Source organism: Convolutriloba macropyga, chromosome 13 (assembly GCF_964194025.1).
Source record: "Convolutriloba macropyga chromosome 13, txConMacr16.3, whole genome shotgun sequence".
NCBI classification, from domain to species: domain Eukaryota; kingdom Metazoa; phylum Xenacoelomorpha; order Acoela; family Convolutidae; genus Convolutriloba; species Convolutriloba macropyga.
In genome coordinates, this window is record NC_134480.1 from 4709090 (window position 1) to 4826834 (window position 117745).

General features: G+C 37.7%; 2 protein-coding genes across 3 annotated transcripts; both read left to right on the plus strand.

Moving 5' to 3' along the window:
* Positions 1-11366: 11366 nt before the first annotated feature.
* Positions 11367-45944, plus strand: LOC142351969 (methionine--tRNA ligase, cytoplasmic-like). The gene is made up of 20 exons (XM_075404264.1): positions 11367-11456; positions 11532-11604; positions 12149-12230; positions 12301-12423; positions 14633-14711; positions 14792-14886; positions 15400-15468; positions 15713-15825; positions 19193-19309; positions 19919-20122; positions 20393-20594; positions 22831-22905; positions 23138-23407; positions 23738-23855; positions 24515-24666; positions 27192-27388; positions 27666-27770; positions 42907-43291; positions 44209-44445; positions 44841-45944. Exons 1-20 carry the CDS (start codon positions 11393-11395, stop codon positions 45768-45770), a joined length of 3690 nt encoding a protein of 1229 aa, XP_075260379.1. The 5' UTR covers positions 11367-11392; the 3' UTR covers positions 45771-45944.
* Positions 45945-61836: 15892 nt separating this feature from the next.
* On the plus strand, positions 61837-84605 carry LOC142351424 (phosphatidylinositide phosphatase SAC2-like). Of its 2 annotated transcripts, XM_075403430.1 has the most exons (8): positions 61837-62378; positions 64845-65193; positions 71448-71943; positions 72480-72654; positions 72860-73019; positions 77996-79488; positions 82807-82830; positions 83967-84051. In XM_075403430.1, the coding sequence occupies exons 1-7, from the start codon at positions 62099-62101 to the stop codon at positions 82812-82814; spliced, it is 2961 nt and encodes a 986-aa protein (XP_075259545.1). In that variant the 5' UTR covers positions 61837-62098; the 3' UTR covers positions 82815-82830; positions 83967-84051. The 2 variants fall into 2 exon arrangements, with proteins under 2 accessions (XP_075259545.1, XP_075259543.1); XM_075403428.1 differs by lacking the exon at positions 82807-82830 and having other exon boundaries at positions 83967-84605.
* Positions 84606-117745: the final 33140 nt, after the last annotated feature.

The following is a 117745-nucleotide window of genomic DNA, read 5'->3' on the forward strand; positions in this document are numbered from 1 at the left end:
GTTTTGTTTTTGCCGTTCAGTATAGCTGTGTGATTAGAAAAGAGAAATACTGAAAAGAGGTAAACCAACACTATTTAAAAAATAACAAAAAGCAAAACAAAAGAAACTTTTTGGCGAGGAGAACCTGCTACTTACGGAACTTACGGAACCGATCCGCGATTTTGTTCCTAACTTTGCCAGTAATAGCATTGGTTCCGCTACAGTGGATTTTCGTAAAAAATGGCAATAGGAGAGCTCAAAAGAAACTCTTGTGCTAGACTGGAAGTGTGCGAATTGTGTTTAAGTATTTAGAGCAGCCAGTGTTTGTTTGCAGCCAGTGTTTGTCAAGCTTTATCGTACGGACCAAAACATCCAGTAAAAGATAAAGTAATTGAAACACATTTTCTATCTGATATTGAAAAGCTTGCAAGATAATTACGACAGAAGAAGACGACAATGGAAAACTGTGTAAGTTAGAAGCAGCGCAAATTTGTAATTGAAGAACTCGAGAGAGACTCCAGTCGACCACGTCTTTATTAAACCGCAAAATATCTAAAAAAGAACAAGTTTTGTCGGATCCATATGATAAAGGAAGTGGTTTTGTGTAACGAATAAAACTACGTACGTGGAAGAACTAAACGAGTTCCTTAGCTGTGAACAGTTTTCAGAGATATATAATTGTATTGACAAAATCGTGCTTAAAATGAAAAAGAGTTAAAGAGTACTTTAATAGACATGAAAAAACAATGCCGAGTCACGGAAAATATGGATGAAAATTTAAGCAACTTGCGAGGCTAGTTGGACTGTCAAGCAAGCTTAAATGGAATATACACCTGCATTCGGTGCATTCGACTCCGGTGTGTTCCTATTACACTTCATATAAATTTTCATTGCGGCTGTTTGACAGACGCACCCGGGCCAATATTGAGACCTCATTGTTAGATGCTCGAAGGAAACTAGAGACCTCGAGATTGGAAATTGAAGACAACGTAGCAGTCCTGAATCCATTGACACTGCTCTTAGGCTACTTTATTCAATCGATGATGCTCATGTAATCAAACGACACATAAAGAAACTGTTGCTGATGACAGCAATCACAAATGTGCATATTAATTGTAGCAAAAACTGAAATTGACCAAAAGATGGACTGGCAATGGTTGCAACCTTTGCATTTGTCGTGGCCAATATTTGAAAGAAGTCCTTGGAGCAGAAACTTAAAGTGGAGCACTTTGGCATTGATCCAACCAGGGGCTGGACGGTCAACACTGACTGAGAATACCCCTGTTGGGCGGGATGTACGCGAGTGCTGCGGATTCTCGAAAACATTCCAATGCAGTCTAATTCAGCAGTGTAGCGATGAAGCAAAAATAATGACAATTGGAGCGCTTCATATCAAGCAACTGAAGCCTGCTCTCATCACGTTAGACTTCAAGGGGAGAGAACTCACAATAAAATTTTAGCTAGACTTGGGTCGATATTTCTCAGATTTTGCTTGCTAGCGAAATTGAGTTCGAAAACGAGACAAAAAGTGCGAAATCAAATGGTAGGTTAAATAAGTGAAGTTGAGAGAAAACTTCAAGATGTAAAAAAATTGAAGTGTAAAAGAACGTGTTTTTATGTGACTAATTATTCGAGTTGTCTGTATACGAAGGTTCTCAACCAAAATATTTCAAGTTAGCAAACGAATCAGTTCATTGTAATATTGTTATCAGTTGTATACAGGTGAATTAATGAAGATGATATCAATAAAATGAGACGAAAATTGCTGACTCAAACATTTTTATCCAACAAAAACTTGAGGGGTGCAACTTTATGTATAATGAGTTTAAGCCCTCACTCCGAAACAACATTTGTTGCTCAAATTAAAGACATAGTAATGTATGAAATCAGAGGGCCCTGATAGCGGAGCGGTTCATAATTTTTCAAGAGTTCTGGGGTTCGGGGGTTCAGATCCCTCCCTAATCGGATTCCTGTGAAAAGAAAATTTTGTATAGCCTGCAGTCCCTGAATTAAATTGCCCCGCATGTTGCAGGCAACATTCAGCTCTGCCTTGGGCAGACCGCAGAAATCGGAAATGCAATCCACGCTCTTATTAGAGAATTCGACAACAAGAACTGTGAATCTATTTTGCTAAAGGATGTCACTAATGCGTTCAGTCTACTAAGCAGAAAGTCCGCCCTTGAAAATATTAGCAGAATGTGCCCTTATCCCCATTTACCGTTTACAAACTACTACCAGACGCCAAGCCACCTTTTCGTTGACCAAAAAGACATCTTATCTCCCAAAGTTTGCACTCAACGAGACCTACTAGCCATGCTAAAGTAAAGAATTGCAACAAAACCTCTCATCCGATCCTGAAATTACAGAGGCCAAGAAGTCTAACAAAATGGTACGCTGACGATGGCAACGCAGTCCGGCCACCTCAGCAACTACACGAAATCTTCGAGAATCTTTCCAATCAGAGGCCTAGCTTTGGCTATTACGTAAACGCGCCGGAATGCCAGCTAAGTGTCAAACCATTTAAAAAAACAAAAAGGCCGAAAATCTTTTGTAAACAACAAAAGTCCAAACTCTCAACAGTGGGAGAGTTCTCGGATCAATTATTGGCAGTGACGAGGATATGCAGAAAATTTTGAAACACAAAACCGACAAATACACGAAATAAATTCAAAAACTTTCAAACTTTGGTGAGTCATCAACCCACGCAGCCTACTACTGCTACGTCAAATCATTAGCAACAAGCTGATCCCAGCCTCGACGAACAGAAATCGTCCAGACGAGATAATGAGACGAGTGCCCTCTCCCTCTCTCTCACCGTTAGAAGCGATCGGTTGGCAATCAACCAACCATTTGACTACAACAGAAACTGTTTAGGCGCCCAAATTTTCTCAGCACCACTCGACGTCCGACCACATAATTCTGGAACAAGACCGAATGAAGAAATAGAACCACAAAGACCGCTTGATGACAGCAATTTAGAAGCACAACCAAATTATTGACACGACGTATCCCGACCTCTAATAGGCCCCAAACTTGCACGAGAAAGGAGCCTCCTCCTGACTTAACGCTTTGCCAATTGAAAATCACGGACTCTGGTTTACAAAATCGGAACTCCGCGACACCCTCTGTGTTCGTCATGGATGGGATTTCAAAAACTTGCTATCATTATGTGCCTCTGGATCAATTGTCTTTCTGTCCCACGCCCTACATTGACCCCAAGGAACATGCCCGGTTATCAGAAACAATGAAATACGTAATTTTTTTTTAATTTGATGAAGAAAGTTGGCACAGACATCGAAGGCGAAACACATCTGCAGCCTCTCGACAATGAAATTTTTACAAACTATGCCTGCACCGAAGGTGAGGCAATGCTCGATATCTCCGCCAAATGAATCTGGGGCAGTCGTCGTGAGCGCTCTTTCTATGATGTAAAAATTTCCAACGCCTATGCTCCCACAAACAGAATTAAAGACACCAAAGATGCATATTTACTAAAAAAAGAAGTTAAAACGCCTGAAACATCAACACAGAATTGTGAACATTGAACATGGATTCTTTCCAACGTTGAATTCTGCCAACACAGGCGGAGCCAATCCCATCAGACAAAAACTCCTTGTACGCATTGCTTCCCTCATAGCCCAAAAATCAAGCAAGCGATACCCAAAAGTCAACAATTTTATCCTTCCAGTGTTGGCTTTAGTCTACTAAAGAGCACAATATCATGCATTACTTTAGGTACCGAAATACTAGCCAACAGTTGTCACGTTGATCAATTCAAAAATTACATTTGAGCGAATCAAAACATTGAAGTGCCCCAAAAGTCAAAAAAAACGGTGGAAAATCACAAAGAACTTCAAAAAATCTGAATTCAATGATCTTGAAAAAGAAATTTAAAACGAACTTGAAAACAAAGTTTCTGAAAATTTTGTGTTTACCAAAAAACGGTTATCCGATTTTGAAGTTTCGGTTTATTGTGTGAAATTAAATCGCTTAATTGTAAATAAAATAACTTTAAGTTAGATTTTACTGATAAGGCTAAATATTGCAAAAACATTTTATTGTAAAAACAACAACTTTACTATACATTTCAATAACTTAGCTTGTTAACATCTAGTCAATAGATTAGATAGAGCCCTAGAAAGGCCAAAACATTGATTTTCTTTAAAAATGTAACACCTTTAGAACATAGTGAGAATTTTTGCAGCCAGTACACTCTTTCATGCTATAAACCAGGTAACTTATGAAAATGAGCGGCATTTGCCACACCATGTTAACCATGTTATAACAATACCAGGATTAAATTTAAATCCATACACTTAATATCAGCTAGAAATATCAGAAATTTAGTGAGATCAAGCAACTTACTTGCCAAAAGAATAGATATGGCACTCCGGCATGATGCAATTAACAACACCCTAACAAAACACATATCGAACTCAAAACACTGCAGCACCAACGATCTGTGGGATTATATGACAACAAATAGTTTCCGGTTTCAATTGATTGTGTACTGTCAGTGGAATACAACACCAAATATTTTCACGAGCCTCCTCAGCACTGGCATATTGTTCCTCCAGGTGACAAAGCCTAAAATCTCCAAGAAACAGCAGGAATCTGCGTTTGTACTCAAGCAGTACCGTAAACTCTAGCAGGACGAGGACAGTGAACTGCATACACTAGAAGTGATTTGGCAACCAAAAGAGGACTCGAGGAATCTGCTTAACAAGGTGAAAACCAGAATTGGGTAATAACTAACGTAAAGCCAGACAGAAGTCTCTTGCGAGGGAAAGAAAATTGTAAGTTCCAAACGTAGTTGTACGTAGTTTGAGTGTAATTCCCAATCATGGCGCTGACGTCCAGCGTAGTTGTACCCAACAGTTGGCTACGTTACATGTTGAGCCGGATTAACGGTGATTGGAAGCTGATTTCAAAACATATCAAAAAATTAAAAAAACATAAGAACTGCAACTCAAAGTTTACTTCCTGGAAAAAAGTGTAGACCATGATTTTAATTGAGACTTTCTAAAATTATGTGTACAGAATAATGGCGTTTTCTTTGATCAGGCAATAAACCCCTTTCAACGTAGATTACTAAAAGACGAGCTGAGAAAAATTAAACATAGCGCGATTGACCTGCCTGAAAAAGCTGAAACTAGCAGAAATAAACAGCTCCATAAAAAAATTTAGCGGAAGTAATTTTTTATACGAAAAAAGATTTGCTCTTTGATCTAAAACAAATCAAGAATCAACAGAAAGTTTGAAAAACTCTCAAATCGTCAAGATAGACCGTTAAGAAAAAACGACAACGCAATCAAAACGGCAAAAGGAATAGAGCTACCAGTATTCCTCAAGGAATTTCTGTTTTACGGGCCAAAGCACCCAATTAAGAACCAAGATAAAGAATCTCATTTTTGGCAGACTTTAACAAGTTAGTGACTAGTATATGAGAAAATGGTGTTTGCGGTGGACAACTTTGTTAGGATGAATACTAAAAACAATATGAAAAAAATAAAAAAGAGACAAAAATCGATGGAGAATTTTCAAGGTTGGCCAATTATCAGAAAAAGAATGAACATATACGCGTACCTTTGAAAAAGGTAATGGATTTTTTTGTCCAAAATATCAATCAATTTTGAACAAATTTTTCGACTGTCCCCAATTTCTGAAGATAGAAACAACAAATGACGAGATAACCCTCAAAATAGAAAACGAAATTAAAGGAACTTTACTTTGAAATGAAAAAACGAGACCTCAATTCCCTAATTCTCACTCTTTTTTTACTCACCTTTTGAAAACGTGCCGGGATTCAACATCGAACCTTCGAGCCTTATAGCTAGACAAAAACTTGCAAATCTTGAGTTTGAGGCAAATGGGCAAATTGTATTAATATGTGTTAAAGTTTTATTTAAAAACGACCGGTCTCAGAAGCCATCAACGTTTCTCTACGATGTCTTTTCTCCAGTGGCAACTCCCCAGATATTGAAAGATTGACATTTCAGCTCCTTCTCAAACTAGCAAATTTTAAACGCAATGGTAACTGGTTTTGTCATAAAGACGGTTTGGCAAAGGGGCTTCCCTGGCAGCTATCAAGACCAACTATTTCGAAGAAAAGCTTAGTAATGAGGATGAGATGAGTTTGGGAGAATTAAAAAAACTCTAGACAAAAATGTCCAGTCTGTCTTGAGAGAGTAGTTTGGAACAGCAAGGCCGTCAAGTGTGAAAAGTATTTGAACTGGTATCTCAAAAAATGTGGAAATATATGTAAAGAGCAATACAGAAAATGGGGTATATTGTTTGGAAGTGCTTGAGATTGGAAGAGATGTGGAAACTCAACAAATGATAACCAAACTAGAAAACGAAATTTATTTGAAATATACGTTCCAGAAAAATTTTGAAATTAAAAATTTAAATTCTGTGTTTGAATTAAGTATTCAATGGCAATTCCCGCCCACATTTCGAGCTTATATAATTGCGGTTTCAATTTTTTGATATAGATCGTTTCTATTGCCATTAGTTTTTAAACCACATGCATCTTGAACCTGCCATTTAATATTGTGCGCTGTACCTCAACATTCAACGAGATGCTGTCCAACAGGGGAATCTTTCTTTCGATGCTCCGAAACTCTAATGGTAACATGTCGCCTGGATTGGCCAACATAGGTGGAATAATCCCATGAAAGACACTTTGTATACCACATGGGATTTCAGATTGTTATTGAGAGATGATTTTAGAGTGGGCAAGCAAGTTCTTATTTTTCTTGTAATGAAAATGATCTGAATATCACAATTTTTTCAATCTACTTGCAAAGATTGGATTGATTTTTCTTCTGTATTGAACAAAAAACATTGGTTTCAGCTCATTTTAATTGAGAATTGGTCGTTTTAAGAAGTTCATTTTTTTGGTTGAGGTTTCTGTCACTATTTTATCCAACGTCTTATTAACAATATTGGATGACCACTCAGTTGGATACTGACTTTCAGTCCAGATCTCTTGATTTTTTTTGGAAGATTTACATCAGAGGATTGCCAGTCACTGGTTGCATTGAAAATCCTAAGTACACTCCCCTGAATCACATTTTTCTTTGTAACGGTGCACAGCTACGGAAATTTTGGATTATGCAGGTATCTGTCGATTTTGATACCTATGACAGCTAACTTTTCTGTCATCGTTTACCTTTATGTTGAGATCTAGGAACGCCAGGTCTCCACTACCGTTGGGTGTCTCAAGAGTGAATTGTACGTTTTTTTAGGAGAATTTGCATACTCGAGCCAATCTAGAACGTTCCCCTTGACATTGCACACTATATCACCCACATACCTCTTGAATAATTTCATTTCCTGTGTACCCTGTTGTACTTTTTCCTGCGCAATACGAACAGATCATATAATTTCCTGCATGTTCTTATACGCCCTGTCAATGATACTTTTGGCATTTTGCATGAAACCCAAATAACTTGAATTCAATAAAGGTCAAGAATAACAGAACGGTGCTAACATCATTTGAGGTCAAACAAAAAGAGCAAAATCAAAGCAACTGATCGTAAAGACGAAAATTCAAAGTGCACTGTGTGCTGTTAGAATGAAAAATGAGCACCACGTCTGCTAATGAAATGAATAAATTACCAGTCAGTTTCTGGAGGTCAAAGTTTGGTATGAAGCAGTATATATTTAAGTTCACGTTAGGTTTCAAATTAGGTTTATATGTACAGATTTATGGGTTAACGTCGGCATTAAATGCACAGGGTGAAGACTCCTCCTTGTAAGAGCGTTGTCCTCTGTGGCCTCTTATACAAAGGATTGTGCTTCTAAGTAGGGCGAAGCTCAGGGATGTTTTGATGAAATTTATGACGTTAGGGTACGTGTCTTTCGTCTTTTCAGCAATTCTTGATGCAAGTCGTTTTATAACTATTGTGGAGCCGGGGCCGCTTTCTCTTGTGGTCGAGAAGATCAGAGGGATAAAAGAGCTATGCTCAACTTCAACAATTATGTCCAGGTATTTGGTTTTCTTCGTCGTTTCGTGGAACTTGTAGCTCTCTTTGATTCCAATACGTCTGTTTGTTGGAGCAAACGGGTTGAAAACTTTAACAACATAGTATGATTTCTCAAAGCGAGAACCCCATAGGCCTTTAGCTGAGATATCTAATCGTGCTTCCTCGTCCTTGCAGGTTGCGGGTTTTAGGCTCTCATTGCTGAGAGGCTGCAGGTGAGGTTCAACTTCGATATCGTAACAAGTTTTTCGCATAAGCTCGGCAAAGAGGTCTCTTACTTCATTATGCCTGATTATTGGATATCCTCCCTTAGGGCAGTGAAGGGCATGGGATACAAGAAACTTCGAGCCACACGCACACTTCTCGGGAATATTTTTGAATTGCCAGCCATATCGAATGCATAGGGCGTCTCTGAACTCGGTTTTGGTTAACCAGAGGTCATGTCGTTCTATTGGCAGTGCATTCAACCATGTAGACGCGCCTTTCTCACTGGCTAGTTGTACTGAATATTTGAGATCTTCGGTCATGTTTGCAAGAATTTCTTCCAACTTCTGTTTGTTTTGGGTTTGTTTTTGTCTTCGTATGTCTGTTTTGATTCTCTCTTGATGTAGTGTCGCTGTTGTTACGTCAAAATGATCTAGTGGGCTGCTGAGAAATTTTGATTGGTCATACGCGGGGACTAAATCGTCAGGAGCTTTGATTGCCATCCCGCCATTATTTACAGGTAGATTTAACAGGGATCTCATACCATCATCGGGGGAGTCCTGGTCGGTCATATTCGTTATTAGGCTTCTACGTATGATGTTCTCTGAGTCAGCTAGGATGGTATCAGCTTTTGGGGTTGTACGTAGCAAAAATGTCAATTTACTTTGAGCGCCTCGGGGAAAATAGTGATAGGCTGCTTGCGGTGACGATTTGGCAAACTCGCTTAGGTTCTTCAGAAGTTTTTGTTGTGTTTCTGATTGCTCTTGAACAAACTTCTGGCAGGCTGCTTCAGACCCTATTACAGAGCCGAGAACTCGTGCACCGTCAACGATTTGTACGTTTGTGTTATTGAAAATATGTTTCGCCTTTTCAATGGTGTGAGGCTTGACAATTAGCTGGCATTTGGGGGCGCTGACAAAGTATCCAAATCCTTCACCAATTTTGTTCAGCTGCTTGAAGAACAACAGGAGTTTTTCAATTGTTCCCGCTGCAGTGCCATCGTCAGCGTACCATTTTTGCAAAACTGATTCCATGTTCATTCTGTCTATCAGCGGCCTTGACGCAATGCCATACATTAGCATTGCCAAGGGATCCCCTCGTGTACATCCTTCCTGGGAAAAAAGGGTCTGCTTGTCGACGTACAGATTGCTGGGAGTTTGGTAGGAGTTGTTTATGGCGCAGTAGATAGAAGGGCAGATTCTCCTTATGTTTTCAAGCGCTTTTGCTCTGTTCAGGTTGTTGAAGGCATTCGTTGCATTCATAAGTAGCAGAGCTTCACAGGAGTCTTTCTAAAATTCGGTTCGCAGGGAGTGACTAGAGTACTCGATTCCCGCGGTCTGACCCATGCAAAGCTGGTCGTTTCCGCCTATTGAGCGTAGTTCTGCATCCACACTTTTGGCGATACATCTTCCGATTATCCTCCGAAGTACTTCACCAATTCCTATCGGTCTAACTCCAGGGTTTTTGTCCAGAGGAATAAGTCGGCAGCTGTTTTATGGCATAAGGGTTTCTGATTTGAGTTTTTGGGGCGCGATTCGTTTGGCAATAGCTGCGACTGTGTTCTTAAGGTTGTCAGAGTTCTCTTCGAAACAGGTCAAAATCCTTCTCCATTGCGCTGAGTCTAAGCCGGACGGACCATGTGCTCCGTTAGTGCAGGACAGCTTTTTCAACCAATGCTGCATCGATTCTTTCGAAGACTGCTGGGTGGTAAGCAAGGGGTTGTTGTCCTGTAAAAAGACACTGTTCGTTCAACGAGGATTCAGGTGGGTGCTTCGAAAGAAGAATACTCAAAACATCGCTGTCTCCAATTTTGTGTTTCAACGGAAGGACTCCTCCTTTTTCGCCGGCCAGCACTCGCATCGCGACTGAGACTTTTCCTTCTTTCATCATTTCATTGAAACGTTTGATTGGTTTGGACTCACTTACTCTTTGTTTGGCTGCTGGCTTTCGTTTTTGCAATGCTCCTGCTTGATGGAAAAGTTCCGTCAGTTTTCCACTAAACCAAAGGTCAAGACGTCGGCTTAGCGTTTTATTGGCAGAGTTGTCGTCGGCCTTCTTTGTCCGGCAGAGCAGTAGGTGGGGCATGATCATGGCCGCGAGCAATGAGAAGGGGGCATTTGCTGATTGGTCTGCAAGATGTTTAAGGGCGTCGTTTAGTGCGTTGGTAAAAGAGTTGCCTGCTTCGCATTTGTTGATTCTCATGAAGCTTGGCTTCCAGTGAACGATTTCTTGGTAGATAGGAAGCAGGTCTTCTGGTTTTTCTAGCGCTGCCCAAAAACTTTGTTCTGGTGTTTGTTGGCTTTGGGGGTTCACTGGGTTTTGAAAATTTGGGCGTACGTATCCCGCTATGGCTTGGCCCGGTTCCCGGCCCCTCTCACAGCCAGCTTGCTCCTGAAGGTCACCAGGACCAACAAGCGAAGCAGAGTCTGGGCTAACTCGAGGAACCGTGGGCCTAAAACAGTATAAACAGATCCACTCCACGTTTTTGGATGTTTTCGAGACGTCTGCACATTTGATGTGGGCATATTCCTTGCATTTTTGACAGGGGACACTGTAGGAGTTGTGGTGAATATTCTTTTTGCATATAATACAGTCCCATTTCATGATATGAAACTATTTATTAAGTTTATCACAACAATTAGGCTAAACATGAATTTAAACATTTTGCATGAAACCAGTTTTTGCATGATTCGCACTCGATTTACTCCCTCGGAAAGTAACCTACTCTTTTCACAGCTGGTGCTGCTGCGCGCACGTTAAAATTCTATCCATTTGCGTTCGATCTTCGCTTCAACCGTCTCGCATTCTTTGCCATTCAGTTTGCTCCTTTTGTTTCTTTCATGTTATTTTGAACGTAACTTTTTTAGCCATTACGACATTAATCAAGTCTTTTCGTCCCTGCCTGTTGTTCGACAGCTATTTGTGGGGCATTAGTCGATTTTTTTCTCGGTGATTAAGTTTTCTCGAAGTAAATCAGAACTTTGGGAAGGCGTTAAAAGGGAACTCAGCTTAAAGGAATTGAGGATTGCAAAAACGGTCTAAAATTGCATCAGATTCTTGGATTACATAATGCTATTAATAGCCAGAATTAAAGTTCTATTGTAAAAGCTTTGGCCACAATATTGCACCTCAGACTATTTATTCTCATTTACATTCTTTTGTGTGTGAGATCAGCAAACAATTTCTCCGTATTCTTTACTTTCTTTTATTTTCAGATAATAATGGCAGTTTATAACTGTCCTCTTCATAAGCTTAAACTTGGTCTTGTCATGGATCTACTGAGTGGTATGTTTTGTGTACTTTGTGTATTCGCTATCTTTTGCGGCTACATGCATATCTAATGATGTTCTGACGTTCTAGGTGACCAATCTGAGATTGAAGCTACTCAATTGGCAAAGCTGCCTGGCCTGACGTCGACGAATGCAACTTGCTTGTACGATTTTGAAAATAGTAGTTTACTAGTGTAGCAATGTTTGATTTTGATCTGTTCTGTTTTGCCCAACACTCCACCCCCGTTTTAGTGGTTAAAAATTTTAAAAATTTGCGATCTTTCTCGTTTGTCCCCCCCGCCTCCAATACGTTATGCTCCCCCAATCAGAAAGTACGTGTCATTACGATTTTGCGATAAGAACGTCTGCACTTGGCAAACCTTTTTCGACTGCCATCTATGCAGAAATAAATGGACTCTATTTTAACAACTGACGACTAGGCATAAATCAGCCCTGCAGCAAACCCGCTGCGAATCTCCATCAACAACAACAACAGTTGTGAAAATATTGCACGTGCTTCTGGGGGGTGCAAATAATATGTGCCCACTAAGCTGGGGGGGGCACAAACGGAAAAGATCCAAAATTTGGCCCTACCTCGCTTAGGTATTTTCAATCAGAAGGCGAAATATAACGATATATTTGAGGGTCACAAACCGCACTGAGGACGAAACAGTATAGGTCAGTAACCTCATGTTTTATTGATTTCAGATATTTGTTATCGGCAAATGGTGGCTATATTTTCCCGACTTCAGTTAGGAACTGGTTGCTTTGGGAAAACACAGAACTCTCCGTAAATAAACTCACAGTATTTTCCTTATTTTTAATTTTTAGTAGTATGAGGAGCTTTTGTTTGTTTTTAGTCTGCTGTTTGTCGATACGTTGCTTCATCTAAAGGAAGTTCTGCAGTGGAGGAATTGGAAGTTGTTGCTGAAAAGATTGAACAAGCCCTGCAAAGCTCCAATTGCTTAGAACAATCATTTCTGGTAAATTTTACATCGTTCACTGTGAAATTAGAAACAAGGTTGCTCGGTATTTTAGAAACGTCAATTAAGAAAAAGCCCCTCCCCTTAGAGGTTAGTCGGTCAACTCGGGGGCGGAAAGTGAACTCCTATATATACATATAAATTCTTACAGTAGTCAAAGTATCATAAAAATTTGCATTCTTGTGGCAAAGAATCAACAATTTGTGTTCTCTAGGTAATTTGTGGTTTCATGGAACTTTTTATTAAGCTGCGTTTTGAATGCTCTGAATAATATCAATTAGAGAGCTCGTGGTACTATTTTATCGGTCACTGAAACTTCGAGGCAGAGAGCTTCGTTTGAAGGATTAAACTTAATAATCGGCTGCTTCGCTATTGGCGACGTTTGGTTTTTATGTCCTATAGTGACAATTAGATTTTCAGACGTTTGGTTTTTGTCCTATTGTTACCCCAATTAGACTTAAACATTTCTGCCTCGAAGATTTAGTGACTGATGAAATCGAACCATGAGTTCTCTTATTCTTTAAGTCTAAGGACACTATAGGACAGCAAAATAGACTTGAGAGTCTAAGGGCTTAGTACATAGAATTAAAGAAGTGAAAATTTATTTTGTTGTCCTAAGCTTAGTGCCCTATAGGACACTAAAAATTAGACGTTCTCGTCTCTAAGTCTGTTTAATCCTTCAAACTGAGCTCCCTGCCTCGAAGTTTTAGAGAACCGTGGGTACAAACTTTATGGTAGCTAAAACTTGGAGGCACGTGCAATTTGCAATTAGCACGTGCAAAAGTGGAATGTTAAGTTTTGCGGCCCTAACTGAGCAGCCCGCTCGCAGTAAGGAAACATAATTTTTGGAGGTTAGGCCAACTAGTTCCTGACGCTAGTAACAGAAAGAAAGCTCAGCTTTCTGGTGGTAAAAAGTTCAATATCTCGAAGAAATGGAATTAGCGGTTGCCAAACAGTGTAAAAAGGTCTCATGATAGCAACGATTTCGATAGCGATGACGAATTGGAGCAGAAATTGATAGAAATAGCTGAAAAACAGGAAAAATATAGAAAAATTGATTTTTCGGACAACGATTTTTCGTCTTGTAGTCTTCGTCTGACAAAAAATTTCTTGAAATGGGAGAAGCTGTGGACATTAAGTCGCTGAGTAGTACTTTAAGAGGCTTACTAGTCTCTAAGTAACTTTTTCTTCGAAATGCTGAGTTGACATTGCGTGAACGGAAATTCTTTGGGAGGTTTTAGACCCCTCCCGTAACTTCACCCTCTTATCGTTCCACACTCCTCCCCCTAATGCACCCCTTTTCTACTTTGTTTTGCCAAGTCTCAGTTAACTGCAGCTTCTGACGATGTCAACCGCTCAGCAATCCTTTGAGAGCAATTGGCCGGGCTGAAGTTATGCTTTTATTTTGTGAACGCTTCAGATATTTGAATTTTTTTAAACGTCGAAAAAATTCTCTTGGAAAAGAAGGATGAAATTGTTTTATTAAACTCTTGTGTATTCTTTTTTCCCGTTTACTTGATTTTGCTTACTGGGATGAATTAAATTCAAATAAGGATATCTCACTCTAATTATAGATTATTTGAAGGCAGCTCTAGTGCCCAATTTCAAATGAATTAGAAAAATCACACCGATTAGTGGCAGTATTTTGAGTCTCAATCTTTTCATTGTTATTTTGAGACCGCCGGCCAACAATGTTATCCGAGCTATTTTTTCGTAATATGCGAGCTTTTTATATCCAAGTCTTACCTGCTTTTTTAATAAAAAGGATTCTGATTGCGTGGAAACGATTTTCATCTGTAATAGACAACAGATTCGATCACGTCTATGTTATTTTTAAACGCAATAAAGGCTTTTGACCCTATGATCAGATGTTTTAGTAGCTTCTAAAAACTCGCGTCAGAGGATCGAAAGCTTTTTTTTTGCGTTTTCGAATTATAGACAAAATACCTGCTTGAAGTGAAAATGTCATTAAATAAACTTGTGCGAGTATTCATAATCGTCACTAAAAAAATTAAGTCGAGAATCTCTTCGAAATAATTTGAGTACTCTTGGCGTGACAACAGAAAGTGAACTGAGGTTCCCTAAAGAAAAAGTTTGTGGTTTGTCGGTGAACAACGTCTCTAACCTGACTAGGATTTCTGTTTCCATTTAAACTTCTTTATTTACCCTTTGAATCTTGTTACTAATAAGATAAATTGTTTGATTTTAGCCTAATATTCCGTCTCTTCCCGATGTCATTATTTGGTGCTGCCTTCAGCCTGTTCTAAATTTGCTGTGCAAAAACGAACGTAAGTTGTGAAACTCATTTGTTTTCTTTTTCGACAACAAATTTTCCCAATTATTAATTAATTGTGATGTTTTCTTCCAGGCTTTGCGTCGGTGGCTAGATGGAGTGAACAACTCTGTCACCAGTATCCTGCGTTTCAGAAAGCCAAAGACAACTTCAAGTGCAAGAATTATGAGGTGATTTTTTGTGTTTATTTGTGGAAGATAGAAACAATACCCTCCCTGATCAGTGCATTTTTTATTTATGCCCTCCAAGCAAAAACGGAAAAGACCACAAATTCTGTAAATAAGTGCTCTCAAAGAAAGTTACCTCATAAAACTTTTCGCTTGAACAATTTATCGTGAGATTCTTCAACTTTTCGTCCTCAAAACTATCAACTGGTAAAGCCCAATGGAATGAGTTAAAATGCAGCTCACTGTAGACTTTATGTATTTCGGCGAATCTGCTGTTTTAAATTCCACCTCAGCCCCCTTCCCCAATTCACGCCAAAAAATTCACACTCCGCCAATTAAGACTGACCTCCCTTAGCTTCTGGGTACGGCTGCTGGGTACTGTCAAAGCTAGCCCATCGCCAGTTGCAGTAATAGGCCCAATGTTAGTTGGTTATTTTCACTCAGCTGCTTGAAAGACATAATAATTTGTTGTCAAAAGATAATGTCCTCAATTCATTGGATGTTTATTGTTTTCAGTCTGCTTTGATCAAAGAACACGAACGAAGGTCAAAGGTCACACTATCTGTCTCGGGTCACAAGAAAGAGGTCAGTCGTTCTAGAAGTCTAGTTTAAACGAGAAGAAATCAGTGGAAAACTTACTTATAAGCTCCTAGTTGTCGATAACTAAACTAACTGTAGATGTATTTTCGTTGTAGTCAATGATTGATCTCCGTCAAAGCAAATCAGAGAGCTGTTCTATTAGGGATTTATAGCGTATGCGTATAGTTGCCAACTACTATGTCCTTAATAAACTTGTGGCGCAGACCGCGAATGTCAGGTCAGTTTTCAGGTTCCATCAACTACAACAGCAGAAACAATTCAGTGCAAGAAGTCAATCAATGGTCCCAAATGGGTGCAGTCAACTTCTCAAAGCGTTATCAGGCCAACAAGAACAGCACCTGTGTAAGCATTAATTTTAGTATCGCTGAAATTGTCTTAGTTTTTATAGTTAACTCAAGAAATATAAAGGTTTCCACCAATTAGTTGTTAATTTCTCTTGAACGCAGTTCATAGCAATTATTGTAAACGTGTGTGTGTTTTTTATGCAAAATTTTCGCTTGACGGTTTTGACTTTTCGAGTGACTTTTACGCCCTTGACTTTTGCGGTTCGCGTGATCTAAAATTCTCAATCACAGTTTCAAGCAACTGAACTCAATTGGCGGCAATTTAATACTAAAAGTCAAATTGAAATTGCGCCGAAACTGGTGTTCAATAGGGGGCTTCAAATAACCACATTAGAGGTTAAGACATACCACTATTAAGATGGTATGTCTTAACCTCTAATATGGTTATTTGAAGCCCCTATTGAACTTCTTAGTCCCATTTAGGCTCCCTCCCCCCCGACTGAAGCAGGTTGCAATTGATTAGAGCTCCCACTAGTTGTTCGAGAGCAATTCTTCCGACGTTATTTCGGTTATATTTATTAATAGCCGCGCTCACCTCAGCCGGCTATTATTGCGGGGATAACTTTTTTATACAGTTCAATTAAATTGACGTACATTAGAGGGTGTCTTTTTACGACTCGAAGAGGAGTATTGGTGGAGCGTTTTCTTTCTGGATAGTTTTTTGGAGTGTATTTAAAACAGGATGTTTAGTCAATGCCGCCCGTGAAGACTAGGCTGAACAAATTGAAGACCAAAGAGAAGAGAGTGATTTTCTTTAATTCCACGTTTTTGAGAGTGCGCGAGAAAGTAGGTCCAAAAATTTTCTCTAAGCGAGCAAAATTTACCACGCTAAGCGAGCAATTTTTTCAAATGAAGTTTGTAGCAATTATAGTAGTCCTTTATATTAGTCCTGTCGTCTTTTTAAATTCGCTTGTTCGCTTGAACAATTTTTCGTCTTACCCATTTGACTTTTAGTCCTCCAAAATGAGATAAACAGGTAACGCTCTGAGGGAATTCGGTTCTGTAGATCTTTACGCCTTACCAGTTTCTGAGAATGCGATTCACCCAAATTGTTAGAGACAATTTTATGGTGTGAAGTGTTGTTCTTAATCTTGAAAACTTGATCCCTCACCCCACCCCTCTTCTACACCCCCAGTCTACCCTCGTCTAACTGGCGGTTTGGAACCCGCTCGTTCAGCTCTTCCAACCCTACCCCACAATCGCTTTACACCCTCCCCCTACTCCGCTCAACCCCCGGCCAATGCCAGCAGAGTCCTAGCTGGGTGTTAGTGAAGCCAGACGGTAGTTTAAGAGCAATTCACCGGACGTTTGTCGGTAATGTTTGTTTTTACTTCACTTTTTTTCTTAGTGGTTTTTCTAGACCATATTAACAAGCAACTATACTATAGCATTTTTGACTACCTCAATTGTATTTTGAAGGTTTTATATGCAACCTTGAGCTATTGCGATTTCGCAGTTTTAGACGCCTTTTCAGCGGTTTGTGTACTCTTTTGTGTGGGGTACATTTTTGGTTGAAATTATTTCTTTGTTTTTGTGGCCTTTTGATTTTAGCAATTTCATTTGAAGTTTCTTTTAACTGAATAAAATAGGCTATATTCAAACATCTTTAATTGCAGTTAAACGAATATAGTATCAATTATATTAGGCGCAATCTTTGTGATTTTTTGCTGGAACGATTTTTAACATTTATATTTCTGTCCTCAACAGAAAAAACGGGTAATGCCCGGCGGATACTGATTGGCTGAATAGCTCTCTTATAGGCTTACGCCTGGCTAATTTTTTAGTATGCGGTTCACCAAAACTGTTTTGAGGAGACAATTTCATGGTATGAAGGGCGTATCTTAATGTTAAAAGTTTGACCCTTTTGAGTCATCCGTCCCCAGTCACACCCTCCACCACCTGCACCCACACACTACCAAAGTCAACCGCTCGCCGATCATTTGAGAGCAATGAAGTTTTAATTATTTTTTTTCTGCCTTTTGCATTTTCATTTTTACTTTCAAGTGTTTACTCAGTGTTGTTGTTAATATTACTCAGTGGAACCAATTAAAGTTTGATAGAACATCACTAAAACCATTCTGCTTTTTTGTAGTTTTTGGTTCTTGCAATTTTGAATAACTTTTAAACTTAAATAATTACGATAACTTAATAGAAAATTGTGAGCATTACATATTTTGAAGGTTTTATATGCAACCTTGAGCTATTGCGATTTTGCAGTTTTAGACGCCTTTTCAGCGGTTTGTGTACTCTTTTGTGTGGGGTACATTTTTGGTTGAAATTATTTGTTTGTTTTTGTGGCCTTTTGATTTTAGCAATTTCATTTGAAGTTTCTTTTAACTTACCTATTTTGGAGTGTATTTTGTAGTGTATTTAAAACAGGATGTTTAGTCAATGCCGCCCGTGAAGACTAGGCTGAACAAATTGAAGACCAAAGAGAAGAGAGTGATTTTCTTTAATTCCACGTTTTTGAGAGTGCGCGAGAAAGTAGGTCCAAAAATTTTCTCTAAGCGAGCAAAATTTACCACGCTAAGCGAGCAATTTTTTCAAATGAAGTTTGTAGCAATTATAGTAGTCCTTTATTTTAGTCCTGTCGTCTTTTTAAATTCGCTTGTTCGCTTGAACAATTTTTCTTTTAACTGAATAAAATAGGCTATATTCAAACATCTTTAATTGCACTTAAACGAATATAGTATCAATTATATTAGGCGCGATCTTTGTGATTTTTTGCTGGAACGATTTTTAACATTTATATTTCTGTCCTCAACGGAAAAAACAGGTAATGCCCGGCGGATACTGATTGGCTGAATAGCTCTCTTATAGGCTTACGCCTGGCTAATTTTTTAGTATGCGGTTCACCAAAACTGTTTTGAGGAGACAATTTCATGGTATGAAGGGCGTATCTTAATGTTAAAAGTTTGACCCTTTTGAGTCATCCGTCCCCAGTCACACCCTCCACCACCTGCACCCACACACTACCAAAGTCAACCGCTCGCCGATCATTTGAGAGCAATGAAGTTTTAATTATTTTTTTTCTGCCTTTTGCATTTTCAATTTTACTTTCAAGTGTTTACTCAGTGTTGTTGTTAATATTACTCAGTGGAACCAATTAAAGTTTGATAGAACATCACTAAAACCATTCCGCTTTTTTGTAGTTTTTGGTTCTTGCAATTTTGAATAACTTTTAAACTTAAATAATTACGATAACTTAATAGAAAATTGTGAGCATTACAATATGTAATGTCATTTGATAGTTGAATTAATTTGACCAAGCACCAACTTAAACCGAAAAATGTCTACATTTTAGGTATTAACTCAATGCTAATCAAGGTAAACTATGGAGAACTAATTGAATGTGTCGTTTTCAGGTTGCCTCAAAGCGGCAAGAGGAACGTGTTGATCACAAGTGCGCTGCCATATGTGAACAACATTCCACATCTGGGCAATATCATCGGCTGTGTTCTAAGTGCTGACGTCTATTCAAGGTAAAACAGCTTCTGACATTAAAGAGCCAGAGCCTGCGTTTTAAAGACTGCAATTTCTAGAGAATTTTATTAAAAAGTCAAAGGATTTTTAGATTCTGTTCGTCAATTCGTTTCACTCAGCTCGACTTTTCTTTTTCGAGATGTACCGTTTGTTTTGTTTTGGTACTCCCTTCATATGGTAAACATTTGTGGAACATAACTAACTAGATCAGACAATGAGTTATAAACAAGGGTTTTGGAGTCACAACTTGTGGAAAGTTTTCAATAGAATGTTATCACAATTTGTTTTTCCTTCTGTTTAGTTTGAAATTGTATGGTATAATGAAGTACATAGTTTTTAATTGCTCTTGAACGAAGTTCATAGCAATTATTGTAAACGTGTGTGTCTTTTTTATGCAATTTTTTGCTGGACCTTTTGCGCTTTTCTTCTAGAACATTCTGTGACTTCTCCAATGACTTTTTCACGCTTTCGTAGATCATGTTTGAACTCTAAATCAAGTCAATCAAAGATACCTCCACAATAAAGTTTGTCAAAAAACCCTCACTCACCCGCCGCTCGAGAGCAATTCACCTGACGTTAGTCGGTAATGTTAATAATGTTGAATTCAGGTTCTGTCGAGCGAGAGGTGACAACTGTATCTACATTTGTGGCACAGATGAGTATGGAACTGCGACTGAAACTAAAGCACTGGAAGAGGGAGTGACTCCGAAAGAGATTTGTGACAAGTACTTTGCAATTCACAGAGATGTCTACGAATGGTTCAATATCTCCTTTGACTGTTTTGGACGGACTACTACACCTTACCAGACTAAGTGAGTTCGAACTCGGATCTGTTTTCGACGTCATCAAATAACGGTAACAAATACATTAGTTGAGGATTGTACTGTTATTGGTGTCTCATGACGGTTGTTTTTAAACAAAAAATGTAATTTAACAAACCAAAATTCTGTCTTACCGTTCATTGTTTAATCAATATTTTTTTCTTACAGCTTCTAGAATTGATTATTCAGAGTTTTTGCATTGTTGCTGCTGAATAGCATATGAAAAGTATTGATGACAAAGTTGGTTTTTATTATTGATAGAATCTCTCAAGACATCTTCTGGAAACTGGACCAGAATGGATTCCTAGTTGAGGAGTCGATGGAACAGTTGAAGTGTGACAAGTGCGACCGATTCCTGGCGGACAGGTTTGTAGAGGGAGAATGTCCTCATTGTGGCTATGCAGATGCCAGAGGTGACCAGTGCGATGCATGTGGCAAACTCATCGACGCCAATCTGCTCAAGGTTACAACTAAACAACAGTAAACTAGAAAGTTCAATTAAGGCACCCTGTCTCTTCTGTTTGGGTTTCAACTATCGCCTGTTTCAACTTTGGGTTCCCACTTTTCTTTTAACTGCTTGCAGCTAGACTTATAAGCACCGAAGTCGCAGGGAAAACATAAGATCATAGATCATGGTATGAGGTCCTTTTTGCCGGTTTGACTCTCAACGGCTAGTATTTAGGCGCTCTGCTTTTAAAATTCGCTTGACCTTTTGATCATGTTTTTCGATTTTATTCAAGTCACTATTTTCACGCTTGACTTCTGACTTAATTAAATCACTGTTTCAACTGAATGGATTTTATTTTTTTTCACGTATTGAAGTACCTAATGTAGTGAATATGGTCAAAGTCAAAAAAGCGACGTTAAAAGATCAAAAGGAACAGGATGAGCATATAAACCCGGTCATTTAGTCATAGAGCATTAGGTTATCAAAGTTCATTAACGCGATTGCTAGCTGACATTAGTATTATGCTTATTAGCTTTCAGTTTAGAAGCTGAATTAAGTGTAATTTTAGAATCTAACCGAATATGCAGAATTTGCACACCAAATACAAAAAATTTGACACTTTGAATTCAGTCAATTTCTATTTTCTTTTTCTACTTTCTGTTTCTTTATTCTTTTTAATAGCCGCCCTCATCTTCTCAGCCGGCTATTATAGCGCTCCTATTTTTTTTTACTTCGTGGAATTTTTTTCGCTTTAGCCATTTTGCCGCTTTTTCGAGATTTTGCGTGAAATCTTTTTGACTTCTCTAGGCTAGTTTCACTCTTCTGTCATTCTGCTCAAAGTCCTTTTAAACAGCAGCTGCTCAGCAAAGCACTTCAAAATGAAGAGAGTCAGTATAAAAAAATCAAAGTCAGAAATAGAAACGGGATGAAGCCCATTTTTTGATGCCCGGTACTTGAACTTTGTTCTCACAAGTTTTAGTTACTATCTATAATGCTCATTGGTATTGATACTAGACCCTGTAGCCTCTCACTGAGAGACAGCAGTATGTTCAATTACGAAATGACATCAAAATAAATCGCACTTAAAATGTTTTTATACAAAATTCAATTGTTTTTGATGTTTTCTTTTCTTTCAATCCCAATAGAGTTATGGGAATCAACAGCGGCTATTTTCCGGCAATCTGCCGGGTATGTTTCTGTTTCAATCCCAATATGCGTCAAGCGGGTCAACGGCCGCTATTTTTGGCAGTTTTTCGGCGATGGTTTTGTGTTTTTTACCTATGACTGAGTTATCATTCTTTTCGCAACAGTTTTCTAAAAATAATTGCTCGATCCGATCTGTATGTGGTTTATTTGCTTATAGGATTTTGGAAGATCCAAACTTTTCCGATGATCTTTGTGATTGAAATTAAGATATATTTGTTTTCGTGCGTGCCATTTGTCAGTGTAAATCCAGTAGTTTTGTCTATCCTGCTGTTATATTGTTGATTGAATCCTGTTTTCTGTTAATTAAAATTCTGAATAAAAGCCAATTAGGAACAGATGACGCCGGAAATTTTTTTTCGAATCGGCTCCAGTGCTCCTGCTGTTGAATTTCTCTCAAACAAAATTTCTTGCAATTATATTAGTCATGTGGTGTTTATTTGCGATTTTTCGCTCGGCAATTTGTCGTCTGAACCTTTTGATTTTTCGTCCTTAAAAACAAGATGTCAGGTTACTACCGGGGTTATTAAGTTCTGGACTAGTGACTTTGGTGTAGAGCTTTTTTAGACGCTTAGTATACGATTCACTGGAACTGGTTTGAAGACATAATTATTTAATCTCGAATGAGCAATTATTGTAAAAGTGTGTCTTTTTATGCAAATTTTTCACTTGATCATTTTTGTGCTTTTCTTCTACAATAATCTTTGACTTCTCAGGTTACTTTTTCTCACACTTCTTGATTTTTGGGTGATTTCAATTGCTCTCACTCCGGAATAAAGTTTGTCGTTCAAACGAAACGGATTGTAAGAGAGAGAAGATGACGGCCCTGACAGCCGAGTGGTTAATGCCGATCTAGTGGTTAATATAGAAAAAATTATCTAGGCTACAGCCCCACAATTAAATTGCCCCGCCTGTCATTCGAGAGCAAATTTTCCGACGTTAGTTCGTTTGTTTTGTATAGCGTCATTGCTTTATCTACAGAATGCTTATTGCTTTGTCTTGGCTGGCAGAGCTTGTAATACTTCATAGAAATTTGATTTGCTTTCAGAATCCACGCTGCAAGATTTGTTCAGCTACTCCCCGCCTGGAAACTTCAAACCATCTCTTCTTAAACCTGCCTCTGGTCAGTATATCAGTCTAACTCTAACATCAACATCCCCCACCCGGTGGCTAATTGAGTGAATTGTGAATTTCTATGCCCTACTTTGACTTTTAGAGAAGCACTTTTTTGGTCGTTTTCTTCAATCTGTCAAGCATGTTGTAACTTAAACATTGTAGGCATTCGTGGATTTTTCGGCGGTATACGTAATGAATAAAACCTGAACATTATTAAAAACTACAAGTTTTTGCTCTAGTTGGAGTCAGAACTCGGAGAAGTTCTCTCCTCTCGAATGTCGGAGGGTGTCTGGACCGACTCTGCAACTAACATAACCAACGCCTGGCTCAGAGATGGTCTGAAGACCAGATGTATCACTAGAGACCTCAAATGGGGAACCCCAGTGCCCAAAGAGCCCTTCACTGACAAGGTCTTCTATGTGTGGTTCGACGCGCCCATTGGGTATATTTCTATCACTGCTAACTACTGTGGGGGCAAATGGACAGAATGGTGGAAGAACCCAGAAAAGGTACGAAAGTCAATCTAAAATAGGTGTGTACACCCCTTGCCTGAATAATGTTGCTTGATTGAAGTATATAGATTGAAAAATCCGGTTTTCGGAAGAAGGCAACGTAGTTTTGTCATTTCGGGGGATGAACCAATATTGGATTGTTCTATGCATTTATTTTTTTTATCGATCGTTGACGAAGATATTGTCATTACCAAGTAATTTAATTGCATATTTGTACCTAATGGCAACAAAGAAATCTTATATAATAAATGAGTCAGTTTTTAAGGTTTCGGATAGGAAAATCAGGATTTGAGAGATTTGAGCGAGTGGAATTTTTAGTTTTCTTAGGTCGAAATGTTCAACTTCATGGCAAAAGACAACGTGCCATTCCACAGTGTCATATTCCCGAGTACACTCCTGGGAGCCAGAGATGGCTATGGAGTTGTCAACAGTCTTGTCTCAGTCGGTACGTCTTTTTTTACCTTTTCGGACAAATTGCACCCTCCCACCCCGGCAAGTCCATTTATAACCCCAGATAGAATGTATGGTTTGTTATAGCATCTATGAATGAAATTTCTCGTGTGCTTGGGGTGAGTATAATGTTTTTGTTCAGTACTCTGGGGGGGGGGGGTGTGAGATCCGCTCATTCCAATGAACAAATTTTTGTTTTCATCGCCTTGTGTGAAGAAAAAGCAGTCGTGTTTTCGCTGCAATTATAGTTTATATAGCCTTAAAAGAGATGGACTATTCATTGCAATAAAGCCGCAAGCAAAGTGATGTCAAAAATTATAGCCAACACTTCAAAAAAAAATAAGGAGCTAAACTTTGTAAAAAGCTGATGTGAACTTGCTTCATGAAAACTTAAATGTTAAATGAGGCAAATTCGAGATTTCTGTTTAATTGCTCTCGAAGGAAGTCTTGACTATTGTGAGCGATGACCGTCCATAGCCCGTGTATCGAAGAGGTTAATGTTCCGGACTCTGATCCGAAGGGTCGCGGGTTCGAACCCCTCCGTAGTCTTGCACTATAAAAGTTTTTCCATCCTATGACACCTTCGAAATTGATTGCCTCGCCAGTCGTTCGAGAGCAATTCGTCTGACTTCAGTCGGTTTATATTTGTTCTAGAATACCTCAACTACGAGGACGGCAAGTTCAGCAAGAGCAGGAACGTGGGAGTATTCGGGAACAACGCGAGGGACAGTGGGATCCCTGCCGACGTGTTCCGATTCTATCTCCTGTTTGTCAGACCTGAATCGCAGGACTCCACATTCTCATGGGTAGGTTTAAAAAAATGGTACATCATGCAGCATATTTTTTTGCGGAGTCGAATGGAAATTAATTTTGACTTAGGTAGCAGGCAACTAATCTCTTGAAGAAGCTATGTATTTCATTCTAATCAAGTCAAAAACAGATAATAAATCGAATGTTTTTATGAATCTCCATAAATTGGAACTCCAAATTAAACATTAACAACATATTTTGATATACTGTTCCGGTCCAATTAATGATTTAATACAGTAGTTATTGTAGTAGATAAATTGAAAGGAAAAGAAATTAACTACAAGAAATTTAAATTCTGTTTCTTTCACGAAATTCGGGAGTTACGACATCCCATTTTTTCTCTCGAAAACCTGTGATACCGTCTGCGTTTAAGCTCAGTGACCCTTTACACGACCCAATACATACTTAACAACAATAAACACTGAAAAACGAAAATTAAAAATCGGTAAAAAAATAAACAGTACTTCATTTATTTCAGTAAAAACCGGCCTATCAAACATTCAAATGTCTCCTTATAGTAGCAAAACACTTAGACCGTATTTAATTGAAAAGTGAAACCTCAAATGCACAAAATCCGAAAAGCTATCAAAAACTTTTAAAGTAGATAAAAATGGGCCAATTATTGTCTTAATTAATTGCTCTCAAATGGAGTTTGTAGCTATTATAGTAGTACTGTTGGAATTTCAGAAATGCGATTTCTTCTACCAATTTTTTGCCTGACTGACGAATTTTTGTTCTTTGCGAGTTTTGTCTTCAAGGCCCGAGGACACTAATTTCCTGTTGCGATTCTCTAACAACCTTCGTATTGTGCTCTGTAGGCGTAACTTCTTTGTGTAAAAGGCAATTTAAAGTGGTTTGGGCTACCTCTCAGCTTATTCCCCCGCCCGTCTTCTGCGCCTTCTCTTCTGCCCGCACCTCACCCAATCAGGCTAGCCTGCCTTTCAGGCATTTGAAACAACTAAAGCCATCTCTAATGCAATCGTTTGAGAGCAATTCGTCCGACTGAATTAGGTTATTTTTTATTCATTTTTAGTAATAGCCGCCGTGAGCCTCTCTACGGCTATTATTTAGGTGCTCTCCTTTTTGCATTTCAAAGAAATAAGTGGAGCGAAAAAAGGTGTATGAAGAAAAATTTGCTTTCTCGCTAGTGGATTTTTGTTCACATGCGGCCTTTTGGCTTTGAGTTTTACAGTTTCGACGATTTTTAACCTGATTTTTTTTCTAATGAATTTTCCCAATCTATTTATAGTCCATTCTAGGTCTAGTTTTTTGTTTAGTCAATGAAAATTCTTTGAATTGTTGCTCAGGAATTGTCCCTCTGTATTTTTTTTGTAATTCGCTTTACCTTTTGATCACTTTTTTGTTTTAGATAAGGCACGATTTTCAAGCTGAACTTCTGACTTAACTCAATCACTGTTACGACTGAATTAATTTCAAATTCTTCACGCATTGATTTACGTAATGTTGTGAATACAGTCAACGTCAAATTAGCAAAATCAAAAGAAACGGGATAAACCCATATAGCTCGGTCATTAAGTTATAGTACATTAGGTTATCAAAGTTCATTAGAGCGATTGGAAGCTGAAATCAGTATTAAGCTTAATCCTTTTTCAGTTTAGAAGCTGAATTAAGAATAGGTTTAGAATCCAACTAAAATTCCATACCATGTGAGCATTTTTTTGAAATTTTGGAAGAAATTCTGTCAATTGCTATCTGCTTTTTTATCTTTTTCTGTTTCCATCCCGATGCGCGTCAACGGCGGCTATTTTCCGGAAATGTGCCGGATGTGTTTCAACAAGAACACTTTGAAACTAATCGAAATCAAATCAGAAAACAAAACCTACCAGAAAGACTAGCTACCACCAAAAAAACTTCTATAGACAGTCAGAAAAGTTGGAAAACGTCTAAAATGGCTAAATCACTATAAACAGATAGAAATTTCATTAAAGTATAATAAAAACGCCAAGAGATGGTTCATGTTTTTGATACCCTATTTCACTAGAACTGTAAGTTTTAACTGACTTGACAAAATTTTTGCTTCAGAAGTAATAGAAAGCTGTTGGCAGCAATATTCAAATTTGAGGGAGATATTTCTTAGGTGTTACGAAACTGAACCCTTTTTTTGTTTAAAGGTGGATAAATTAAAGATGTTTGTATAGTTACTCCAAATTCATCAGTTGAATATTTTTCGGCCATATCATTTTTTAGCTCTAAAAATTCCTCCTCTTACAGCTCAAATAGAACCTTGTATGCTAGGTGGATTTTGCAAACACCGTTCCTATTGTAAAAACCACATCAAAACGTTGGTTATAAAATGCATTCCGGTCCATTCGATAAAAATTAATCAGCAGAAATTGACTGATATATTTAATGGTGATAAAATATTGATTTATATATGTTCTCAACAAGATTAACTAACGTACTGGGCTGTTTGAAATAAAAAACCCACGTGGTCTCGTTATCTGTCCCCGTTTTTTGATCATTTCTACCGCAATAACGAAATATTTCTCTTTTTTCTTAGGTGGATTTTGCAACGAAGAGTAACTCTGAGCTGCTGAACAATTTGGGCAACTTCATCAACAGAGCCTTAAGCTTCTGCTTCAACAGTTTCAAAGGCGAAGTACAGGAAGTGACGTCATTGGAACAGGCTGATGAGGACGTGATTGACAATGTGAACACGGAGCTGCAAAGTTACATTGATTGTATGCAAAAAGTCAGGTGTGTATATACCTGCACTTTAATCAATACCATGTAGATAGTAAAGATCAATTTCTTTTTTAGCTCATTAATGTGGTTTCGATTTATGATATTTCTGATAAATAAACGATGCCCCTTTTCTTGGCAATAAATGACTGTAACTCGCAGGATTATGGTTGCATTTAATTGTTGAATGATGGAAGTTATTTACGTTTTGTCTTGTCATTTTGTCGTTCAAGTTGCACCATCAGGTTAAAAATCATGCAAAACTACCTCAAATGTAATTTTGTTCCTTTAGAATCCGAGATGCCCTGGCTAAAATTCTGAATGTGTCTCGATTTGGAAATGGCTACATTCAGAGTACACAACCCTGGGTGTTGAACAAAGCAACCGAACCCGAAAAGTAAGTATCGTTTGGACAGTCAGGCAAATAGATGATTGTGTACGTCGTTTATCATCCCGCTGAGACCTATCAAAAAGTTCTGAATTTTCCTGGTTCCGTTAGGCTTCACCGCAACTGAAGTCCTAATTTTGCACCTGTTTAAAAAAATTAAGGTGGGAGAAGCATTGATTCAGGATATTCATTTTTATTAAGGAGCAAAAAAAATCGTCTAGGGTGGGGGAAGGGGTGGAAATGGTATGCACCCACTAAGCTGGGGTGGCTTGGCGGACAAACAGATAAGATCCAATAGTTTTTATCCATTCTGTAGAATTTGAAAAAAACTAGGGTGGGGGAAATTCCTTATTCACATCCCAACAATTGTAATTATCTAAATTTTCGTTAAAACAGAGAACTAGAGTAGTGGTAACTTCGAGTGCCTATTATCCTAAAATAACAGAAAGGGGTATACCAGGCCCTTCTATTACTCCTAAGATTCAGATTGGAGGCAGTCGTTTGTATTAAACAGTAATTATAAGGTTCGATTGAGAGTTGTCTAACCTCAGCTAAGACCTAAATATATGGAAAAGAAAACAATTATGAAATAGGTGGCACTATAATTGAGAAGTATACCAAGTTCCCAATACAACTATTTAATACTAAGAGATCAATCTAAGATCCTAAAACTACTAAGTGTGAAGATGAAGGAAGCTCGTCGTAGTTCACTCCACAACCCAACCAGACGAGTATTAATCAACTTGAATAGAACACTAAGACATTGCCCATCAGGTACTTCAGGCTACTGCAGACCGTGATAATGTCTACCTGGTTCGCCATTCCATACTACATGGGTTAACTTAGCTTGCCAAGTCGTCAACGATCAGGCAGCCCTGACCTCAGAGTGGCTTTCACTATTCAGTCTCCTAAAGGAGCGCGGCCGATTAATACTCTCAGAAGCACTCGTCTTGAGGGCGTCTGTAGTTCCCCTCTCCAAAGTCCAAGTCCCGGGAAATCTTAACTTAACCTAATAGTGATTGATCTCTGTAAAACCACCTATGTATACTAAGATAGATATGTTAAGTTCTGGTTTAATGCCAATTCATAACACTAAGAAATTACTTAACTTAGAAATTAAAGTTTGCAAAGTTACCACAGACCTTATTCCTAACTAAATCAAAGTTATATTCAACCAAGGTGTATTCTCAAAAAGTCTCCAAACTATTTTCTATTTCTCTATTCGATCTCTGAGTCTACACCGACTCTATCGAATAATCCTAAGAAGTTAGAAGAATCGAAACTAAGGAAAGACTATTACCGCTGAGAATAACGAGGATTGTATAATAAGCAGTGAAATTAGAATCAGGCAACTGGGTTAAGAAAACGGCTCAAAAATCAGCCCTATTTATACTCATTATCAATGCGAACAATCAAGATACAATACTAATCTTAGCACCATGATTTATAGTGGGGGTCGTACGGAATACCGAATATGGTTTACTTCTACAAAATTCCTAGAAATCAGTCGCGAGGAATACCATTTATAGAATGCATTTGCACTTCTCTAAGAATTCATTCACACTTCCAGAGATATCAAAATCAGTTAAAACATGCTGAGGAGAATAATCTGACTTTAATAATAACTATCTAGAATCCTCATTTTGAATCGAATATTGGTTAACAGTACCATTTCTCAAAGATTCGTTTATATCAAATTGACCTGAATCAATTTGCTCTTGTCTTGATAAAACTGGTAAGTTAAATTTTCTAAGTTTTAATACTATAGTTTGAATCAAGATTAATTTCGGATTCGGTTTATACGCGTCAAATATTAAAGGTTAGTTTAACTTTCTACGTTTCTAAGTTTATATATTCTACACTTCTCCCTCGGACTCAACTATTCTCCTGAATAGTTATAGATTACCTCAAGTGATTAGCGCCAATATGTGAGATACACGGTATTATGAGATTACAAGAAAGGTACAACACTCATTAAAATGTGGAAGACTCTAGTTTATTCTGTTCCCTGACCCTACAAAGTAACTCTGTGTTCTGTGTTGGGTGTATATTTTCCCCTGATTCTTCATTGTTATCTTCACGACAAGATTGTTCCTTTTGTTTAGAGCATAATTTCTTGTGTTTCCATAGTAGGAAAGCTGCTGTAGTACAGATAGTTGAAATCCATAAAAACAGTCCCAGAAAACTTATTACATTATTGAACGTTCCACCGGCTGCGTTTTTTATTGATTGCCTTTGACTGTGCTGGTGAAACTCCCGTACTAATTTTCTGATAGTCCCGGTGTCTATTTCTAGTGGTGGTTTTGCTTGTAGTTCAACTTTTACATGTTCCAATACTTTTTTCTGGTCAAATGTGGCACTTAGTGAGTTCAGATTGTGGGTTTCTGGGGTTGGCAAGGTAAATGCTTCCTCAAGTAAGGGGTTGAGGCTTACCCTCATGACAAGCCCAGATTCGTTCTGACAACTGTCTGTCGAGGGACGAAGAATCAACCTTCCGTTAGGTATTTCAATTCTCCCGTAACAAGAAGGTTGTACGATGCAACTCTGACATCCTCTCAATTTACTGCTCTCTAAGGTGTTTTCTGCGATGTCAGTTATCCAGTATTTTGTAAATGCCGACAAAATAAGGAATTTTGAGTGCGCCAGATAGGTTGCCGTAGGTATTATTGGTAGATGAATGACATCAAATTTGCAAGTTTGTAAAACAGCTGCCTCGTGGCCGGAAAACAGACTGATCAGACAACCAGCTTGTTGGTTTCCAGTCATTGGGAAGGGTTGTTCGCAAAGTTTCAGTCGTTTCGAACCTTGACAGGAGAGAATCTGTGTTTCATCAACTTCGGCAAAGTTTGTCGTAGCTTCCGAGACGACAAGCAGTTCATGCTCGAGTACAAGCACTGAAGCTATGGTTGAATTTGTAATAGGTTGCGGAAGGGGCACTCCTTTAAAGACCTTATGGATAGGGCTTTGACTTGACATAGGGATTTCGATTTTCAATAGGAGTCCATTGTTTGCAATAAAAACATTACGAAGTAGCTCAAGTTCATAGTAAAGACTAACATGCTGGAGTGGTATTGACATCGTCTTGCGATGGAATCGAAGGGGTTGTAAAATTTGTCGTAGTTTGTCTGGTTCAACAAGTCTTGATGGTATTCTTCCGTTCGACATGTCCTGAAAAGCCTCTCGAACTTTGCTATTGAATTGCTTCAGCTCATATTTGAAGGATTGCACTTCCGAATGAAGAGATACTAGCGCGAAGGAAACTTTATTGATCACACTTTGTGTTTTGAGAAAGAAGGTGAACACGTCGCTCCTCTTGTGGTCGCAGACTTGGGCCTGCTGTACTTGTTCCATATCTTGTTCAAGATTGTTAACAGCGTTCTCTACGGTTCCGAAGTTCCCAGCCGTATAGTTCAAGATAGTTTTCATTTGTTCCTGCTGTTTTAAATTTTCGTTGCCCAGGATGTGTATTGTGTTGTCTGTGTCGCTTGTTAAATGGTGTAGCTTGTACTCCATGCTGTCTAAGTGACTTGCAATTCGCCGCATCTTTTCTTCTGAGTCCTGACAAAGATGGAAGATGGAGAGCATTTTGCAAGCTGTTTTTTCTACTATGGGCTCCAGAACAAGTGCGGCAGCAGCTCCCGCTGCAAGCAAGGTTATTGACCTTCTCTTCTTGTTCGAGAGCTTGGTTGAGTTTGCAAAAATCTTCACATCTCGAATCAGCTGTGTCCTGTCTTCTTCGATCTCGGAAATATCTTTTTGTAGTGACGTGATAAGGGTATTCTGACTGTTTTCGACGATACCGTTTAACTTTTGGTTATTGCAAAATCCCCATTGCGCCTCTCTCCACACAAGAGTCTCCATTTCCTTCAGGGTTTTGAAAAGTGTTTAAATGCGCTCCAATTAATGTCCAAGGGTTTTGGAAAGGGCACTGCAATTTCGATCAATTCAATTGAATCAGCCAGAGCAATCGGAGTCTGTGGGACAAACGCAATGTTTGCTCGGGTTGTTACTTCTGCTAGAGTCAACCGGATAACAAGAAAAAGATAGCACCACTCCATCTAAATACTTGCAAAGTTAGAAAAACTGCACTTAAAGCGAAAAACTTTTTCTATACTGAGACCTAATTTTTTTTATTATTCTAGTTTGTTTCATATTGTTCTTTTTTTTTAAAGAATTATTTTTTTTAAACTAAAACTAGGCTATTAATGAATTGCCTTTTTTTCCGGTTTTTTTTCTAATACCAAATTTTCTTATGCTTATTTCTAATATTTTTGTTGTTGTTTGAAACTCTAATTAAACCTTTCAAATTAAATTCAAATGCAATCTGGAATCCGTTTCGACGACTGTTTTATGCCTAAACGTTTTCTGAAGTCTTAATCAAGACTTTTTTTAAGGAAAATTTTGATACTTTTATTTTTGGTTGGCTACAAAAAAAAGGAGAAAAATTTTATTAGTCCATAGTGATTATTATTAAAAAAACGTTCAAAGTACATAATCTAGAAAATTAGTTTGTTCCTGGCTTAAGTCTAAAGTCGAGTTTGTTATGATGATTCGTCATAGGTGCTCAGATCAGGGTTTCATTCGTCATCGATTCCGTATCTCTTGGGGAATCGTTTTGCTCGTTTTGGACGTCCTTCTGTTTCTGAGATCAGACTTGGGCTCGGTGTTTCAAGGTTGAGTGTTGTTGGTGCTCTCTTTACCCCTTTCAATTTATGAGGTCTCTGCATGTCCATGAACTCCGTGTTGATAGTCTTCTCTGGAGTAGTGTTCAGTTGATGCGTTGTCTCTGGCAGGTTTGCAAGTTCAGAGACTGAGGGTGGGGTCTCCAGTTTGGCCTCTGTCATGTCCTTTCTCCCATCAGGTGCGGTCAGTTCGGTTGCCTGCGTTTCTTCAACATCCTGGGTCTTGTTGTCTACCTCTTCTCTGACAGATGGAGTTCTCTCACGTTCCTCAAACAGGTTGTGAAAGAAGTCATCTTCTTCCTCCATCCATCTGTATCTTTCCAAGTTTCGAGGGAGAGCCCTTCGTGCAGATTTCCTCGAGAAGAATCCCGGATTTGCTGTCTCCTCCTGGTCATCCACTTCTCCAGCTGGTGGCCGTCTTCCTGGTGCTGGGCGAGTGAGGACTCTGTGTTGATCAGTTTCTTCTTTTACGGGTTTCAGTCTGTTATAATGTACAATCTGCCATTTGTTACAGGTACCCGTTTTCGATATTTTATAGTGCACATCAAGTTTTCTCTAACACAATGTAGGGGCCGTCCCACGGCAGAAAGAACTTTCTCGATTTGGCTTTGTGGGGAGCGAACAACCAGACGCGATCACCGTTGCTGTAGCTTTCTCCAAAAATTTCTTTACGATATCGGTCTTTTTGTCTCTCCTGGTTGCATCCCAAAGTTTCCCTGGCGTTCATGTGGGCTTCAAGAAATTGTTCCTCTAGCCATCGGGTGAATTCGTAACTTTGGATTTCGTGACCTGGTGCTTTGGGTAGAAGTAGGTCGATTGGGTATTTGCACTCTTGTCCGTATACCAGAGAAAAGGGGGTATGACCTGTTGTTCTGTGCACTGTTGTGTTGTAGACGAAGCTCAGATATGGAAGCATTTCGTCCCAAGTGATCGGATTTCCAGCGCAGTACTTCGATACAACATCAGCAATGACCCGATTATGTCGTTCAACCATTCCGTTGCCTTCAGGGTGGTAAGGTGAGGTCTTTGTTTTCTCCATTCCAAACAGCTTGCAGAGTTCCAAGATCAATTCACTGCAAAAATTTGAGCCCTGGTCAGTGTGAATTGAGTCCGGGGCCCCAAACAAGAATCCATTTCTCCACGATTGCTCTTGCCACGATTTCAGCAGTTGTGTTTTGTAAAGGTGTGCTAACTACATTTTTTGTGAAGTAGTCCGTGAGTACGAGAATATATTTGTACCCTCCTTTTGTTTTCGTTACTGGACCCAAAATGTCTGCGGCAATTTTGTTGAAACGAATTCCGACGTTGATCGTTTGCAAGGGTGCTCTCCGTTTCTTCCCAGCTGTGGATCGCGACTGACAAGTTAAGCAGTTCTCACACTTCCTCTCGATCTCTTTTCTCATGTTTGGCCACCAGAATCGTTGCCTGGCTCTGTCGAGTGTTTTCTGAAACGCAAAGTGTCCTCCACTGATCTTGGAGTCGTGTAGTTGTTCTAACACTTTTTCTCTTGGACTAATGGGCACTACAAACTGTCTGATATTTGTATTTGTTCCCTCCACAAGCCACTTCCGGTATAGAACTCCATCTGCAAGTTCCAGTTGTTCCCAAACACTCCAGAGTGCCACCGCATCTTCCCCGGCTGCAATAGCTGCTGCTTTCTTCACGTTGAGTTTGCCAAGTGATGTTTGAGTACCATTCTCGTTTGCGTTGGCCCATTGAAAATTGAGTTTTATTGCAGGGTCCTGCGCTTGGTGTTCTCTTGCTGCTTCTCTGCCCTCCTCCAGGATAATTTCCATTGATGCCTATTCGTTTTCGGGACTGTTCAACTCGAGTCCACCTGAACAGCCAGGGTTTGTAGTCATTCGAACTTTTCCACATTTGGTATTGCTTGGGGAGTCGTTCACCTTGACAGCTGCACAATTTTCGAGCTGGGTTTCGTTGGGGTAGTTGCTGTCTTTGGTCATCCCCGGATTCCCATAATACTCAGTTTGGCTGGTGTAATCACTCTCCTCGTCGGTTGACCAGCTGAGTCCAAATTTGCCTCTTGATGCCCGCTCTGCCAGTGCAGCTTCAAAAAGTTTTTGGAAACTCATTTTGTAGAGAATTTCGTATTCGTCGTCGTCGTCGCTTTCCTGCTGCTGAGTTTTATTTTGTTGGAGCAATTCGGAGTCCGCGTTCTCCAGTCCGCAATCTGAATCTGTGTCCGTTTCTATCCATTCTTTAGTCCCATCTTCGAACTCGTGCCTGGTGAACGTAAGAGTTTTTGCCATTTGAATTTTGGACAGTGGTTTAGTCTCTGAAGAACATGGATTAAGTTCCGGCGAAGTCACCATTTGGATATGGCCCAGAGCTTCGCTCAAACTTTCAGCTGGGGGGCAGTCGCCAAACATCTCTTTCTTCTTCTCCTCAGTCAGTTCGGGTGTCTGGCTACACTGTCGTGAAAGTCCGTCCGCATTTCCATGTTTTTCGCCAGGGCGATGAACCACCTGGAAGTCAAACTCTTGGAGTTTTTGTAGCATTCGAAAGATCATTCCATCGTTGTTTTGCCTGAACAGCCATTGAAGTGAAGCATGGTCCGTTCTCAACACGAATTTCGTACCCCATAGGTATGGCTTGTACCATTTCATTGCCTGAATTACAGCTAGGGCCTCTATTTTCGTTGTTGAATATTTACATTCTGCTGGCGATAGCACTCTGCTTGCAAAAGCAACGGGATACTCAACACCATCTATGACATTTGAAAGTACTGCGCCCAAACTGTTGTCACTTGCGTCTGTGTCCAGCACGAATGGTGAGTTGTAGTCCGGATGAGATAAAACCGTGCTTTCGATCATTGCAGTTTTTAGACTCTCGAAGGCGGCTTGACAGTCTGGTGTCCAGGTGAATCTCCTATTCTTCTTCGTGATCTCGTGTAAAGGTTTGGCTATTCCTGCGAAGTCCTTCACAAATCTTCGATAATAGCTGCAGAATCCAATGTATGATCTCACTTCTGTGACGTTTTCCGGCCTTTTCCACTCCTTTAGGGCTTTGATTTTTCCCTCGTCGGGTGATATTCCTTCGGCACTTAATTTGTATCCTAAGTACGTAACTGAGTTTTGGTACAATTTGCATTTCTTTGGCTTCAACTTCAAGTTTGCTTTCCTGAGGGCTTCAAACACACTTCGCAGATGTTCCTCGTGTTCTTCCTCCGACTTGCTGAAGACTAGAACATCGTCCAAAAAGATGAGAACAAAGCTGAAGAGGTACTCGTTAAAAATTGTTGTCATCAATCGTTGAAAAGTGCCTGGGGCATTGCAGAGTCCAAACGGTAGTCGCAGGAACTCGTAGTGACCACCATCTGGAGTAACGAATGCGGTTTTGGGTATCGCTGACTCTGCTAATGGGACCTGCCAGTATCGGGAGTCTAAATCCAGGCTCGAAAAAACCGTAGCTCCATGAAGATGATCGAGGATTTGATCGATTCTGGGTAACGGGAAGGCGTCTTTTCTCGTCACTTCGGTAAGTTTTCTAAAGTCTACACACATTCTGTTGCTGCCGTCTTTTTTCGTAACAAGTACAATGGGTGCGCTGTAGGGGCTTTTGGATGGCCGGATAATATTCCGTGAGAGCATATCTTCAACTTCTTGTTTCACAACTGCCATCTTCCCTGGCGCGAGTCGATAGGGAGCAAGTTTAATTGGTCCAGCGTCTCCCGTATCAATATCGTGTTCCACTAGCTGAGTTTGACCCAATTCCGCATCGTTGAGGGCAAAAACATCTCGAAAACAGGCAACTGTACTCAATGTCTTGAGTCCAGTTCCATGATCACTTGAATCGGATTTCACTAGATTGCAGATCACGTTGAGCTCATCTTCTGACGTTGGTTCGAGAGGGTAGTTTTTCTCTGTTTGTAAGGGTTCACGGCCTTGTAACTCACTCTCCGCGCCGCAAACCTTGACTTGTCCGGGTTTCTCTGTTTTCCAAAGGAATGTCAAATTCACTGTACTGCTCTCTGTGCCCATCATTAGTTGCCTGGACTGGAAGTCGATCGACATTTGATTCTCTTGTAGTATGGGTGTCCCTAATATCAAGGGTACATCTGTGTCCGGGGTGACGAGAAATTCCGTCTGAATAACCATACCCGGACCGAATGCAAGGACTCCGGTGAATTTTCCTAGAATGCGGAATGGGTCGTTCGTTGCTGATAAGACTGTGTCGTGGAAGTCCGATAGTAACATTGGGGGTGAATAAAGTTTGTACGTCTGTTCAGATATAATATTCACATTGCTACCCGTGTCTAGCAGCGCTCTGTGCAACTTCCCGTTCAGTTTAGCATCAACATAAACAGTAGGTCCAAAGATGCCGCTATTATTCTCGATACTCGCACTGTTAAAAGTTTCATGTCTCTGCGCCCTCTGCAAAATCATCTTAACAACTGGCTGCGTTTCGGCGCTTCCATCTTCTTGTCGTCTTGAAGCAGTGCTACGTTTAGGGCAGTGACTCGCAAAATGCCCCCAATCTTGACAGTGATAGCATTGTACGTTGCTATTCCAATCCACTCTTGCAGGGCTGCGCGATGTTCTCTGGGCTGGTGCAAATTCTGTTAGAAACCGACTCTGTGTATCTAATTTCCGTTTCATGATCTGCGTGTGACGTTCCTGTTGCTCCAGTAACTTGTTGAAACTCCTGATTTGGTTTTCCATCAAGTCACTGAGTCCCATGCCAACATTGGTTGATAGGTCTCTTATTTCAGTTTTTCTTCCACTTTCATCGTCGTCACCTTGGGTGCAACGCACATGTCCCGTCCGCCTTGGTCGATATCGGGCATTCTCAACTTTCGCAATTGCTTCGAGGGCTATAGCTCTTTGGGCGGATGCATTGAAAGTGTCCGGGTCTTCCTTGAGGAGGGTGTATCGTATTTCACTGTCCAGCAGTCCATCGATAAACGCGTCTTTATTAGCTTCCTGCCTTCCTGCTGCGTTCAAGTGAGCGTTTGCTGCTTCGCCCAATTTTCGAACTCTTCGAGAGAATTCTTGAATGCTCTCCCCTTCATTTTGCTGGAGGTTCTTGAACTCGGTTCGTGCACTTCTTGCATTAGGAAAATCTCCGATTCGATTGTTGAGTGCATTGAGAACGCGCTCGATCGTCGGTGCCGGCTGTCCTTGTACTTGAATAAGGTACTGATTTGGAAGGTTGTAGTACTCGTCCAGTGCGTAGTTGTTCAAGCAAGTGGGGAGAACTGCTCGCTGCCTGGCATCGTCCCAGTTGTTTGCCTGAGCCAGCGCTTCGAAATGGCGTATCCATCGCTCGAAGCAGTCGAAGTCTTTGCTCGGATAACGTAAAGGAGTTAACGGTGGAGCAGCCACTACTATTTGCTGCTGGGCGTTGTTGTTGTTTGCGTTTGCCATTTGTTTTTCAAATTGTGTTCTACGCTGATAATGTTAGTTTCTCTTTCTCGCAAAACTGTTTCAAACACTTTGCCTTCGTTTTGAGACCCCCTGTGTCAGTGATTTTGATTTTCTTTTCAAAACAGAAATCAAAAGCAAAAACTAGAAACTACGAGTTGTTGATTTGGATTCTCAGTAATTCAAAAGTTAGAATTTTTTCACTATTGTGTAAGTTAACAGTCAATTTTTGTTAATGCCGTGCTGATGTAACTTTTCTACTTGGATCAGTCTTTATTTCTTAATTTATCTTTTTTTTGTTATTACAAAAGTTTTTTTTTTGGTTTTCACTGACAGTTCGTGAGCCCGGCTCGCGATCTTTATTCTATACCCAATTACAATTTTTTTGCTAGTTTCTGATAAAATATCCCTCTGTGGTCGCCAATGTAGAATTTGAAAAAAACTAGGGCGGGGGAAATTCCTTATTCAAATCCCAAAAATTGTAATTATCTAAATTTTCGTTAAAACAGAGAACTAGAGTAGTGGTAACTTCGAGTGCCTATTATCCTAAAATAACAGAAAGGGGTATACCAGGCCCTTCTATTACTCCTAAGATTCAGATTGGAAGCAGTCGTTTGTATTAAACAGTAATTATAAGGTTCGATTGAGAGTTGTCTAACCTCAGCTAAGACCTAAATATATGGAAAAGAAAACAATTATGAAATAGGTGGCACTATAATTGAGAAGTATACCAAGTTCCCAATACAACTATTTAATACTAAGAGATCAATCTAAGATCCTAAAACTACTAAGTGTGAAGATGAAGGGAAGCTCGTCGTAGTTCACTCCACAACCCAACCAGACGAGTATTAATCAACTTGAATAGAACACTAAGACATTGCCCATCAGGTACTTCAGGCTACTGCAGACCGTGATAATGTCTACCTGGTTCGCCATTCCATACTACATGGGTTAACTTAGCTTGCCAAGTCGTCAACGATCAGGCAGCCCTGACCTCAGAGTGGCTTTCACTATTCAGTCTCCTAAAGGAGCGCGGCCGATTAATACTCTCAGAAGCACTCGTCTTGAAGGCGTGTGTAGTTCCCCTCTCCAAAGTCCAAGTCCCGGGAAATCTTAACTTAACCTAATAGTGATTGATCTCTGTAAAACCACCTATGTATACTAAGATAGATATGTTAAGTTCTGGTTTAATGCCAATTCATAACACTAAGAAATTACTTAACTTAGAAATTAAAGATTGCAAAGTTACCACAGACCTTATTCCTAACTAAATCAAAGTTATATTCAACCAAGGTGTATTCTCAAAAAGTCTCCAAACTATTTTCTATTTCTCTATTCGATCTCTGAAGTAAATTATTTTTTTTTTAATCTATTTGAGTTCAGGTTGTAGTTTTTACGCCAATTTTTTTGCCAGAAATTTTTTTGCCAGAAATAAGCCCCAATAACGTTATTTGAAGCCCAGTAGTGAGTTTATCGAGATGCTACTCTCGTTGAATTAAATTGAGCCTCCGTAGGTTGTTGTGTAATGGAGTTAGTCGGCTTATGTTAAGTAAATTAGAATATCTTAAACGTTAACATCGCAATTTAGGGAAATAAAGTTCGACAGCTAAAAGCGCAAAAGCCACCTGACAAGAAACTGATTGGCGAAGAGGTGGAAATCCTGAAGCAGTTGAAAAGTGCCCTGGAAAAAGCGTCCAAAGCCGAATCATCTGTCCCAGCTGCTCAATCGGCAGCCACAGCTGTTCAAAATGGTATCGATGAGTCTTTGACGGCTGCATTGACTGGTTTATCAGCTGAAACTTTGAAGAATATGGCCACAGAACAGGTTAGCACAGTACTTCAGAGCAATTTTGGAATTTTTGAAATAGCTCAGATCCGCAAAAAGCAATTTTTGCTCAATCAGTGTTCGAACTTTTTTGCACTAATGAAGTCTCCATAGTTTAATTAATGCTAGGCAGTTACCGGCAAAATGTCATAAGCTGTTAAATTACGGATAAAGAGCTATTTTTGCATGTTGCTGGGTTTTTGGGCGAAATTAATCCGTTTTCATAGATGAATAACGCATAAGAACCTTCGTGAGATTAACTGCAGCACTCACTTCTTTTCTACCAAGAAATAGAAATCCCTCTTTAGGTATTTCCTAAAGGGATGAAAAGTACTATAATAATATCAAAGGTGAAATCTACGGGATAAAAAGGAAGCAAATGTATCTTTTTGCAGGGTAACAAAGTGCGGACTCTGAAATCTGTGAAACCTCCAGACAAAAGTGAGATCGCAATAGAAGTTGAGAAACTGAAGGCTCTCAAGAACTGAAGGGCTATAGCTCTTTGGGCGGATGCATTGAAAGTGTCCGGGTCTTCCTTGAGGAGGGTGTATCGTATTTCACTGTCCAGCAGTCCATCGATAAACGCGTCTTTATTAGCTTCCTGCCTTCCTGCTGCGTTCAAGTGAGCGTTTGCTGCTTCGCCCAATTTTCGAACTCTTCGAGAGAATTCTTGAATGCTCTCCCCTTCATTTTGCTGGAGGTTCTTGAACTCGGTTCGTGCACTTCTTGCATTAGGAAAATCTCCGATTCGATTGTTGAGTGCATTGAGAACGCGCTCGATCGTCGGTGCCGGCTGTCCTTGTACTTGAATAAGGTACTGATTTGGAAGGTTGTAGTACTCGTCCAGTGCGTAGTTGTTCAAGCAAGTGGGGAGAACTGCTCGCTGCCTGGCATCGTCCCAGTTGTTTGCCTGAGCCAGCGCTTCGAAATGGCGTATCCATCGCTCGAAGCAGTCGAAGTCTTTGCTCGGATAACGTAAAGGAGTTAACGGTGGAGCAGCCACTACTATTTGCTGCTGGGCGTTGTTGTTGTTTGCGTTTGCCATTTGTTTTTCAAATTGTGTTCTACGCTGATAATGTTAGTTTCTCTTTCTCGCAAAACTGTTTCAAACACTTTGCCTTCGTTTTGAGACCCCCTGTGTCAGTGATTTTGATTTTCTTTTCAAAACAGAAATCAAAAGCAAAAACTAGAAACTACGAGTTGTTGATTTGGATTCTCAGTAATTCAAAAGTTAGAATTTTTTCACTATTGTGTAAGTTAACAGTCAATTTTTGTTAATGCCGTGCTGATGTAACTTTTCTACTTGGATCAGTCTTTATTTCTTAATTTATCTTTTTTTTGTTATTACAAAAGTTTTTTTTTGGTTTTCACTGACAGTTCGTGAGCCCGGCTCGCGATCTTTATTCTATACCCAATTACAATTTTTTTTGCTAGTTTCTGATAAAATATCCCTCTGTGGTCGCCAATGTAGAATTTGAAAAAAACTAGGGTGGGGGAAATTCCTTATTCAAATCCCAAAAATTGTAATTATCTAAATTTTCGTTAAAACAGAGAACTAGAGTAGTGGTAACTTCGAGTGCCTATTATCCTAAAATAACAGAAAGGGGTATACCAGGCCCTTCTATTACTCCTAAGATTCAGATTGGAAGCAGTCGTTTGTATTAAACAGTAATTATAAGGTTCGATTGAGAGTTGTCTAGCCTCAGCTAAGACCTAAATATATGGAAAAGAAAACAATTATGAAATAGGTGGCACTATAATTGAGAAGTATACCAAGTTCCCAATACAACTATTTAATACTAAGAGATCAATCTAAGATCCTAAAACTACTAAGTGTGAAGATGAAGGGAAGCTCGTCGTAGTTCACTCCACAACCCAACCAGACGAGTATTAATCAACTTGAATAGAACACTAAGACATTGCCCATCAGGTACTTCAGGCTACTGCAGACCGTGATAATGTCTACCTGGTTCGCCATTCCATACTACATGGGTTAACTTAGCTTGCCAAGTCGTCAACGATCAGGCAGCCCTGACCTCAGAGTGGCTTTCACTATTCAGTCTCCTAAAGGAGCGCGGCCGATTAATACTCTCAGAAGCACTCGTCTTGAAGGCGTCTGTAGTTCCCCTCTCCAAAGTCCAAGTCCCGGGAAATCTTAACTTAACCTAATAGTGATTGATCTCTGTAAAACCACCTATGTATACTAAGATAGATATGTTAAGTTCTGGTTTAATGCCAATTCATAACACTAAGAAATTACTTAACTTAGAAATTAAAGATTGCAAAGTTACCACAGACCTTATTCCTAACTAAATCAAAGTTATATTCAACCAAGGTGTATTCTCAAAAAGTCTCCAAACTATTTTCTATTTCTCTATTCGATCTCTGAGTCTACACCGACTCTATCGAATAATCCTAAGAAGTTAGAAGAATCGAAACTAAGGAAAGACTATTACCGCTGAGAATAACGAGGATTGTATAATAAGCAGTGAATTTAGAATCAGGCAACTGGGTTAAGAAAACGGCTCAAAAATCAGCCCTATTTATACTCATTATCAATGCGAACAATCAAGATACAATACTAATCTTAGCACCATGATTTATAGTGGGGGTCGTACGGAATACCGAATATGGTTTACTTCTACAAAATTCCTAGAAATCAGTCGCGAGGAATACCATTTATAGAATGCATTTGCACTTCTCTAAGAATTCATTCACACTTCCAGAGATATCAAAATCAGTTAAAACATGCTGAGGAGAATAATCTGACTTTAATAATAACTATCTAGAATCCTCATTTTGAATCGAATATTGGTTAACAGTACCATTTCTCAAAGATTCGTTTATATCAAATTGACCTGAATCAATTTGCTCTTGTCTTGATAAAACTGGTAAGTTAAATTTTCTAAGTTTTAATACTATAGTTTGAATCAAGATTAATTTCGGATTCGGTTTATACGCGTCAAATATTAAAGGTTAGTTTAACTTTCTACGTTTCTAAGTTCATATATTCTACACATTCTGCCAATTAAATATAGAATAGTGAATTTTGTTCATCAGATTCTTTTACAACCGCAAATAAAAACCAATGAAAAAGTGAACAACTGCATTGTGAGGTAAATTATCAAATGTTAAGAATTTATTACATGTCTTAAATTAACATCTGTGGAACAATTTGGATTTTTGAACTTTTTTTGACGTGTGTGTTTCTTTTTTTGACGTGTGTGTTTTAAAAGCTGCCACCAATTCTTTAGGAAGAAACGAGCAGGTGCGATAAACGCCATCTGTGTCAACATGGTTCACTTACTAGCTCAGATGTTGGAACCCTTCATGCCTCAGACAGCCTTCGAAATATTCCGTCAACTGGCGCTCTACTCTACAGCCACGGACCAGAACGGGCTGCCAACACTACCCGATCGTTTCATTCGTTCCGTTCCTTCTGGTCACGTGATTAACAAGCCGGTTCCTCTGTTTAAAAAATTGGAGGAATCGGAAGTTACGAAACTGAAAGATATGTACGGAGGGTCGGGTGGAGGTTCGCCTGCGAAGAAAGCGGAAAAGAAGGAATCGTCCTCAAGTGGAGCGGTGGACGTGTGTGGAAAAAGTGCAGAAGAGTTGCAAAAGGCTGTGACAGAACAGGTAAGGGTAAATTTTAGAAGCTACCGGGAAAGGGGACCAGGGGTTAGTTGTAGTTTATAGCCAGCGTGAGCAATTTGACTTTCGAATTTTTCACGCTTTATCTGTTGCGTTTTTCTTCATCTATTTCTCTCTGATTCTCACTTTTAAGAAGCTAAAAAACGTAATTGGCGAAAATTTATTAATTGGAGGAAATTCTAAGTCAAATTAAATTGAAGTCAAATCAAAAGTGCGCCGAAGGCGTTTGCAAACGAAAAATAGCAAGATTTTCAGTTTAGTAATATTTTGTCTTTAATAAGCTGAAGTCAGTGGGAATTATTCCATCGAATGTTAAAGTGCGCTAAAAGCACAAACCGTTTATATTTGCCGTAACTGTAAGCCATATTGTGCATACAGTTGAAAGTCCGTGGAATTGTGGGGGGAGGTATACCTCTGGTTAATTGGTCTCAAACTAAATTTGCTGAAGTTATTTTTGGGCTTGGTCTTTTTATGCAAGTTACCGTACGACAGATATTTCGTCTGACCGTTTTTCGTCTAAATGACAAATTTTCATGCCTTTTAAGTAAAAAAAAACGGGACGAACAAACTTGTGGCACTCCCTTCGCCCTGTTATTGACCCCCTCCCCTTACCAATTCAGGCTAGCCTCCCTAAGTCGTACTGCGTTGTTTGGTTATGTGCAAGTAAATTATTTTTTTTTAATCTATTTGAGTTCAGGTTGTAGTTTTTACGCCAATTTTTTTGCCAGAAATTTTTTTGCCAGAAATAAGCCCCAATAACGTTATTTGAAGCCCAGTAGTGAGTTTATCGAGATGCTACTCTCGTTGAATTAAATTGAGCCTCCGTAGGTTGTTATGTAATGGAGTTAGTCGGCTTATGTTAAGTAAATTAGAATATCTTAAACGTTAACATCGCAATTTAGGGAAATAAAGTTCGACAGCTAAAAGCGCAAAAGCCACCTGACAAGAAACTGATTGGCGAAGAGGTGGAAATCCTGAAGCAGTTGAAAAGTGCCCTGGAAAAAGCGTCCAAAGCCGAATCATCTGTCCCAGCTGCTCAATCGGCAGCCACAGCTGTTCAAAATGGTATCGATGAGTCTTTGACGGCTGCATTGACTGGTTTATCAGCTGAAACTTTGAAGAATATGGCCACAGAACAGGTTAGCACAGTACTTCAGAGCAATTTTGGAATTTTTGAAATAGCTCAGATCCGCAAAAAGCAATTTTTGCTCAATCAGTGTTCGAACTTTTTTGCACTAATGAAGTCTCCATAGTTTAATTAATGCTAGGCAGTTACCGGCAAAATGTCATAAGCTGTTAAATTACGGATAAAGAGCTATTTTTGCATGTTGCTGGGTTTTTGGGCGAAATTAATCCGTTTTCATAGATGAATAACGCATAAGAACCTTCGTGAGATTAACTGCAGCACTCACTTCTTTTCTACCAAGAAATAGAAATCCCTCTTTAGGTATTTCCTAAAGGGATGAAAAGTACTATAATAATATCAAAGGTGAAATCTACGGGATAAAAAGGAAGCAAATGTATCTTTTTGCAGGGTAACAAAGTGCGGGCTCTGAAATCTGTGAAACCTCCAGACAAAAGTGAGATCGCAATAGAAGTTGAGAAACTGAAGGCTCTCAAGAACCAGCTGTTGATTGCGATGAAAGAAGAGGAAGAGAGAACTGCTGTTTATGGAACGGGACCTCCGGAACCACAGGTCCAGACTACTTCTGATGCGGTGGTCACAAAACACAACGAAACTGCAGAAAAATTACCAACTGATCTTAACATTAAAGTACATGAAAAGACAAAAATTGTGTCACAACCCGCAAGCAATGACAAAGTGGACAAAAATATCAAAAAAGAGAAAAGTAAGGGTTTTCTGTCAGAACAGCGAGAAACTGCTGATCATGGGTTGAAAGTAGTCGAAAAAGATGAAAAAATTATTGGAACTGAGAAGTCGGCTGATGATAAAAATGCTGGCGGTGATACAAATATAGATAATGCTTCTTCTATCACAGTTCTGCCTAAATTGGTGAAGACAGACAAAACAATAGCCAACAAACCAGCTGAAGGAAAAGCTGAGAAAGTTGCTGAACCAAGTGCTGAGGGAGCAGCTACAACAGGAGCAGAGAAGGCAAAATCGGACTCCAATAAAGGAACCGAATCAACTGCAATGAAAACAAACGAATCAGCTTCTTCAGTTTCAAAGGAAGCAAGTTCTGACAAAATAGCTGAAATAAGCGCTCAGAAAGTAGCGGGATCAAGCGCTGATTCTTCAAAATCCAGCGCACAAGCTGAGCAAGCCAAGTCGCCAACTTCAAATAATGCAACTTGTACGTCTAATGGACCTGCAGTTTTGGAAACAAGTTTCAGTTCTACCACCAGTGGTGGTTCATCCGGGGGTGCAGCTGGGGGATCTGGGGCGGAAGGGGGCAACAAGCCTCACAAGAAAAAGAAGAGACCCAGAAACAGAAAGAAGTAACAAATTCAGAAGTTGTGTTACCCCTTTTTGTAATTCTTTTCTCAAGTGTTACTAATCCCATTATTTACGTGAATGCATTTCCGTATTGTACTATGAATGTTATTTGGTTTTTGGTAAATGCTTGAAAATAAATTAATACAATTATCTTATTGGAATTGAAAGTGTCCTCTTTAATTTGTTTTTGAAAGAACGATTTAATTTGCTGTTTTGAAGTAACTGTGTTAATGAAACGTTTCAATTATTGGAAGTCGGAATTCTCATAACATCCTCTAAATTGCTCCACATTTATTTTTAAGCCAAGATTTGCCAAGTTTTAAAGTCGATTTTTTTTTGCATTCCTACAAATAATTTTTAGCTGATGTTTTGCTGTTCAAGCCACTGAAGTATCTCTTTTAGATGAATCGTTTGAAAGCAGTCTTTAGTTATTGGCAAACAAAGTTGGGGTGGAGTGGATGTTTCCTATCCTTTTTGTCTGGCCAATTTGGCATTTTGATTGAAATCTTCGACTGGTCGTGGACATTTTTGATTTTGATTTTTGCACCAGTTTCATTAAGATTTAAAACTCTATTATAAACTTACTCAGTTTGCTGCTGAAATTGGAACCAAATCTAATACTTCGAAAGTTTAATAACCGCCGTAGTGTACGCAAAGGGCTATTATTTAGATGCTCTCCTTTTTTCTACCAATCCACAGAATTTGGATTGTTTTAGTACTCTGTAAAGCTGTAAGCTTAGCGAAGCAGCTATTCTGCGGTGCTCGTGGTTTCCAATTGATCTCGAACAAAGTTTGCAGCACTTATATTAGTCCTGTTGTCCTGGTCTTTTTAATGCAATTTATTATCAATTTTTTGTCGGACTTTGACTTTTCGTCCTCAAAACGGGATAAACAGGTAAAGCCGGGAAGGCATTAAGTTCTATTAGAGCCTTAGAGCCTTTTGGCTTACTATTTTAAGTATGCAAAAAATCCGTTTAAGTGACAAATTCATGGTGTGAGGGGCGGTTTTTGGTGTCAAGGGGAATTAACCCCCCCCCCCTCCCCCTGAACCACCACCCACTTTAACCCCTCCCCCCATCCACGCCACCCGTGACCACGCTCCCACCCAGCCCACCACCTCTCTTCATGCTGAACCCACTCCCCTCATTTAACCTAAAAGCTAGCAACCCTAAGCAGTAACTAGCTACTGACGAAGCCAACCGCTCGCCAGTCGTTGAAGAGGAAATCGCCCGACATTTGTTCTTTTTTCGTTTTACAAATTTTCACGTCGCGAAGACCACAAACCCGTTTTCTCTTAGTCATGCTGCTCTTCAGCTGCTTTTTATCGCCATTTACGCTAATTAACAGTTGATTTTTAGCTGAATTACGTGATCAACTCTTTGATATTAAATGACTTGCCTCGTTCTGTAATTGACTTTTCAACAATAATATTAAGGTCACTTCAGGCTACGCTAATCTCTTTCAAGGCTAATAAAGGAACATTGCTTAATGAGGGCTGGCATAAGTTTCTGGAGTGAAATGGGGAATTGGAAGTTTTCGCCAAATGGAAAAGTAGTATTTTCGAATAGTTTTTTTGGCATGCATCAGAATCCAGCAGTTCAAGTCAATACTTGTTGCTATACATTGTACAGCATTTAAGTCTATATTCCTACCTTTTTGGCAGCTCACCAGCTAGGATTGCAATGGCACAATGGTTCACAATCAAAGATTAAAATGGTAAAATCCAAGGGCATTACGTCAGTGGTGATTACTTTGTTTTTTCAGCACAGAAAGTGCTCTAAATTAGGCTGAAACTGATGAGACGGCATGAGTTCAAATTGGAAAGATAGTTTTCGGAATTTCGGATAGTTTTTAATAGCCGCGCAGCGATAGCTGGGGCTATTATTGGCCTTCTCTTGGTTTTTTACAATTCAAAGAATAGAAACTTTTCAACCAACTAGGTTTAAGTAACCGGTCTTTTTTAATAGCCGCCCTCATCTTCTCAGCCGGCTATTATAGCGCTCCTATTTTTTTTACAATTCAAAGAATTTGAATTGTATTGGAGCGCTGTGTTTTTTTTAAGATGTGTTCACACATTTTTCAATGACTTTGATCTTTCAAAACGGGATAAACAGGTAAAGCCCAGCGGGCATTAAGTTTCATTAGAGGCCCAAAGAGGGCTTTAGTAATCATTCAAGTGCTTAGAGTGTTGCAGCTGCTGGGATGGCCTCAATTGAAGGTTAAAAGGTCATTTTTACGAGTTTTTGGGCTCAAAATGGTGCAATTTTTCATGTTTTTTGTGATTTTTTTTAAGTTTTTTGCTTGATTAGTCTTAGGTTGAAGTTTTTAAAAGTTGATGAAGGCCTTTTGCGAGAAAAAGGTACTTGTTATGACCAGTTTATGAGCTATATTTTCTGGTACTACCAACACACACACACAAAATGATACTAGTTTTTGCAATTTTTAAGTTTTTTGAAAATTTTTGTCATTTTTTGCGTTTTTCAACCTTCATGGGCCAGGGAATCTCCTTTAAGGTTTGATGATAGGGCACTGTATGGTTTCTAGTAACAATGGAGGGGTTTTCAACATTTTAATGTCTCGAATTTTAGCATTTTTTGATAAAATCTGCAATTTTTTTGTGGTTTCTTAAAGTTTTTGTCAGTTTTTGATATTTGTCCATTACCAAGTGTCAGGAAACCTATTCCATGGTCTGAAAACAGTTACTGCATAGTTGTTAGTTTTACTGGATTTGTTTCCAACAATTTAACCTTTCGAATTTTGGAAATTTTTTAATAAAACTTGCAAGTTTTTTAAGTTTTTTTCAAGGCATTTGTCTGTTATTCAGTTTTGCTTGCCTGAGTAGCCAGATAACCCCATACAGGGTTTGACAGTATGTTATTAAATAGTTGCCTGGGGGTAATTGGATGGTTTTCAACATTTTAATAGAACGAATTTCTGTTTTTTGAAATATGATATTTTTTATAAAAATTATTGCATATCGATCTTCGAACCAATTGTTTTTTAAGACTTGGAATTGTTTTACTGGATAGCCTCTAGAGACACTAGAATCATTTTTCGAGAAATGATTCTTAAGATATTAATGTCACGATTTTCAGCAACATTTCATTAAAATTTCATTTGATATTTTTAGTTATTGAAAATTTTCGAGTTAATCGATCTTCAAGGGCCAATGAACTTTTTCAGGCCTTGCAGATATAATACTGCACCAATTTCAGAAACAAATTTTGGTTCTGAATATATCTTTGAAATTGGTATATTTAAAGGGGTCAAATTTTGCCTTAGGGGTAAAAGCTTCCAAGTTTTATCAAGGGTTATATATTTGTTAAGTTTGTTTGTTTCTCAATTTTTTGAGATGATTTTGTTTGTGTTTTGGCTGGCATCGTTGAATTGATCTGCTGTTCAGGTAGAGTAAATCTAAGTTTTTCATTCAATTCTTTGAATTGTATTTCAGGACTTGGCCTGCTATGTTTTTTATTTCGTCGTCACGATTTTTGTTACGACCATATGACGTCACAGCCACTTCAAATCTGGTTTTTGTTCATTCGTTCATGCAATTTCAACTGAAATGCGTGTGTGACGTCATTTTTCGCTCTTAGTGGAGCGAGTTTTTTGTTGATTCGCGTGATTAAATTTTTGGTCACACTTGACTTACCTCTCTCTAAAATGACTTCCTCACTTTGAAATTGACTTTAATTCAAAGAGGTAAGGTCAAATGGGTGTGTGCCACTCTAAATGAAGGTTATTTGAGAGCAGCTAATAGAGGCAGCAAAAACTTATACAGATTTTTAATCAAAATATAACATATCAGCCTTCAATGAAAAGACGAATTTTTTTACTGATGTTTTGAGACTGCAGATCTACAAAGCTATTGCGGCTATTTTCTGGCAATCTGCCAGCTATGTTTGGGAATTGCTGTGATTTCGTATTTATTGTGTCGACATTATTTCTATATAAATATTTTTCAGTTACATGAGTTTGCTATGGCAACTTAATATTGTAGCACAATTGTTTCTTTTTTTGAACTTCATCATATCAGCCGGCTGTAATTGCGCTTCTAGTAGTATCTTGCTGCTTCGCCAAAGAAAAAAATTCTCCTGACCTTGTGCCGCTTTTTCAACATTTGGTGCAAAATATTGACATATCGAGGCTGGTTTCTTTCATTACTCATTCTGCTTGATGTGTGTTTGGTCAATCTGTTAGAGGATGCCCAGCAAACAGAGTCATTGATGAAAATAATTTAAATAGCAAAGCCCGGTCATAGTGCATTAGGTTATCGCAATTCATTAGAGGGATTCTGAGCTGGTTGTAGTTTTGAACTTAATAGCCTTCAGTTGAGAAGCTAAATTGGTATAATCAATAGCCTTCCTAGGCATCGCAGCCGGCTTTTCAAGCGTTTTTTTTACAATGCACAGAATTTGAATTGTTTTGGGGCGCTGTGTTTAAGATCTGTTCACACTTTTTCATGATTTTTGAAGCCAAATTGGAGTAGTGATTTTGTTCATGCCGAAACAGGAAGTGGAGCGGAAAAGCGAGTGGTTTCGCGGCGTGAATTTTTTTGCAAGTAGAGTGAGAAAACGGTGTTTGAACAAAAATGCGCTTTCTCGCTACTAGTTTTTTGTTCACATGCGGCAATTTCACTTTGGTTTTTACTATTTTTTCGATTTTTTGGATCGGATTTTTTCCTAAATGGTTTTCTCAATCCATTCACAGTTCATTCTGTCCCTATTGTTTCAAGCAAATTTTGTTTCTCGCTAGTGGATTTTTTGTCCACATGCGGCATTTTGACCTTGATTTTCTGTTTTTTATTTTTTTGATCTGATTTTCTTAGAGTAGTCCGTTCTAGGTCTAGTTCTTTGTTTAGTCAATGAGAATTCTTTGAATTGTATGTCAGGACTTGTCCTGCTGTGTTTTTCAGCTCGTCGAATTAATATTTGTTTTGCTTGACATTAGTTCAAAGCTTGTTCAATATTTTGCATCAAATTTTTTTGACTTCTCTCGGCTAGCTTCATTTGTTGCTTATTCTGTTCAAAGTGATTGTAAACATCAGTTGTTCAGCAAAGCAATCTAAAATGAACAGTCATTGATAAAAATAATTTAAATCGCAAAGCCTGGTCATAGTGCATTAGGTTATCGCAATTCATTAGAGGGATTCTGAGCTGGTTGTAGTTTTGAACTTAATAGCCTTCAGTTGAGAAGCTAAATTGGTATAATCAATAGCCTTCCTAGGCATCGCAGCCGGCTATTAAAGCGTTTTTTTTTACAATTCAAATAATTTGAATTAATTTGGGGCGCTGTCTTTTTTAAGATCTGTTCACAGTTTTCAACGATTTTTGAAGCCCAATTGGAGTAGTGATTTTGGTCACGCCGAAACAGGAAGTGGAGTGGAAAACGAGTGGTTTTGCGGCGTGAATTTTTTGCAAGTGGAGTGAGAAAACGGTGTTAGAACAAAAATTCGCTTTCTCGCTACTGGTTTTTTGTTCACATGCGGCAATTTCACTTTGATTTTTACTGTTTTTTCGATTTTTTGGATCGGATTTTTTCCTAAATGGTTTTCTCAATCCATTCATAGTTCATTCTAGTCCTATTGTTTCAAGCAAATTTTCGTTTCTCGCTAGTGGATTTTTTGTCCACATGCGGCATTTTGACCTTGATTTTCTCTTTTTTATTTTTTTGATCTGATTTTCTTAGAGTAGTCCGTTCTAGGTCTAGTTCTTTGCTTAGTCAATGAGAATTCTTTGAATTGTATGTCAGGACTTGTCCTGCTGTGTTTTTCAGCTCGTCGAATTAATATTTGTTTTGCTTGACATTAGTTCAAAGCTTGTTCAATATTTTGCATCAAATTTTTTTGACTTCTCTCGGCTAGCTTCATTTGTTGCTTATTCTGTTCAAAGTGATTGTAAACATCAGTTGTTCAGCAAAGCAATCTAAAATGAACAGTCATTGATAAAAATAATTTAAATCGCAAAGCCTGGTCATAGTGCATTAGGTTATCGCAATTCATTAGAGGGATTCTGAGCTGGTTGTAGTTTTGAACTTAATAGCCTTCAGTTGAGAAGCTAAATTGGTATAATCAATAGCCTTCCTAGGCATCGCAGCCGGCTATTAAAGCGTTTTTTTTTACAATTCAAATAATTTGAATTAATTTGGGGCGCTGTCTTTTTTAAGATCTGTTCACAGTTTTCAACGATTTTTGAAGCCCAATTGGAGTAGTGATTTTGGTCACGCCGAAACAGGAAGTGGAGTGGAAAACGAGTGGTTTTGCGGCGTGAATTTTTTGCAAGTGGAGTGAGAAAACGGTGTTAGAACAAAAATTCGCTTTCTCGCTACTGGTTTTTTGTTCACATGCGGCAATTTCACTTTGATTTTTACTGTTTTTTCGATTTTTTGGATCGGATTTTTTCCTAAATGGTTTTCTCAATCCATTCATAGTTCATTCTAGTCCTATTGTTTCAAGCAAATTTTCGTTTCTCGCTAGTGGATTTTTTGTCCACATGCGGCATTTTGACCTTGATTTTCTCTTTTTTATTTTTTTGATCTGATTTTCTTAGAGTAGTCCGTTCTAGGTCTAGTTCTTTGCTTAGTCAATGAGAATTCTTTGAATTGTATGTCAGGACTTGTCCTGCTGTGTTTTTCAGCTCGTCGAATTAATATTTGTTTTGCTTGACATTAGTTCACAACTTGTTCATAATTTTGCATAAAATTTTTTTGACTTCTCTCGGCTAGCTTCTTTTGTTGCTTATTCTGTTCAAAGTGATTGTAAACATCAGTTGTTCAGCAAAGCAATCTAAAATAAACAGTCATTGATAAAAATTTAATCGCAAAGCCCGGTCATAGTGCATTAGGTTATCACAATTCCTTAGAGGGATTCTGAGCTGGTTGTAGTTTTGAACTTAGTAGCCTTCAGTTGAGAAGCTAAGTTGGCATAATCAATAGCCTTCCTAGGCATCGCAGCCGGCTATTAAAGCGTTTTTTTTACAATTCAAAGAATTTGAATTGTTTTGGGGCGCTGTCTTTTTTTAAGATCTGTTCACACTTTTTCATGATTTTCGAAGCCAAATTGGAGAAGTGATTATGGTCACACCGAAACAGGAAGTGGAGCGGAAAAGCGAGTGGTTTTGCTGCGTGAATTTTTTGCAAGTAGAGTGAGAAAACGGTGTTTGAACAAAAATTCGCTTTCTCGCTACTGGTTTTTTGTTCACATGTGGCAATTTCACTTTGATTTTCTGTTTTTTCGATTTTTTGGATCGGATTTTTTCCTAAATGGTTTTCTCAATCCATTCATAGTTCATTCTAGTCCTATTGTTTCAAGCAAATTTTCGTTTCTCGCTAGTGGATTTTTTGTCCGCATGCGGCATTTTGATCTTGATTTTCTGTTTTTTATTTTTTTGATCTGTTTTTCTTAGAGTAGTCCGTTCTAGGTCTAGTTCTTTGTTTAGTCAATGATAATTCTTTGAATTGTATGTCAGGACTTGTCCTGCTGTGTTTTTCAGCTCGTCGAATTAATATTTGTTTTGCTTGACATTAGTTCACAGCTTGTTCAATATTTTGCATAAAATTTTTTTGACTTCTCTCGGCTAGCTTCATTTGTTGCTTATTCTGTTCAAAGTGATTGTAAACATCAGTTGTTCAGCAAAGCAATCTAAAATAAACAGTCATTGTTAAAAATAATTTAAATCGCAAAGCCCGGTCATAGTGCATTAGGTTATCGCAATTCATTAGAGGGATTCTGAGCTGGTTGTAGTTTTGAACTCAATAGCCTTCAGTTGAGAAGCTAAATTGGTATAATCAATAGCCCTCCTAGGCATCACAGCCGGCTATTAAAGCGTTTTTTTTACAATTCAAAGAATTTGAATTGTTTTCGGACGCTGTCTTTTTTTAAGATCTGTTCACACTTTTTCATGATTTTTGCAGCCAAATTGTAGTGATTTTGGTCACGCCGAAACAAGAAGCCGAGCGGAAAAGCGAGTGGTTTTGCGGCGTGAATTTTTTGCAAGTAGAGTGAGAAAACGGTGTTTGAACAAAAATTCGCTTTCTCGCTACTGGTTTTTTGTTCACATGCGGCAATTTCACTTTGGTTTTTACTGTTTTTTCGATTTTTTGGATCGTATTTTTTCCTAAATGGTTTTTGCAATCCATTCATAGTTCATTCTAGTCCTATTGTTTCAAGCAAATTTTCGTCTCTCGCTAGTGGAGTTTTTTTCCGCATGCGGCATTTTGACCTTGATTTTCTGTTTTTTTATTTTTTGATCTGATTTTCTTAGAGTAGTCCGTTCCTGGTCTAGTTCTTTGTTTAGTCAATGAGAATTCTTTGAATTGTATTTCGGCACTTGTCCTGCTGTGTTTTTCAGCTCGTCGAATTAATATTTGTTTTGCTTGACATTAGTTCACAGCTTGTTCAATATTTTGCATAAATTTTTTTGACTTCTTTCGGCTAGCTTCATTTTTTGCTTATTCTGTTCAAAGTGATTGTAAACATCAGTTGTTCAGCAAAGCAATCTAAAATAAACAGCCATTGATAAAAAATAATTTAAATCGCAAAGCCCGGTCATAGTGCATTAGGTTATCGCAATTCATTAGAGGGATTCTGAGCTGGTTGAAGTTTTGAACTTAATAGCCTTCAGTTGATAAGCTAAATTGGTATAATCAATAGCCTTCCTAGGCATCGCAGCCGGCTATTAAAGCGTTTTTTTACAATTCAAAGAATTTGAATTGTTTTGGGGCGCCGCTGTCTTTTTTTAAGATCTGTTAAAACTTTTTCGTGATTTTTGAGGCAAATTGGAGTAGTGATTTTGGTCACGCCGGAACAGGAAGTGGAGCGGAAAAGCGAGTGGTTTTGCGGCGTGAATTTTTTGCAAGTAGAGTGAGAAAACGGTGTTTGAACAAAAATTCGCTTTCTCGCTATTGGTTTTTTGTTCACATGCGGCAATTTCAGTTTGATTTTTACTGTTTTTTCGATTTTTTGGATCGGATTTTTTCCTAAATGGCTTTCTCAATCCATTCATAGTTCATTCTAGTCCTATTTTTTCAAGCAAATTTTCGTTTCTCGCTAGTGGATTTTTTGTCCACATGCGGCATTTTGAACTTGATTTTCTGTTTTTTTATTTTTTGATCTAATTTTCTTAGTAGTCCGTTCTAGGTCTAGTTCTTTTAGTCAATGAGAATTCTTTGAATTGTATGTCAGGACTTGTGCTGCTGTGTTTTTCAGCTCGTCGAATTAATTTTTGTTTTGCTTGACATTAGTTCACAACTTGTTCATAATTTTGCATAAAATTTTTTTGACTTCTCTCGGCTAGCTTCTTTTGTTGCTTATTCTGTTCAAAGTGATTGTAAACATCAGTTGTTCAGCAAAGCAATCTAAAATAAACAGCCATTGATAAAAAATAATTTAAATCGCAAAGCCCGGTCATAGTGCATTAGGTTATCGCAATTCATTAGAGGGATTTTGAGCTGGTTGTAGTTTTGAACTTAATAGCCTTCAGTTGAGAAGCTAAATTGGTATAATCAATAGCCTTCCTAGGCATCGCAGCCGGCTATTAAAGCGTTTTTTTACAATTCAAAGAATTTGAATTGTTTTGGGGCGCCGCTGTCTTTTTTTAAGATCTGTTAAAACTTTTTCGTGATTTTTGAAGCCAAATTGGAGTAGTGATTTTGGTCACGCCGGAACAGGAAGTGGAGCGGAAAAGCGAGTGGTTTTGCGGCGTGAATTTTTTGCAAGTAGAGTGAGAAAACGGTGTTTGAACAAAAATTCGCTTTCTCGCTATTGGTTTTTTGTTCACATGCGGCAATTTCAGTTTGATTTTTACTGTTTTTTCGATTTTTTGGATCGGATTTTTTCCTAAATGGCTTTCTCAATCCATTCATAGTTCATTCTAGTCCTATTTTTTCAAGCAAATTTTCGTATCTCGCTAGTGGATTTTTTGTCCACATGCGGCATTTTGAACTTGATTTTCTGTTTTTTATTTTTTTGATCTAATTTTCTTAGTAGTCCGTTCTAGGTCTAGTTCTTTTAGTCAATGAGAATTCTTTGAATTGTATGTCAGGACTTGTGCTGCTGTGTTTTTCAGCTCGTCGAATTAATTTTTGTTTTGCTTGACATTAGTTCACAACTTGTTCATAATTTTGCATAAAATTTTTTTGACTTCTCTCGGCTAGCTTCTTTTGTTGCTTATTCTGTTCAAAGTGATTGTAAACATCAGTTGTTCAGCAAAGCAATCTAAAATAAACAGCCATTGATAAAAAATAATTTAAATCGCAAAGCCCGGTCATAGTGCATTAGGTTATCGCAATTCATTAGAGGGATTCTGAGCTGGTTGTAGTTTTGAACTTAATAGCCTTCAGTTGAGAAGCTAAATTGGTATAATCAATAGCCTTCCTAGGCATCGCAGCCGGCTATTAAAGCGTTTTTTTACAATTCAAAGAATTTGAATTGTTTTGGGGCGCCGCTGTCTTTTTTTAAGATCTGTTAAAACTTTTTCGTGATTTTTGAAGCCAAATTGGAGTAGTGATTTTGGTCACGCCGGAACAGGAAGTGGAGCGGAAAAGCGAGTGGTTTTGCGGCGTGAATTTTTTGCAAGTAGAGTGAGAAAACGGTGTTTGAACAAAAATTCGCTTTCTCGCTATTGGTTTTTTGTTCACATGCGGCAATTTCAGTTTGATTTTTACTGTTTTTTCGATTTTTTGGATCGGATTTTTTCCTAAATGGCTTTCTCAATCCGTTCATAGTTCATTCTAGTCCTATTTTTTCAAGCAAATTTTCGTTTCTCGCTAGTGGATTTTTTGTCCACATGCGGCATTTTGAACTTGATTTTCTGTTTTTTATTTTTTTGATCTAATTTTCTTAGTAGTCCGTTCTAGGTCTAGTTCTTTTCGTCAATGAGAATTCTTTGAATTGTATGTCAGGACTTGTGCTGCTGTGTTTTTCAGCTCGTCGAATTAATATTTGTTTTGCGTGACATTAGTTCACAGCTTGTTCAATATTTTGCATAAAATTTTTTTGACTTCTCTCGGCTAGCTTCATTTGTTGCTTATTCTGTTCAAAGTGATTGTAAACATCAGTTGTTCAGCAAAGCAATCTAAAATAAACAGTCATTGACAAAAATAATTTAAATCGCAAAGCCCGGTCATAGTGCATTAGGTTATCGCAATTCATTAGAGGGATTCTGAGCTGGTTGTAGTTTTGAACTTAATAGCCTTCAGTTGAGAAGCTAAATTGGTATAATCAATAGCCCTCCTAGGCATCACAGCCGGCTATTAAAGCGTTTTTTTTACAATTCAAAGAATTTGAATTGTTTTCGGGCGCTGTCTTTTTTTAAGATCTGTTCACACTTTTTCATGATTTTTGCAGCCAAATTGTAGTGATTTTGGTTACACCGAAACAGGAAGTGGAGCGGAAAAGCGAGTGGTTTTGCGGCGTGAATTTTTTGCAAGTAGAGGGAGAAAACGGTGTTTGAACAAAAATTCGCTTTCTCGCTACTAGTTTTTTGTTCACATGCGGCAATTTCACTTTGGTTTTTACTATTTTTTCGATTTTCTGGATCGGATTTTTTCCTAAATGGTTTTCTCAATCCATTCACAGTTCATTCTGTCCCTTTTGTTTCAAGCAAATTTTCGTTTCTCGCTAGTGGATTTTTTGTCCACATGCGGCATTTTGACCTTGATTTTCTTTTTTTATCTTTTTGATCTGATTTTCTTAGAGTAGTCCGTTCTAGGTCTAGTTCTTTGTTTAGTCAATGAGAATTCTTTGAATTGTATGTCAGAACTTGTGCTGCTGTGTTTTCCAGCTCGTCGAATTAATATTTGTTTTGCTTGACATTAGTTCACAGCTTGTTCAATATTTTGCATAAAATTTTTTTGACTTCTCTCGGCTAGCTTCATTTGTTGCTTAATCTGTTCAAAGTGATTGTAAACATCAGTTGTTCAGCAAAGCAATCTAAAATAAACAGTCATTGATAAAAATAATTTAAATCGCAAAGCCAGGTCATAGTGCATTAGGTTATCGCAATTCATTAGAGGGATTCTGAGCTGGTTGTAGTTTTGAACTTAATAGCCTTCAGTTGAGAAGCTAAATTGGTATAATCAATAGCCTTCCTAGGCATCGCAGCCGGCTATTAAAGCGTTTTTTTACAATTCAAAGAATTTGAATTGTATTGGGGCGATGTCTTAGTTTTTTTAAGATCTGTTCACACATTTTCATGATTTTTGAAGTCAAATTGGAGTAGTGATTTTGGTCACGCCGAAACAGGAAGTGGAGCGGAAAAGCGAGTGGTTTTGCGGCGTGAATTTTTTGCAAGTAGAGGGAGAAAACGGTGTTTGAACAAAAATTCGCTTTCTCGCTACTGGTTTTTTGTTCACATGCGGCAATTTCACTTCGATTTTTACTGTTTTTTCGATTTTTTGGATCGTATTTTTTCCTAAATGGTTTTTGCAATCAATTCATAGTTCATTCTAGTCCTATTGTTTCAAGCAAATTTTCGTTTCACGCTAGTGGATTTTTTGTCCGCATGCAGCATTTTGACCTTGATTTTCTGTTTTTTATTTTTTGATCTGATTTTCTTAGAGTAGTCCGTTCTAGGTCTAGTTCTTTGTTTAGTCAATGAGAGTTCTTTGAATTGTATGTCGGGACTTGTCCTGCTGTGTTTTTCAGCTCGTCGAATTAATATTTGTTTTGCTTGACATTAGTTCACAGCTTGTTCAATATTTTGCATAAATTGTTTTTGACTTCTCTCGGCTAGCTTCATTTGTTGCTTATTTTGTTCAAAGTGATTGTAAACATCATTTGTTGAGCAAAGCAATCTAAAATAAACAGTCATTGTTAAAAAATAATTTAAATCCCAAAGCCCGGTCATAGTGCATTAGGTTATCGCAATTCATTAGAGGGATTCTGAGCTGGTTGTAGTTTTGAACTTAATAGCCTTCAGTTGAGAAGCTAAATTGGTATAATCAATAGCCTTCCTAGGCATCGCAGCCGGCTTTTCAAGCGTTTTTTTTACAATGCACAGAATTTGAATTGTTTTGGGGCGCTGTGTTTAAGATCTGTTCACACTTTTTCATGATTTTTGAAGCCAAATTGGAGTAGTGATTTTGTTCATGCCGAAACAGGAAGTGGAGCGGAAAAGCGAGTGGTTTCGCGGCGTGAATTTTTTTGCAAGTAGAGTGAGAAAACGGTGTTTGAACAAAAATGCGCTTTCTCGCTACTAGTTTTTTGTTCACATGCGGCAATTTCACTTTGGTTTTTACTATTTTTTCGATTTTTTGGATCGGATTTTTTCCTAAATGGTTTTCTCAATCCATTCACAGTTCATTCTGTCCCTTTTGTTTCAAGCAAATTTTCGTTTCTCGCTAGTGGATTTTTTGTCCACATGCGGCATTTTGACCTTGATTTTCTTTTTTTATCTTTTTGATCTGATTTTCTTAGAGTAGTCCGTTCTAGGTCTAGTTCTTTGTTTAGTCAATGAGAATTCTTTGAATTGTATGTCAGAACTTGTGCTGCTGTGTTTTCCAGCTCGTCGAATTAATATTTGTTTTGCTTGACATTAGTTCACAGCTTGTTCAATATTTTGCATAAAATTTTTTTGACTTCTCTCGGCTAGCTTCATTTGTTGCTTAATCTGTTCAAAGTGATTGTAAACATCAGTTGTTCAGCAAAGCAATCTAAAATAAACAGTCATTGATAAAAATAATTTAAATCGCAAAGCCAGGTCATAGTGCATTAGGTTATCGCAATTCATTAGAGGGATTCTGAGCTGGTTGTAGTTTTGAACTTAATAGCCTTCATTTGAGAAGCTAAATTGGTATAATCAATAGCCTTCCTAGGCATCGCAGCCGGCTATTAAAGCGTTTTTTTACAATTCAAAGAATTTGAATTGTATTGGGGCGATGTCTTAGTTTTTTTAAGATCTGTTCACACATTTTCATGATTTTTGAAGTCAAATTGGAGTAGTGATTTTGGTCACGCCGAAACAGGAAGTGGAGCGGAAAAGCGAGTGGTTTCGCGGCGTGAATTTTTTTGCAAGCAGAGTGAGAAAACGGTGTTTGAACAAAAATGCGCTTTCTCGCTACTAGTTTTTTGTTCACATGCGGCAATTTCACTTTGGTTTTTACTATTTTTTCGATTTTTTGGATCGGATTTTTTCCTAAATGGTTTTCTCAATCCATTCACAGTTCATTCTGTCCCTTTTGTTTCAATCAAATTTTCGTTTCTCGCTAGTGGATTTTTTGTCCACATGCGGCATTTTGACCTTGATTTTCTTTTTATCTTTTTGATCTGATTTTCTTAGAGTAGTCCGTTCTAGGTCTAGTTCTTTGTTTAGTCAATGAGAATTCTTTGAATTGTATGTCAGAACTTGTGCTGCTGTGTTTTCCAGCTCGTCGAATTAATATTTGTTTTGCTTGACATTAGTTCACAGCTTGTTCAATATTTTGCATAAAATTTTTTTGACTTCTCTCGGCTAGCTTCATTTGTTGCTTATTCTGTTCAAAGTGATTGTAAACATCAGTTGTTCAGCCAAGCAATCTAAAATAAACAGTCATTGATAAAAATAATTTAAATCGCAAAGCCAGGTCATAGTGCATTAGGTTATCGCAATTCATTAGAGGGATTCTGAGCTGGTTGTAGTTTTGAACTTAATAGCCTTCATTTGAGAAGCTAAATTGGTATAATCAATAGCCTTCCTAGGCATCGCAGCCGGCTATTAAAGCGTTTTTTTACAATTCAAAGAATTTGAATTGTTTTCGGGCGCTGTCTTTTTTTAAGATCTGTTCACACTTTTTCATGATTTTTGAAGCCAAATTGGAGTAGTGATTTTCGTCACGCCGAAACAGGAAGTGGAGCGAAATGCGAGTGGTTTTGCGGCGTGAATATGTTCTTATAAGTCTTACTTAAACTCTTTAATGCGTTGTGACATTAGTAGCACCTGCATACTCCCATTAAAAAACGGGAAATGCCATAACTATGAATTGCAATCGAAATAATTTGCACTTTTCAATTGTTTTCGAACAATCAATTTTAATCATTGTTTTTCTGGTCCTTCAATCCCTATCGGTGTCATGGTAATCAATGGCGGCTATTTTCCGACAATCTGTTGGGTATGTTTTTAGAATCTAATTGAAACTACTCAAATTAGTACACTTTTTGTCACTAAAGAAGCAAATCCAGTCAACTTTTGTCTTTTTTAAGTGCTGTGTTACATCTAAATGCCTTGTTTTTTTGGGATACATGAAGTTATTTGTTTTACGTAAATTCTGGGCTCATACTTCAATTGACAACTGAAACAAGGTGGCACTGAGGTAAAAGTTTTGTGGCTTTTAGTAATACTGTATATTTTCATTATTTCTTCGAAATTTTCAAGCAAATAGATCATCTTTTTTAATTGCTCTCGAACGAAGCTTGGAGCAAATATCGTAGTCGTATGCGTATTTTTATGCAAAATTTTTGCGTGACCTTTTTGTTTCTTGTAGAATGTTCTCTTGCTCGTTTGAGTGGTTAGATTGTGTCTTGAGAAACGGGATAAAATGGTAAAGTGTGATGGCATTGTTTCTGTAGTTTCTTGGTAGGCTAGGTGTGTACGTTTCACCAAAAATGTTGAGGAAAAAGTACTTTATAGAAAATTTTGAATTTGGTTCTAGAGCAATTCGTCCGACAGAGCAATTGATCAAACTTTAGTCATTTCTTCGAAAGTTATTGCCAATGAATTCGATACAGCTGAAAGAATAGAGCGGCAAATTTTTGTCGTAAATTATAGCTGACGGTTTTGCAAGTGCTTAGTAAACTACTGTCTGGAATTGAAATCAAAACAAAACATTATCAGAGGCAGTTGAGTTTTATTGTTGAGATAATTTCAATTGTAATTTTTAATGGCCGTACGTTTTTCTGTTACTTTTTTAATAATTCGTTGACTCGTGTTCTAATTTTTTTGTTTATGTATTGAGAAAAAGTCTTGCCTGGAATTAAAAGGTTTTTTGTCTCGACACGTCTTTATTTGCATACCGTCTGTTAACCATTTTCTATAAATAGATGTCAACAATGCCCACGATTGACCATAACCATGTCGGATAATTTCTACCTTTTCAGGTCAATGTTTTCACTGCAAATATTTACAAGTGACGAAGGCAAACAGCCTCACATCAAATAGTAAAACTATGTCAACATGACTCACTCAAATGTCTGTTTGCTCGAAACTGCAACCATTCAAAATACATGGCATAAAACAACTCAACAGTTAATGCCATTTAAATCGTTTACAGAGCAAATTCATCTGAAACGTCGTCGCACTTTTACGGCATGTGCTTAGCAGCGTAATTTTATAGTTGCAAACTGACAAAAGCAGGTCTTGGTAATGGCGGTTTTATCCGACAAGTCGTCGCAGTTACCAGCTATGGAGGTGTTTGTGACGAACGATGGGAACTTAGAGATCCTTCGAAGTTACGGAACCAAAGTGCACAAATTGTCAATAGATATGGCAGGTGGTGAAATGAGGTACGACGCTGAGTCGGTCACTGAGGATCTGGAGACGACTGTATTGCAGCATGACGATGGGATCCGACGATGCTACGGGTGTATTTTCGGAATCATTGGAGTGTTGAAGGTGCCACCTTCAGATTGGCTCTACTTAATAGGTAACAACAGTCTTGCCAAATATGGTTGCACTCGAAAAGAAAATCATTTAATGGCTCACAATTTTGATTATGGTTTTTTAAATTAATATTTATAAATTGTATTCTTTAGTCAGCAAAATCTAAATGATGATCGAGTGTCTGAGAGAATAGATAAAGTTTGTAGCTGTTGTTCGGGTTCTGTTGGTCTCTTTTGGGCAATTTTCATCGTTTTTTCTGAACGATTTGACTTTTGGTTGATAAGAAAGATGCCAATAACGAAAGCATTAATACGCGCAGCTCTGGTAAAGCTTCTCTATTGTATGAAATGCATACCGCAAGGCAGCTTTTGGAAAGGCAAATATTCATAGTTTTAATGGCAAATTTAAGAATTCGGATCACCTCGTCCATTTATTGTTAATTGGGTGAGAAGCTTTAATCATTCTACCTCGCCGTTCTCTATCGCTTGTGCCTATCGTCAGCTTTTGTTCTCATAAGAGTAAATTTTATACTGGTTCGCTTAAATGTTTTTTATCAAGATTTTTGGCCTTCTTTAATGGAAAGACTTTGGAGCACATGGAATCAGCGCAATCTGGTTAAGGGACAGTCAATGGAAAAGAGGCTTGAGGAGACAAACATCTATTTTGTGCAGTTGCAATTTTCTTGTGGATTTTTAATTGCTCTCAAACAAAGTCATAATGCATTATTCCTGCGGTCTTTTTAATGCAATTTTTGCTTGACCGGTTTTTCGTCTGACCCATTTGACTTTTCATCCTCAAAAAAGGGACAAACGGGTAACGCTCAGAGGGCATTAAGTGGCTGAGCAGTTCTCTTACAGCCGTACGCCTTACTAGTCTAAGTAGCGTTTTTCCGAAACTGTTTTGAGGAGACACCTTAATGGTGTGAAGGGTGGTTCTTAATATTTGACCCTTCTCAGTCAGCTCGCCCCCATTAACCCCTACGCCACTGAATTTGCTGGTATGGCAGAAACTCAGTTGGTGCGGTTGATACATTTTTCTAATTTTTTGGCAAGCGGGTCTTCATTTGTTTCTGGTCAAAATTCACAGATTCTTTGTGCAAGTCGCTATTTTAGTATGTCTGTTTTTTGAATTGGTAATGCCAACTTTTTTTAATTTTGCAATTTTTTGGTGGTAAATGAAAATAAAATTTATGGCTTGCAAGTACGTTGATGAAATCGTGTAGTAGCAGCGAAATTGTTTTGGAGGCATGAACAAAAAATAAGCAAAGATATTTTGATAGTTTTCTAATTTTTCAACTTCTTGAACAGTTGTTTTGTTGCTTCTGATATATGCAGCTGTTTTTTTCTGGATTGCGGGTTAATTCTTTTTATAGAGTATGGAGAAAACTAACTTTGAACATACTTTCAGAAAATTTAAAAAATTCGTACTGATTTTCCAATTCTTTAAAGTCTTTGAAAATATTTGTGATTTGAGTTCTAGGGTTTGATAGATCTTTTCTTGCTCTTGAAACAGCGTTTTTGCGCAGATTTTAGCATCTGAATATTGCCCGTGAAGACACAAGGATTCATTGGATAATTTAATTATGTTTTTGTTATTTTCTGAGTGTTTTGAAAATTCTTTTTGCTTTTGCTTCTACTTCAAACAAAATCTCCGAGAGCTGTTAAGTTCTCTGGCTTCTTGTATTGTTGATAGGAAACATTGTTTTTCAGTTTCACACCAAAAGTGTCTACGATTTGAACGTTATTTTTGAAGTTTAAATATTTGTCTATTTTTCTGTCTGTTTGGCTCTTCGTTCAATTGATTTGATGGTCAGTTCAAGGATTTCCAAGTCTTTGCCTATTTTCTTCATAACTTTTTTTGCAACGTTCTCATCTTAAATCTTTATAGTGGACAATAGCGAACATCGATGATGCCATTTTGAGGTACTTAGGGAGCTTGTTGCCTCCCCCGGACTGAAGCTGTATATTATGGAAGGAAGCCCCGCAAGTTTTTCGAGATCAATTCTTTCGATGTTAGTGAGTTTTGTTTTCAACTTATGGGAATGATTTCTCGAGATTTAGCGCCAACTCCATGTGAATTCTGTTAGAATTTTATTGAATTGTGATTCAAATTTTAGGGTCGATTAAGTCCCCATGAAATGCTGATAATGATCTCTTTCACGTAATCGTAACTTACAATTGATAGCCGTTTCAATTATTTGATTTCATCGTTTTTGTAAGCTCTTTACGAGTTTTTCTGTGATAACTTGGAAACGAATTTTGAGTTTGCTTGATTAAAGAAATTTTTGTTTATAGCCGCCGTCATCTCAGCTGGCTATTATTAGGCTACCAAGTTTTTAACTATCGCAAACGGAAAATTTGTTTTGCTTAGCCTATTTTTCACCTTTTTCGACATTATGCCGAAAATGTTTTTGACTTCTTCAAGCTAGTTTTCTTTGCTCGTTCCCAGGAAACTGCTTTCTTTAATCACAACTTTTCTCGGCAAGCGATAGCATGATCTAATCTTTCAGTGATCACAGAAGCTAAGGAACTGTTCACACTCCCAGCTCCCATCAACAAGACAGTCTACGCAGTGAGCAACATCGGAATCATCCGGATCAACAGAGGTCAAGTAGGACTTCAGGATCTGCAGTTGGCCAGAAGCGAATTCCACTCCGAAACTCCTCTTTTTGGAAACTTCCCAGGAGTCCCGGTTGGTTCGAGGTTCCTGCCACCTTATGGACTGAATCAGCAGTTTGAGGGGAATGAGGCAAAGATGGTGAGGGAAGTGAGGAAGCTGTTCTGTGATGAGGGATCGTCACGTGAGAGGAGAGACTTCTATTTTGTAGCTGATGGGAACCTTTGCAGTACATATCAGAGGTAGGTTGCGTCCCTTCAATTGTAAGAGAACAATGTTGTTATAATTGCAAAGGTTTAAGCTGAAAGTAGTTAAATTTTGGTTGTTTTCTCTGTTTGCTGCTAATTTTTTGTTCAGTTTATCCCATAAATTCTTTTTCATTTCACAAAAATCATTTTTGTTCACCTTTTCAAGCCTCTCTTCATCTTTTTATACGCGGCCCAATTTGATGCATTTACCTCAGTTAAAATGTATAGAAAAATTTTTGATACATGCTTTACTCCGTAAATGACTCATCAATCAAATTGAAGGTTGCTATAGGATAATGCGGAACACCTTTACGATGAAGTTTTTGAATAGTAGGGGCCTCGTATGCTATGACAGACAACTGTTCAGTTTCTCTCGAGCGAAGTTCGAGGCAATTATTTTAAACGTGCTGGTCTTTTTTATGGAAAAATTTTGCTTGACTGTTTTTAATAGCCGCCATCAGCCTTTCAACGGCTATTATTTTGGCGCTCTACTTTATTTAAATTTTGCTTTACCATTTGATCACGTTTCTCGTTTTACAAAAGACGATTTTCACGCTTGACTCGTGACTTATCTCATTCAGTCTTTCAGGTTAGAAGCATAGTTTTGGAATCGACGTGAGACTGTACTCAAAATTATAACCTTTCAGACACTAAAAAAAAATAGAAAAAAATCGATTAATTTCTCGCTCTTCTTTTTTTTGTTTCAATCTCGATGTACATCTAGCGCGTCAACGGTGGCCAATTTCTGGCCATTTGCAGGCTATGTTTGCGCTTCTCTTTTAGAACATTCTTTGACTTCAAGTGACTTTTTAACGCTTGAGTTTTTCATTTTCAGTGATTTAAGTTGCTCCTTTTGCGAAATGAAGTTTATTGCTATAATAAAAGCGATTGTACGATTGGAGTTCACAAGGGCATGATAGCCGAGTGGTTAAAACTTCCGTCGAAAACTCTGGAGGTCGGGGAGCGAATCACTCCCTGGTCGGATTATTTTTGCACCCATAAAAAATTAATCTATGCCACAGCCACTGATTCAAATTATTCCGCCTGTTGTTTGAGAGAAATTTATCCCACAGTTTAGTCGGTTTATGTTTTTTTTTGTATTTTGAGTTGCTTTGGTCACTTCAGAAATAAAATTTGGTTCTGTGTCTGTTACTTTTATAGTTTTTGCAATGTCAAGTCTCATGTTGACTTTGGATGCTTCACCTAAAGGTTTTTTACAGGAGCTCTATGGTATAGAAGTATCTATCAATTAAAATAAAAACATCTCAAAAGCTAGTATAAAGTTTTCAGGTCTTCTTTCTTGTCATTGATATTACGAGACTACATGTCTACAAAGCTATTGCATCTAGTTGCTAACAATATACCCAGCTATGTTTGAAAGAAGAATGGGAAATGGTCTAGAATAAGTTTTTGTCCAGTGATGATTTTTCGTAAATGATGTTTGTAGCAACTATTTGGGTCCTGTGGGAATTTCTTTATCCTATTTTTGCTTGACCTTTTTTAATAGCCGCCATCAGCTTTTCGACGGCTATTATTTTGGCGCTCTACTTTATTTAAATTTTGCTTTACCATTTGATCACGTTTCTCGTTTTGCAAAAGACGATTTTCACGCTTGACTGGTGACTTATCTCATTCAGTCTTTCAGGTTAGAAGCATAGTTTTGGAATCGACCTGAGACTGTACTCAAAATTATAACCTTTCAGACACTAAAAAAAAATAGAAAAAAATCGATTAATTTCTCGCTCTTCTTTTTTTTGTTTCAATCTCGATGTACATCTAGCGCGTCAACGGTGGCCAATTTCTGGCCATTTGCAGGCTATGTTTGCGCTTCTCTTTTAGAACATTCTTTGACTTCAAGTGACTTTTTAACGCTTGAGTTTTTCATTTTCAGTGATTTAAGTTGCTCCTTTTGCGAAATGAAGTTTATTGCTATAATAAAAGCGATTGTACGATTGGAGTTCACAAGGGCATGATAGCCGAGTGGTTAAAACTTCCGTCGAAAACTCTGGAGGTCGGGGAGCGAATCACTCCCTGGTCGGATTATTTTTGCACCCATAAAAAATTAATCTATGCCACAGCCACTGATTCAAATTATTCCGCCTGTTGTTTGAGAGAAATTTATCCCACAGTTTAGTCGGTTTATGTTTTTTTTTGTATTTTGAGTTGCTTTGGTCACTTCAGAAATAAAATTTGGTTCTGTGTCTGTTACTTTTATAGTTTTTGCAATGTCAAGTCTCATGTTGACTTTGGATGCTTCACCTAAAGGTTTTTTACAGGAGCTCTATGGTATAGAAGTATCTATCAATTAAAATAAAAACATCTCAAAAGCTAGTATAAAGTTTTCAGGTCTTCTTTCTTGTCATTGATATTACGAGACTACATGTCTACAAAGCTATTGCATCTAGTTGCTAACAATATACCCAGCTATGTTTGAAAGAAGAATGGGAAATGGTCTAGAATAAGTTTTTGTCCAGTGATGATTTTTCGTAAATGATGTTTGTAGCAACTATTTGGGTCCTGTGGGAATTTCTTTATCCTATTTTTGCTTGACCTTTTTTAATAGCCGCCATCAGCTTTTCGACGGCTATTATTTTGGCGCTCTACTTTATTTAAATTTTGCTTTACCATTTGATCACGTTTCTCGTTTTGCAAAAGACGATTTTCACGCTTGACTGGTGACTTATCTCATTCAGTCTTTCAGGTTAGAAGCATAGTTTTGGAATCGACGTGAGACTGTACTCAAAATTATAACCTTTCAGACACTAAAAAAAAATAGAAAAAAATCGATTAATTTCTCGCTCTTCTTTTTTTTGTTTCAATCTCGATGTACATCTAGCGCGTCAACGGTGGCCAATTTCTGGCCATTTGCAGGCTATGTTTGCGCTTCTCTTTTAGAACATTCTTTGACTTCAAGTGACTTTTTAACGCTTGAGTTTTTCATTTTCAGTGATTTAAGTTGCTCCTTTTGCGAAATGAAGTTTATTGCTATAATAAAAGCGATTGTACGATTGGAGTTCACAAGGGCATGATAGCCGAGTGGTTAAAACTTCCGTCGAAAACTCTGGAGGTCGGGGAGCGAATCACTCCCTGGTCGGATTATTTTTGCACCCATAAAAAATTAATCTATGCCACAGCCACTGATTCAAATTATTCCGCCTGTTGTTTGAGAGAAATTTATCCCACAGTTTAGTCGGTTTATGTTTTTTTTTGTATTTTGAGTTGCTTTGGTCACTTCAGAAATAAAATTTGGTTCTGTGTCTGTTACTTTTATAGTTTTTGCAATGTCAAGTCTCATGTTGACTTTGGATGCTTCACCTAAAGGTTTTTTACAGGAGCTCTATGGTATAGAAGTATCTATCAATTAAAATAAAAACATCTCAAAAGCTAGTATAAAGTTTTCAGGTCTTCTTTCTTGTCATTGATATTACGAGACTACATGTCTACAAAGCTATTGCATCTAGTTGCTAACAATATACCCAGCTATGTTTGAAAGAAGAATGGGAAATGGTCTAGAATAAGTTTTTGTCCAGTGATGATTTTTCGTAAATGATGTTTGTAGCAACTATTTGGGTCCTGTGGGAATTTCTTTATCCTATTTTTGCTTGACCTTTTTTAATAGCCGCCATCAGCTTTTCGACGGCTATTATTTTGGCGCTCTACTTTATTTAAATTTTGCTTTACCATTTGATCACGTTTCTCGTTTTGCAAAAGACGATTTTCACGCTTGACTGGTGACTTATCTCATTCAGTCTTTCAGGTTAGAAGCATAGTTTTGGAATCGACGTGAGACTGTACTCAAAATTATAACCTTTCAGACACTAAAAAAAAATAGAAAAAAATCGATTAATTTCTCGCTCTTCTTTTTTTTATTTCAATCTCGATGTACATCTAGCGCGTCAACGGTGGCCAATTTCTGGCCATTTGCAGGCTATGATTGCGCTTCTGTTTTAGAACGGCATCAACGGCGGCTAATTTCTGGCCATTTGCAGGCTATATTTGCGCTTCTGTTTTAGAACATTCTTTGACTTTTCAAGTGACTTTTTAACGCTTGAGTTTTTCATTTTGAGTGATTTAAGTTGCTCTTTTTACGATATAAGGTTTTTTGCTATAGTAAGAGCGATTGTTAGATTGGAGTTCACAAGGGCCAGATAGCCGAGTGGTTAAAACTTTCGTCGAAAACTCTGGAGGTCGGGGAGCGAATCACTCCCTGGTTGGATTTTTTTTGCACCCATAAAAAATTAATATATGCTACAGCCACTGAATCAAATTATTCCGCCTGTTGTTCGAGAGAATTTTATCCCACGGTTTAGTCGGTTTGTTTTTTTGTAATTTGAGTTGCTTTGGTCACTTCGGAAATGGAATCTGGTTCTGTGTCTGTTACTTTTAAGTTTATAGTTTTTGCAATGTCAAGTCTCATATTGACTTTGGTTGCTTCAATTAAAGGGTTTTTTAGAGGAGCTCTATAGTATATAAGTATCTATCAATTAAAATAAAAACATCACAAAAGCTGGTGAAAAGTTTTCAGGTCTTCTTTCTTGTCATTGATATTACGAGACTACATGTCTACAAAGCTATTGCATCTAGTTGCTAACAATATGCCAGCTATGTTTGAAAGAAGAATGGGAAATGGTCCAGGATAAGTTTTTCTCAAGTGACATTTTTTCGTAAATGATGTTTTTAGCAATTATTTGGGTCCTGTGGGATCTTCTATATCTTATTTTTGCTTGATCATTTTTTTCTGACCGATTTGATTTTTCGTTCTCAATAATAAAACAAAATTTGAATAATGAAACAAAGAGCGAGGACAATGATTCGCCGTCTAACTGTACTATTCTCTCTATCTTTACTGTAAGCCATAATTCTAAAGAGGTATACGTTTAGTGTGTACTGTGTTTGCTGCATACTTATTATTTCAAAATTATTTATATATCTGCTTTTTAAAATTATTATAGAAGTCAACTGTATTTATTAGTTGTTTGTTTTTTAATGTATTGTCCGATGTCTGTATCGCACATCATTCTGGGTTTTGTTAAGTACGAGTCGTAAGAGTTTTTTTGCAAAACTTAGTTAGTTAGACAGCCAGTTTGTTCCGTGACATCTTCCGCTTTTTATTCTGAGGAGAGTCTGAATTGTTGAGTAGATTTGAGAGGACGATAACAATTATGTAGTTGTTTTTCATCATCTTTTGCGGTTCTAGTAGCCATAATGCAACACAAAAAGATTTCCGGAACTATTACTAAAAGCAGTGAACATAACTTTGTCCGATTTATCTGGTATCAACCATGAATTAACAGTTGACATTACCGTTGTATGCAACTATTGTTTTCGCATTAGGAGTCGAGTTAGTGTTTAATAGACTACAGCTTTTTGAGGCCTCGAGTTATTAATCGATTGAAAGGAGGACGAGTTATATCATTAATGACAAGTGATGAAAAGCAGTAAACCATTGTTTAATTTACAAGAATGTGTGTTTTTTCACGTATTGAGATTGCTATACGTCAACTCTCCTATAATACTACCTGTTATTGGACAGTTTACGTAATAGTATGCATTATTGGATATCCGGCGGAACAGGCAACTGTACCCGGGTCGAGGTTTTTGGGAGAATTTTTCTAAGAAATGCGGTGATTGTGGTGAAAAAAAAAATAATTCACCGCATTTCTTACGAAAATTCATTGCGAAATTCACCACATTTCTTACAAAAATTTACCGCAAAATTCACTGCATTTCTTACAAAAATTCATCGCATCGACTTTTGTGGTAAATTAATGTAAGAAAAGCGGTGAATGCGGTGAAAAAAAAATAATTCACCGCATTTCTTACGAAAATTCATCGCGAAATTCACCGCATTCTTACAAAAATTCATCGCATCGACTTTTGTGGTAAATTAATGTAAGAAAAGCGGTGAATGCGGTGAAAAAAAATAATTCACCGCATTTCTTACGAAAATTCATCGCGAAATTCACCGCATTTCTTACAAAAATTCACCGCGTTGGTTTTCCAACGTTTGCTGAATCTGATTTAAATTCAAAACAGTCAAGTGACGGTTGACGCAGCGGACTAAAAATTTGAAGGCATGCAGGAGGCAAGAAATTCAAACCCGTGTAAGGAAGCAAACTCCTTCTTTTTTGTAGGAAAACCCTACAAAACCTACTTGAGTAATTTTTGTGTACGTTGGTTAAACTAGCGACAGAAAAATCATGAATTTGACTAATGTATTGCTCACTTTTTAGTATTGTTTCTTTTAGACACTGCAGTGAAGACCAGCAGGAAGCAGATGAAACAAATGATACATTTTTCTGGAACAAAGTCATGCTGCAAAGACTTCCGCCTCAATCCACCCAAGTGGAAGGCGGATTCGGAGTCCGCCTAGTCCATGGTTTTGCCACTCACTTCACAATGACCATGGAGGAAGAGGATGTTAGCCAGGACGTACCAATGTACATGCAAGAATCGTTCAAGTTCAGCCAGGCAAAGACTGTGACAATTTTTCTAGTATCCAGGCGATCTAGACACCGAGCGGGTCGGAGGTACAAACGTCGAGGAGTCGACCCGGATGGAAATGTAGCAAACTTTGTAGAGACGGAGACCATTATTTACGGAGAAAATACAAAGTTTTTCAGTTCGTTTGTCCAAATTAGAGGTTCGATACCTTTGTACTGGACGCATGAGCTGGCGGGTGTGAAGTACCAGGCACAAATGAAGAAGTGCCGAAGTGTACAGGACAATAATTCGGCTTTCAAAGTTGGTTCCATTCCATACATAGATTTGCATATTGATCACGGATCTGTTCTGTTTCGGCCCCCACAGTTCGTAGTTAATTTTGTAGCTCATTTTTTATAGCAGAAAATAGCTCACGAGACTTGGGGGGGGGGGGGGGTTGAGAGTTATATGGCCACTAAGCCGAGGGAGCTGAAACAGAACAGATCCAATAAATTTTGCACATGTGGATGAAAGGAGAACTTGAAACTTGAAAGGGTTGATAATGAATGTGATCTTAAAAGTGATCTTAAATTTTTCTAAATTCCAATTAAATTTGTCCATTGCTCCTATAAAACAAAAAAATGTTTGATTTGCATAGAGGCTCTAACATAATCACCATCACAACCCCCCTTCATAGCTCAAAAGGCGCGTAATACCCCCCCCCCATTCCATTTGCACGTGCTATCTTATTACCCAGTTTTGGCAGAAGCTACTGTTGGAACTTCGGAGAAAGATCTCAAATGGAAAATGTTAAGTTGTATTTCCTGCTTTGTAATTGTTGTTCTGTGTGGTTGTAGAAGCACTTTGAAACCCTGAAACGCATGTATGGCTCTCGAGTGGCAGTTGTGAATCTGGTGGCTGAAGAGAAGGAGAAACTTCTCTGGACCATATTTGCAGAAGCGATCGCAGACCTCAACTCACCAGACCTCTACTTCTTCAGTTTCGACTACCACGCACACACCAAAAGAGCACGTGAGCACTTTTTAAATCAGTTGAAATAGCGCTTATATGGTGGCAAAGAAAACCAGAATCTACTCTGCACCCCATGCCTCTAGCTTATTGGGCATAAAAATTTTACGCCCCCTGGCGCACGCGTTTTTTTTAGACCATGAAAATTAAAATCAAGCAAAATCATGCTGTACGTAGCTTTTTGGTACCATAGTGTATTTAATTTCAGCGGCGGACGAGTTGGAGAAGTTCTTTCTGGATAACTTCCGAGGTGTGCAGAACCACATCGGCTTCAGCTACGGAGACCACCAAGGACTGGTGAAGTTCCAGAAGGGAGTGTACAGAATCAACTGCGTCGACTGTCTGGATCGCACCAATGTTGTTCAGAGGTAATCATCATCTGGTTTTTCGTTAACTTATATTTGGGATTTATTATGTTTGCTTCAGCCCAACCACCGTCTTCTTGTACGAGCAATTACAAAATGGTCAGGTTACATATAGCAATTTGTAGCGAATAAACAGTCAACAAAGAGGGCTGTGTAATATACATCATTATATATATATATATATATATATATATATATATATATATATATATAGATCCTATCAAACAGAATAGTTTTGATTATTTAACTCACCTATAATGGTTCATGGCTGTTTTCTTTTTTTAGGGGGGGGGGGGGGGGGGCTATACAAACCATTATAGTTGCAAAGAACATGATTTATTTCGTCCATGAAAGCTCAACCATAGTCATCAGCTCTATCCATACGTTACAAGCTAGATAATATTGAGCTGCAAGCCTAATGAAAAGGCGAAGAACGCGGATCACCAATGATAGCTTAGACAACCTGTAATCAAGTTTTAGGATTTATTAAGTTTCCCCCCACATCCCGTGTTTTTATGCCCCTATATAGCTCATCACTATCTAAAAATTAGCGCATGCGCCTGAGGGGCGTTATGCTCACTAAGCCTAGTAGAGTCAAGTTTTGCAGAAAGATTTGAAGCGCATTTTAAGTGTACTTTAATAACTGTCTCGCCCTCAACTAAATACTCAAAAAAGAGAGCTAAAATTTGGTTACTTTCGCTTAAACTCAACTTCATAATCAACATGATATCCTTGTGTGTTGGGGACTAACGTCATTTTGCCGAATAAATAATTGTTTTTTTCCTGCCAAAAACATACAGCAAAAGAGCAAGTTGTTTCTACTACCTCGGTAAGGATAAGACTAAATATTTCCATAAGTTTCAGCAGTACTTGAAAATTTAAATATTTTTTATAGCTGCGAAGCTGTAAGCTGAGCGTAGCTATATTGCGGTGCTCTTGGTTTTTTTTACAATTCAAAGAATTTGAATTGTATTGGGGCGATGTCTTATTTTTTTTAAGATCTGTTCACACATTTTCATGATTTTTGAAGTCAAATTGGAGTAGTGATTTTGGTCACGCCGAAACAGGAAGTGGAGCGAAAACGCGAGTGGTTTTGCGGCGTGAATCTTTTTCGCTCTAATTTTAAAGTAGAGTGAGAAAACGGTTTTTGAACAAAAATTCGGTTTCTCGGTAGTGGTTTTTTGTACACATGCGGCAATTTCACTCTGATTTTTACTGTTTTTTGTTTGAATTCAATTTTCAATTCTCGCTAGTGGGTTTTTTGTTCACATGCGGTATTTTGACATTGATTTTCCGTTTTTTCTTATTTTTTTGATCTGATTTTTTTTTAAAAAATGGTTTTTTCAATTCACTCATAGTCCATTCTGGGTCTAGTTTTTCTGTTTAGTCAATGAAAATTCTTTGAATTGTACTTCAGGACGTGTCCTGCTATGTTTTTTGTTTCGTCGTCTGACGCTTCATTTTCGTTTTACATTTGTTCTAGAACATTCTGTCTCGTCACTGCTTAAATGGCTTTTTCGCGCTTGATTTCACGCTTTCTGCGTGACCTAAATTGCGGTTATTCAGAAACAGAATCTGTTCCTAAAACAAAGTTGATTGTAAGAAAGCAGATTGTATGGTCCGACAGCCGAGTGGTTAAGACGACTGGCCGTTAATCCGGAGATCGCCGGTTCGAGACGCGACAGGGAAAATTTTTTTGCACCCAAAAACAACCTCCTTTGAAATAAACTTGTAAGTTTTATAGGCGGCCGCGATAACTATTATCAACTCACTTCTGTATCTTTTTCCATCTGTATTTTACGGCACGCAAGTCTATTTCGCAGCTATTCCGGCAATCTGCCGGCTATGTTTTAGATAACTGAATTGTCTCAAAACTTCAAGTATTCAGTTTTCTTCAGCAGGCAGCCAATAATCTTACAGCATTCATTTGAGATCTTCAAACCTTACCATCAAACAGCTTTGGGAATCTCTCAAACTACGTTTTTAGCGATATGGGGTCATGTTGGTCTTTTATAAATAGCCGAGCAAAAATAAGTAACAATTTAGTGTTTCCTCAAAGATAAATAGCGATAAAAAGGCCAGCTTTGGTCTCATCTAAAAGATTCGATTTCTATTGGAGAGCACCTTTTTAATTTCATTTTTTGCCTTTTCTCGTGTCATTTAGAGACAACTACTTTTTCATATTCAAGTTTTAATAGTGAACAGGCCATTTACGACCTAATGGGGCTAAGGAAACTTTTTTTGTTTTCAAGGAATCATCGCTCATGGTTTTTATGACTTCGCTACTGTGTTTTCGTAATTTTTATCAAATTTCTGTTTTTTCGTTTTTGACTGCATTCGTTGCTATTTTGTACTCGTTGCTATTTGGGCTCGTTAATTGAGAAAACAATTGGCTTCACAAAAAGGATCTTATCTAATGCCTTGAATGCATACCTAATGATTGTTGAGACTTTGAAAATCTTATTTCAAAAGAAATTTGAACTTTAACCGTTTTTGAACTCAATCTTTGAACTAATTGGTCCGTTTTACTAATTGCAGGTCCATTATGCTTAACATTGAATCAAAACTTTGTCTGATTATTGGTTTTATTTTCTAAGTACTGATTTTCCGACTTTGATGCTACTAGTTTTCACATTTTGTGATTTTTGGACATTTGTTCATAACTGGTTTTTGAAATCTTTTCACCTGAAAGATATTGAATATTACCATTGGCTTTGAATATTCTCTAAGCTTAACAGAAAAAAGTTAGCAGAGAATAGCTTATGATTTTAATGCTTCGGCAACTTTAGCACTTTTCTATTGAGTTTTTTGTTTTTGCCTGTATGTTGTACTTTCTAAAGTCCTATGGTGATTAATGTACTATGGTGATTAATGATTGATCTCATTGACTTTTCATCATTGGTTTATTGGTATAAGTTAGCGCATTTAACGCTTTCCGTTGAAAGTTTTCGATTTTTGTGGCTCTGATACTACGAGCTGTCTTTAAAATTTAGTGATGTTTGTATATCACTTCGTACTTTTCGATTTTCTTGCAGTCCTCTTATCACGATACTGAGAGATCCCAGTGGCGTTGAACAGAATAACAATTTAAAATATCCAAAGTATTTCACTGAAGACCTTTTCTTAATGACCTCAACTTTTCTCTCACATTTTTTAATTTCTGGTTTCTGCCTGTAATTGTTATCATGTAATTGTAAGAATTTTTCTGATTAATCACAGGACTCAGTAGCATCCTTCAATTGGAGCTAAGGAATCTATTCAATGTGGCCAGGTGACAGCTTATGATTTTGATGATTTTGATTTTATTAGCTTTCAAAAATTTTCGAATTTTGCATTTTTACTCTTTGTTCAACTTGATTGTTTTTAATCTTTGACGCTTAGCATTTTCTGAATTTTTTGTGTTCCTTCAGAATATGTGCGATAATAGTAAGTCTCATGGATTATCAAATGAGACCTAAGTGAACTTATTCAACTTTTACTATATATTTTGACTGAATGATGGCCATAATGACTTAATTACTTTTTGTTTTAGCAAACGTTTGTTATTTTTTCTGCTTTTTTTGTATCTGTATTTATATTTTCTGACCAAAGACATTTCCCTAGGGGACCTTTAAGTGAGTTATCAAGAATTTTTGAATTTTTAGTTGAAAGCTAATGGTTGTTATGACATTTGAGATATTTGGTGTAATAAATTTCGATAGAAGTGTAAACTTCGTCCCTTTTTTGTTTTGTCGACTGGTTATATAGTCCCATTATGGGCCAAGATCTCCTGCTTTGTAGTTGCGAAGTGAATTTGTGTAATTTATCTTCGATCTGATTGATTTGATGATTTTGTTTTTGTTACTGTGATTTTAGAATTAATATTGAGTTTTTGCCATATTTTCTTTGTTTTTTTAATCAATTTTGAAGTTTGTTTTGTCTTGTTTTCTTATTAATGGCAGGTATCATGATGGCTCTAATGCGGCATTGTATTATATAATTCATTTAGTATTTTCGGTTTATAGCAATTTTACACAAACGTCTATTTGTGTACATCTGTAATCTTTATTAAGACAATTAAGTCAAAATTGTGGATGATGGGGATCGGAATTTTATATGCAGACGCACATTACCGAGCCGCCTTGTTTCCTTCTACAATTTGTGGGACGTCGGTTCCAAAAATAATTGGCAGAGTGTTTTAGGTTTAATTGCTTGGTTAGTTTTTTTTACCATAAATAGCTTACCTCACTTTAGAAATGATTTTTTGGCACTAATATTTAGGCCAATTGGGTTGCGCTAATCACTTTCAAGGTTAATATAGGATTCCCATATAAAGAGAACGACCGAAATCAAATAAGGAACTTGGAACTTATGGAAGAAATTTGGGGGCATTTTAGTTTTGTTTTGATTCCCCCCGCCCCCCTCCCCTCCCATCAGCTAGCTTAAGTACCCGATGATCGAAAATGTGGAAATTTAATATACTAACAAATGCTTATATACACACCGAGCCTCCCCGTTTGTATCAGCAACACAAAATCACTGAGTTATTTTTTCCGTTGCTTCCTCCCTCCGCCAGTGGACGTTATTTAGGCCCTACGAAAGTTTGCCCAATTGAAGCTGGTCACAATGTAACATTAGCACACGTGTGTAGGGTTTGCCATTAATAAGCACCTCCATTAACCGGAGGCAGGTACGGAAAAGAGCACAGTAGAAGATGTGATCATTGTATAGCAAATTTGGATCTAATCTTATTCGGGCCCCCAGTGTTTTTATGCCCCCAATTACTATCCGTGTTGGTATATAGCACGTTACTATGTAAAGTATAACACTTGCGGCGGGGGCGTAATTATATACCCACTAAGCTGGGGGGATGGAAGTTGATCCACAATTTCAACCGAATTAGATCGCGCCTAAGCTTACGACTATGATTCATGTCAGCAAATTTGCAGCTCAGCGACTCATATTGTTAAAATTCTTGAATATTTGACCGTTTTGTGCAGGTGGTTGGCTGAAAGCGTAGTCAAAGATGAAATGGTCCGTATTGGCTGTCTACTTCCAGAAGATAACGTCCCAATGAGACTCAGAGCCGCTTTGAAAAACATGTGGCATGAAAATGGCAACGCAATTAGTCGCCAGTACACTGGAACCGATGCCCTCAAAGGTGACGTCACCAGAACTGGGAAGCGGGAAATGACAGGGTTCCTGCGAGATGGGGTGAACTCACTAGAGAGACGTTACGTTATGGCACAGTTCCGAGATACAATATTGCAGTGTGTAATTGATTTGCTAACTTTAGGCTACTCGGACGAACCGGGTTTCAACATGGAAGCCCAAATTATTGAAATAGCGAAGAAGAGAATTGAGCAATCCGATGAATTTTGGAGTGCTTGGCTTGTTGACCACCTGGAATCGCATGTTGACGTTTCTCCCCAAAATACAAGGAATCGACTGTTTCCAGTTAACTGGACGTTATCCAAAGATTCCGAAACGGCTGCCACTTTTCAAGTTCTCATCATTTCCAGTAATAATTTCTACTTAGTTTATGTCTTGAGCCGTCCAGACAAACTGAAGGTCGTCAAGGTGTTCAAAATACCTGTTGTTGATCTGGATTCCCTGGCTTTCGGGACTGTGCTGAACTCTGGTTCTGACGCCTGCTGCTTGCAAATCTTTCACCCCATACCAACAACTGCCTCAGGAATCACAACTGTCAATCAAATCACGCTAAAACCAGTTGATTTGGATGAAGCATCGCCAAACGGTCAAGCCGCGAAAAATGCCGCAAACGGTGTCAAATTTAGCGAAAACGGTGGCTCAAATGAGAATCTGAACCAGCATTCTAATCACCCTGGAAGCGAAGAAGAGCAATTATGCTACCCAGAACGAGGATCCGAAGAGTATTCAAAGTCGAGAGCTATCGTAGACAAAATTGTAGAAGATTTTGCCAAAGCACGTTCCAGACTGTCACTTAGCATCAAGGTCAAGTCTGGTCACTTAGAGGTCGCCTCCTCAGACCAGATCTCTATGTTGACAGCCGGTCGCAAACTGAGCGCTCAAGCAGCCGCGGACAAATTGAGAGGGTTCCTAAGTGTCGGCGGGAACAAATCAGATAATGGTGGAATGGAAAGAACAAGAAGCTCTGAGGACGTTCTGAACTCAAGTAGCAAAAGTTTCACGTCACCTACGAACTCAGTGTTTGTTAAATCGTCACAATTTTTGAACAGAATTAAACCGAAAGAGTTCCTGGGTCGGTTGAATAGCAGTAATAACAACAGTAACATAGCGGGCGACAACGATCAAGATGTGTTTGATGGTGGCAGATACGGCAGTATAAATACAGAAACCCATTTGGGTCTAAGACGACAATCAAATTCAGAGTCGAATCTCAGTTCGACCGATTCTATACTCAACATAGAGCTAGCAAACTCCTCATCATCCGCAGTAGCCGATGGCCACGATGACCCTAACAGTATGCGCAATTCCCAAGAAGATATTGGTAGGACAGATTTGATTTTAAAACTGAATTTCACAAATCTTGGTTTTGTAACCATGGCAAATATTTATGGAATTACCGTAACTCATCAATCGCGTTCCCAGATTAGTAGTAATTAATAGCCGCCCTCATCTCAGCCGGCTATTATATCGCTTCTATTTTTTACAATTCAATGAATTTGAATTGTATTGGGGCGCTGTCCTTTTTTTAAGATCTGTTCACACATTTTCATGATTTTTGAAGTCAAATTGGAGTAGTGATTTTGGTCATTCCGAAACAGGAAGTGGGGCGAAAAATCGAGTGGTTTTGCGGCGTGAACTTTTTTCGCTCTAAATTTAAAGTAGAGTGAGAAAACGGTGTTTGAACAAAAATTCGCTTTCTCGCTAGTGGTTTTTTGTTCACATGCGGCAATTTCACTTTGGTTTTCATTGTTTCGATTTTTTGGATCGGAATTTTTTTATATGGTTTTCCCAATTCACTCATAGTCCGTTCTAGGTCTAGTTTTTTGTTTAGTCAATGAAAATTGTTTGTACGTCAGGACTTGTCCTGCTGTTTTTTTTTTACTTCGTCGAACTTTTTTTCGCTTTACCCATTTTGCCGCTTTTTCGACAGTTTGCGTGAAATTTTTTTGAATTCTCTAGGCTAGTTTCACTCTTCTGTCATTCTGCACAAAGTGCTTTTAAACAGCAGCTGCTCAGCAAAATAATTCAAAATGAAGAGAGTCAATATAAAAAAATCAAAGTCAGAAGTAGAAACGGGATAAACCCAAAAAGCCCATTTTTAGATGCCCGGTACTTGAACTTTGTTCTCATAAGTTTTAGTTACTATCTATAATGCTTATTGATACTAGACCCTGTAGCCTCTCAGTGAGAGACAGGAGTATATTCAATTAAGAAATGACATCAAAATAATTCGCACTGAGAAATGTTTTTGTACAAAAATCAATTTTTGTTGATATTTTCTTTTCTTTCAATCCCAATGGAGTTATGGGAATCAACGGCGGCTATTTTGCGGCAATCTGCCGGGTATGTTTATTATCGCTCTCATACAAAATTTGTAGAATTATATCACTCCTGCTGATCTTTTTATCTATTTTTTTGTGTACGAACTTTTCAACTGATAGTTTTTTGTCTCGCTATTTGAATTTTCGTCTCCAATAACGGGATAAACAGGTAACGAGTTTAGAGTTTGACCCCTCCCCAACACCCCCCCCCCGCTCCTCCGCCTTATTTCGCACGACCCGTAAAGTTTTCACAATATCTCTCCAATTTTATGGAATCCAGCGAGCTCATCTTATGGTCAAGCTAAAAACTGATTAAAAACTGAAGAGCTAGAATGAAAAAAAGTCGTATATGTTCAGAATATTAGTTAAAAGTGCTACGTAAAACGCCAGCCACCAAAATATTTGTTGGTTGAAGCACAGTCTCGTTCAGAAGCGACAACTGATAGATCTTTAATTATGAACCTGCGCTTGACATAGCCTCTTGGTCTAGCCCTTTGAATTGCTGAGTGGAGTAATTATTAGTTTTGAGTTTCGTCGTTGATTTTGATTTAAGAAAATTCGCGTAGCCTTCAATCTGTTACGTCTGTTCCCTAAGGTTTAATAATTGTTCTCAAAGGAAGTTTTTATGCAATTGTTCGCGGTCCTATGAGCCGGCCTATGAAATGAGACCGCTAGTATAGCTAGAATCATCTGTAGCTGTTTTATGAGGAAGATCGAAAAAAAATTTTTGCTCTACCTTTGTTCACAGATTGTTCAACATTTTCGTGAAATCTTTTTATGTTGCGTTGATTTTCGTCAGACCGAAACAGGAAGTGAAAAGAAAAAGCGAGTAGTTTTGCGGCATAAACTTTTTAAATCTAATTTCGAAGTAGAGTTGGAGAATGGTGTAGGAACAAAAATTGCTTTCTCGCTTGTGCTTTGGTTCACAAGCGCCATTTTTGGTTCGATTTTTATTTTTTCGATTTTTTGATAGAATGTTTTCTAAATGGTTTTCCGAATCCATTTATAGCCCATTCTTTGTCTAGTTTTTTGTTTTGTCAATAAAAATTCTTTGAATTTTAGGTCAGGGCTGGTCCTACTATGTTTTTGTTTCGTCTTCTGACGTTTGTTTACACAGCAAAGCTGAAAAGGTCAAATTTTCTTAATGGCTTCTTATTCTCTAACGGTTTTTGCGCGCGTGACGTCATTTCTCATTCTCTCTATCAAAAATCGGCATTTTTGATCATACGTGATTAGATTTTGATCATACGTGACTTACCTCATTCAATAAAGTGACTTTTGCACTTTAATGCTGAAGTTTAATTTGCATTAGTTTAAGGTCAAAGAAACTCATATGTGCAGTAGAGGTCACTAATAAAGGCTAAAAAGGCTTCTGTGGAATGAATTTTATCAAGCTGTTTTAAGTTATCGCTGAATGTTTTTACATAGATTTTTGAGCGGCGTCGGTTTTTTCAATTTAGATCTGTATCCGTTATCTATCTCTATTATACGGCACGGAAGTCTATTTCGCAGCTATTCCGGCAATCTGCCGGCTATGTTAATGCAGTTCAGCACCTCTAGAGCGTATTGCGTTCTGTTCCAGATTCTTTCTGCAGAGTACTTTAATTAGAAAATTCAATAGCTGACTGCTTGCATTTTTATCTTGTGAATCGGGCTGCAAGAGTTTATTACAAAAGTCTTGCTTGTGAAAACAATTAGGGACCTGAGAACAAATTTGATTAATTCTTAAATGAGTAGTGCAATACGGTTGATAAGGAATATCTCGAAAATGTCATCAGTATAGTAATATTTTTCGGAAATAAACAATTTTCACAATCTTTTTCTACAGAAGATTAATTGGTTCCAGTACTGGAGAAGCCTAAAAACTAAAGCCCTCGCCCGGTTTTTGAGTGACTTTCATCGGCTATGTTGATTTGTATTAACGAAGTTGGGGGAAAATCTTTGTTTTGTTTGGAAACCTGGTCTGTATGTCAGTTTTTCCTTTGTCAGTTTTGGATTATTTTTTGGTTGCTCTCAAACGAAGTTTGTAGAAATTATATTAGTCTTGTGTTCTTTTTTTATGCGATTTTTCGCTCGACTGACCCATTTGACTTTCATCCTCAAAAACGGGATAAACCGGTAGCGCTGGGAGGGCATTAAGTTCTCTTAGAGCCGTGAGCCTAAACTCCAAGAATGCAATTTACCAAACTTTTTGATGAGACAATTTCATGGTGTGAAGGGCGGTTCTTAGTCAGTAAAGTTTGACCCGTTCGGTCAGACCCCGTTAGTCGGTTATGTTTGATGCTTTTTTATCTGGAAGTGAAATAATTCTTCTTCAGCCGCTTGACTGTCCTGTGAGAAAGGTGCGCTTATAACTAATTTATATTATAATCTGTATAACTAACCATATAACTTCGTCTTGTTTATGAGTTCTACATATTAAAACCTTTGGTTACGGGTAAAATGTTTGTTTGCATACTAAAAACTTTTGGAGAAAAAGAGGTGAACCCCCCCCCCTCACACTCCGACTCAGTCGACCCTTGGAATATAGACATAATAATTGCTATTCAAACGGCCTTGTGACCACTATATTGCAATGATTAGCTTCGCTTTTTTTAGGCGGTAGTATTTATGAAAGAGCATCATAAACGGAAGCACATTAGATATAGGTCACGTGACTCTGCTTGAGGTTACAAAGAACTTCTGGCGTTTCACGAGATCCATCTGGCGTTCGAATTGTAAAGTCAGAATTTTTAAATGATTTCTGGGATCTATTCTGTTTTGCCCCCCCCCGTGTTTTTTACGCCCCCAGTTACAAATTACATGTTATATAGCATGTTACTATTTAAGAAAATAGCACGTGCTCGGGGGGGGGGGCAAAACAGAATAGATCCGATTTCTGCAGAGTCACGTAACCTGGCTTAAAACACAACTTTATTGAAAATACCGAAAGGTCATGAGGTCAACTTCAGGCTATGTATATAGGAACCTCTGGCGCTGCAGACTTTCGGCATTTTAAAACTGGCACGTGTGTCTTGTTTTGTTTGTTCACAGAATTTTGAAAATGACGAATTTGATTACAGAAAAGGAAAAAAAAATAAAACCAAATATTTCGTTAGATTTAATCTGCTGAGAGTTAAACTGAAGACATTTTGGATCTTTGTGCCCCCTACCACAGCTTAGTGGGTGCATTTTATTACAAAGCACGTGCCATATTTTTACATAATGAATTGCTATATAATGACATGATCTCTCTAACTGGGGGGGGGGGGGTGGCAGGCACAAACGGAAATGATCCCACAATTTTTAACTACAAAAAGGACCAACGGACACGTTGCGTGCTCGTTATAATTAACCTTTGATTTAATTATTACTAAAAAGTCTAACTTTCATTCATTTTTCTTTCTCATTTTGCTCGCTGATTTTAATCTTGGTGACCAATGAATATAAATCAAGTACGATTTTGGTCGAATTGTCATTTATATGATATGTCTTTTAGGATCTCTGAAGCTCTCCACTGTCAGAATTGAAGAGTCTGAGATGGCCGACTGCAAAGGGTCTCAGCTGAGGGCGGTGGAATTGCAAGAGGATTTTTATTCGTCCCCATCCGCTGGTGGGAACAGAAGTCAGTTTGATCACAACACTCTAGTCAAACGACTTCAGAGCAAAGAGTGCAAAACACAAGTTCTCTTTTTGTGAAATCATTTTTGTGAAATCATTTTTGTTCACAAGTATGTTTCACTGTTTCCTCTTCCTCAAAATGATCCAAGGAGAGTGAAAGGAAGCATCGTTGAGTTTTTGACCCCTTTGAGTCATTTCAGTCGATTATTTGAATCATAAGCTAATAGGCTTTTCATTAATCGCTAATCTGATCGGATATTTTTGTTGATATTGCCTTTGCAGCTATTAAAACACTTCATTGATTAGGCTGTGTCATCAAAAAATTAAATTGAGCTCGGGGGTGGGGGCTGTCGTGCTCGTTTAACACGTACCACGTAAGGATTATTGCAAAATCATCTTGTACTAGGAGAGGATTAATGAGTATTTTCTTTTCGTGTGAGAAAACAGATCCTATCTTTTGCGTGATCATTAACTGGCTCTTCCCTCCTCACTCGCAGCTATTTAATATTTACTTAGGATCATTTCAACTGTATTATGTTGCCGAAATTGGTCGAATTAGCAATTTTTTATAACATCAGTTGTAAACTATCATTTTACTGTAAGATTCTGAATTTTATTAGGCAGCCTAGAACGGGAACCAGCGCCCAGATCTCACAATTCGAAAGGTTTTGTTAGGTGGTGCGATCTTGTTTATAACCCCGTTTAATTGCTCTTTCGGCTCAATCAGAACAGTCAGTTCAACTATTCAATTAGTAGAATAACTAGGTAAATAATCAACAAAATAGTAGTAACTATCAATTCCAACAAGTAACAATCAATCAACTGTCATCCAACTAGAATAACAACACTACAATACTAACTAAAATACACTTAAGAACTACCCAGAGTACTGACTGGTAACCTTAAGCACAATGAAACTAGAAATTAACCAAAAATCCCGCGAAACGATACGCGTTATATACCCGCGATAACCGCCGTAAACCTTGCAACTTCCAGAGCAATCGCTCTAATCCTAACTGATCACCTGCTGATTTGAACCACGCTTAAACATTATCAGAGCTAACCGCTCAAACTAACAGACGAAACTGTGCCAAGATAACCCACGATCGATTCAGCGACTATTCAATCGCTCCGGCTAAGTTAACGCAACGACGCTTAATCGCGATTAACAAGAACCTCTCGCTCAATAACACCGGTAAACTATGCCAAGCAATTGATAATTAACTCGTTCGTGGTTAGCAACTTCTGCGCTGCGCTTATAGTGTAAGCCGCTTTTATACCGAGCCGAGCAAACAATTCGTTTGCCTAATTAAAACAACCGTCATTATGGCCCAAGTATTCAGTTTTCTATACTGTTGTTGGCTACTTTGTTTGCATTCCGTAATACCAATGACGTAATACCGTGGCGTGTTCCATACCAAACGCACTTATTTAATGTCATTCAAGATGGGGGCCCAATCGCATACAAATTCCGACACATACAAATTCCGAAATTTTCCGGAGATGCGGACTTTTTGTTTAGATAGGAGACTTTCTGGTGTGGTGAATATATACCATTAACTGTTGCAGGCTTAAAGCCTGGTCTCGATGAGAGCTCGTAATAACCGAAATAATCCGAAATGGCCGCCAGTTCGATATTCACTTAGTTCTCTACCTATTGTGTTTCCGAGTCTTTTGTTTACATAAGGGGGTTTAGGGTCTGTGGTTCGCATTCAGTCTAACCAGGCGTGGTGTTAGCGCCTTATTGCACCCTAATATCAAAAGCGTTCAAGAAACTCTAAAAGGTGGATTTCGGATTTTACCTCATTACTATTACTTTTTTACCTTATAAGTGGTAATAGCTCCGCACTGGATAAAGCTTTTACTACCAATCCTGGTTGGTAAATAGATTAAGGGTGCCCTAAGGTGTTGGTGGTCCCTGCTTGGTTTAACCATCTCGGCTTCGCAAAATGGGGGTTGCAAATTTACGGTCACAACTTGTAAAAATTTTCAGATTTGACCAAAACCTGCAAATTTTGTAAAACTCAAATTTCTTTCAGTTACATTGGATGTCATTGACTATAACGAAATATTATATTACAAAAAGCTCTTGGCGAGATCCTCAAAGCTACTTAGCCTCAAAGAACGGCCTTTCAGAACGAACCTCTGCCGATTCCCTATCCGAGACGGGAAACTCTTCAGAAATAGGAAACAAATTCTGCACAGCGAGGATGTGTATTCTACCCTAGTTAAGGCGCAACTGGACGGGGGTCACCCTAGCTGCTTACAACTTGAGCACTTGGACCGCGTAAAGAATCACGTGGAGAAGGGACGGTTGGTTTGCCAGAGAGTTGTGACACACACACAGTGTGAAGAATGCCAACAACGTATCGATATCCGTAAAACCGGACCTATGGTTCACCTTAATAGGCAACGAGTAGCGCGATTACTTAAGCATTTGCCAATCCCGTCGGACGGAACCGAATCACTTTCTCATGTGTTCCAGAAGTAGGTAACGTAATCATTTGAATTATCTTGTTTAAAAATACTTTTGTAATTAAATAACTATGTTTCTTTCAGCTCTGATTCTCTTGACGTTACCCAGCTCCTTTTTAAAGGCTTAGGTACTAGTCATTGTATGTACAACGGCGTGTGTTCAGCTTTATCGGTAGTGCTTACTGGGGATCGAGCTTCCGGTAGAATTGTCAAGACTGAGTGAAACGCCTGCGGAAATCGGGACCGAATCGTTACCTATTTGACCTCCCCGATGGAGTACGTTCCAGTAACTTGACCGGAGATGGTTGCGAGCTTAGTTCGGCCGACTTGAGGATGGTTGCCCGAGCACTTGCATCTATATCTATGTCTATGTTGTTTCGGCGGGACAATCAGAAGGTCACTGGGAAAGTTATACGGGCACGCAGCTGGCCCGTCGGCTCCCGCTATTTATCTCGCGTTCTCGGTGACTGACGAAGGGCTCGGCCCTGTTATTCTAGTCCTGAAAGTGGAACCAAAACCACAATAGACAAAATTACAACAATGGGTAACAATAAAAACAACGATGATGAAAGATACGATGATGATGATGAAAGATACGATGATGATGATGATGATCATGATGATGATGATGATCATGATGATGATGATGATGTTGATAATGATGATGATGATGATGATGATGATGATGATGATGATGATGATGTTGATGATGATGATGATGATGATGATGATGATGATGATGCTACTAGATTAGTTTAGTTTTTGTCCGCCTCTTTCTAACATTCTCTTCAAAATTTCCTCCCCCGATTCCGTTCCATTTTTAATTGTTTGGCTACTGGCAGCAAATAACCTATTCCCACGGGCTCCTTGCTGCTTAATATCCTCCTTTGGCGTTCAACTCCTTAATCCTCCTTCTTAATTCCCGCTCAGACATTTTTCTCTCTTTATTATTCACATCTATATCATTTATCCTCTTAGATAATAATACGAGACTAAGTCGGAGAAAGAAAACTGAACGGTATGTCCCGCAACATGGCGTCTTTAATGATAACAATCTTTATGATAAGTCATATGATAAAATTTACAGGACTACAGTTGTATGATAACAGTCTGCGCCTAGGGCTATTTCTGTCTAAGTGAGAGAGTGTGGAGTTTGTAGTTCAAGTTTAGTTTTCCATGCGTGTTATTAGGTGACTCAGTCTTTGCAATATCGTTCTCGTGCCTCTCAGCAAGATGCCTAGCCGAGGGGAACAGTTTCTTTCCCCCAAAATTATCATGACGTTTACGCAGATAAGACAGAAATTCGCTCCTTGCTGTGGAACAGCACAGGAGTCTTAATTGATCTCCATGCTTCAACGTCAGTATAATGTCTCCCAGTAATTCATATCTAATGGAAGTAATAATAAAGCATACGTCTTCTAACTGTTTAGATCTCCACAAAAGTGCAACCATGTTTGCAAATGTAAGTTTGTATGAGCAAATGGTCAGTTCTACGATACTGATCAAAATGAATGATGAATATCCTACCCTTAGCCTATAGAATATTGTGTTTGTTTATTGTGGTTTCGGTTCAAGGTCCGATTAAATATTAAGACAGCTTCAGAGTTCCTAGCTCCTACAATCTACCCCCCGTGTTTATACATTTGGTTTCTACAAAATCCAAGTTAGTCATCACCGCGTCAGAATCCGGCTTCGATGGCGTGCAAGTAGTGTCCTCGTAAATCCTTTACCACTGCCTCGATCACTCTCCGCAAGATGAAGGTTCGGAGGTTGATGGCTCTAATGTCAATGCGGGGTAGCCCCAGCTCACATGGATTTTGATATATGCCTCAGAAGAGGAATCAATGATCCGGGCTCCCCCATGCGGTCGACGAGGAACTTCATGTCACTCTCCGAGTCCGTCAGCTGGAAGGATCGCAGCTCCAACGTCTCCCACGAGAATCGACCGATCCAGGTCCATCTGCAGCTTCCAGGACTTGGCCGTGCCCATTGACTCCAGAGCGTTAATCTCGTCACTAGTCAACTCGGGCGTACCTTCGTAAATCCGATCCGAGAAAATGAGCACTGCCTTCCGTTGAACCGCCTCGGGATCAGCGTCCAGTTCAATCTCGACCTAATCCGTCACGCACGCACTGCAAGTCCTCGTCCAAGTCTATGGGGTTGATGTAAACTTCAAACGTCTCCCAGAGGTTGAATTTTGTCAATTCCTTTCTGGTTCTTGCACAACTCATAATGGACCGGTTACTCCATTGACTCTGAGGAATCGTGTTCGCCTTCAGTACTTGAATAAGAAGAAAAAGAGTTACTTTTTATGCAGCAAATCATAGAAAAAAAATCGACACTCTTGATTAAGAACTCAAGTAGGGGTTTACAATGATAAGCGTTATACTGCTCATTGGATTTAACGTGTAGAAGTGCTGGACTTTGACTTTGACTTTTTGGAGAGTCCAAGAGCGGGAACCAGCAAACGATCGCTTTTCGCAAACAGTTTGCCGTCTTATTTGTCGAAAAAACGACCCTAGTCGCTAAAGCTCTTACGTTTTTCATTTGTTGTAAGAATGTTGCTTTTAGTTTTGCGCGTACGCAAAAAATATGGGGATGGCAAAAGTTAGAAGTTCTTCCATTCTTACATGCATTTTGCACTTGGTATTTCCTACACCTTACGCCACATTTGGCGATACTGTGTTGAAGCGAAATTAACATCCTAGAAATTGGTTTTAACGTGTAGAAGTGCTGGACTTTGACTTTTGGGAGTGTGCATGTACCTCTCCCATTAAGAAAAAGTTGATTATTCCCAAAAGACGAATATGTCTAAACCCAATAACCAGGCTAGAGGAAGACTCTAAGCAATCTGTGAGTTCAATGACCTCGTGAAATCAAGAATAGACTAAACTTGTAAACTCTATCCCAGTGCTCCCCTACAGTGCCCTCATTAACTCTATTATTTGTCATGCCGAAGTCACTACAAGGACTTGAAACTTGAGATCACAGAAAGATGAGAACGCCTTGCTCTCCAGCATAAGTTTCTCTGTAGCGATCCTCAATTTTTGCAGGGAGGGGCTTTCATCTTCCCAGCTATTCCTGTACTCTTAGACTTCGAACATATACAAAGAGTGATTTTTTCAAAAAACTGACTTATCTTGCAAATAACGACGAATAGCAATCTCAATAACCTGAATGTTTTCCCTTAATCGGATAAGAATTTCTCAAGAATATGCGTTGTCCTCGATCCTCGGCTTATTTTGGTTTCGTGGCTGGTTCCGGAGTTGCCAGCTCGCGAACACATTGTATTCGACAGAGTTTTTCACAAAAGTGAAACAAAACTTCACATCAATCCCTCTTTCCATCTTCCGAAACAGCCATACACAGTAGAAGTCACTTCCAATTTCAGTCACCGCTTATGCTACATTTCAGAAAATTATTCAAGTCTTCAAAATGAAATAATTTCCAAGAAAGGTTAGCTTGAAAGAGAACTCACTTTTCTAAAAGCCGAATTACGCCCCCCAAATTTTGGTGGATAAACCCATGACATTGCGGTCAATACCTCGGAGAGAATTTCGAGTCCTGATGTGGTTAGACTCCTTGTAATAATCGACCCGGAGAGCATCATTCACTTCCGCAAGAGCGGGAACCACCAAATGATCGCTTTTCGCAACCAGTTTGCCGTCTTCCTTGTCAAAAAAACGACCCTAGTCGCTAAACCCCTTACGTTTTTCATTTGTTTTAGAAATGTTGTTTATAGTTTTGCTTATGCGGAAAAATATGGGGATGGCAAAAGTTAGAAGTTCATCCATTCTTACATGCATTTTGCACCTAATAGTTCCTACACCCTAACGCCACAGTTTGTGATACTGCTTTGAACTGAAATTAACACCCTAGAATTTAGGTTTAACGTGTAGAAGTGCTGGACTTTTGGGAGAGTGCATGTACCTCTCCCAATAAGAAACAGTTGATTATTCCCAAAAGACGTATAGGTCTAGCCCCAATAACCAGGCCAGACCAAAAATCTAAGGCAATCTTTGAGTTCAATGACCTTGAAAAAATCAGGAAAAGACGACTTGCAAACTCAAACCCAGTGCTCTCCTACAGGGCCCACATTGCCTATTTGTGATGCCGAAGTCGTTAAAAGGACTTGAAACTTGAGAGCACAGAAAGATGAGAACGCTAGCTCTCCAGCGTAAATTTCTCTGTAGCGATCCTCAAGTTTTGCAGGGAGGGATTTTCATTTTCCCAGCTACTCCTGTGCTCTTAGACTTGGAACCTATAAAAAGAATGATATTTGCAAAGAACTGACTGATCTTGCAAATAACGACGAATAGCAAGCTCAATAACCTGAGCGTTTTCCCTCAATCAGATAATAATTTCTCAAGTACATGCGTTTTTCTCGATCCTCAGCATATTTTGGTTTCGCGGCTGGTTCCGGAGTTGCGAGCTCGCGAACACAATTATTGTATTGGACAGTTTTTACAAAAGTGAAACCAAACTGTTCACATCAAGCTTTCTTTCCATCTTCCAAGACAGCCATACACAGTAAAAGTGTTTTCCAATTTCAGTCACCGCTTACGCTACCTTTCAGAAAATTTTTCAAGCCTGCAAAAAAAATTTGTTTCCAAAAAAGGTTAGCTTGAAAGAGAACTCACTTCTCTACAAGCAGAGTGACGCCCCCAAGTTTTGGTGGATGAACCCATCGCATTGCGGTCCATACCTCGGAATTTCGAGTCCCGATGTGGTTAAACCCTTGTAATAATCGACCCGGAGAGTGTCTTTAAGTAACCAAAGGAACGTCTTGCCTTCAACAACTTTGTTTGAATGTGGTGCTTCCCTTTCAGCGAACTTGATATGACAATTCCCAGATCGGTCACGCAAGGCACTCGCTCAATATCATCAACACCAATAGATACAGAATAGGAAGTCGGAGTAGTATGCAGGTAATAATATTTGCTTGCATTGAAGGAAAGTCCATTACAATGAGACCATAATCTTAGCGCGCTCAGGTCTTTCTGTACATTTCCCAAAACGGAATCTCCACAGCATAATAACTTGGTGTCATCAGCGAAACAATAAACTTGACTGTACTCAGGAACTCGAATCATACCGTCAATGTAAATTAGAAACAAAAGCGGACCTAAAACACTACCTTGCGGAACATGACTAGTAACAGGTAGTTCGTCAGATAAAAATCCATCATTGTTGACTCTCTGGCGTTATCGCTTAATTAAGAGCACAGAAGTGACACGAAACTCTTATCAAAGCCAAATCTTGCCAATTTAAGAAGAAGATTAGAATGGTCAACTGAATCAAATACTTTTGAAAAATCTAAGTAAACTACAACTTGCTCTATATTTTCGTCAAATTTAAATGTAACTTGTGCAGAAAAACACTTAATTGTGTAACCGTTGAATGCTTTGAACGGAAACCATGCTACAGAGGGTTGAGTGCATGCTCCAGTTTTGAAACGATTTGAAAAGAAATCTTTCAAAAATGAGGGAAATTCGAGATAAGATTGAAATTGGCCTGCAATTTTCGACGTCTGCACGAGAACCCTTCTTGTGGATAGGAGTAATATGTGCACATTTCCATAAATTAGGTCAGGTAAAAGACTCTTTAACATGAGTAAACATAAGGTAGACAAAAGGGGCCAAAATGTCCGCTGCTCTGTTATAAATGGTCGGAGGAACACCATCACAGGCAGCCGTCGAGCAATCGGGAATTTTCAGGAATTGTGATTGAATTTCTTCGACGGAAAAATTGACTTCAGACTGGCAAACTACGTCCTGGAAAACAAATGAGTTCGAATCCATTTCAGAACTCGGTTGACAAATTGAACTAAAGAAGGTATTAAACAGGTTTGCTTTTTCCAGGTTATCTGAAGCTGACTCGTTTCTGAGAAAAACTTTAGTTGGTATGCAATTTCGGCCATTGAGTTTCCTTAGGAGAGCAAAAGCCTCATTTGTTGAAAAATTGCATGTTTTTGCCAATAAAAAGTGCTTGTCTATTTCGATCCAATTTGCTAACTCATTTTCGAGATCACGTACTTTGGGAAAATTATGCTGCTTTCGTGCTGTTGATAGTTTATTCAAACAATGCATTGTGGTTGATGAATAATAAAAAGGAAATTCTCTTCGTTTTCTACGTTTCTTTGAAACACTCTTCTCTATTGCAAAATCAAGCAAACGGTAACTTTCAGGAATAAAGTCGGCCGATATTTCGTAACTTCTGCAAGCAAAAGTGCGTGTCAGGGGTAAAAACTTCCTCAATAATTCTGGGTCGAACGAGCTCGAAGAAAAACAACAGCCACTGTTCTTAGAAACGTACTCAACTTCTGATTTGATTATAATGGCGTAATGGTCAGATATTACTGGAGATTTTATCTCAAAGTCCCACAAGTCTTCGGTAGAACAGAAAATCAGATCAAGAATATTGCCATGTTTGTACGTGGTTAGAAACGTAATTGTTCTTGAGAGAAAAATTTGTTGTTTCAAAATAGTTTATTTGAAACAAAACCAATTTTATCGTCTAGAATTCTTCAACCGAACAGCCAGTAGTTGAATCAGCCACAATATGAGCACATGATACGGATTGAATTACGCAGTTGAATACATTTGGTTATCAAAGTTCATTCGCGCCCTTGCTAGCTGGCGTTAGCATAATAGCCTTCAGTTTAAAAGCTAAATTAATTAGTTTTCAATCCGGAAGTGCGTCAATCGCGTCAGCGGTATGTTTTACTGGTAGGTCTTAACGGGGTGGGGGCAATCACGCAATTCAACAATTACGAATGTATCTCTTAGTATTACCTTCGCAATTACAGCCGAAGCAACCCACGAGATGGCGTACGTTAGTTGAAGTTCGATGCTCTTCACAGGTATGCCTATTGCCCGAACTCTGTTGCGGGAAGCGCTTGGACTCTGCGAGTGGGGGTAGTTATTGTGATTTTGTTCCGGTAGTCCAAGTACTTCGTCTCGGATAACGAGAGCGTTCATAGTGTGATGAGCGAGACCGTTATGAAGATTTGGTAAAGTTGCCCAGCAATACAGGAGAGCTGGTTATGGAAATGTTATCAAGTCGTTAAACAGCAGACTAGTGGATTGCAGATTCTAATACATCCTGGATTGTAACAGATTTTTGCTTGCGAAGTTGTATATTCGAATTGAGTAAGCCGTCTATAAATGCTTGCAGAACTCCGTGATTGCTAATATCTGCTAATCCAGTCGGAAAAGCTTTGTTTGCCAGCTCAGCTCACTTCCTCGTTTTCGTTTTGTTAGCAGAGCAAAAAACTGGAGGCTCAAGATTATGGCGAGAACCTTTAGTAATTCTTTATTGCCTCAGATGCATTATCAAGTGATTGCTAAAATTCTTTTGCGCTTCGCGAAATCTACGAGGCAAGATTTAATGCAACTTGACAGTATATATGTTGGATTTCCATCAACATCTAATACTTGATTGGCGGAAGTGAGGTCTATGGCTCGTCTCAGCCTTTCTTGAGGCGAGCTGATTAGCTCGAATTGAGCTATGTTTGAAATAACACCGGTGGTACCATCAAATGTTTTTTGGCAGCATTTTTATACGCTCGGCACTCCGAGAACACAACAGTGTGACAAATTTTACTAAAATTCGAAATTCTGTTAAGAGAACATTTACGTGACGGCTTCGGCGATGCTTGATAGCTGAAAAGCAGATGACATTTTTTATTCGCGTTGTGTCGTATGCATAGTAGTTTAGGAGGGCGCCACCGAATGATTGAAAAAAAAATTTTGAGAGAAAAGAGATGCTTTGCAATTATTATTTTTGACATCACAATTTTTTTGCTTAACGTGAGAATTCTTTTGCATAAGAGAAGTCACATTTTTTGCGTAGCAACAATTGCAGATGCCCATAAATGGCACTGAATAAAGCCAAATGCGAATTGATTATAATTTAGAACACCTTAGTGAAGTACAATTAGAAACAGCGAGTCCTGTTGAAATTGCAACACCTGATTTTTGGGCAAATTTTGGTCAAAATTTTGGCAGAAATTTTGTGTTGATTGAAGCGAGTAGTGAATTGCAGTTGGTGCAAGATGTTTTTACTTATCAGTTGAAAAGATAGATTTTACCCGAGTTTGGTTCATTGGTCTATTTCGTATGTGACGTCGTTGAAAGAGGGGATTTATTAAATTAATTCAAGAGTTAACACCAAAGCTGAAATATCAGCAACAATTTACGATTTTTTATGAAGAGAAGGAACCACTAATCGCTGGTGTTGAACTAAACTGTTTACAATTGATATTAGCTTTCCGCCCCATGAAACAGCGAGGACGAGCAATTAAATGTATGCATGAAATTTCAACAAGGTTTAAGCTGGGTTGTGACAATTTGAAATCAGTCTTTCAGTTTTTTGAGCAAATTTGAATCCCGTCTAATGTTACGCAATACATAAGCGTCCGGACCACGTTTCATCGCAAAGGGACTAGTGGATTTTTGCGCATTTTTCCCGCTGATATATAATTTATGGCAACGAGGGAATTTTTTCTCCCTCAAATAGTCGTCTGAAGCCTTCCAATTCGCTCTACTAATACAGACTATTCTCAATCAATTTTTGATAAATTCCTGAAAATTTTGTAAGGACCGCCGCGCACTAGTTAATAGTTTTTAGTTATAATAATTTATTATCTGGATTAAGGATACAGCAATTTTTGATCACAACGCATCTTGTGAGGTTAATATTAAATTGGAAATGTCTTGGAGGATCCTGGCCTTCCTTGTAGAACTACAGTGGCCTTCCTTAATATTAAACGAGTACGACTGACTTAAACTGTGTTCTAACTTTCACGCAGGGAACAGTAGCCCAACACCAAGGGCACACTAACATTTTTTTTCAAGGGAGCGTCAAATTTATAACTCATTGTTATTTCTGAAATTGTTCCAGATTGATCGAATTAATTGCTCTTGAACGAAGTTCATAGCAATTATTGTAAACGTGTGTGTCTTTTTTATGCAAAATTTTTGCTTGACTGTTTTTGCGCTTTTCTTCTAGAACTTTCTTTTTGAAGGATTTTAGATCTGTAATTCAAAAACGGCTGTTCATTTTGAATGTCGATCTTCTTTTTGGTGGTAAATTGGGGCTGTTACATAACCCAGTTGTGATAGATACCCGAAACTGTCTCTTATGACACTTTATGATAAAGTGCAAATGGGTCCAGATCAATTACAGATGGATTTCTCGATTCCCCAATTACATTTAGATGACCTTGAAAGTTGAAATGATCCTAAACTTATGATGATTTAATTTAACCCCAGGTGTTAATTGTATCTACAAATGAAGCGAATTAATTTATTGATTTTAGCTCCAAAGTTTAACAAATAATATGTGAATAGATTTAGAATGGAATATTTGCTACTTACAATTAATTTTTCTATCGTATTGATGCAATTTTAGTGTTAATTGTATAAATTTTATGCTTAATGTGAAAAACAGAAGAGCCATTTTTGAATAGTGTGATGAAAAGTCAATATATTTATGACTTGGCGAGTCGATTTAGTTCTTCATTATATTGAATTCTATAATTGTTTTTAGATTAATATAATTTTTAGTCTAAAAGGATTATAGATTCCGAAATTTATAAAAGGCCAGGAAACTATACAACCGAATCTGAGATCAAATTATCCGCTTAATTATGGGGAAACATGCTTGTAATACCTTCTGCTAATTTTTAATCGGATTAAGGAACCAAAAGGTCAATAGGAATAAATTTGTCTCATTGCATTGGGTAAATTGTGGTGTAACCGTTTGGGCTATTGACCTCTCGCTTGGGCTATAACCCTATCTCAATCACTGAGAAAAAATTCCATCTTTCTGTGTAAAATTCTTTCCACTGTTTTCAGGCCCTCAATTTGTTCACACCATCAAATTTATTCAATTATTTAAGCGCTTTAATTTTATTGTCCTATGATTTGAGCTATTCTAAAGTATGTGTTCATTAGTTCTTTGTTCTAGTTGTATGTAGTAGTTGTCACTTTATATTGTATAGACGTCGTATCTCTTCAGGTGAGTCTCATAAATTTGCAATGCAAGCGAGCGTTTGAAATGAACGTCGAAATTTTCACTTGAAAAGCTATTCTTCTGGCTTTTTGGTATGAAGTTGAGAGAGAGTGTGATTAAATTTAAATTGCGCACAAGATAAGCTTGGTATAGATTGACAAGAATATCTACTTGTTCAACGTAAACAACAAGGAACAACGGAATAGGCTCACAGCGATGCTGGTTCGGTTCCAGTACTGGTCCATTTTTACGGTAATTATGCTCTTTTAGACCCAGCCCCCCCCCCCCCCCCCCGACCTTAACAATATTTCTGAGCGTTACAAGTTATAACTTTGACGCTGTAATTAACATGGAAACTGAAATGTTCGCTTGTGTTGCAACGGAGACTGTCTAGATTATTAGATTATACTCATCAACTAACTTACTAGTTTAGTATTCACGCAAGTGTAGACCACTTGTACACTTGTATTTTTAATCTTAATTTGATGCTTTATTTTTCAGCAAATACAATTATTAAAAATGAAATCGTGACCAAATTATGGCTGCCCTCTGATTTGTGCTCATATCTTATTTTTGTTTTCGGAAGACCCAAACCCCACCACCCCTCATCTTCAATCATACAGTTAATATGGTTGTGTTCTTAGGGAGAGACACTATACGTATAATCATATAATATGCGTACAATAAGCGGGGGGGGATGTACAAAACGAACCTACTAATATATTTGTTTTGTTTGCGCTTAAACTTATCATCAAAAATTATTATAATTGATATTACATGCTACTTATTTCCTGGCTGTTCGAGTAATAATAATGTCTGTTCGTTTTCAAGAACCGTGACCCGGTAAAACTTTTATAACTTTATTATAAAAATTTAAGGTAAAAAAAATGTTGGGGCGGTTGGGAAAAAGAACAGATGATTAATTTTTGTCCTTAGTTGATTTTTAAAGTGCTTCTGTAGATTTTTTCCTTCGAGTTCTGTCTTATAAAAGTGATGCGAACTAGTAGTTAAATGGTGCTAGACAAATTTTACGAATTGTATTATGAAATTTTGAATTGTTTGTTGTACATTTTGTGCTTAATAGAGCAAATTTACGCTCGTATTTTTCAATCGTTTTTCCAGCTTTTAAGAGGAAGATATCGTGATTGATTAGATGATCTCTTTTAGGACGCAGAGTTTTTTCAAACTTCATTAATAGTTTAGACTTGATTAATAATTTCTACTGTTAAGTCATATTGCTATTAACAATCATAATTCAGATTTCAAAACTTTCGTTTTTGGTATTAATTTAACTAAAAATGCCTTAGCACAATTGTCGCCTATTTGACGTGTCGTAAATTTTGAAGAGCCAAGAGAAATATAGTTCTCGGAAGTGGTCGGTGTTTGCTAAATTCGTACTTCAAAATCGTACAGACAATGTTTTTCTTAGTTTCTCATACTTATTGTTTCTTATCTTTATGCATACAAGTTAGGAACTCGAGTATTATTCAAGCGAAAGAAGATATGTTGGAGAGATTTAGACTATTTACTATTTCGCCCCATCGCAATTAATTTAAAGTATCTCTGATTTCAAGCAGCGGAAAGTGCGCTAAAATTGCTTTCGTTTTTGTAGCTGAGATGATTGTTGTTTTTCCAGTGGTCTATAGTAGCAGGACCAAGTATGGAATGCTGCATCAAAGTACTGAGAGGTATGCCTAAACAACAAGCTACTAGCAGGACTTGATCTGCTACACGGGTTGATTGGAACGATATTCAGATTCCACGGAGGACCAATAGTCCTGACAGCAAACATTGAATCGATTTGCTTGAGGTTTCTATGGCTTGAGTTGCTTGAGGTTTTTTGGCGCCCAAGAACTAACAACTTGTTCCAATATACGAAAACCAGTGTCACTTGTATGGACCTAAGCGTTCTCAAACTTGTGCAAACTATGATGTCAAGCGAGTTGGACTAGACAACGAAGAAGAGTATCCAATTGCAGATAAGGCAATACAGAACAACTTCTAGATGAACCCCTTCATCAAATCAGTGACAAAGCAATTGAAGTCTTCAATCAACTACAACCTCTTTTCTCGCAGCAGGGGTTTTAACTGAAGAATTGGATAAGCAACAGCAATGAGGTTAACTCAGCAGTCTCAGAAGACTTGAAACCGATCAGCAACACAAAGCAAGTCGAACCTAATACGGAGGAATCTTCAAATCTTGGACTGCAATGGACTGTTACTGATGATATTCTTCAAGTGCGTAACGGTACCGGAAAGGCAGTTTAAACACCTATATTTGAGGAAGATTCCTTCACATGTATCGTCGATATTCGACCCGATCGGAATGGTTGCTCCCGTTCATTGTTCACATGAGACGACTTCTGAAGGGCATCTAAGATTGGGCAACATCGGGACAACGAAGTGGACTTCCAATTCCGGCTGAATCAAGCATAGATGGAAAATACTTCAATACGACGAAAGATAAAATCGAGCTGCATGTGTTTACTAACGCATCTAAGACACGATCTGTGCAGTGGCCTATCTACGTTCACAACCGAAAGATATTCAGTTGACTAAGCATTTGTCATTGGAAAATGCAGAGTTGCCCCGATGAGACATCTTTCAAAATCACAATTAGAACTATAAGTGACAGTCATGGCAGTGAGGTTGAATGGACATATAGTCAAAGAACACGAAATGAAGGTAAATAGTGGTAGTTTTGTTCAGACGCAACTAATGTCTTGCAGTGGATACACAGCTCCTATCGTAAACAACAAGTGTTTATATCCCATTGAGTTCCTGAGATATTGTATACAATATACAGAAATTTCGCAATGTAAACGCGGTGTCAACAACTCAGCAGCGGACATTTGAACCAGAGAAATCAACTTTGAGGAACTCAAGAGAAAATAATGGCTCACTAGGCCGGCCTGTTGGAAGCGACCAAAAGAATGACCAGAGCAAGTGAGCCTAATCTTTGTCGCAGACGACAACAATTTACTCATCAGTCTTCATGATACAAGCTGAAGAAAGGAAAGCTTTTATTCAGTCGGAACGATTCAGTAACTTTAACAGGGTAGTCAAAACAGTGGCATACGTACAGAGAGCCTTGAGCAAATACAAACCAGCAACATTTGTAGTTTGTGCTGATGAAATAGGAAAAGTGAAAACAATCATCTTCAAGATATTACAGCGAGATCAATTTGGTGAAGTGATGAATTCTCTGAAAGCTGAAAAGGAAAATCCAAAAAGCAACAAAATATCCCTTCCTTTGTGGAGAGGGACTTATTCGAGCCAAAGGCAGAATAGGCAACAGTTAGTTGGACTTCAAAGTAAAGCATCCATTTTTGCTACATTGGAAACATCATGCGGTTGATTTATTCTTGTGAAACGAGCACAAGAACAATCAGCACGAGGGCACAGAGCATGCGGGAAACATTGTTCAGCAAAAGATGGGGATCATAGGCATACGAAACGCCTTACGATCAATCAAGTTAGTGTGTGTTACCTGCAGAAAAGGCAGATCACAATCGATAACACCAGCGATGGCCTTTCAAGATGCTTCAAAAGCCTTTACAGATGTTGGTGTTGACTAATTTGGCCCTTTTACAGTAAAAATTGAGTGAAGGAACGAAATGTGTTGATGTTGCCTCAATGCATATATGCGATTTATTGTACGAAGAGGCAAATCAAGTACAACCATCAGTCACCACAGATTAAACTTTGTTGGAGCTTTATGGGAATTCGCAGAGTACGTTGCGGTATGAAACAATGACGGGATCGAAGATCATCCAATTCAGCGAGGAATTCAATGGAAGTTCATCATACCCGCAGCACCTCTTGGAGGAGTATGAGAATGGTTGTTCAGAAGTTGCAAGAGAGGAATTTATGCAATGTTGGAGAGCAGATCAGTTATTGAAGACTTGTTTTTTCAACAATGATGTGTATTGTTGAGCAGACATTAAATGCAAGACGGTTGACTCTAGTCAGTTCAGACGTTAACTACCTAGAAGCGTTGACCGCGTTTCTTGCAGGGCTACAAGAACGTGTTTTTAACCTATCTAAATGTGCAGAGAAGTTTTTCTATCACCTACAGCTCTTTCGACAAAATCGAGGTTATTGCAAATCTCATTGGGGACAGATTTCGTAACGATTACTTCCCAACTTTGAATAATCGCAAAAATGGCGATCTACGGCTAACAAAACACTTAAAGAATGCAATCTGGTTTTCGTTGATAGAAAATAGCGATAAGCTGAAGTTGTTATAATTTGAGTCAAGTTACGGAGACCATCGATACTTCTGACGGTGTGATTCGATCAGCGATAAATCGAACTAACGACGGATTTTACAAGAGACCAGCAGTGAAGCTCACTCCTGTGCTACCAGGAAGTGACGTTTTTGGGATGGAAAGGGCCGGCGATACAGCGGCTCTGCTTAACTACTCAGCAAATCAATTCAAGTTCACATCAAGCACTGAAGTTAGAACAGCATGACAAGGGACATTTAATGCTACAGTCTATCGAAGCGAAATTGATTTGTTCAGTTGTCAACATTTATATTTAGTAACTATGAATTGTACGAGCGTATCATACGTGAAGTGAAACTCAAACTCGAATCAACCCAATAACAGCAAATCATCTTTGCCAAGAATTCTTGAATTACGAAATCGAATCTGTTATTAAAACAAATCGAGCTCAAAATGAGTACGAGATACCAAATTTGGTATGCTAGTTTCAGTGAATCTGCGACATTCATACCATTTCAGAGAATGCGGGGACCCGTATAAGGCATCGCGAACTCAGTGTATTTAGCAAATTCTACGACACAGTTATCTATGTAATCAACTATTCAGAATTGACATGTACAGCAGTATAAATAGATTGATAACTATCAAAATCAGTTGGTTGTTAACAGTTGAAACGGAGTAATTTTTTCGTAGAAAACTAACATAATACGCATTAATAAACAGTCCTTGAGCGGCAAATTAATTGTTTTCGTGTCTTATTTCTGTAGATAATCTTAGTGATTGTACAGTATAACTTTACTTTGACTTGTGATAAGAGAATTAACTTTGATATTCTCATTCTTTCCTTCTGAGTAACAAAGTTCTTAAGTAAAAGAAACTTTGTGCAAAACACATATATGTTGCCCTTTATCGAAGCCTAGCATAGCAAAGCGTAGCATAGTTGATATTGGTATTAGTTGAAGCCAATTGAGAAACAATATTGATTATTCATTTAAATGAGTATATACAAAATTGATTTATACTCCGATCTTCTTTTTTTGAAGGCGACTCACTAGAACATTGAGCACGAATTAATTGGGACTAATTGAGCATCAAGCAATGCAACGCTAATCTATAATTTAGCATTTAATACAGTTCAAAAAACTTAACTGCAAAAACGTAATATCCGGACAGAGTTGAAACGATGTAGACGATGTAAACTTTTTTTTGTCCTTAATAGGAGAGCATCCGTTACAGAAGTAGTTATGTCACTGTAATAAAAGTCGATTTCGAATGATCAAATCAAATTAATTTTTGGCTGAAATATTTCTGGAGTCTCTCGGATGTATTTCTTAGGCAAATTTTATCAGACTAAAATTTGTTTTCTTCAACGAGAATTTTAGGCCTTTTGAGCAGTGTTATTAAGGCCTTTAAACTGTTTAAAAATTCTAGAAGGAAATACAAATTTTTTTTAATACGTTCTCTTGAACGAACAGACTTTTTGAAATTTCCAAAATAATTTTGGCTCAACTACAAGACAATTGATGTCGTCAAATGCTCTTAATTTTTGTGCTGTTTTTGGTCAAATGTTCTTTTTAAACTTGAAGAGCTTCCAATTTTACTTTCGGTTCAGAGCATTTTTTGAAAAGGCATTCATAAATCAAATTTGTTAGACATTAAAATTTGGCTTATTCGTTCTATTGCATATCTTTGACTCGCTAAGAATGGTCGTCATAAAAATTTACTTTAATAATTTTTTTCTCATTTTATTAAATAAGATTTGATAATTGTCGTCTGTCCATTTGAAGATCACTCGAGTTTTAGCAAAAGATGCCATTTTAGTACACTTGATATCATATTAAAATGTGAACACGACCACAAACCATATTTGTATTCAATTACTGAATTGAGAAATGTTCAAATTTTTTCATAATTAGTCATCAATTCGTTTTAAAATTTTTATTTTGTTAACTAGCCTATTCAGAAAACACAAATACAATTCTCTCTAACTGTCGGTTTCAGTTTGAAAAAGGTGAGTTTTTCGACGCTACAATTTTTTTATTTGATTGTTTAACTTGTATTTTTAACATGATTCGTGTGTTAAATTTATATGGTTATACGGTTCTTGATTTCTTAAAACTGAATTTTTTTCGACAAATGACTTTTTGGAAAATTTGTCTATCTTTTTTTCGTAAAAAAGAGAACCCTTCTAATTATTGTACTTGTATGTCAAGATTTATGATGAAGCAACCCATCTGGTAGGCGACAGGGCTAACAAACGAAAACAAGATTTGTAGGAAAATTGATGAATGAGTTCAAAATATAAAAGGTGAAAGCTGAATATGATGAGCACAAAAAAAAATTCCGGTCCTTAGCGTTGATTCCGGACTTATTTTTTATATTACATATTTTTGCAAAATGAATTATGGGCCAGATTACTGATGCAAACAAATCGGAACAAAAGTTGCGTACACTGAACAAGGATAAAGCTTGAAATTAAATGCTATCTAACAGATTCAAGAAATAAAAATAGAAGAAATTTAAAACTAAGTACAGGTCTGTCAAAAACAATTCAGCTTTTGTAATTTTGACGTTCATGGACGTGAACTGAAATATTCCTAAATTGAGTTTTATTCATAAGGGAAGCAATTCGATGCTTATTTTTTGCTGATCTAGCAAAAATTAAAAGTATTTTAATTTCAAAGGGTTAAAGTTATTTCAAAAATTAAAGTTTATCTTAGGTACATTTGCAAAAATTTCTGGGCCCATCTACTGAACTAAACAAGTTTCAGCCGACAAAAGTTGCGTTTAACTGAAACGCGGAACAATTTTTTATTAGCGACTATCTTTGCGCAGATCCAAAATTTGAAATGCTTGAACAATAAAGAAAGGCGAGAGGAAAATAAGACTGTAAATGAAATGAAAAAAACTTCTCAAAAATAGATGAGTTTTCACGTTTTTGACCTTGATTAGTGATCAAAAATTTAAGTTTTCATATATTAAGATTTTAAATTCTATACATTGTGGATGCAATCAAGAAACAGAAAAACTGGCGCGAGCAGATAAAATCTATTTCAATATTTTGCAAGCAGTTTTCTAGAAATATTTGCGTCTTTAAAATTTTTATCAAGTGGAAGCTTAAAGCTTAGCATCGATGTATGAAGGCAGTTTTCAAAATTTTCAACTGAATTTTTAACTTCTTTCTAACTTTTGTGTAAGGAAAACAGAAATGCAAAGCAAGAGTCTATGCAAAATCAAGAAGATAACAGTTTTTCTCAACAGTTTGTACAACTTGCGCAAAATGCCTTCCAATACTTTGAAATTCTGAGAAAAATACTTTAACATTTTTTTAAATCATTTGGTTTTTGTCTTAGGACAGTTTTCAATCATATAATATTTTTTGCAAAAAAATAAAGTTTTTAGTTAATACTCAATTTTTTCAACTTTGACTGATGCAAACAAACAGTAATTGTTGAAAACTAGTTAGTAAAAATTTCGTCTAGAATGATAGCATTTTACAGATATCCGATAAATTTAATTTACAGAAGACATCGTGCAAAATGAATTTGTAGCTGAGAACTATAAGTTCTGTCAGGCTACAAGAAAATATGCTACCATGCGTCAATTCAGAAAATTTTTCTGAAAACTTGACCCAAAAACTTGCTTTTGGTTTTCAAAATCTTAAAAGCAGCTCATTTTTGCTTAAACCAGTTATCACTTGTCTATACAGAAAAGGCAATTTAAGGATTTTTTTTGTTTTATGGGTTTGTGAATTTTTTTGCCAAAAAAAAATTTTCACTGAACAAGAGATTCCGTCACAACAAAAATTTTTCTGACTAAATTTTTAGCTGCAATGAAAATAATTTGTTCATATTGATATCTTCCCAAAACACTTTGATGCACTAAGTTTGTGATTTCAATTCCTCTGGTCACCCTCAAAGGGTTTGATATTTCTGGCTTCAATTTTAAAATTTATATTTTGTTGTAGTTGGGCTATAAGCTAAAACGAACTACCAAAAATTTCACCTCTCAGCCAAAATTTTATCGCTGACAAAATCGAGCTTAAAATTGGCTAATATTGCAGGCTAAAGTTTAATAAAAATTCTTCTAGTTAAAGAAAACAAAGAAAATAACTGAAAAAAAAATATGCGAAGTTCGAAAGTAGATGTCAGCTCTTGCTATCGTCCCCAAAGTTTTCATCAGCATCAAGTTCATAGAATTTGCTCAATTTGTAGAGCTGGAGCTCAATTTTTGAAAGAGTCGAAGTCAATTTGTAAACGGTCAAAGTTTTGACTGAAATGTTGCTATACAAGAAAAAAGTGCTCATAGCCTTAATAGTTTTTCTTTCATCGCAGCTAAAATTGACTTAAGAGCCCAATTGAAAAAAACGCACAACTGCAATTTCTTAAAGGTTGGAGACCACAGCCATATTTGAGTTTGCTCAGCCGAGAAATTGATATCAACCGTGGCAAAAGCATACAAAAGTTTATATAAATTTATTTAAATATCTGAGGGGGACCTTTTGCTTAAAGCCACCCAGGATTTAATGCACGATTTATCTTCAATATTTCCAATAGTGGAGAAATTTTTTTAAAAAAAACTATGATGCGTAATGTATCTGCACATAATTTGCAATCTCTTCAAACCACTGTCACTGTATAAAACCATGAACCTCTTTTTTTAAAATCCCTGACGGGTACTCTCAATTTTCATAATATTTTTTCATGGTCCTAAATTTTTTTAACTTAAATCAAAAAACAGTTTTGGCAGTTTTAAAATTAATTTTCTGAAATTGAACATCCACACAAAAATTTAGATTTTACAATTTTTTTCTATAGATTTTCAACCAGATCAGTGGTATTTAAGCATGTAATAAGGTAAACAACTTAGCAACTAATTTTTCTGTCATAGATAGACAAACAAATTTTGAATTTTCGAAATGAAGAGAGTTTTTTTGAATAATTTTTTTTATAACGACAAAGATTAAAAACTATAGTCCATTTAGTCATTTTTTGTAAGAAAATGTAGATAAAGATTCAACTAATTAGTTCTAGACATTCAAGTTTGCCAAGTTTTTGAATCTGTTTTGAGTTGCGGGAACAACCAACTCGGTTTTGATTGAGATAAGGACAAAAATCAATGTTTTTCCAAGAATAACTTCTGAATTGATTTTTGCACAACATGCTCCAGGGAAAGAGGGAGGCCAACAACACATCACAGTCGTTTGATCAGGTCGTCGAATAGGGTGTAACCCAAATTGCCTAGAGAACCACTTCGAAAAAAATCAAGAAGTTTATATTAACTAGTAATATTAACAACTGTTACCGTCAGAATCAGTCAACCTAATTTTCATTTCATTCATCTTCTTTTTTTTGGCTGTCGAATTCTTCTGAACTTGTCGTTTTGTCTACAAAGAAGACTACAAATGCTTTGTTTTTTCACAGGCGTTTATTTGTTCACAGGCGTTTATTTGGATAAGCAGAAGCAAACGGCGTGGTGAGTTATCATCACAGTTGTCGATTTGTACTTAATGGGAGTAATTCAATTTTCTCTTGTTTCTCAAGTTGAAATATAAAACGATTGTTAGAATCGATTCAGTTTCAGCATGTGCCGAAGTTTGCCTCCTTCTACAGAACTTATGGCCCTGAAATATCTAATCGAAAACACTTGATTTATAGCTGTGACCTTTAATCAATCCGATATTTTTTTGCAAAGAAGCAGAAAGGCGTAAAAGGTCTTCTCGGTTTTGTTTTGACCCATTGAAGTTGATTGTCTTTCTCAGAAGAGGAAAAAATTTTCGAAAAAGTATCTGCTTAATTAAACTCTTGTTTGAGATCGAATCATGTGAAAGTGTGTTTAACGACTTCAATCTTTTTAATTTTTCTTGAAATTTGTTTAAGGATTTCCAGCACATGCAAACAAATTGAGCAAACTGATAAGAGAAGGAAAAATTTTTGCCTTCAAGTTGAAAAAAAAAATCCAAATATTTTCACGGAATAACTGACATAATTGGATAATTTTTTTTACCACAGGAGTTCAATACAAAATATCGTAATTTTTTAACTTCCTATTGAAATTAATTTCTGGAAAATATGTTTCAATAAATATATAAAATTAACAAATCAGAAACGATTTTTTCCGATTAAAAAAATGTGTTTACTTTCAAACATTAAAAAATTTTGAAATGGGTCAGTTTTAAATAAAAATTAATTGGTTTGGTTTCCTGAAATCTAAACATTAATGAAGCTTTTAAGGTACGATGATGACTATCATCCGGTTTGCTATATTGACCTTGCGTCAATTGGGTATGTTAAAGTTTGAATTGAGTAAAAATTAAAATTTTCTTTAAGTATTTTGAATTGTTCACTTTTTTACAAAGATATTACATTCTTTTCCATTGAGATGAAATGCAAATTTTATTTTGTAAAGTTAACGAATTTGTTTTTCGTTGAATTTTTTGGGTGAATTTTGCGTTGTATTGGCTGGAACTGTAAAGTTCAGGATCTCCTCTTTAGGTTGCTGTAATTATCAACTGATTTTGTCACATTGCTTGAAGATTTGTTTTCACGACGCTCTTAAAATATTTGCCGATTTACCCGCTTTTCTGAGACCTGAATTAATCATCAAATGATTTTTTCTCTTAAGGACAATTTAGCTAGTCATAATCAACATTACAGGGCTTGGTTTAATTGTATTATAGATGTGCATTAACTACTTAAAAATATCTTTTTATAGTTCAACAAGTTTGTTGAGCTGATGAATATATTTTTAAGTCAGGAAAATTAGATCATCACTGCCAAACGCACAATTATATGGAGCTTTACAATCAACTTTTATATGAATGTGAATGTGCACTAACGTTGCGGCTAGAGCTTAAAAATTTTGCTCTTTCTTACTAAAGACCCACAACACTATCCTGCTTATTTACTGTTGTGGAAGGGGAGGAGCTACAGGTTCCAGCAGCCTGGAAAATTGGGTGATATTATGAGAAAAACCAAAAAAAATCATTGCAATATCGAATAAAGCCTCAACAGAAACAAATTTATTAAATTGATTCCTGCTTTATCGAACAAACTATTTAATCGTTGAAAAACTAAACAAGCCTTGTATTAAAAACTTATTGCCCAAGAGAATTCCTCATAATCTGGAAAAATTGCTGAAATTATTTTTGTGAGCTCGAATAAAATACTCCATAATCTTATTAACCAAGTTGGGACGGTGGCCGCCGTATCGGCCGGGCGCCACCTGAGCTCCACTCCGCGTGCCACCCGAGCTCCACTCCGAGTGCCACCCGAGCTCCACTCCAAGTGCCACCCGAGCTCCACCCCGAGTGCCACCCGAGCTCCACCCCGAGTGCCACCCGAGCGTACACCAAAGATAATGGTCCACCGAACTACTGATTTATGGACCAATGAGACTTTCTTGACCAAATATGATAAAACTGTCGGCTAAATTTTTTCTTTGTCGGCTAAACGCCCTGTCGGCCAATTGTCCTAGCACCGGGTGGGATACATATTTCAAAGTGGTGCTTAAAAAATCCTTCCGTGGCTTTCATGAAAATTTTTACCAAAGAAATTTCATAAAAAGCAAGTTACAAATTTTTTTATTATTTTGAAAAGCAAGCAGATTTTAACGGGAAAGATGCAGTCATAAGAATTCGAATTTGGGATCAAAATTTTTGGCTGACCCTGGAACTTTTATAAGCTTCAAAAAAGTTTTTTCAGTTTAAAGAAAAACGGAGCAACATTGCTCAAAATTATAACAAATTAATGGTAATGAATTCGAAAAAGGGGCGTTGTTATCACTAGTAATATTAACAACTGTTACCGTCAAATTCAGTTAAGCTAATTTTCATTTCATTCTCTTTTTCTTTTTTGGTGTCAAATTTTTCTGAGCTTGTTGTCGCTTTGTTTGCAAAGAAAACTACAAATGCTTTGTTTTTTCACAGGCGTTTATTTGTTCATGCATGTCTGTGCCATTTCACGTCTCTTTTTTATTTTTCTTCGTTTTAAACTTCAAACGTCACGCCTGACATTGTATAATTTCGTTTGTTATCAGCACACACGCCGTGAATTCGGGATATGCAATTGGGAAAACTTATGGGAGGGCAGACCGAAAATTAAACGAGGCTCCCGTGCAGTTTGTTTTTCTTGTTTTTGTTGTTTTTGTTTATACTCACTAGTTAATTGGAAAGAAAGAAAATACAACAAAACAAAGAATTCTGCATTTTTCCCTTAAATTACTTCTCTGTTTTGCCGATATCAATAATATTCAACATTTACATTTTTCCAAATTTTAGCATTTCAAAGAAACGATTTTTGGTCCTTTTAAAATACGGTGTTCGTCAATTTTTCTCATTTATTTGAACTTCAGTTTCAACTGTGTGAACAAATGCAAAAGTAAACAAAGAACTGTTGAAGTTATTTATCAATCACTTCCATTTTATTTTGTGTATGCTAATCAACAGGCTACCATAGAATTTACCCCCCCCCCCCCCCCCTCGCGAATTAATTTAACACGCGCTTAATTATTTGCTAAATTGAATTCGATACGGCTGTTATGACGGAAAATTACATTCCATTTTTTTCCAAGCAAGACAACATAATATTCCCAGAACGCCATACTAGCAGTTCATTTTTCATTTTTTCGCAGTCGTAAAAATAATTGTTCCATTTTTAGCCTACCGTTAAGTATTTGTTTTGCTCAAAACAATAACAATCTGTTTTGAAATACTTAAACATACTTAGCCTAATTACCCACTTTCGTTATTTTTTATCCAATGTACATTGTTCCTCAGTTCTCCTTCTTAAGTCTGTGTGATTCTTAATTGAAGTGACGCTAAAAAGGTAAGCCATATATTCGACCTTCAGTTTTTGTTGGAAAACAATTTAGCAGAAACAAGTACTGTCTGCAAATTTTAGCCCTGAGCACAGTAATTTTTCGTCTGAGCATATTCGGTAAAATTTAGTGGCTGAAGTAGAAAAAAAATTAGTTGTAATTATGCTCAAGTAAAACTTGCTTAATTTGTTTTTTGATTACTTTTTTAAAAATTTTTGCCGGAAATCGGAAAAAGACTTTGCTCTTGATTTGTTTTTCAACCACTCACTATAAAATGCCAAACGACACAAATAGCAACATAGAGAAGAACGATTTATGGCATTAAATTGTTAGAAAATCAGGATTTTTCTGAAGACTTAATGACGTGAAGACGCAGAACTAAAAATATCACGTTCTTTTAGTGTTATTTGAAAACCCTTCATATTACAGTCATGCAATATCCGTCGTGGTTTCTTGTGGTCATAAAAACAATAGACCTACAGAGCATAATAATTGTTGATGTTTTTGCTCAAACGAAAGTGACAATTTGTCTTAAATTAAAAACTAATAGTGTTTCCTCTCTTGAAATGTTTTAGTTATTTAAAAAAACATTGTTGTGTACGAACTTATTAATTGAACAAATTCAATGCCAAATTAGAAAGTAGAGTTATAAAAGCATGACAAGCGAAGTTTAATGCTATCATCATAAAGCCCTATACATTTTTGCACGCTTGTTAACATACTTAGGTAGTAGCCATTAATATGTGGAGATAACACATTAAGAAAAACGGAAACTAGAACTCCAACTACTTCACTGCCGCAGGATCATTAATGGCACTTATGCTCAAATCAAGAAAATCATTACGAGCTTGTCGAATCAGGCTCAAGTGGAGTATGAGATACCGAAATTGGTATGCAAATTTCGGTGACTTTTGCGATGCTTATACATATACAGAGGGCGGAGGGCACCATATGCGGTATGCCGAACTCCAACTCAGTGAACTCAGTGAATTTTCTCGACACATTTATCTACAACCAATTGAAGGTGCATTATTGACAACTAAGAGCACGTGTCTAGCAGTGGAAGGAGAGTTGAAAAACTACAGAGGCTCAGTTGAATCTGGATTATGTTGTCTTATTAAACAAACATACAAAGCGTATTGAAGCACAGTTGTTCAGCATTAGGTTATTTCTAACTGTGTTTTGTTTCTCTAAATTGTCTTAGTGACTCTACAGTCTAACTTCGACTTGTTTGAAAAGAAAATGAATTTTGGTACTCTCAACCTTTGCAATAGAGAAAATTTCGGGGTAAAATTTTTTAAACACAGATGCAATTCATGTTTCAAATTGGACTTAATGAAAACAATGTGGAACTAGGCTATGCTTTAATGAAGCATAGCCTAGTTCCACATTGTTTTCATTAAGTCCAGTTTGAAACTTGAATTGATTTATTGAAGCAAATTCAGACAATCATTACAGACTTTTTGCGTTCGCAAAAACTTGTTGTAAAAGTATTTTGGCTAAATGTCGAATTTCTTTGCGAGTTCATACATTTGGAACTTTCCAGAAATCAGGAACGTGAGTGTGAATGATTGGTTTGCGGAAGCAGCGCTATTTTATATGAAATCTGAACAAGTGACATGCAATCAATTATTGCGAAGCCAACGTGTAAATGGATGTAACGAGAAACCTAGCCGATTGGTAGCATCGGAAATCTAAATGGATGCTGACAGTCATGCAGCCAGCGTTAGCACAGCAGCAATCAACCAGAGAAGCGAGGTTCCTGTCTCATTAAAGAACAGTGGTAACAAGCTGAACACATACTCTTTTCTCGAGGATAGTGGAGCTCGATCTCAGTTGGCACACAGGGAACGACGGATATGAGGACCTATTCATCTGAAACTTAAAGACCTCATTAAAAGTTGCAGTCAATCGAAGCGTTTAAACCTCCGTCAATCTCATCGAGAAACGCAAACTCTATTACTGTTAATTAGTAACTATTATTAAGTGAATATAATACATTAAGTGAAACTAATACGCGAACTCGAACTACTTCACTGCCGCAAGATCATTATTGGCACTTTTGCTCGAATCAAGAAAATCATTACCAGCTAGACAAATCAGGCTGAAATGGAGCATGAGATACCGAGATTTGCATGCCGATTTCAGTGCATTTTATGATGAATACGCATACTCAGAGGACGCAGGGCTTCATAAGCGGTATAAGTGGCATCCTGAACTCCAAATCAGTGAACACAGAGAATTTCATTGACACAGTTATCTACAACCAGTTGAAGATGCAATATTGAAAGGTAAAACTACGTGACTGACAGTAGAAGGAGTGCTTAAAAACTACCGAAATTCAATTGAAACTTTTTAATGTTCTCTTATTAAACAGAATTACAGTGCTTACTGAAGCACAGTTCTTGAGCGGTAAATTATATGTTACTATGTCTTGTTTCTCTAAATCGTTTTAGCGATTGTACAGAGTAACTTTGAATTGTTTGAAAAAAAGCCAACTCTTATGTTCTCAATCTTTTTTAGAAGAAGAAAAACTCTAGGTAAAAAAGATTTAATAAGTACCGAGACAGTTTCGCTTTCCGGCTCTAACGAAGCTTAGCCTAGTTCCACAGTTGTGTTATCAAATCCAGTTGGAAACTTGAATTTAATCACTAGAGCAGACTTAGACAACGATTATAGACGTTGTAAAATGTTTTGGCCCTTTAAATTTGCATTGAATAGAACAGTCGATTTTTTTTGCGAAAATTTTGAAGCAATTTTGTTGTCTTTGCTTTATAGTTTGATTAATTACAAAAAAACACAAGCAAAATTTTATTATTTCTTCTAGTGGTTAATTTGGATTCTCACCAGCAACGAGTTGAACACAATAGTTTTTGAAAACAATTGAGTTTCAAGTATTTGCACGTGATCTAAAGCTCAGCGGAGAATGCGTTTGACAAAATTTTTTTCAAAAACGGAAAAATTTAAAACCGAAAAAAGTTGAAACCGCCAATTCCGATTAAAGGAGTAAAGTAAATCTTCTCCTAAATAGGAGAGCAGAAATTTTTTTTCGTCCGTCTACATGGTTAGTAGAAGATAAACTGCTGTGTAATCTGATGAGGAGCGTGGTGCCAAAAGCATCAACTAAAAAAGCACTCTGATTGAGAGCGAAACGGAAAACGACAATGAGCAAAATCGAAAACTGCAGACTAAAGCAGGAATATTATCAGGAAATAAAGCACAATAAGCATTGAATGGTTTCAGTCAACAGCTATCCAACACAACCAGAAGTTTCACGATTTAGTAAAAAGTGTTATCTCCAAACAAGCCCTGGCTTCAGAATATTTGACGAATATTCTGACCAACCTAACAAACGAATGCTTCTCTTTCAACAAGTTGTTTGCCTCATAAAGGAAGAAAAAGTGAAGCATCTGAAGCGCCTAAACAAGTTTTGACTCCATCCAGTAAACTTTGTCGAAGAGCATCTAATGTAAGTGAGGGAGTGCTAAACAGATTTGGAAATTCTTTGGCTTGCATATACAAGCAAAGGCACGCGACTAGCAATGCATGCTGAGCAAAGCAACAAAACTGAAGCCATGAACGAAAACGAGTGTAATTGCAACCACCTAAAGTTCACTTTCTCAACCGGTAAAATAAGGGGAAATAGCATAAGCCAAGATAAGGAACACGTTTCTGAAAACGAAGCGTAAGCGTGAAAAGTGTATGAAGAAAAAATATCAGATTTGAACATAAGTTGATTTTAAAACAGGCGTTGTTCAAACGAGGGAAGCAGGAGCTAGATATGCAAATGAAGGAATTCAAAAGGAAGCATCGCCTACTGCAAGAAGAGCGTGAGCTAGAGCGCCAAGTTAAATTTACTGGATTAGAATTGGATGGTGTATGTTTTCAATGCAATCAGTGAGCTGGAAAAGTTGCCCTTCATTTGGACACAAAAGAAACGAGATGATTGGAACTGGCCCGGTATAACCGACAACCTTCTTGCGCTAAGTGAATCATGAGCTCGCTTCGAAGCAGATACAGAACCAAATAGGCATAATACTTTGGCATGATATCAAAATCTACGCGTTCAACTATCGAAATTTGAAGACGCGGACGCTTCAAGCAGAGCTGGTTTAAGAAGCAGCAGTGAAGATGCAGGAAGCGGTAACCTAAAGAAGCTGAATTTGAAAAAATTGTACGGTAACAAAATTGAATGGCCCGAATTGTCTAGTATGTTCATTGCTACATGGATGATAGACTAATACCAGACAAAGAAAAAATTAGCCATCTGAACACTCTACAGACAGTCAAAGCAAGTTTCGCAATATCTGAAATGGTGTTCTAGAAAGTTTTTTGATACTTCACAAAGTATTGAGGACAAGAAATTTGGAAGATCTCGTGTGATCATCGTCGCTGAGTTGCAGAGTCACCGCAAAGCACGTCAAGTGGTGCCTCACGTTTCATGATGTCAAATCAAATTTCCGGTTTCTGTTTCGAGGTCAATGTGCTCAAAGAATACAAACGAAATGACTGTCTGCAGTCAAGTTCAGCAATTATTACCGCGCTAGATTAACTACTAAAAATCTCAAAGAGAATAGTGGTTCTATGTTGATGATAAAGATGAAGACCGGCGTGATATGGCTTTGTTAGAGAAACTGCTAGGTAGAATGGCATCCCGGTATGATGCGATTTGAGTTTTTAAAGGCAGTTTTTCACCGACAACACCCAAAAAAGCCAGACGATTCTCAAAAGTTTAGAATTCCATTGCGAGTTTAAACATATGCATCTTTCCAGAAATCAGTAACGTGAGTTTGAATAATTGGTTTACAGCAGTGAGGAAGCAGTACTATTTTGTAAGAATCTGAGCAAGTGACATGCAATCAAATATTTAGAAGTCAACGTGTGAATGGATGTACCGATTGGTACCCTCGGAAAACTAAATGCATGTTGATAGTCACGCAGTCAGCGTTAGCACAGCAGCAATCAACCAGAGGAACGAGGTTCCCGTCTCATTACAGAGCGGTGGTAACAAGCTGAACACATACTCTTTCTTCGAGGATAGTGGAGCCCGATCTCAGTTGGCACATAGTGAACGACGTATATGAGGACCTAGTTATCTGAAACTTAAAGACCTCATTCAAAGTTGCAGTCAATCGAAGCGTTTAAACCTCAGTCAATCTCATCGGGAAACGCAAACTATATTACTATTAATTAGTAATTATTATTACGTGAATATAATACACTAAGTGAAACTAAAAGGCGAACTCGAACTAATTCATTGCCGCAAGATCATTATTGTTACTTATGCTCGAATCAAGAAAATCATTACCAGCTTGACGAATCAGGCTCGAAAGGAGTATGAGATACGGAAATTTGTATGCCAATTTCTGTGAATTTTGTGATGCTTATGCATATTCAGAGAGCCGAGGCCACCATATGCGGTATCCCGAACTCCAACTCTGTGAACCCTGAGATTTTTCTCAACACAGTTTTCTACAACTCATTGAAGATGGAATTTGGCATGTAAAACCACGTGACTTGTAGTAGAAGTAGAACTTAAGAACTACCGATATTCAGTTGAAACTCAATTCTATTGTTCTATTAAAGAGACATACATTGTGGTTTGAAGCACAGTTCTCAAGCGGTAAATTTTTTTACTGTGTCTTGGTTCTCTAAATCGCCTTAGTTTTTTTGTACAGATTAACTTTGATTTGTTTGAAAAGAAAATGAACTTTGTTATTATCAATCTTTTCTTTAGAGGAAGAACGTTTCTTGGTAAAAGAAAATTGTTTTTATGTACAGAGACAATTTCTTTTGCCAGCCTTTTTTGAGTTTACACCAACTTCTTGCAAATTTTTGCTGGCTAATTAATTTTGCATTTGATAGAGCAGTCTAATTCTGTTGCCAGAACTTCGAAATAATCTTTGATCATTGATTTATAGTTCGTCTAATTACAAAGAATTCAGGCAAAGTCTTATTGTTTCAACTAATGGTGATTTTGATTCTCATAAGCAAATAGTTTAACAGAAAAGTTTTTGAAACCAATTGAGTATCAAATAATTGCACGTGATCTGATGCTTAGCAGATGATACATTCGACAGAAATTTTTCAAAAATGGACAAATTTGAAAACGAAACAATTAGAAACCGCTGACTCCTACTGGGTGGTGTAAAGTAATTCTTCTCTTAGATAGGAGAGCAGTGGTGAACTTTCGTCCGTCGACTTGGATAAAAGAAGGTAAACTTCTGTCTAGTCTCATGAAGAGAGTGGTGCCGAAGGCTGAAACTTAAGGACCTCTTTCAAAATTGCATTCAGTTGAAGCGTTCAAACCGCCGTCAATCTCATTGGGAAACAGAAACTATGACTGCAACATGCTGAAACGAAACATTAACAATTTGAGTGCTCTGCACAATAAAGTTGTCAACTTGTTTGGAATTGGCCGCGATGCTTATAAGCTGCAACATCTATGGAACTACAAGATGTGAACACGAAGTAAACATCCTGTCGTCTTATTGGAACTAAGGCGAGTAGCCAGTGGGCGCGTGTGGGCTAAAAAAAGCAAAGCGTTTGTCACTTGAGCTTCACAGAAGATTTGCGGAAAAGTAGGCAAACCTGGTGAAACATAGAAACATCCAAAACCAGGGTCCTCAGACAGTTAGAGAAAAAACAGCAGCAACAAAAAATGATAGAGAGAGCAAAATTTTTGGCGAGCGGTATGAAGTAGGATAGCCTTAGAGTGAGTCAGAGCTAAACATGCCAAACAAATAGGGGCGCAGCCGTGGATCAGCTAAATAAATGGCGCAGACTCCAAATTATTTAAACGTGAAAAGTTTGAATAAACAATCAGTAGATAATTGTCCAACGAGGTGTTTGCCACACCATCCAATGCTAAACCCAAAGAAAGCCCGAAATTTGGGACGTGTTTACAATGCTGCATCAAGGTAAAAAGAAGACGCTCTCAAGCGAATGGGAGTCGACAATGAAGAACATTATCCAGTATTCGGAAAGAAATTATCTTTAGTCAATACAGAACAAATTCTACATGACGATTTCGTCAAGTTGACAGAAATACCAGAAGAACCAATCAAAGTCTTCCATCAGGTGAAACCACTCTTCTCATCAAGAATTCGAATCGAAGAAGTCCAAAGGCAACAACTATATAGTTGTCGTGGCAATTCCAGAGGGCTTGCAGTCGATTTGCAGCAAGAAGCAATTCGACACTAAACCCAATACGGAAGATTCTTCAATGCTTGGTCTACAATGAACTTTTACTAAATTTTTGTCTTCAAGAGTGCAGAGGTGCCGAAAAATAAGTTGAAATCAATTAACCTTGAGGAACTGTTTTTCCGCTTGTTTCGTTAGTATTTGAGCCGATTGGATTGTTTTGTCTGTTCTCTGCGAAGTCTTAAGAAAGGTATCCGAAATACATCTGGACTACAATGGAATATTGAAATGGAGCCTGGGGAAGAGCTGCAATTCCTTAACTTGGAAAAACCTTTCGTTGATTTTGACATGTTAAATTGACATAGAGTGCATTTTAAAACACGAATCTCGGGCGATTTATTAGTTACACCTGTTTTTTGGTTCTGTAAACCATCTTAGTGATTGTACAGCTCAACTTGACTTTGACCAGTTTGAAAAGAGAACATAACTTAATATTCTCAATCTTATCAGAGGAGCAAAGTTCCTTGGTAGGAGAATTTTCTTACGAATTACAGATTCAATTTCTCTTATCGGCTTTGACGAAGACTAGCCTGCTTTGTTTTGGTGTTATTGAATCGAATTGATGACTATAATGGAAAATATTGAAGCTAACTCTGAAATTCATTAAATAGTTTTATTCGCGTTCCCGCAAATTGTTTTTTTTTAATAGCGTATTTAATGTTGCGTCGAAAAGAGTAGTCTGTAACTGAGGACTGAGTTTTGATATAACTTGAATTTCCATTTTTTTATTTTTTTGTCTGAATTATTGACAAAAAAAATCTAACAAAAAGCGATTGTTTTAATTTAAATTGTAATCTGAGGGAAGAAATTTATTGAACAGCTAAACTGAACGATTAGTTAAATGGACTAATTGAGAATTAAGTAATGCAACGATGACCTACATTGTGTCGTATTATACAGTTCACAGAATTTAACG

Bases quoted from the DNA above. Each gene is read 5' to 3' on its own strand.
- LOC142351969 (XM_075404264.1), top strand. From the start codon at position 11,393: ATGGCAGTTTATAACTGTCCTCTTCATAAGCTTAAACTTGGTCTTGTC. The intron at 14,887-15,399 runs GTGATTTTTTGT...TATTGTTTTCAG, and splicing joins TCAAGTGCAAGAATTATGAG to TCTGCTTTGATCAAAGAACA. The intron at 43,292-44,208 runs GTAAGGGTAAAT...ATCGCAATTTAG, and splicing joins AAAAGGCTGTGACAGAACAG to GGAAATAAAGTTCGACAGCT.
- LOC142351424 (XM_075403428.1), top strand. From the start codon at position 62,099: ATGGCGGTTTTATCCGACAAGTCGTCGCAGTTACCAGCTATGGAGGTG. The intron at 62,379-64,844 runs GTAACAACAGTC...CTAATCTTTCAG, and splicing joins AGATTGGCTCTACTTAATAG to TGATCACAGAAGCTAAGGAA. The intron at 65,194-71,447 runs GTAGGTTGCGTC...TGTTTCTTTTAG, and splicing joins CTTTGCAGTACATATCAGAG to ACACTGCAGTGAAGACCAGC.